Genomic DNA, 144,179 nt, shown 5'->3' with positions numbered 1-144,179 from the left:
TTCTAGTTCCTCATATGGATATGTCATCCACCTCTGTTCTTGGGTTTGGTTGTTTTTGAGCCGCGTGTCATAGGCTTTTAAGAGGGCATCTAAAGGTTTACTAACCTTCTCGACCAACATAGATCCTCTTGAACTAGCGCTTCTAGGTTTCTCTTCTGTGGATGGTTCTTTTGGAGGTTGAGATGTCTGTGTAAGAGAAGGTGCAACCCTTTTCTCATGTTGTCTTATCTTCTCTTTAGCTTGGGTAAGCTCCTCAGCTAGGGATTTTTGCTCTCGTTCCCTACATGCTTTCATCCTAGCCTTTCTAGCTTTCCAACTATTCCTTTTTCTCTTGGTTTTGTGACTAGGTGTATCGGTCTTTGGTTCACCCATTTTTTGTTTTCTTTGTCTCTATATTCTCATCGGCTTCCTTTTGAGCTTGTGCTTGTGTAACTACTTGAACTAACACGACGTTTTTATTTTTTGAGCTACTTGGTAGACGAACAATACCTGAGACATTTGTAGCGATGTTTTTTATTTGGTTTGTATTTTTTGGATAGTCTGGGATCAACTTAATGACGCCAGAGTCAAGACAATAGGCATTTACTTGAGTGATCTCCATATGAGGAAATTGTTTAACCAAGTGGTTACCATAGCTTTTGTGACAATCTGCCACTAGTTGAGAAGCTTCTTCTTGCATTTCCTCTTGGTTGTAAACATGCTCTAATCTAGCTAAGCCTCTATTCACAATGAACCGCAATGTCCTTTGATCCATCTCATACCTTGTTTCTTCAAGTCTAAATGCAGGAGGTGGAGGTTGTATCAGCCTCAACACTCCATTTGTTTCTCTCATGTTCTGTCGCTTTGAAGGGTAGTACCTGCTTTGGTTGTTATAAAACATTGTAGTTGGTACTAGAGCTTGTTTATTAGGTGCTTCGATCATTGGCATGTATCTTAGGTCTACATGAATTCTAGCACCTCGCATCGGAGGTTGTTGTTCTAAGAATTTTTGTGGCATTGAAACTCCTCCTGGACTTGGCGCATTCCTCGTAACGTATCTAGGTGAAGTAGATGCTACTAGAACATGTTGTACATACCTCTCCGTAGCATATTCCATGCTATAGTAGCACTCTTCCCTCGTATGGTTTGTCCATTTCCTCTCAATGTTGCACCACTTAGGATCCCTTGGATCAGACCTTACAAGAGGAGTTAACCTCTGGACCATTTTGTCAATAAACTTTTCTCGATCGATAGGTGTCGTTGGTTTTGCAATGGACTCAGTCATGAATGAATCACTGTGCTGAAAGGATGTGCCGTCCTCTTGACTCTTATTATCCTTTTCTTTATAATCCTCATAGTTATCCACTAGATAAAGAGCTTCTTTGATCAATTCGTTTAGCGTCAAGCTCCTTATTATATGCAGATCCTTCTGAAGACCCACATGTTCATTCCTTGGATAAAGATCAACATCAATCATGCCTGCATAGATAGTTTCGCTCTTTGTGGACAGAACTTGACATATCTCGAGCCGTAATGCTGCTTTGCGTTACCCTCTTTCTATTTGGACGAGTGAATTTGTGAGACTGTATTGTGAGCTATGCCTTTTGATGATAATTCTTCAATGAATTCTTCAAACAACTCGTCTAGAGTCTCAAAATATCGTATTTTCACTGAGTGGACGAACCATGTAGCCATGTCATCTTCCAACCTCAGTCCAAATCTCACAATTGTGTCACAAAATCCAAAACTTCCTCTGCTCTAATTAATTTTTGAAAGCCACTACATGATCTCTCGGATCTTTATCTCCAAATTATTTCCTATTTACCCATTTTTGGACTTGGGACAGGCTAACTCGCTGATTGTTTACAAGTCTAACCATAGACTCTCCCAATCCTTTTCTCGCTTCAGGTCTTCTACTATGCCTAGGTTCTTCTTCGAAGGGATTGGTTGTTCTGTTGGAGATTGGTCCATTAGGAAAATTCACTTGAGGAGGCATGTCTGTCATCTCTATGATCATTTCATCTCTCGTTATCACTCTAGAAGGGAATCCAAGTGGCTCCCTTTTTGGAATTCTTGTAGGAATTCTCGTGTTTGGTGGGGATATCTGTGGTCCTTCATTGACCAAATATCCATCTATTTCTAATTCAGCCTATGGATTTGTGCTTTCTACAGGCCTGTATTCTCGTCCATACTTGTCAACAACTATAGATTTCCATTGGCAGTCGACTCCGTATGTATAGACATATAAGAGCTTATAATCTGTCAGCTCTCCTAGTTATGGCTTTGAGCACGTGACTTCACGGTTGTCAATGTATCTACACAATCCTTCACTCTCATGATCTATCATTCAAAATATCTCAACAAAATTGGTCTTTACCAATTGTAAGTTTGGAAGATCCATTATGGGCCGATGCTCCTCTATCGTTGGGATCTCGAAGCTCGTATATGCTGAGTTTGAATCTAAAGTAGACATGATTTATGGGCTTAACAGTTCTAGCTTGATGTAAGAAGACTTATTCCAATGTGTTAAGGTGCTTTGGTTAGGGAAAAGTCGAAACTATATCCAAAACCGTGACCGTTTTCTCACAATTCCCCCAAATTGACACTTTTAGACACCCCTAACTTTTGGATGCGGTTTTAGGCCTTAAATGACGTTTTTTCAAACATTGACCAACATTGAATGATTCAAAGGGTCTTCAATTGTTGGTCAAGGGTCGCACTGAATGCTATAGAGCTACTCTGGAGCTTTGTTTTGATAAAAAAAAGTTTCTGAATTCGATATCAAGAGCGCAAGTTATGGCCAAAACAGTCAATCTGTGCCTGGAGACTTCATACACATATGATGTCTACTGACTCAAACTTGCTCCAAAAGTTAATTGTAAAATCTCTTTGATGTACTCTAACCACTTCAAGTCTCAGTTTGTGATTTTAACACTTTTAGACAGGTCTATCACTCCTTTTTCTCTTTGGTTGCTTGCAACTTCTTGGGGAGGTTAGCTAAACCAAAAGTGATCCAAATTGACATAACGTCTTCAGCCACCAAAGACCAGCCAGCTTTTTTCGTCAAATGCAGATCAGCCCTAGCGTTTGTAGTTGCAAACACTTTCGTAAGCTCAGGTGTAAGTTTTGACCTCTAATTTGGCACTTAAGACATCATACGTGTATGATGTCTTTTGTGACAAAATGAAGTGAGTTTTATCCCACAGACTCTTTATCACTCAAGCAACTCTTGTCAACTTTCAGAAGTCAATTTGAACACTTTTTGTGCAAGTTATGGTCAATACAAGCATGAACCTTGCCCAATCTGCATCTTTTGGCACTTTTTAGCCCAAATGTTCTCCAAATGCAATGAAATTTTGGCTAGGGACTTCTTTTATGCTTAATAACACTAGGGTATACACAGATGTTTGATTTGACCTAGATCTGGCCTTTAAGACATCATACACATAAGATGGCCTTTGGCTCAGATTTCGCTTTTGCTTCTACCCAAGGTGTTGCTTGATGTGTACAACAAGAATCTATGCTCACAAAGAAAAATGGATGTCAAAATTGCTCAAAATCACGCTCTTTCACCTTTACCTTCTTTGATTTGCAAAAATCTCCTTCAATTCAAAGATATGTGTCCAAATGAGATGAAATTTTGCAAACAAGCTTAACACATCATTTCCCAACCTCCTCTGTGGTCAAAAATGCAATTGGACATTTAGATCTTGACTTGCATATGATGTCTATGTGCTCAAATTCTGGGATTGTCTTTTTTTAAGGTCCCCCTTATCATAAGCAACAAGAATATATGATTACACCAAATTTTAAAACTCAAAATTTCTCTCAAAACACAAATTTTACCTATCACCTTCCATGAAGCGCAAAACCACACCTCTCTCAAGATATATGTCCAAAATGATTCGAACTTGGTGAGCATGCTCAAAACAATGTGTCAAAGCACCCTACTGTTTTGTTCAAAAGTTGGCCCAGGAGACATCATACGGGTATGATGTCTATGTGCTCCAAATGCAATGAAATTTGGTGTATAAGCTTGTTTTGTGGTGCTAAACACCTTAATATGCTCTGATGTCAGGTTTGGTCCCTAAAATTGCCCTTTAGACATCATACACGTATGATGCCTAAAATTGCCCTTTAGACATCATACACGTATGATGTCTAGTTGATCAAATTGAAGTGAAACTCACTCTAGAGATCCCTCACTACACTGGCAACCCACAACAACTTTCAGAATTCAAATCCAACACTTTTTGCGCTAAATATGATTAATTCAAGCACTCACTTTTCCTAGATCCATCTTGTGGCCTTTATAAGCCCAAAAAATGCTTCAAATTCAATGGAATTTGGCCTATTTGCTTCTTGAATGCTCTACATCACAAGGATGCACTCAGATGTATCTTTTGGCCTCAAATCTGGCCTCTAGGACATCATACACGTATGATGTCTAGGTGGTCAAAATGGACGTCTGTTTCTACCCCAGGTGCCTCTTGATGTGTACAACATGCACATGTGCTCACAACAAATTTCGGAAATCAAATTTGCACCAAATGACCACTTTTTGACAAGAAAATCCCTCAAAAGAGTAAAATCCCTCAAAACTCAATCTATATGTCAAAATGAAGTGAAACTTGGTGTATGTTCTCTACACAACATGCAAAAGATGGGTATAATGTCAAGAGTTTATTTTGGATGCCAGAATTACCCTTCAGACATCATACGCGTATGATGTCTTCTGATGAATTCTTGGCCAAAATTTAACCACAAGCATCCCCAAGTCTGTAGCTCTAGTTTTCAAGCACTTCTACCCATTTCTATGCAGAATTACGCTCAAAATCACAAGTTCCCTATTTTCCTGTTTCGACACTCCGTCTTTGGCCTTTGGGTACCAAGGGTTGGTCAAAAGCCTAGTCTCAAGGTGTACTCAAGGTAAAACACCCCTTCTGAACACTTTGGTGAAGTTAGATTTGTCAAATTTGGAGATGCCTCTTGAGACATCATATGCGTATGATGTCCAAGTTTGCCGAATTTGATTTTTTCTTCACAGAACTCTTGCATATGCCCTCTTATATGCACAGCACCAATTAGTCGTGAAAATATGTCAACATAAACCTATTTATTGCATATGTACCCTTGAAATTAGTCTTTTTTGTGATTTAAAGTGCAACAAGAGCTTTAACAAATAAATCAATTATGAATAGCTCTAGATCACAATAAATTCACTTACCTAAAGCTACTTCTACACATCATATGGGGTTTTACAATTATGAGTAGAAAAACGCTTCATTGCCACACACAGACTAGCAAACACTTTTATCACCTCACAAATCACTCGACCACCAACAACTACTCTAATTTACAACTAATAGTTCAAATCCTAACTAAATCTATCTAGTCGCAGACCCTTGGCAAGACACACGCCATGCAGGAAATGATTTGCGATGCCCTCCCCTCTTGTATTCTCTAGGAGAATAGCCATAACTTTCATCGGAAGAGAAGGAAGGTGAAGAAGAAGGAGAAGAGGGTGACCTCTTCCTAGCCCTTTTCTTCCTTTGTTTCCTCTCTTGCCTTTGAGAGTGATGAGGAGAAGGACTATGGGTTGCTCTTTTCCTCTTGGGAGGAGTAGGCGATCGTCTAGACCGCCTTCTTCGTGGAGCCACATCTTCAGAAGAACTTAGACTTTCATTGCTTTCTTTCTCTTTGGATTCCTCCTCTCGAATGGGAGAGAGTCTTCTTTTGGGGGTCTCTTCAAGAGGCCTCCTAAGCTCTCTCTCCTCTTGGAGAGGAAGGGAAATTCCATAGGCACGAAGTTGTTGAGTAACTTCGGCTTGCAAGGTAGGGTTGCCCATAGCTTGTTGCAACCTAGTCACAAGATAATTCACAAACATGGGAGCATCATCATTAGCACCTTCATGTGCAAAATCAAAGCTATCAATGTTCATTCTACTCTCTTGATTATTGTCAGCCATGTTAACAAAATTTTATGTATGTACTTAGTGTATGCTTTGGCAATTCAAAACCTTAGTTGCCACTCCTCTTAGCCTTTGAAAATCGGCTCTTAAGTATCTACACCCACGGCTCAAAGTGGTTAATTATAGAGAGTAGAGGAGTAGGTTTAACATAGCAGAGTTGCCAAGGGCTAGCTCCTTTCGGACTTCTTATGGCTCAATAATGGTAAAGCCGTAGGCAAGTCTAAAAAGACTCCATTATTAAGTCCAAAGCTCCCGAGGTGTGCACCATCCCCCACATAGTGGGCTTAACAAAACCGGTATTAGATCCCAGTTCCACTTACTCTATTATAATTAACAACATCAACCATTTATAGGCTACTTAAGGACCTCTCTTCTTAAGCAAGAAAAGAGAAACCAAATGCTCTGATACCAATGTAATGGAATTTGTCTTGAACTAGATAAGAATGCAAAATCTATAGAGGCATATTGTGGAGCGTGTGGATGCAATGGTGGACACTTTCCTGAAGACTCCCCTAGGAATCTAGCAAACAACATTAGGAAAAATATGAACCCTCTAGGGGCCCTTTGGGATTAAGGTTAATTAGAGGCCAGCCAATAGGAAGAGGGTGGTGGACACACTCTATACCCTCAAAAAAGTAGGGGGACAAGGTAGCCTTACACCTCTTATGTAATGGAATTTGCCTATTCAATTTGAGAATAGCGGAATTTAATGAGAGTACTTTTAAGAAATGATTTTGTGAGCATAGCGGGTATACATAATTGAAGATAGCAACATAATCATAGCAATTAGTTAACTTGGCATAGACAATACTTTTTCAAGAGAGAGAGTTTAGAGAACATGACAACAATTGAGGACCGGATTTATGTGGAGCCGGTCCCCCCTCCAATAGGCATTTGTATTATGATTTCTCCCATAAAGAGAGACTTGTTACAATACAGTCTTTGTGTTCCTTGTGACCTAGGTGATGCCATGAAGATGGAAGGCTTCATGCACCACAAACATGACATAAACTTGAAGAAAGCTTTAACTATCCCAAGCCTCAGTCCCAAGACCTCAAACACCTTCGAAGGTGGAGAGAGCTAGCAGGGAATGAGGGTAGGGAAGAGGAAGAAGAAACATTTCGTAAGAGAAAGAATTAGTTCCTCACTTATCATACTCTTGTTGCTAGCATACATAATAGCATAGTAATGAAGAAGAAGGAGATGTCAAGCTTAAGCATTGAAGCATGGCTCTTGCTTGGATTTGCACTCCATAGCCAAGAGTGTTGGTGTAGGCTCTCAACCTCTACTTGCTTGGAGAGGGAGCTCTTGCACTTTGCATATCACACAATGAGAGTGCTTGTGAGTGTGTGTGGGTGAGTATACCCCCTAGGCACCCCCCTAGCTTGCTTGGGTCGACCCCCCCTTGTAGCTCATGCCTGAAGCTCATTGGACCCCTCCAGGCCTAGCCAATCACAAGCAGGAGCCATTACAAGCAACATGGGTAGCCTTGGGACAAGTGTCCCCCTTTCCCCTTTGAGAGAGAGGACTTGATAAATGCTAAAACAATTAGATAATTCATGTAATTTATCATTGGACCCCTTTGAAGCCTAGCCAATAGGCTTCAAGCAACACATGAAGGTAACATGGGTAGGGGCCTGACATGTGTCCTTGCTGCCTCTTCAAGATGGGCTTCCCTTGTGTGTGTGAGTGGGTGTTCTCTCTCTAGGCCCTAGGAAAAGGGCTCGCCCCCCCTCTTGTAGGAATGCTTTTGACTTTTAGGTGATCAAGCACCTTACTCACCAAGCATGACAAAGCACTTGAACTAGGGGGGGTTCCCACAAGCATCTCAGGCAAGCTTCTCAAGGCACCTCAAGTACTTTAATCATGCAGCAAGTCAAGCACCTCAAGCATGGAGCCAGCCAAGCACCTCAAGCATCTTAATCAAGCACCTCAAGCATGAAAAACACCTCAAGCATGTCAAGCACCTCAAGCAGGACAAGCACCTCGAGCTTGGGCCGGGTTCCCACCTCAAGCTCAGCCCTAGCTTACTTAAGGTCAAAAGGACTTTTACACACATTTATTGGAGGTCTTCAATGAAGCTAACCCTAAGGTCTTATGCTCCATTGGTTAGCCTTGCTCTTTGATAGACCATCTCCCTTTTGGGCCCCTTTACATTGGCCCCGTGTTGAGATAGATCTAAAAGCACATACCTATATCTTAACACTTGTTCCCGTTTATTCTCAATTTAATATGAGAAAATCATTTGGGTTAGTTAGATATTAGATTTTATGACATTACCTCTCTCTTGAAATCATAGTCGTCCTCGACTATGAGGTAGAAGAGATAAAGTCTTAGTCATTAGTCAATCGTACTTAGCGGGTAAAGGATCCCTTTTTACCCTACGACATCTTTCCAAGATGGATGACTAATCCATTTGGTGCTTGGGAGACATAGCTGCCGCAAGCATGTCTGCTCTTTAGTCCATTTTATTCTCCCAAAGTAGAGTGACAAATTCTACTTGGTGTTTGAGAGACGTCGTCATCACAAACATGATTCTAAGCATGCATACTAGTTAAATTTGTGCACAATTAAAAAGAGAACGAGTCATATAAGACAAAAACATGAGTTATTTAAAAGAAATTTGTACATTTGCTTACTCTAATGTAGCATTGTAAGCATTGACAAGGTTCATACTATCCTTAAGTTGTACTCCTTGCATCCATTTAGCATCTTCAAAAGGATAATTTTTGAACTTAATAAGATACCGTCGGATAATCTTACCATGTCGTAGTACCTTGTCTTCATGCCGAAGGATAGCTTCGGGTTGTAGCACCTCTTCTTGGTCTTCAACTTCGGGAGGGTCTTCAATAATTGGTTCAATTGGTGGCTCTCCTTTGTAGGGCTTAAGTAAGCTTACATGAAAGGCATTGTGTATAAGCCAATGGTTGGGCAACTTGAGTTGATAAGCCGTCTCATTGATAGGCTTCAAGATTTGGAAAGGACCATAGTATCTTTTTGCTAGTTTAGCATAATACTTTTGATGGCCCGTAGGATTTTTGCCCGTCATTTGCCTTAATCGAGCCTTAGGAAACTTGAGTAAGACCCAATCATTTTCTTTGAACATTAAGGCTCTTCTGTGCTTATCAGCAGCAGCTTTTTGCCTTTGTTGAGAGATGGCTATAGCCTCCCTAATCTTTTGAAAAGATTCTTGTAGGTCACGGCTATACTCATCGGCGGCGAAGATCTTCCCATGTACTTTCAGTAGCAAGGGACTTTTAGGTCTTCCTTCTATGATCTCGAAAGGTGCTTTGCCCGTAGAAGTATGTACAGTATTATTGTAGGCATACTCTACTAGCGGTAAATACTTTTCCCATTGTGAGCGTTGATCTACTTCGGTAACATAAGTCTTGAGTAGATCGAGTATCGTAAGATTGGCTATCTCACTTTGGCCATCCGTTTGTGGGTGATAGGCCGAAGAGAAATTCAATCTTGTTCCTAGATTTTCAAAGAGACCTTTCCAGAAATTACTGGTCATTCTAGGATCTCTATCTGACACGATGGATGTGGGTAATCCATGGTGTTTGAAAATCTGAGATATGAAGAGAGTTGCCATTTGATGTGCCTTAATAGTCTTTTTGACAGGAATAAAATGTGCTTGCTTGCTAAACCTGTTGACTGTTGTCCATATTCCTGTATTCCCATGGATAGACTTGGGTAATCCAAAGATGAAATCCATGGATATACTCTCCCATGGTGAATTTGGAATAGGCAATGGCTGGAGTAATCCAGGTTGCTTCCCTCTATCATACTTGGTCTTTTGGCATACTACACATTTTGAAACATACTCTTGTATGTCCACTTTCATGGTAGGCCAATAGAAATACGTCTCTACTCCTCGGAGAGTAAGTTGAATACCTCTATGCCCTGCATATGGAGGAGCATGGGATTCATACATAACCTTCTCACGAAGGGAATGGGTAACACATAGCCTATTGCCGTGGAGAAGATAACCATCCTGCAAGGTGAATGGTTCCTCTTTCTTCCCCAAAGCAAGGGCTGACATTATGTCTCTAAAGTCAGGGTCAGTAGCATACTCATCTATCATAGAGGATAGATCATTGTGAGTAGCTATAGACACCGCATTAACTTTTGGTCGTCGTGAAAGTGCATCGGCAACTTGATTGTGTTTACCAGCTATGTGAGCAATATGGAAATTAAATTGCGAAAGAAAATTTGCCCACCTCATTTGTTTGTCGGAAAGCTTGGTTTGCGTCATGAAATACTTGAGACTTTGGTGGTCGGTTCGTAGGATAAATGGAGTCCCCAATAGGTAGTGCTTCCATGTGTCTAGGGCATGTAGAACAGCTAAAAGCTCTTTCTCATAAATGCCCAAGACTCGTTCATCACCATTGAGCCTTCGGCTCTCATATGCTATGGCATGCCCTTCTTGAAGCAAAACCGCTCCAAGGCAATCACCACAAGCATCACATTGGACCTCAAATGGCTTTGAGAGATCCGGAAGCACGAGGACTGGTTGGGAAGTAAGCTTCTCTTTGAGTTTTTCAAAAGCATTTTGCTCCTTAGCAGTCCATACAAACTTAACGTTCTTCTTGGTTAAGTCGTGTAGTGGTCCTGCTACTTGAGAGAATTTTGCTATGAAGCGTCTATAGTATGCACACATACCAATAAAGCTTCTTAGCTCATGTAGATTCCTTGGGTTAGGCCATGATTTTATTACCTCTAACTTTGATGGATCCATACGAATACCATCGTGAGAGATAATATGGCCTAGATATTGAATCTCTTGAAGGAAGAATTCACTTTTCTTTTGGTTGAGAAAAAGTTTGTTCTCCCTCAAGGCTTGAAAAATCACTTGGAGATGTTGCTTATGTTCCTCCAAAGACTTGGAGTAGATGATGATATCATCGAAGAACACTCCAGTGAATTTTCGATATGGTCTAAAAATTTTCTCCATCAAACGATTGAACGTAGCTGGTGCATTAGTCAAGCCAAAAGGCATGACTAGATATTCATAAAGACCAAATGTTGTGCGAAACGCGGTCTTTAAGATATCCTCATCCACTATCCTTATTTGATGATAGCCACTCTTAAGGTCAATCCTACTGAAGTAGGTAGAGCCTTGTAGCTTATCAAACAGATCTTCTACCCGAGGTACGGGAAATCTGTTTTTGATAGTGATATGGTTTAGTGCTCGATAGTCCACACACATACGGTATGTACCATCTTTCTTTTGCACTAAAAGGACTGAAGAACAAAAGGGAGAGGAACTAGGCCTCACCATCCCTTTGTCTACCAGCTCTTGTACTTGCCTCATGATCTCCTCTTGTTGAGCTTGTGAGACTCGATAAGGAGGTTTGTTAGGCGGTGAGCTTCCTGGAAGGAGCTCAATACGATGATCATCATCCCCTCGTTTTGGAGGTAGGTCCATAGGGATATCATCGATGAACACATCTTGGAATCCTTTTAGAAAAGTAGACAAGTCTAACTCTTCTTGATCTTCATGTTGGCAGCCATGCGATCAAACCATGGTGCCCCTAGGATAACATCCTGATGTTGGAGGGGAGAGATGAAGAAGTCTTCTTTGTCGACATAGCTTTGGACATGAAGCCTCAACTTCCCAATCAAGGGAGTAACGGAGGCTTGTTGTCCCTTGAAAGCTGCATCAGCTGTTACTATATCTCCCATCTCAAAAGCTTGAATGCCCAACTTGGTGGCCAACTCTATTGATATGAAGTTGAGAGTAGAGCCAGGGTCAAACAAGATGAAGGCATCATGCTCTCTTACCTTTCCCCAAGCATAGGAGAGTGATGATCCTTTGCAATGAGCATCCTCTTTTGGAGCTTCGATGGTGGAAGCCCTAGGAGTCTCATTGCGAGTATTCTTCTTGGGGCAAGAACGATAGCCATGTCCTTGCTCCCCACACTTGAAACACTTATGGTCCTTGCGAAAAGCTTCAAGCTCTTCAGGAGAGAGTTTGTTTTTACCTTTGTAAACTCCCTTCTCCTTGGACCGATTGTTGTTGTTGTTGTTGGAAGTGCCTTGGGAATTATTTTGAGCATTGGATTTCCCCTTTGCATCATTTTTATCTTTGTTTTCCATGGGCTTGACATTACGTCTAGCCCCTTGATGGAAATTGATGCGTGAAGCAACCATGGTGTGGTGGATTACTTCGGTAATAGTACCGGGCCGTTGAGAGTTGATATATTCGGCCATCTCTTCAGGTAATCCCGCACAGAATTGTTGTCTTTGCTCGGCAAAGTCTATTTTTTTGAAAGACAGTAGCTTTGAGATGTAAATCCCAAAACTTATCTACATACTTGTTGATAGACTCATGAGAGAGGAGCTTCAAGCCGCGCCATTCGGTAAGAACTTTATCTTTAGTATCGCTTGGAAGAAATTGCTTCATGATGGAAACTCGTAGAGTTTTCCATGTCTTTGGGGCTTCTCCATTGCCACGAAGGCTAGCCCACCATTGACGAGCTGATTTTTGGAAGTGCATAGCTACATGGCGTAGCTTGGAGGACTCTGTGAAGCCCTCGTCCCCAAAGGCCGCATCAAATTGCTGGATGAAGGCCAACACTTTGTCGGTAGCACCAAAGGTGCCATCGTAGGTGAGAAAAGAGATACTCTTTCCTCCCTCCTTGAACTTCTTTAGCTTTTGTGACCTTCGCCATGCAGGAAATGATTTGCGATGCCCTCCCCTCTTGTATTCTCTAGGAGAATAGCCATAACTTTCATCGGAAGAGAAGGAAGGTGAAGAAGAAGGAGAAGAGGGTGACCTCTTCCTAGCCCTTTTCTTCCTTTGTTTCCTCTCTTGCCTTTGAGAGTGATGAGGAGAAGGACTATGGGTTGCTCTTTTCCTCTTGGGAGGAGTAGGCGATCGTCTAGACCGCCTTCTTCGTGGAGCCACATCTTCAGAAGAACCTAGACTTTCATTGCTTTCTTTCTCTTTGGATTCCTCCTCTCGAATGGGAGAGAGTCTTCTTTTGGGGGTCTCTTCAAGAGGCCTCCTAAGCTCTCTCTCCTCTTGGAGAGGAAGGGAAATTCCATAGGCACGAAGTTGTTGAGTAACTTCGGCTTGCAAGGTAGGGTTGCCCATAGCTTGTTGCAACCTAGTCACAAGATAATTCACAAACATGGGAGCATCATCATTAGCACCTTCATGTGCAAAATCAAAGCTATCAATGTTCATTCTACTCTCTTGATTATTGTCAGCCATGTTAACAAAATTTTATGTATGTACTTAGTGTATGCTTTGGCAATTCAAAACCTTAGTTGCCACTCCTCTTAGCCTTTGAAAATCGGCTCTTAAGTATCTACACCCACGGCTCAAAGTGGTTAATTATAGAGAGTAGAGGAGTAGGTTTAACATAGCAGAGTTGCCAAGGGCTAGCTCCTTTCGGACTTCTTATGGCTCAATAATGGTAAAGCCGTAGGCAAGTCTAAAAAGACTCCATTATTAAGTCCAAAGCTCCCGAGGTGTGCACCATCCCCCACATAGTGGGCTTAACAAAACCGGTATTAGATCCCAGTTCCACTTACTCTATTATAATTAACAACATCAACCATTTATAGGCTACTTAAGGACCTCTCTTCTTAAGCAAGAAAAGAGAAACCAAATGCTCTGATACCAATGTAATGGAATTTGTCTTGAACTAGATAAGAATGCAAAATCTATAGAGGCATATTGTGGAGCGTGTGGATGCAATGGTGGACACTTTCCTGAAGACTCCCCTAGGAATCTAGCAAACAACATTAGGAAAAATATGAACCCTCTAGGGGCCCTTTGGGATTAAGGTTAATTAGAGGCCAGCCAATAGGAAGAGGGTGGTGGACACACTCTATACCCTCAAAAAAGTAGGGGGACAAGGTAGCCTTACACCTCTTATGTAATGGAATTTGCCTATTCAATTTGAGAATAGCGGAATTTAATGAGAGTACTTTTAAGAAATGATTTTGTGAGCATAGCGGGTATACATAATTGAAGATAGCAACATAATCATAGCAATTAGTTAACTTGGCATAGACAATACTTTTTCAAGAGAGAGAGTTTAGAGAACATGACAACAATTGAGGACCGGATTTATGTGGAGCCGGTCCCCCCTCCAATAGGCATTTGTATTATGATTTCTCCCATAAAGAGAGACTTGTTACAATACAGTCTTTGTGTTCCTTGTGACCTAGGTGATGCCATGAAGATGGAAGGCTTCATGCACCACAAACATGACATAAACTTGAAGAAAGCTTTAACTATCCCAAGCCTCAGTCCCAAGACCTCAAACACCTTCGAAGGTGGAGAGAGCTAGCAGGGAATGAGAGTAGGGAAGAGGAAGAAGAAACATTTCGTAAGAGAAAGAATTAGTTCCTCACTTATCATACTCTTGTTGCTAGCATACATAATAGCATAGTAATGAAGAAGAAGGAGATGTCAAGCTTAAGCATTGAAGCATGGCTCTTGCTTGGATTTGCACTCCATAGCCAAGAGTGTTGGTGTAGGCTCTCAACCTCTACTTGCTTGGAGAGGGAGCTCTTGCACTTTGCATATCACACAATGAGAGTGCTTGTGAGTGTGTGTGGGTGAGTATACCCCCTAGGCACCCCCCTAGCTTGCTTGGGTCGACCCCCCCTTGTAGCTCATGCCTGAAGCTCATTGGACCCCTCCAGGCCTAGCCAATCACAAGCAGGAGCCATTACAAGCAACATGGGTAGCCTTGGGACAAGTGTCCCCCTTTCCCCTTTGAGAGAGAGGACTTGATAAATGCTAAAACAATTAGATAATTCATGTAATTTATCATTGGACCCCTTTGAAGCCTAGCCAATAGGCTTCAAGCAACACATGAAGGTAACATGGGTAGGGGCCTGACATGTGTCCTTGCTGCCTCTTCAAGATGGGCTTCCCTTGTGTGTGTGAGTGGGTGTTCTCTCTCTAGGCCCTAGGAAAAGGGCTCGCCCCCCCTCTTGTAGGAATGCTTTTGACTTTTAGGTGATCAAGCACCTTACTCACCAAGCATGACAAAGCACTTGAACTAGGGGGGGTTCCCACAAGCATCTCAGGCAAGCTTCTCAAGGCACCTCAAGTACTTTAATCATGCAGCAAGTCAAGCACCTCAAGCATGGAGCCAGCCAAGCACCTCAAGCATCTTAATCAAGCACCTCAAGCATGAAAAACACCTCAAGCATGTCAAGCACCTCAAGCAGGACAAGCACCTCGAGCTTGGGCCGGGTTCCCACCTCAAGCTCAGCCCTAGCTTACTTAAGGTCAAAAGGACTTTTACACACATTTATTGGAGGTCTTCAATGAAGCTAACCCTAAGGTCTTATGCTCCATTGGTTAGCCTTGCTCTTTGATAGACCATCTCCCTTTTGGGCCCCTTTACATTGGCCCCGTGTTGAGATAGATCTAAAAGCACATACCTATATCTTAACACTTGTTCCCGTTTATTCTCCCACATTAAGTGATCAATTTAATATGAGAAAATCATTTGGGTTAGTTAGATATTAGATTTTATGACATCTTAATGGCCTCTTACCTAGTGAGAAGGTAAGGGAGCTGGCTAGGGGAAAGGGAGAGGGGGGGGGGGGACCACTTTGACCTTTTTTCCCCCACTTTTTGGCCCGGATTTAAAAATACACTAAAAATTTCAAAATTTCAAATAATTTCAAATTTCAAGTTTTCCCTCCTTAAAAGGTCCCCTAACCGGTTTCATGGTCAAAAAAGTATTTTTGACCTCCAAAAGTCAAAAACGTGCACTAAAAAATTCCAAAAAATTAAATTTTTTCAAAAAATTTCAAAACATCATTTTCCACCTTCCAAAGTCTTTCCAAACCTATTCTATAGCTAAAAGTGATTTTCTCTCTCTACAAACCCTTTTCCAAGCTCTCCATGGTTGCAACAACCACATGCACCCCCTATAGTCCAACATTATCTCTCTACTAGCTTTCTCACATCTCCATTGTAGCACCAAGCAAGCTTCTTCCCCATCTCTTCCCCTTGCCCACCACATAGTTCCACACCAAGCTAGCTCCTCTCCCTTCTCTCACCTCCATTACAAGAATGAAACAAGATTCTCCTCCTTCTACTTTCATTCACTCGCACTACATGGAAACCTCTACTCCCGAAGGTGGAAAAAGCATCAACTCACATGACTTGCATACCACAAGAACAGGAGGTGTGAATAGTGCATGGGCATTGCAAGGATTCATCTCCAACATAAAGATAGAATGGTGAGAAAACTACTCTTGTAGCTTACATTCAGAGCTTAAGATCATCTCCATCTTTAAGTTTATCATGCTGGAGGGAATTAACCTCTTTATGGCTTTCAATGTTTAGGCTTCACACCTCATAACATTGGGTGGTGCTATTTTGTTGATGGCTTTGGTGCGCCATCTATAGTTTTGTAGCATGTGATTGAGTCTCACAATGTAAGTAAGTTGTGTTATCTATGGAGAGTCATCAAAGATTTTTCTTATAATTTATTCTTTGTATAGTTGTCATTAGATTATTAGAATGATATCATTTTGTACTTTATAACTTTGTGCTCACATAATCTGTTGTTTACTTACAGAGTCAAGTTGTTTTGAGAGAACATGAGCAAGCAACCATGTGCAGAGATGGAAATCACCCTATTTTTGTTCTGTGAGGAACCTTTCACTACCGTGTTAAAAGATTTTGATAAGAATAGTAGGATTTTTGTAGAATCTTGAACCAATAGGTACTCTCTAGGAGCTCTTAGAAAAGCCATCCCTATAGTACTACTATCTTCCCTAGTGTCATAGACACACAAATACTCGTGTATATGAATCTCTAGATGAGAAAGACAAATACTTGTAAGAGAAGCCTAACAGCAACAACATTGTCTTCATTTGTAATTATTTTTATGAGGCTGGATTCCTCTATAAATGCAATATAAATATTTCTTTTTGTTAAATGGTGTCGCACTGAGTGAGAGTATTTTATTTAGATTACTGGAGTTTCATACAGATTTGAGAAATATTGTTGATTTTTTTGGATATTCTGGTTTGCCTGTAAGATGTTTGAAGTTTCAAGTCTTAATCATTCCACCATGAAGAAATTCATACAATATTTTGATTTCAGTTTAATCACTAATGGTTATTCTTATTAAGTGGATCATAACCTTTGTCAAGATGTCCTCATTTGGGGATGTTGAATATATATCAATAGCAACATTTCAAAAGTTGAGAAAGCTAAATTCTTGCTTTCCAAAATGTTATTGTTTCCATACTATGCCTATGCCAAGCTTGACTTAGAGAAATGACAACTTGAGATGGAGGTGTAGATATATAGGGGTGAATTAATATTGATTCTTGTTTCATCATATATATTATAAAGCCTTTGAGTTTCCACCTTTTTGAGTAGTGTTGACAAGTTTTTGGTATCAAACCTTCTTAAATATCCCTATTCATTAGCTATTGGTAGCTATTTATTTGGTATTGTTAAAGATCATACCAATAGCTATCACCTTGTGAACTTAATTGTTGAATTGCGGATTTGATTTTTACTATGTAGCTCATTTGGATAGAGAAAGTGTAAACATAAATTATAGATACATGCATTGTTAACATAGAAGATATGTATCACTCGAACCTATATAATTGCTAATCAAGAAACCTTTGGTCGGATACTATAACAATAGGGGTCACATGTGGTTTTAAATACCAAAGAAATGGCTTAACCAAAACATTTCCAAGAACACGAGGTGAACACAAGGAAGTAAAAATTGGCTCCTTGTTTGGTTGATTTCTAGTGCTAAATGTTCTGAGTGTACAAAATTTGTGAGGCCTTTGACCTTGCGAGTTCACTAAAGTATATGTAACATAGCACATGTGTTCAATAGAAGGGAATTTATATTCTTGTAAAGTTACAGAAACATGTGTAGGTAAGGCCTATAAGGGCTACTTTCAATCCATTGTGGTGAACGCACATCATATAGGAAAATTTGACATAGTGAATACTCTAGACATCAAACACTACAACTCTATCTCATGGCCATACATTAAAACAAAGCCCCCCTTGGTGTTCCACCCCCTTGTTCCCTAATCACCCCTTAATGCCCTCGTTAACCTTTCTACTTTATGGTACTTCAACGTCTCATCGTTTTTTATCCTTTTATATTTGGAGTCGTCTCGCACGCTTGCTTACCGTTTTTTGGGCACAAATAGGGACCAAGATATTTCCAAGAACAGGGGATGGACACAAGGAAGTAAAAAATGGTTGATAAGCATGACACAAGGTTTAGGTATCTGCCATTTGGGGGGGGGGGTTGCTATGAACACATTAAACTGCCCAGTTCTATCTCATGGCCATGCATTAAAAAAAGGTTGTACTTGTCATTTTAGGGGCCCAGGGACCCTCAACAAGAGGGGCCACAAGGGCGCGCAAAGTGGCCATCCAAAAAAAATTTGGATGGCCACTTTGCGCGCCCTTGTGGCCCCTCTTGTTGAGGGTCCCTGGGCCCCTAAAATGACAAGTACAACCTTTTTTTAATGCATGGCATGATACAATGTTTAGCTATTTGCCATTGTGGGGGGGGGGGGGGGGGAGTTTGCTATGAATACATCAATTTGCCCAATTCTATCTCATGGCTATGCATCAAAAAAAGCCTGTACTTGTCATTTTAGGGCCCCAGGGACCCTCAACATGAGGGGCCACAAGGGCGCGCAAATCAGCCATCCAAAAATTTTGGATGGCTGATTTGCGCGCCCTTGTGGCCCCTCATGTTGAGGGTCCCTGGGGCCCTAAAATGACAAGTACAGGATTTATTTTTATGCATGGTCATAATTCAAGTGGTAAGTTTTTTTTTTTTTTTTTAAGTGTTGGACTTTTAGGTTGTTTTCAAGAGCTTCTAGTGTTCAATTGGCTTTGAATCTGTCTGGGCTTGTCTCACATAAATTTGTTCATCTCGTCGCACTCTTCGACTATCGTGTGATGCAAAAAAATCATATCCTACTCGGATTTTCCAAAAATCAACGTGCAAGTTGGCAATTTCTTAAAAAATGATGTAAAACAGACATTTCTTACTTTTTCCTTAATCTACGGGCTCGAACGGACATAAAAACCATGGAATCTGAAAATACTCTGAGAACCAATGTTTTTTATTGTGTTAAGGACTGCATTTCCTACATACAAAACTTTCTCAAAATCTCACCCTAACACCTTCAAAAGTGGCTTCCAAGGAGTGCCCTCGATAAAAAATTGAAACTGAAGGAAAACAATCAGAATGAACTCCTAAACTGTGTACAAACTTTAAAATAATCAAAATTTCCTTTTAAAAAAAGTTATTGCTAAAATTTTGAAAATAGACCACCCTTAGACTTTCCACAATGATAGAAATCAAAAGGTTCAAGGAGAGGTCTGGTGTCACAAGTGCATGGTAGGAATCTAATCGAGGCTTATTCCGTCAAGATCTCTTATACTTTATTATGTCTTCTCATGTACAATCTTACCAAACAAAAACAAACTTACACTTTAAATGACTACAAATTTTATTTAACTTATCAAACAATCTAAAATATGGTAGACCTAGAGTGCTCTTACACATCAACAAACAAAAAAGTCCAAATTTCTTCTCATTAACTTTGATAAACATACATCTGTGAACACTTTACAAGGAGTAATGTGGTCATAGTTCTTACATCCATTCCATGACATGGTATGCTCCTGGGGTGACCTATCACATAAAAATATATTTGGTAGGAGTGCCCTCATGTTAGGAAAGAGTGTGTTGTTGCTGATGAAAAGTTTTTGCATTGTCCTACTAGGGATCTCTTCATGTCAGCATAATGATTTTTGGTGTAGTGGGAGCCACATTGCCGCTGAGGAGAGCTTTGTGCCACCGTAAAAGCTTCATGTTATGCCAGTTCCTTGAGCAGTTCTTACAAACAACGCCACTCAACTAGCATAGCAAGAGGTCACCTTGTAACAAAAACATGTATGAATTCAACATTTGCAAGCTATATAATGAAGACACTTGTTAAGTATATGTTGTACAAATTTGCAAGTATTTCTATCTAGCTGGGAATAAACAATATAAAAATATACATTAGGATGAGACTACCACCCCTAATAAGCATGGATTTGAAGCACCTACCTGCAAGATGTAACAAAGAAGACTATTTTAGAGGAAAAGTGGTGACACTTGGCCTCTCTAACCTACAGCCTTTCACTATTTGTGCATAAAAGCAACCTTTGTGCCAAGCACTACAAAACAAGTAGAGGCAACACCTTAGACTTCAAAGTTTATGATAAGAAGAACACAATCAAAAGTAAGAAGTATATTGTTACCTTGCATAAAGGGGTGTTTTATTCAAATATGTGAGGGTATTGGCAAGATATTGAAGAATCGTCAACATTCATCTCACTGATGGTACGACGTTCCTGGGATGACCTCTGCTCACCCTCACATGCGGCCTTCGATGCAAACGTTGCGAACAAGCAAATATGTATGCATACGATTTGTGATGTCCTTGAGCACCATGGTAGCTGTTGCATGAGGAAGCAAAGGATGAAAAGAGAGGGGGGGGAGGGAGAGAGAGGAACATGGGAGAAGACAAGGGGGTAGTGGGGGAGAGAGAGAGAGAGTGGAGAAGGGGGCAGGGAGGGAGAGGGAGGAACATGGGAGGAGAGAAGGGGACAGTGGGAGAGAGGGAGAGAGGGGAGGAGGAGGAGAGAAGGGGCAGGGAGGGAGAGGAGAGGGAGAAAGGAGGGAGGAGGAAGAGAAAAGAAAGGTTTTTTTTTTGGGGGGGGAGTTTTTTTTTAAAAAATTGGACTTTTAGTGCTTGTAAGTTTAAAAAAATGTCAAAAAATATTTTTTTGATATAGATATATGTTGGGGGGGAGTTTTAAGTCAAAAATAAGTAAAAATAACTTTTTAAAAAAAAAATCAAATTTTGGCTCTTAGTGATCCACGTTTTTGATGATATGGCCACACCTCTTTACTCCCTTCACTTTCAAAAAGCTAGAGAGAGAAGGTGACCTCCTAGGTCCACATCCTACATGTGTCTAAAAAAAAGGCTAAAAAAGCCTACTCAAAACTAGCTTCTTGAATGCCCTTGTCCCCTTAACCCTACACACCATTAGCCTTAATCCCTAAAAATTAGGATTCCTTACAAGGCTCATGCAAGGTTCATATTTCTCCTAATGAAGAGAAAACCACCATAAACATAGTTCAAATAGTGCCCAACACTCCATTAGAAGGAGAACCCACAATTCCAATTCAAGTAGTGACTAGGGAAAAGACCAAGGGGAATAAAAAGAAAAATACAAGTGAATTAGATGAACAATCTTTGTATGGAGATTGGGGATCGGAGCAGTCATGCTTAACAAAAGCTGGAACATTGCGGACGCTATCTTTGTACTTAGGTGAGAATGAACAGAAATCCGTAGTTTGCAAAATGACAGAACTAAATAGGCAAAAACAAACCTTGGATGTGGCAAACCTGCAATCCATTATGTCAACCCCAATTCAATGCACAATCACACTAAGTGAGTTATTGAAGTTACGACCATACCTATCGGAATATTTGCAAACCACCATGGAAAATATGGGCTTAAAGGTAGCATCCCAACAAAACTAGAAAAAGTAAAAAATGAGGAGATACATACTAAACTTGTCAACTTTGTGTCCAAGAACAAAGTACGCAACTACTTTGAGAGGATCGAGGGAAACACAACCCTTCTAGTCAAGTACAATTCCCTTCCAATACAGTACAATGATGTTACCACCATGGCTATGTTAGACAGTGGGGTAGGCATAGCCATAGCAATGAAAGCTGGCTAGGAAGCCTAAGGAAAACTAGCAACCAGGCAAACAAGGATGAAACTGCAATTAGCAAATGGACACATTGAGAAACCGATGGGCTTATTAGAGAATTTGATTGTCAAATCGTGTGGAATTGACTACTAACACATTTTTTCCATTGCAGATTTTGGAAAGAAACTCAACCATGAAATCATCTTGGAAAGATTGTTCATGAGACAAACACAATCAATCCAACATTGGAGAAATGATTATCTCTACCTAAAACAAGTAGGAGCAATCACCAAAGTAAGTTTGAAAGACCACTCCTACAAGGATGTCCTAAGGACATGTATACAAAAATTGGACTCTAAAACCTCTGCAAAGACTAAACTGCCATCTTGGATATGCAAAGACACTCCAATTTGGATGTGTGTGCTTTTTGAATCAGATAGTTTGCGAATGATGAGAAGATTGAATTTTCGATAGGGAAGTGAATGATGCAAATTGCATGCCTGAACCACTCCATGAACATTTGTTCGAACCTCTTGAGTGGACTCGGATTCTGGCCACTATGGATGTGTGCAGTACTAAATCTACATCAACACACTTTTGTGACAAGGAAGGCTATGACATAGTTCCGGTCCAAATGGTATTTATTGAAATGATCGAGGAGCAACAAGTCTTCTTTGATTACTACTATGATGCCACGGATGAGTTGGAAGAAGAAACTATTACAACGGAGAAATCAGACTTGAAAAAGGAGCACGTAAGAGCAAAACTTCTACTCAGGGGAGGAGAAGAAATATTTTTTGAATTTTCAAACGAGCACCAAAGACGCCAGCAAAGGTATCGCAAGAAACGAAACAATAACCAAAAAAGGAAAACACCAAAAAATGCAATAGAAAACAAACTCAATTCTTGATGAAAGTAGATGCAATGGATTGTATAAAAGACAAGATAATGGAAAGATATCCAGTCACAAAACATTCAGAGCAACAAAACAAAAGTCCCGCAAGCCTGATAAAACCAAGGAAAAAGAACCTTCAATGAAAAAAACTGAACGTGAAGCAAAATACAAGGAATCAAAACGGACATTGAAAGAAGTGTGGATTACGGAGATGGAGTCACACATTGACAACTAGGAGCAATCAATGTTCCATCCCAAAATACACATTGCAAGATCGAAGGATCATTGTTGAGCAACCTTGCAACATCCAAAAGAACAAGGGAAATCCTATAAAGGGTCAGAGAATGCCAAATGAATTAATCTTGTAGAGCCAGAGAAGAACCAAGACCCACATATGTAGCTACGGATCTGTCGCAAGAAGTAGAAGAGATTCTCATTTGTACTTTAAAGGAGTATAGGGATGTCTTTGCATGGTCTTACAAATATTTCAAGGGGGTGAATCCTGCCATCTGCCAGCACACTATCCATATGAGAGATGACGCTAAGCTAAAAAAACAAAGACCATTTACATATAATGAGACATTTGCCAAAAAGATCAAGGAAGAGGTTGAGAACCTCAAGGAGGATAAATTCATCTACAAAATAGAACACATTGATTGGGTATCACCTGTTGTCATGGTGCCTAAAAAGAATGGTAAACTCTAAGTGTGTGTAAATCTCAAGAAGGTGAATGCGGCAACGTATGCCGCCACTATACGAGATTACTATCCTCTTCCTATCGCGAACCATGTGCTAGAATGAATAGCTATCAAGGAAGCTTGTAGTTTTTTGGATGGGTTCTCCGGTTACAACCAATTGACCATAGATCCTAAAGATCAATTTAAGACGGCTTTCACCACAAAATGGGGATTTTTTTGCTTATCAGGTCATGCCTTTTTGTTTGACCAATGCATTAGCAACATTCCAAAGGCTAATGAGCCATTCTTTTAAGGAATATCTACGGAATTTCCTAGAAGTATACATAGATGATCTTTGTGTGCACTCCACAAAAAGAGAGAGTCATTTCAAACATTTATGGTGTGTCTTTGACAAATTTCGTCTATATAGGATTTTCTTAAATCTTGAAAAATGCATTTTCATGGTTAGACAAGGCAAAATTCTCGAACATATTGTATCAAAATATGGTATAGCCATAGACATGGAGAAGGAGGCAATGATCGTTGAAATAGTAAGACCAACAAATGTTAAAGAAGTTTAGGCATTTACGGGACGATGTGGTTATTATCGTAGATTTATCTACATGTATGCAATCATAGCTAAATCCATTTATAGCCTTATCACTCACTTCTAATGGACAAATGAATGTGAGGAATCATTCCAGAAGCTTAAGCAAGCTTTTACCACAACACCGATACTGAAAGCTCTAGACTAGAACAAAGTGTTCCATGTGCATGTGGATGCTTCAATTTTTTCTATTGGTTTAATATTGGCTCAGCCAGGAGAGGAGACCATGGATTTTTCTATCTCCTATGCCAGTCGACAACTAAACCTAGCAAAAAAGAACTACACAACTACTAAAAGAGAAGATCTTGACATGGTGTAGGTAATCAAGAAATCCGACATTACTTGTTAGCTAACAAGTTTGTCTTTTTCATAGACCATCAGGCCTTACTCTATTTGATGAAAAAACCGTGCAATATAGGAAGGATTGTGAGATGGTTTATCATCTTACTCGAATTTGACTTCATAGTGCTAGTGAAAAAGGGCACCATGCACCAAAGAGCAGATCATCTATCAAGACTCACCACATGGGAAGCATCCAAAGAGGTAGACAATGATTTAGCAGATGCATATCTATTCTCTCTAAAAATGGTTCCAAGATGATTGAAAGATCTTGTATCCTTAATGTAGCAAAATATGGCTAATAACATTGATTGTAGCAAAATTAAAGTGACAATAGTGAGCATTTTCTTAAGAGAATTCTTAATGAGCATAGGGAGAGTACTTGATTGAAGATAGCAAAATAAATAGTATACCTATTTAGCTTGGCATGAACAATACTTGCAAAAGAGAGAGAGAATTAGAGAAATTGATAACAATTGAGGACCGGATTTACTTGGAGCCGGTGCCCCCTCCAAAAGGCTTTTGTATTATAGATTCTCTCATAAAGAGAGACTTGGTACAATACATTCTTTGTGTTCTTTGAGGCCTTGTTGATGCTATGAAGATGGTAAGCTTCATGTACCAATATTATGCCCATAATTAACTTGCAATAACATGAAATTATCCCCGAAATCAATTCTAAGGCCTCAAACACCTTCAAAGGTAGAGAGAGCTAGCAGGAAGTGAGGGAAGGGAAGAGAAGAAGATGTATTCTTACAATAAAGAATTAGTCTCCTCACAAATCATTACTCTTAGAACATAGCATAGCATAGTAATAGAGATGAAGAAGATGATAAGCATTGCTTTGAAGCTTGACTCTTGGTTGGATTTGCATTCCATAGCCAAGAGGTGTTGGTATAGGCTCTCTACTTCTCAAGCTTGGAGAAGGAGATAGAGTTCTTGCTCAACACATGAGAGAATGCGTGAGTGTGTGAGAGAGTATGTCCAAAAATGAGATATCTCTCTTTCCTTGGTCGATCCCTCTCCCTCCTAGCACTACCTTGCACCCCATTGGTCCATGCTAGGGTCTAGCCAATCAAAGGCTTCAGTCATAACTAGCAATAGAGGTAGCATTTGGATAAGTGTCCTTCTTTCCCCCTTTGAGAGAGAGAGCTTAGTTAATTATTTAATTGAATCTAAATTCTCATTTGAAATTCCCTAAATGCCATCCAATAAGATTCATGCACACTATGAGGGCAACATGGCTAGGGGCTTGACATGTGTCTTTATGCCTCTTAAGTCTTGGGCATGCCTTGAGTGTGTGTGTGTGTGTGTTCTCTCTCATCCCTACCTTTAGGGCTCGCCCCTTCCTTTGTAGGGCTCATGTTTGACTTGAACACCTCAAGAACCTTGGTCATCAAGAACCTCAAGCACCTTAGTCATTAATCACCTCAATCACCTTAGTCATTAAGCACCTTAGTGATTAAGCACCTTAAGCACATGCCTAGCTTGCCTAAGGTCTAAAGTACCTACAGATCCTAGGTTTAAGGACTTTTAGCAGTAACCTTTTGAGGTCTTTAATGAATCTAACCCTAAGGTCTTTTAAGCTCCCATTATCTGCACAATGTTCTTCAGTAGACCCCTTTTGAGATGTAGCCATCTCTCCTATTGGCCCCGTGCTGAGGTAGGTCTATCAAAACATCTCTATGTTCTAGCTCTTCTTCCCCTTTTATCTTCGCATATTAATTAAGTTTAGCATGAGAAAATCATTTGGTAAAGTTATATATTAGAATTTATGACATTACCTCTCTCTTGAAATCATAGTCATCCTCGAATAAGCGGTAGAGTTATTCTGTGTTTCTTAGCAGGTAGAGGATCCCTTTTTACCCTAGGACATCATTCCAAAATGGATGACTAGTCCATTTGATGCTTGAGAGACTCAATTGCTGCAAGCATGTCTGCTCTTTAGTCCATATCATACTCCCAAAGTAGAGTCACAAATTCTACTTGGTGTTTGGGAGACTACGAAAGTTGATCTTTGAGTGAGTTGTTGCAGTGGTAGAACAAGTTGTGATAGTAGATGTATGAATCTACTTAAGTACCTCACCTTCTGTAGAAAAGAGACCACTTGACGTGCGGTCGTTGGTGAAGGTAGGGCTATGAGTGCGGACACCTTACTTGGGTCGGCGTTGATACCTTTTGCTGAAATTTCATGGCCTAGTAGAATGACTTTACTCTCCCCAATGTGGCATTTATCCAAATTTAATTGCCCACCTAGGCTCTGCAACCTGGCCAAACCTTCAGTTACCTTTTCTAAATGTGAAATACGGGAGCTATATATACAAAAATCATCAATGAACACTCTTATGGATGTTCCAAAGAACGGTTGAAAAACATATGTGACATATCTTTGGAATGTGGCAGGTGCATTTGTGAGACGAAATGGCATAACCCTGTATGCAAAACAACCCCGTGGCATGATAAAAGTGGTTTTTAGCTGATCTTCCAAGGCTATGCGTATTTGAAAGTATCCAGAATAACCATCACAGACGGTATAGCATTCAAAACCCGCTACTTCATTCAGAATTTCATCCAAGAAAGGGAGAGGAAAGTGGTCTCTCTTTGTAGCTGCATTTAGTGGTTTGTAGTCAACACAGACCCTCCACTTACCATTCTTTTTAGGCGTCACCACTACGGGTGACACCCATTCTGAGTTTTCTACAGGATAGATGAATCCCGCCTCCAGCAATTTCCTTAACTCGGCCAAGAGTGCCTTTTCTTGTATGACCCCCAATCATCGTAGCTTTTGCACAACTGGTTTTACCCCTTCCTTTAGCTTAATATGATGTTCCACCACTGTAATGCCTGTGATTCTTTCATAGTTGTCAATGAACAGGTTAGGAAATCCCATCAACATTTGCAAAAAACTATCCTTCTCCTCAAGTGTTAATTCCGTAGACAACATACCCTTCAACCTACTTCCTCCTAGGCCAGGTGATTTGCTCTCCTCTTCATTGGGTTGCCCTTTTGGTGATGGATCACCAGTTGTGCTTACCCTTTGTGGATCCTTCATAATGATACCCATCACATCAATGGAACTGCCACTTTCGTCGGTGGATGTGGTCTCCTCCTCAGAACTGGAAGATTCGCTAGTGGTTTCATCTGCCGATGTTTCCAGATTCATTTGCTTCTGCTTGCCAATCCTCATGTCGTAGTAGATTGTCTCCCCTTTCTTACCGGTCATGCGTAGAAGGCCAGTACCCCAGTCCTATTTTTCCTTCATGGCCATCAACCATGGCCTTCCCAAAATTAGTGGATAGCCCTCCCCCTTAGTAGGCATTACAAAAACATCTACCTCTACCTCAGTGTTGAAAGCTTTGATTTTCACGGCACTTACCACACCCACACACTTTACTTTTGCGTTGTTTGCCATCTTTGCCTTGCATGGAGAAGGCCTGTCAACCTCTACCCTAATCGAAGCATCATAGCTTCGCTCATTACACAGATTTGTGCACCTCCATCAATGTAGGTGTTTCCAACCCTCTTTCCTTTTATGTTTACGTCGACAATTGGAAGGATGTCATCCATGTTGCATCCCAAAATTGCTCCGGCTACCTTTGTTTTGGAGCGTCTTGTACTTACCATTTTAGACCATTGTCGCCTTACTTTGGGTGCAAGATGTAGCAGCTGTGGCCATGTAATCTTCGGTCCTTGCTCTGCCACATCCAATGTTAGATCATAGGGCTTAGAACTTTCCCCTAGCTGGAAGTCGGTGATGCCCAATTTCCGTCGTGGCCTGGATGGCCTCTTGCTAGTTTCTCCTCTCATGCTTCTCTCATCATCTGATTGTGTAGCTTTCTCCCTCCTAGCTCTTTTCACAGTCATGGCTTCAAGTGGTTCTAAAAAGGTTACCTTCTCCTTACCCTTGTCCCTCTCCTTTGCTCTGGGTGGATCCACTACTATGGCTTTTCCTTTCTCTTCTAGCCTTATGATGTTTACAGGGCGATCAGGTGGTGGGGCTGGTGGAAGAGGTGGGATGGATGCTTGTAGCGGTGTCTAGGGTGGACGTAGAATTTGTGTTGGTGGGGGTGGTGCTCGGGATGGGGGTGTTCTTTCTCTAGAGGGTGAAAATTGGTTCCTCCTACCTCCTCTATTATAGTTTTGTCGTGGTTTGGGACAGTAGTACATACCGTGACCGTCTTCTCCGCAGTTGTAGCAATGATACTCCCTGTTTTGTCGTCGTGCTCTTCTAGGGTCTTGATCTCTTTCTTGACTCCTCCCTTGTTGTATTAAGTGGACAGACAAATTCTGCAGTTGGTCAGTAATAAACATATCTTGTTGGTCATCTCTTACCCCAAGAGCCGGTGGTGGTGGTGGAATGGTGGTTGTCGTAGTTGCTGGTCGACACGATGTTCCTGATTCTGTTGACTCGGTTTCTTTGGCTTTCATTCGCAGCTTCTTGTCTTTAAGGCGAGCAATCTCAACGGCTAACTCGTACGTAGCCGGGAATCTACCTTTCACCTTCTCCTTGAGAAGCGGCCATAAGCCATGCGTGAACCGATCTTTTTTTAGGAAATCGGGTGCAGCTTCCCTCCTAGCCAGTGACTCAACCCACCGTTCCCACAAATCCACAAATTTGGACTCATAGGTGGCATATTCTAAAAGACCCTCCTGCTTCAAGTCTCTCAACTTGTCCCACAACTTTTCTGAAGTGGTACCTCCCCCAAAGCGCCTCTTAAAAGCGGTTTTTAAGGGTTCCCAATCATCCTTGGTTGCTTGTGGAAGTGCATTGTACCATGATCTAGCTTCTAGCTTCATGAGATGCTTAAAGATTCTAAACCGGGATTCATCCGTATCTTCGTTGCTCACTACACATGCTACTTCAAAGTCATCTAGGAATTCTGTTACCAAATCCTCCCCCTTCTTTCCTTTAAATGTTGGAAATGCTACACTTGCCATGATTACTGAGAGAGAGCTAGAAAGACACACTGCTTAACTTGCAAAAGTTTTTTTCTTCTTTACAAGGAGGCGTGTATACCCTCTTATACTAGGACATAGATTAAAACTTCAAACGGTACATTGCCTTGTACCAAAGGTAAGACAAATGGTTGATCTGATGCCAGAACCTCCAAAAACCACTCCCCACCCGGCATGGTGTCAATGACGTGCTGGTAGTGAGCCTTCAAATCCAGTATTACCTTGATTGAGCGTACACGTGTTGGTATGTGTGATCTGTCTTGAGGTAGGTTGTACTGATTCATGTGAAGCTTAGAGGTGCTTAGTCACTGTCCAAGCTTGTGGGAGAGGGTGGTGTTCTTTCCTGAAACAAACTCAGTAGATCCCTAGTTTCTCTAGTGAGAGTGTGAGCCAATGCTTCCGTTATCTGTGCTGCAGCATCAGGTGCGACTTGAAAACTGACTGTGATAATTACCTCGGTGACTTGAGTTACCCGATTCTCAAAGTAGAATAGTGTTGATTCTCTATTGTGTAGAGCTCCTTCCATTTTGTTGTTGTGGGTTGGTTGTAGGTTGCGGACATGGTTTCGACCTTCTCCTTCTTCTTCTTGGCACTTGGCCTATGTATATCCACTGGGTTTGGCGTGTTGGTTGACTCTCCCACTGCAAATCGATTACCGTTACACCTGGCACTCGAGCTTCGATGGAGATGGGGAGTTCGTCTAGTTGTGCTTGGAGCTCTTCTTCTTCTGTCGTCCAATTAGCAAATCCTGCTAGCCATTCATCCATTCACAATAGTTTAAGGGTTTCAGTCTTGTAAATTGAAGGGTTTCATGAAAAGATCCTCCGTGGGGGCACCAAATGACGGGAGCAAAGCGAACCCCGAACCCCGACGGCCTCTAAAACACCAGGGACCGAATGGCGCGCCTCGAGCCTGTCATGGTAAAGCAAACAGGGAGCACCACCTAGCTTCAGCGGCTAGGACGCAAACAACACACCACCATAACAAAGTTTTCATCCAAGAGAGATGGATGCTTGGGAGTAATGATGAAAAGGAAAGGGAATGAGATCAAGTGAGAGAGAGAGAGAGAGAGAGAGAGAGAGAGAGAGGGAGGGGGTATAGCGGCTTAGTACTTAGGCATCACAAAAGGATGGCGAATCCGCACACCCTTCACACATACACAAGCTCACTCCAAAACACAAGACTAGGTGGCGATTCCGCACACCTCACATGGGCAAAACATTGCAAGAAAACATACTCACAAAACCTCAAGCTTTATTTAGAGAATTAGGCGATGAAATGGGGAGCATAGGGTAGGGGAATGAGAAGGGAGAGAGTGGTAGAGCACATGGCGGATAGGTGGGAGTTGATGGCGAAGACTCGCACGAGGATTATGGCCATCATCCTTCATTTAGTTGCCCTTCATCTTCCATAGCCAAGGGTGTAGAGGTCATGCTCAAGACAAGCATGGTGATTGCGATGATGGTGATGGTGTGGGTGTGTGTGTGTGTGTGTGCACTAGGCACACACAGTGCATTGTGTGTTCTTTGGTGATGTTGTGTGTTTCTGTGTGATGGTGACCCCTCTTTATATAGGGGAGGAGGGGGGGGGGGGGAGAAATTCTAGAATTTAGAAATGAAGAAATCATTATCTACATAGGCCATGTGACTGTGGGCCCCACTTGTCTGGCTGTGTGTATATGTGCCAGAACAGCAGTCTCATGAGAGAGAGACTAAGAGAGAGAGATGGGTTGATGAAAAAAAGTGAGAGGTGACATGGAGAATAAACTAATTACAAGAGGGGAGAGAGGGGAGTGTGTTCAGAGGTGAATCTGTGTGCAGATGTGTGTGAACACAAGAAAAATCAGGTAACCACCGGGTGGGGATGGGTCTGTGGGCACCTTTTTCAGTGAACTGAGTGTGTGTGAGTGTGAGGGAGGTTATTTAGCTACAAGACAAGAGACATGGCGCCCTTTAGAGAGAGAGGGGGGTATTTGGGTCATGGGATATGATAGGAGAGAGAAAGAGGGGGTGGGGTATACTATTTTGGAAGATAGGGTAAGTTGCATGTGAGTTAGGGTGCATTATTGGTGAGAGGTGGGGTAGCTTGAGGGGAGAGAGAAAGGAGAAAGGACAAGGGGAAGAGAGAGGGGGTTGACCTTTTGAGTGGAGGAGAGGAAAAGGGACACCCGGCGGGGCAACAGTGAAGAAAAAGGAGGCAAGGTGGGGATGGGCTACCCCGCAGGCATGAGGTGGCCTATTTTACCTTTCTTATATATTTACATAATCATACTTTATTTTTTTCTTACTTTTTCCAATGCTTTTTTATCACTCCCTCCCTAAGAGGGGGTTTTCATGGGGTGGGGACGAGAGAAGAGGGGTATGGGAGCTTGGCTTGTGAAAAGCCCCCATCATCGGCAACAAAAACACAAAGTTTTGACCAATTTTTCAATTCTGAGATACTGTTACAACAAAGCCTTCCGAGAGAGAGAGAGAGAGAGAGAGAGAGAGAGAGAGAGAGAGAGAGAGAGAGAGAGAGGGTATAAGATCTCAAAGAATAAAATGTGGCCTATGATTCCATGGTGTACGAGAAGAAGATGAAAAGAAAACTTACACCATCATAGGAGCAATTCAAAGACCTGAAAGACCTCTTTGACAAAGCCATGGAAACAACCACAAGAGACCTCAAAAGATGTTTTTATGAGATTTGAACTCAAGCCTTGTTATTCAAGAGGGACATGGGATACTAGAATTTCTCATCTTGTGTGTGTGTGTGTGTGTGTGTGTGTGTGTGTGTGTGTGTGTGTGAGAGAGAGAGAGAGAGAGAGAGAGAGAGAGAGAGAGAGAGAAGAAGAAGAAGAGAACTATTAACACCATATGAGACCAAAAGAAACATATAATGTGGAGTGTGTGGATCTGATAAGTGAGACAAAGTAATACCTTTATTGGCTTGCTTAAAATGTACGTCCAAATAATGATACCAAAGCCCCAAATTTGACATTTCAAAAGAGACATTCAAACCAACATGTCATCTACATAAAGCACAATGGTAAAAAAAAATACATCATCCACACCCTTGACATACAAAGTGCTATCAGTTAGACTATTGTGAAAACCATCTACAACTGAATAAGCATGAACCTTACAAAGCACGTAGAGCTTGCTCTAAACCATATAATACCTTCTTAAGCTTGCACACCTTGTTTTCCTACCCTTCTTGAACAAAACCACAAGACTATGATACACAAACTTCCTAATGTAAATCACCATCAAAAACGTAATCTTTATATCCAACTAATGTACATTCCAACTGTTATGAGTTGCAAATGCACAAACACTACTAATGATAGTCACATGGCATGTGGGAGAAAAAGTTGTTGGAATTAGGGTTGCAAGAAAACACACACATCTTGGAGAAGATGAAGGAAGCTCAAGGCACACAACAAAGAGTGTATTACTTAGTGTGCAATGGAAAGATAGATAGCCCTAGAGTGATGGGCGTATATACAATGCATGGGGAAAAAACCTCCTAAAGAAAGAAAAAATGCCTTGGCGGTCCTAGTGTGTTCATACCTATCACTACCACATGTACATGGTAACAAATCCTACCTGGGAGTGATGCAGTGAACGAGGACTGGCACAAAGGGTAAAGGGAAGTGCCATGCCCTGAGGACAGGATCGGTCCACAAAGGGGAGCAAGCCCAAAGCTTTGCAGAAAGCTTCAAACTTCTCACGAGACAATGCCTTTGTGAAAAGATCTGCAAGGTTGTCCTGTGTCGGCACATAAGCCAAGCTGATCTCTCCTGCTGAGAGCCTCTCCCTGACATAGTGGTAATGCACCACAATGTGCTTTGTGAGAGCATGAAAAATTGGGTTCCTTACAACTGCCAATGCGCTCTGATTGTCAGTGTAGATGATGTTGGCAATGTCTTGTCCAACACCCAAATCAGCCATAAGGCGTCTGAGCCATACACACTCAATTGTAGCTGTGAAGATAGCCCTGTACTCAGTCTCACAACTGGAAAGTGGCCACAGTAGGTTGCTTCTTGCTCAACCATGAAATACATGAACTTCCAAGCATGAAACAAAAACCAGTTGTGGACACTCACGTGTCATAACAACCAACCCAATCTGAGTCCGAAAAAGCAGGTAAATCTGGCGACAATGATCCCCAAGATGCAAAGTGTCACTCAAGTAGCAAAAAATCCTCTTGACTGCCTGTCAATGCTTAGACCTTGGGCTATGCATGAATCTGCTGGCCTGTGAGATTGCAAACTGAATATTCGGCCTCATGTTGCATACATAAATGAGGCAGCCACCAGCAGTTTGGTAAAGAGTGACATTAGCAGGATCACCAGCATCATGTAGACTCAACTTCAAACCTGTTTCCATGGGAGTGGCAATAGGTTTGCAATCCTCAAGTCGAAACTTACATAGCAATGTCTCTATTATAACTTTTCTAACACAAGACAATACCACCATCACACTGCTTAAACTGTATGCCCAAGTAATGATGCAACAAACCCAAATCTTTCATCTTGAAAGTAGCATTCAAATCAGCCTTAAATTCAGCAATATGTGCCTCATTTGGACCAATGATCAGCAAATCATCCACATAGAACAACAATGAGAAGTACATCGCCCTCGCGCTTGACATACAATGTGCTTTCTGTTGGACTGTTACGAAAGCCTTGTTTGACCAAATGAGTGCTAGCTTTCTCATACCAAGCACGAGGAGATTGCTTCAACCCATACAAAGACTCGTTACATCTGCACACTTTGTCCTCTTTTCCTTTCTTGACAAAACCGCGAGGTTGCGTTACATAGAATTCCTCAAAAATGTCACCATTCATGAAAGCAGTAACAATATCGGATTGATGTACATCCCAACCAAAATGAGTTGCCAATGCACATAGAAAACGCACAATAGTCATACGACAAGTGGGAGCAAAAGTCTCTTCATAATCTATGCCTTTTTGTTGTGCATAACCCTTTGCAACAAGTCGAGCCTTATAGCGATCAATGTCACCATCTGGCTTGCGTTTCAACTTGTAAACCCACTTTGTACCAATGGAATTTTTTCCAAGAGGCAAATCACATAAAGTCCATGTGTCATATTCTATAAGTGCATCATATTCTAATTGCATGTCAGCCATCCAATTTTTTGAATTATGTGCTTCATAAAAAAACAGAGGTTCCTCAACATCATGTAAGCTAGACACAGCCAAAGCATAACAATCTGATGTATAAGATGCATGGCGAGAACCTGAACGAGTACGACTAGACAAAGGTGCATTTTATTTACTGCCACATAATGTATGCACCAGTCATTTTGGCATACCTCTAGCCTGCTCATTTTCAGCCCTTTCCTCATCAAGTACATCATGTACATCTGCATAAGTAATAGGCTGATCTGTAACATTTTCAGAAACCCCCATAGTCTGTACATTTGCCTCACTTGAATGTACGTTCGAACTTTCACCATTGAAAAGAGGCAATAAACTGTCATAAATGTCATGTGACCTTACATTACTATCTCTAGTACATGACAACAAAGGTTGAATAGAATCTTCCACAAACACAACATCACGTGAGACCAAAATACTCGTTGTTTGTGGATGGTACAACCTGTAACCTTTGCTTTTAGCACTATAACCAACAGAAATACATTTGACAACCTTATCATCCAATTTTCTACGCTGCGCTTGTGGCACTAAACCATAAGTCAAAGAGCCAAAAACATGCATGTGCTCAATATATGGCTTTCTATCATGCCGTGCTTCATATGGATTCATAGACTGCAACTCTTTCATAGGACACATGTTGAGTACATAGGTGGCACACATGATAGGTTCGGGCCAAAACAAATGTGGTAAAGCTTGACTCTTGACCATACATCGTGCCATTTCTGTAAGAGACCTGTTTTCCCTTTTAGCAACACCATTTTTAGAGGCGTATACTGCATTGTACATTGGTGTTTTTTCCCACGACTAGCCAGAAATGCATTAAATTCATGAGACATATACTCCCCCCCTCGATCGGAATGGAGGTATGCCCAGAGTACATTTTGAGACATTTTAGCCATAGCAAGAAATTCATAAACACTTCAAACTTATCTTTCAACAAATACACCCATACATGCCTGGAGTAGTCATCAATGAAATTCATGAAGTACAAGTAATTTCCCAAGGACAGAGTTTGCACGGGCCCACAAACATCACTATGCACAAGCTGCAACCTGCATGTGGCCCTTATTGAACCATCCTTTGGAAACTTAAAACATTGCATCTTACCCAAAATACAACCTTCACAAACATGTTTGACAGGGGATTCAAGAGGCAGCAAAGAAGCAACCATATCAGATTTTTGCAAACGCAACAAATTGGCAAAATTTAGATGCCCAAAACGTGCATGCCAAAGTTTTGCATATGAAATAGCCTTAGAATCCACAATTGCATTTGCAAAATTTTGCCCACACTTGTCATACAAAGTGAGCTTATACAGCCCACGATATAATATACCAGATGCAACAATTTTATCACCGAAATTGAGATCATGTAATGTACATCTGTCATCCACAAACTTGACTACAAGTCCAAGTCTAGCAAGTGCATATACAGACAAAAGATTCTTCTTGATCCCGAATTCCCATAAGGGACAAACTCGAGAGAGGTAAACAAATCACGATGTGAGGTAATGTGCTTTGTAGCACCACTGTCAAAATACCACACATGTGAATCTGCAGCAACTGACATGCATGCATCATGAACAACAGGATTATAGGTACACTCTGCACTAAAAGCCGATTCTGCATCAACATCAGCATCACAGTCTCCTTTCAAAGAAGACTCAACAATAGCTGCATTTTAGTGGATCTAGCATTTGCAGTGGAACCACTCTCTTTCTTCTCAACCTCTTTGGCCTTCAACTTACGACACTGCTTGATCAAGTGATCATTAGCTTTACAATAATGGCAATGCATCTTCCTTTTGCCCTTATCACCAGAATTTCCAAACAAACTGCTGCCAACAGCAGAAGCATTAGGAATAGGTGATTTTCCACTCGCAGAAGAACCATAAGAAGTGGTTGCATTGCTGTTACCACCCTTCCTTTGAGAAACAATAAAAGCCTGTTCAATTGCACGCTGTCTAGTCCTGTTTTTTCTGGAAAGTGACTCTTGCAACAGCAATGTGCATAATGCATCAAACTTGACAACTTCAGGATTCCCTTGGGTCATAAGTCTCCAAGTACTAGCAAAAGTCTCACTCTACAAAATATACTTTATACCTAGGGGTCTCTTGGCCATTGGCCGACTTTACAAGACTCAAACTTTATTACAAACTTTACAACTCAGCTTCTCGTAGATTGCCCATCTATAATCAAAGAGTATCAAATAATTATAATGCTTCTCACAAAAAAAAAACATCAAAAGTTTGGGCTCATGGAAGAAGAGGTCGTCTCGAGGATCGCTCGTCTGGCTTGCCTTCCGACATTTCCCCCTTCCTAGTCTTTGCACGCCCTCGTGCAAACGATGTCTTAACTTTGTTTGACTCAAAAGACTACAACCTTCCCATATCAAAGTTGATCGAACCATGTTGGAAGAATTGCATCGCCTACAAGTACAAGCTAAATGGATCTCCACCCAAAAGCCATTAGAAGAGTTCGAGCTGATTCATAATGGTGTATGAGTTATGACCAAAACAATGTTTTTATCGCTCACGTAACGTGAAATGAAAAGCGCTTTTTATGTACCCAAATAACCATAAACACATCATGTGCATAAATCAGTGTGTTAAAAATGATGAAATAAACATGAAGCAACTTCATATGCACCACAATTCACTCTGCACTTCACTTGCCTCTAATTACTTCTTCGCAAACAAGTCTGAGTGCTGAAAAGTTGGATGCACTTTCACTTCTATATAGAGATTTAAAAATTATAGTTTTTGATGAGGTATCTTTGATTGGTTCAAGTGTGTTTTCCATGGCCAACTCACATTTGCGTGCGATCAAATGAGTCCATCATAAACCATTTGGTGGATTGGATGTCCTTTTGTGTGGTGATTTATGTCAAGCAAGCCCCATCAAGGATACTTAGACCTTTGCAGCAAAAGAAACTCTTTTAGAAACAATTTCTCCTTCATATTGGCACACTTATCCATGATGCTACGAACTTACACTAACAATGCAACAAAATGATCCAATATTTATAGATATTCTTAATAAACTTTGAGTTTGCCAACACAGCTTTGAGGACTTGGAATAAATAACAATTACTATAGACGTATTCCAACTAATCATCAAGTTTCTCATCTATTTATTCCAACAAAGAAAAGGATACTCATAATCTTAATATCTTTAATCAAATGCAAGGAACACCCACACTCTCAATGCTATTGATAAAAGAAACAACTCATGCAGCAAAACAATTAGCATTCCCACAGACGCCAAATCAACTAGAGGATGTCACTTCACACTAAGCCTAAAAACATGCATTATTGTCGAACTATGCATGGGAAACCTACACATTCTTGATGGGTTAGTGAACGGTGCAGAAGGAGAGTAGAAAGATTTCACCAAAACAATGAGCAAAACTATAATATGGGTTCATTTCTCTAACCCTATCATTGGAAAGAAAAAACGCTATGAAAATCAAGCACTATATTCACCAACGCTTAGCAAACAATGGACTTCAATAGAATGTGTGGTTCGTGAATGGGTACTTTCTTGGATGAGTTGGCTGTATTCTTCATCATCCAGTATGCGCTTGTCAAGTGTGCGAGTCAGTAATTTGAATTTTTTGCCCTAGCTTCAATCTCCACTTTTGCCTCCAATTCTCTAAAAGGATTGTTACTCAAAGTGCTATGATAAGCAGTATGGCGAGCAAACGGAGCTTGACATCTCAACATGTAGCTATCCCTAGAGGAAGAGGTAGTACTACCTTATCTTGGGGCACACTCTGACTAGTTGGAGCAGTTATAAATTGGCATAGAGACCTCAATTTTCAGTGCCGTCAGTTGCGTCTACTACAACAAGGCAATACATACCTATTATACGGAGTGGTGCAAGCTCTTCATCACCATCTCCATAAGCTCTTCTCTTTTGTTCACGGAAAGGAGAAGAAGAAGAAGAATACTCTCTCTACTTGCTTACTACCTGCTCTCTTGTTTCACATTGGTCGCGCTCTCTGAAGGCTCTCGTGGTGAAAACCTCTACGTAGCTCTCATCACCGCTATCTTGCGGCAAAGCAAGAAGCCTTTCAAAAACTCCTAATCAATCCTAAATCACGTTGAGAAGCACTAAACTCCATAGACATCATCATCTCTCTCTCTCTCTCTCTCTCTCTCTCTCTCTCTCTCTCTCTCTCTCTCTCGCTCTCGTACATACCCTTTCGGTGGTTGTATTTTTTTTGTATACGAGTGCATGTATGGACTTTCCGAGTGCATATGAAGTTGCTTCATGTTTATTTCATCATTTTTAACACACTGATTTATGCACATGATGTGTTTATGGTTATTTGGGTACATAAAAAGCGCTTTTCATTTCACGTTACGTGAGCGATAAAAACACTATTTTGGTCATAACTCATAAACCATTATGAATCAGCTCGAACTCTTCTAATGACTTTTGGGTGGAGATCCATTTAGCTTGTACTTGTAGGTGATGCAATTCTTCCAACACGGTTCGGTCAACTTTGATATGGGAAGGTTGTAGTCTTTCGAGTCAAACAAAGTTAAGACATCGTTTGCACGAGGGCGTGCAAAGACTAGGAAGGGGGAAATGTCGGAAGGCAAGCCAGACGAGCGATCCTCGAGACGACCTCTTCTTCCATGAACCCAAACTTTTGTTTTTTGTTTTTTTTTTTGAGAAGCATTATAATTATTTGATACTCTTTGATTATAGATGGGCAATCTACGAGAAGCTGAGTTGTAAAGTTTGTAATAAAGTTTGAGTCTTGTAAAGCCGGCCAATGGCCAAGAGACCCCTAGGTATAAAGTATATTTTGTAGGCATCAAGAGCAGTCTGCACAAGGAAACTGTCTGAAATGACTTCACCTGCAGAAATAAGGTTCTCATTGATATCCTTGACACCAGCAAGGAAAGTGTCCATATCATCTTCCTCATGCATAATCTTCGATTCCAACTCTTTACACAGCAATGCAATTTTAGCCTCATTGTGACTTGCATAAAGACCAGCCAGAATATCCCAAGCCTGTTTGGCAGATTTCGCTGAACGAATGTGGGGAGTAACAGTACGCTTCACAAACAACGTAATCAATGCATGAGTTTGCGCATCTTTTACATCCCAATGAGCTTGCTCAGGTATAGGCAAAACAACTCTAACAACATCAATCCTTGTAGCAAGACCTGCAACATCCTCAACATCGCCTACATCCTCAGAATCAGGACGTACATCAATGCCTTGCACAATATTCCAGACGTCCTTCGATACAAGAACATGTTGCATCATGTACGCCCACATAGGGTAATTGTCCCCATCCAATATGTCCTCAATAACAAACATCTTGAACACATATGTGTTGTTGTCAGCCATGGTAAATGTTGCACCTGATGTGAAAACTGTTCAAAAAAAGGAGAAACGAAGCAAGAACAACACGTGCTATATAGCACAAATTGTAGAAGACTGTAAGGGACTTGTTATGCAGAAAACGGCACTGACAAAAATTCTGCACAAAATGACAAAATATGCGGTACTGCCTGTAGTGAAACGAAGGCCGAAATGAGCCCGAATCAAAAATCTGAGCAGATTGAGCTCTTCGAGTTCACCTAAAATTTTTGTTGACCTGAGAAAGCTCGCCAAAGCTCACTGAAATCGGAGAAAGTAAGCAGGTATGTGCTGGAGCTGTTGGCGACTAAGCCCGGGAGGACGCAACCTGCTCTGATACCAATGTTGGAATTAGGGTTGTAGGAAAACACACATAGATTGGAGAAGATGAAGGAAGCTCAAGGCACACAACAGAGAGTGTATTACTTAGTGTGCAATGGAAAGATAGATAGCCCTAGAGTGATGAGTGTACATACAATGCACGGGGAAAAAAAACCTCCTAAAGAGGGAAAAATTGCCCCGACAATCCTAGTGTGTTCACACACATCACTACCACATGTATATGGTAACAAAAGTCTCATCAAAATCAATAGTCTTTTCTTGAGTATACCCTTTTGCCACAAGTATAGCCTTATAGTGATCAACACTACCATTAGGATTATTGTTCAACTTGCAAACCCATTTAGTACCAATGGCCTTTTTGCCAAGAGGAATGTCACACATAGACCATGTGCCATTCTTCACATATCATCATACTCAATAGCATTGCGGTCAACCAAACTTCTGAATTGTGTGCTTCATCAAATGGTAGAGGCTATTTCTCATCATACATATGAAACAAAATCAAAACATAATTATTTGATGCATAAGAGGTATGCTGAAAACTTGGACGAGTGCGACTAAATAAAGGTGCACCCAATTTACTATCATTCAAGGTTAATAACAGTCATCTTGGCATACTTTTAGCTTGCTCATTTTCAGCCCTATCCTCATCAATTATATCTTGTAAATCTGCATCAAAAAATGGATGATCTAGAATGTCATTTAAAATCTACATAAACTGCACACGCGCCTCATTAGAACTTACATTCATACACTCACCCTTGAATAAAGGCAACAATGCTTCATATACAATTTGTGAGCTTGTATTTGTTTCCTTGGTATGTGCCAACAAAGGTTGAACTGTATCTTTCACAAAAACAACATCTCGACTAATCAAAATAAGCTCCATTTGTAGATGATATAGCTTGTAACCTTTTTTGCTTTTTAAACTATAACATGCAAGTGACCAATGGATGGCTACTTACCATGCCAAGCCTCATAAGGAGTGATAGATGGCAATGCTTTAGTGCAACACTTGTTTAGTACAACAACCTTAAACCAAAATGCATGTGACAAAGCTTGACTTTTGACCATACATCATACCATCTCCATAAGTGACGTATTATTCATTTCTACAACGCCATTTGTTTTGTTTTTGTTTGTGGTTCCTCAAAGACTAAATCTTGGGTTCCATATTTGTTCCAATAAACAAATTACTCATAAGGAAAGTGTTTTGTCTTTATGATATGTGTTTTTAACATGAAAACGGTTTTCGAGTTTTCTGTAACCATTGTAATCTGATTTTACCAATGCAACCGTGTTTCATAGAATTGTGCCAACCAAGCAACACTAGTTCAAGCCAAGCGAGATTTTTGGCTTTCTAAAAGATGCCTTAAAGAAGTGTTGGGTTGGGCATACTTTCAATGTTTCAGTGATATTTTTATTTTACCTTTCGTTTTACTTCCTCACATGGCTTGACTTCTCGTGCATTCTATTCTTTTAGAATGATAAAGTGAAGCTTCACCTTGCATAATTCTAATAAGTTCTATATATACATATACATACACACACACACACACACACACACACACACACACACACACACACAAATATATATATAAGTAATATATAATATATGTTAATGAGTTTTTTTAATTATATATATAAATTTATTTATTTATTTATCTATTTATACACACACACACACATATATATATTAATGAACAAACCATGGTAAAGAGAAGAAAAACTGGTGCAATGATGTCAAAACTTAGTTCAAAAGTCTTACAAATTTCACAAAAAAAAGCCAGTATTTTTGGTTTGCTTCTTTGCAAGGAGGACACTCGATCGCTTAATAAAAGAGACATTCCTGAACACTACTTCACCTTATATAATTCTAGTTAAACTCAACTTAATGATTTTATCACTTTTTTATTGTTTTAGAAAGCCATCGTGACCCTTTCACTTGTTTTTTTTTTTACCTTGATTATGTAAGATAGTATTTATAGAGTAGGGGGAGGTATGCCACTTGGCATTCGCTGATTTGAGAACTAGTAATGTTATTTGCCATCTTTTTTTTTCGAGAGAAATTTTGGAAGTACTGAAGTCAAGACGCGCGCGCGCGCGCGCGAGAGAGAGAGAGAGAGAGAGAGAGAGAGAGAGAGGAGCTCGGCGAGTCGGGCAATGGCGTGCGTGAAGCTTGATGGAAATGCAGACGCCGTGGAGTTTTGTCCGACGCCTCCCCATTTCAATGTCTTAGCAGCAGCTACTTACACCTTACAAGAAGCGTCAGCAGAGCAGGCCCCTTGGCGCTTGGGAACACTCTCTCTCTTTACCTTTCCCGATTGTGGCGACCTCGAGCTCTATCGGACGGACACACTACAGACTTGTGGCATCTTCGATATTAAATGGAGGCCCCCCTCCTCCTCTCCCACCCCTCCCCTCTTGGCACAAGCTGGTGCAGATGGTAGCCTTGCTCTCTACAATCTGCAAGTGAGTCCTACCTCCTACACGGAGAGAGAGAGAGAGAGAGAGAGAGAGAGAGTCTATTAACGGTCCTTTCGAGGCCAACATTGACCTATATGTCAAATCAAATACAATATTCATGCATTCGTAAAGGGATAAAAGGAAGTGAAAGTGACCGTTAAACTCTTAGGATTCTAAGAGCTATGATTACAAGGGGGTCACACAAAACTATGAAAATAGGTGCATCTACATAGGGATGTGGTCACTCCTTGAGGAGTGGGTACAAAATTCTTCAATGGTTTCCTTCTCAAAGTTGTGTACAATGAGAGAGAGAGAGAGAGAGAGAGAGAGAGAGAGAGAAGAAGAAGAAGAAGAGTATTTTAACGTCGTAGGAAATCATCCCAAGAGACCTTAAAGATCTATCCGACGAGGAGAGTTGAGAGAGAGAGAGAGAGAGAGAGAGAGAGAGAGAGAGAGAGAGAGAGATGTTGAACCAATCAACTGGACAATGAATTAGATTATTATACAATGGGCACTTATATACTAATCTGTGGGCCTTATGTATCTCCCTTAGCAAATTGCCTTACTTAGAATCATGTCAAATAAGTAAAATAAATACCTACTAGACAAATTAAATACCAGGATCACATTGGGCATTCACTTGAGATGTATTAACTCTTTGCAACTCATAGTGGACATATGTAGGAAGACCAAGTCGATGAAGAAGCTACTATGGATGTAAGGCGCAGGGGAATTGAATGTTGAACTTTGCTCAAGATGAGTGCTCCGAACTGCGCTCAAGGTTCCTTTTACTTACGGAAGGGAGAGCCTTCCGTTCCTTTAATGAGAGAGTGCAAGTGATCACAAACAAAGTGGATAAACACTGTGAATGAAAGTGCTGAGATTGAGAGATAGAGAGAGAAGAATACGACACCAGACAAGTTGTCAAACCCTTCTCCAAGGGCCCCTCTCTCGATGGCGAGAGAGGTCTATGCGATTGATTGCACAAATCTGGTACAAGATGCTGATGCAAGTTCGTGAAGCTATGATGCATTGTGTATCTAGGTTGGAGACGATAGCGACGACGAGAGCGGCGACGTTGACGTATGGCTGAAAATGCTATGTGCTGGCTGTTCTCTATCTGCTAGAAATGCTGGATCTATTGCTGTCTATGCTGCTGAAAACATTGACTTTCATGCTGTCCAAAAACGCTGATTGGCTGGCTGAAAAACGCTGAGTCTGCTGCTTGAAAAACGCTGTTTTGCTGGCTTGAAAACGCTGGTTGGCTGGCTGAAAAAATGCTAACTTGCTGGCTTAGAAAACATTGAATCTGCTGGTGTCGGTCAACGCTGAAAGCGCCAATAATCCAAGGCTGAAAACGCTAGTAGTCCAAGGTTGAAAACGCTAGGGGTTATGGGAGGGTTCTTGCTTGAGAAGCTTTCTAGAGGGCTTGCTGCAACTTAATGCGTGTGCTCTCCTTCCTCTTCTGCCAGAATGCACTAGCGCTAGGTTTTCTTTTATACAAGCTGAGTCAAATTGCCCTACCCAGTTTCCAACAATAGTCACTTAAAAACAATAAGTGAAAAATGGCTAAAATAGGGAAAATAGGTTTTCTGCACTGTAAAATGCTCCTGATGGAATCTGATGGTAATGCTGATGATCATGCTGTGTGCAACCAGAGGATATGCATCTACTCTAAGTGCCCATATCCTCTACTCTGAGTGCCTGGGCATGCAATGTTTGCGAACAGACTTACAAAAGTGCCATAACACTTCCTAAGCTAGGCTAACTGAACCCTTGTCATGAAGTAGCTTGTCCACATGCAGATAGGGTTAGATGTGCACGTGACATCCCCTCCTTTTTAAAGTGAGGTACTGGTACCGAGCTGCATGGCTTCCTTGTAGTCTGCCAACAACTCTGGGTAATCTTTGAAAAACTCTTCATCGACCCACACTCCTTCGTGGATTCCTTGATCTTTGAACTTCAAAAAGTACTGTCTCACTTGCTTCTTTGAACCATGTCGAAACCGATGCAACAACACTTGCTCCGACTCCATGACTTCTGCTTCATCGATGATCTCCGGTTCTTCTTCTTTGGAAATGTCCTTCGAAGGTGTGCCCTCCTGAAACACTTTCAACCAAGAAACATGGAAAACGTTGTGCATTGACCATGAGTTAGGCAATTGCAATTTCATTGTAACCTCATTTATCTTTTTATTGACAGGAAAAGGACCATACATTTGAAAAGGCAACTTTGGACACTTCTTTCCTACTTGCTTAAGACGTCGCTTCATGATTCTTAAATACACCCAATCCCCTTCCTTAATCGAAACATTGTGACGATGCTTATTAGCCTGCCGTGAATAAGATTTCTGAGCCTTGCTTAGCCGAAGCCAGAAATCTCATCCAATGACTGACTTTCAGCATTGGCATCAGGCATTTGACTGATGGAGCGAGTCAAAAGTGACTGGAACGGACGGCCAAAAGCTGCCTCATATGGAGTTTGACCAATGGCAGAGGAAAAAGAGTCATTCAAAAATCCCTTTGAGCTCGCTGCTGCTGCACGCTCCCCCCCCCCCCCCCCCCCTTGCGCCATCGCTCCCCCTCACCCCCCTTCTCCTTCTAACCCTCGCGCTGCCCTCAGCCACCCCCCCCCCCTCGCCCTCGCGCTGCACCCCCTCCCTCCTCCCGCCTTCGCGCTGTTTCCTCCACCCTGCCCAGCCCGCCACCTCCTGCCCCCTGCTGCCCGCCGCCCTCCCCCCCTAGCCCTCCCGCTGCCCCCCCCCCACTCCTTGGCTGTTTTCTCCCGCCCCCCCCCCCCCCGCAGCCTTCTGTACCCGTGCTCGCCTCCTTTTCCTTCCCTCCTTCCCCCCCTTTTTTTCGTCCGCATTATCTCCGAAGGGTTTTCTGCGCGTGGCTCTGCAACACCTTTTCTTCGGACAAGTGTTCGGCGTTCTCGGCTGCAGATTGTTCTTCTCCGTCCGCTTCTTCGACTCAGCAGTAGACACAGATGGAGGCTCCAGCTCCGCCACAGAGGGACTCGCCTGAAGCCCCCTCGCCCGACTCCGCTGAGCCCACCATTCGACTTGCTCTTTCGCCGACAGAGCAAGCGAGCCTTGCCGCAGAGGTAGAGCGCTTGCAGGCGACTTCTGTCATCTGCAAGGTTCTCGGCACCCGTCCTAGCAGAGGAGAGCTGCGAGACCTTCTCCATGCCCGCCTTCTCGCAGAGGTGGGCAAGATTTTGGATGTCCAGATCCTCGGACGGGGGTACTACCAGATCGAGTTCGAGACTTCCGAGATGGCCTCCAAGGTCATAGCTATGAGTCCACTGGCTATCCGAGCATCACGCGCCCACTTTCGACAGTGGCGACACGGTTTTGACCCGACTTCGGATGCGCTAGTAGAGGAGGCAGACATCCCCATCTCAGTCTGCTTTCCGGGTTTACGGAGGGAGTACCTTCCACTGCTCTCCAGGATTGGCTCCGCCATCGGGACTGTTCTGCAGACACCTCGTACGGCAGCATCAGTAGCTGCCAAGGCGGCCGGCATCCCTTCAGTTCGAGTTTTGGTCAGAGATACCCACACGCTCCCGAAGGTCATCCTTCTGCCTCGGGTGAGTGGGGGTTGGTTTAGGCAGAGTGTGGAGTACTCGGGTCTCCCGAACCAGTGCTTCATTTGCAGACAGATGGGCCACCTAGCGAAGGCCTGTCCACGGAGGAGGCCTCGACCTGCACCTCAGCCTCAGCCCCAGCCTGCTAAGGCTGGGCCTCAGCCTCAGCCAGCGACAGCGCACAGATTCTGAGCCACCCTCCGAGCCGGGGGCTCCAGCGGAGGAGGGGTGGCAGCAGGCCCGTGGCCGTCGACGCCAGGGGCCACAGCGACAGCCTGGCACTCAGAGTGGCCCTCAGGTGCCTACTCAGCAGTAGTGGGTTCCCACGGGGAACCGCTTTGGTTCTCTTGAGCAGGAGGAGCCCCCTACGCCAGCCTCCTCTTCCGCTTCACCCTCGCCAGCCCCCCCACCTTTAGATTTCCCCTCTTCCTCCTCATCCCCTCCCCCGCCCTTTACTCCCGCCCACTCCTCACCTCGCCCCCTTGTCTCTGTCGCCCCACCCCGCTTCTCTTCTCCTCCCCCCCCCCCCCCCCCAGCTCCTTCTCCCCCTCCTCCTGCTTCAGTACCACAGTTGACTCAGGAGACTGGTCCCTCGCCAGCGGCTAGGAGATCTCTTGGCAGCGCTTTTACCACGAGTCGCCTAGCGAGAGAGGGCCAGCCCTTCTTGCGGCCCCCTTTGCAGATTCAGACATCTTCCCTTGTAGCTATCCCTTGTGGTCTGACGAGCATTGACCTTTGACGCCGCTGGGACTTCTTCGATTACGGATTCACTCGCTTTCTCGGCGATTCCGCAGCAGACCACGAGGCAGCCTGCTTCAGGGTCCACACTCTGTTCCTCGCCGCTAGGGGGACAGAGGCCTTGGACTCAGCAGTTGGTTTCTCCTTTCCCCTCTGTGGTAGGACCGAGACAGAGTGGTCCCTCGACTCAGTGGTGGGATGGTTGCATACACAGGTTCTCGAGTTCTCTCACCACATGGGAGAACTTGGAGTTACAGATTTGCTGCAGACTTTGTGGCCACTGGCCAAGTTTGCGGTGATACCCCCAGACTCAGGAGGATGTAGGCACATTGTGGTGTACTTTTTTGCTGATACACAGTGTTTGCCTTGCTATGTATACATACATGAGGACTCCTGGACAAAGGAGGTTGCTTTACGCACGGCTCGCTCTGCTTGGGCTTGGGCCAGGCACTCACTACAGGCTCGCCTATCTAGAGGACGCTCGGATGCAGATTACTCCCCATCCAAGCTTGCCTCGAAGATAGCCCGTCTTGCTGCTGCGGCAGCATCTGTTCTCTCTCGCTCCCCATGAGGATCGTCTCGTGGAACGTGCAGGGATTAGGTGGGCCCCAATTTTAGCGACAACGGGGCCGATTGCATCAGGAGCTTCAGCGTTGCCTTGTGGGAGGAGAGATTGATCTCCTTATGCTTCAGGAGCACCATTTGTCTGAGAGCTGCATTCGGCGATGTGGTCAGATTTTGCGTGGACGTTATGATACCTTTTGGTCAGCTGCTTTTGGACCTGGAGGCATCCAGGGTGGGGTATGTATGACTATTGCGGACTCATTGCAGCAGGCCATTGTGGGCAGAGGGATTATTGTGCCAGGCAGGGCTCAGTGGATTACCGTGCAGGTTCAGGGTGGCCTTGTGGGCTTCCTGAACATCTATGCGCCCAATGTGGTGAGTGCTCGTGCAGAGTTTTGGTCACAGATTGTTGAGTCTTTGCCACAGGTTGACCATTGGTGTGTAGGAGGGGACTTCAACATGTTGGAGGACCCCTCTGACAGGATCGGAGGCAGCCATGCTACTGTGCATGGAGTCGAGTTAGCAGCTTGGGAGAGGTTGTGTATGACTTTGAGAGTCTCGGATACATGGCAGCATTCTGGCTTTGTGAGGCCTCCTGAGAGTCTTGCCTTCTCTATATCAGACCGCAGAGTGGGAGGAGTGAATCTATCGCGGATAGATCGCTTCTACACTAGTGACCACTTCAGTGACTTGGGGGGATTAGTGGGCATCCTAGCAGGGACATCCTTCTCGGACCATGCACCAGTGATCCTCACAGTGGCAGACAGGCAGAGGAGTGGGAGCACGATGCTTCGCATCCCAGAGCGGGTCTTGTTGGACACAGCACTCAGAGAGAGGGTAGAGGCTCTTTGGACAGAGGGCATGGACAGCCAGGCTCTACCGGCAGACAGAGTGGCCTTAGGCCTAGCTCAGCTTAGCCACTTTTTTCTCCAGGAGTCTTTGGCTCGACGGGCTGCAGCGAGAGGTGGAGCAGCGTCTCAGACGAGGCATTGCTTCACTACAGAGGATGCAGGAGCAGCATCCAGACAGTCCATGGTTGGAGGAGCAGTTACAACAGGCTCGACAAGAGCTTGCTTGCACAGAGGAGAGGCGCCATGAGTTTGCCTTTCACCGACGGGCATCTCAGTGGACTCAGGTAGGTGATAGAGTGACAGGTGCTTTTTTTGAGACAGTAGGACCTCGGCACTCGCATGCCAAGGTCAATTAGCTGAGGAGACCCGATGGGTCAGTTGCTTGTGAGCCTGAGGATATGCGTGCAGTTGCTACTGACTTTTACCGTGAGCTACTGTCGGCTGAGCCCCAGTCAGAGAGACAGGATGCATGCAGGGAGCAGGTTTGGGTGCAGATGCCTTGTCTTGTGACTGAGGAGATGCGCCAGAGGCTGGAGATACCTCTTCAGCTTGAGGAGCTGCACACGGCTCTTAGGGCCCTTCCTCGTGGTAGCTGTCCAGGTGAGGATGGGCTGACTCCCAGCTTCTTCTTGGAGTACTGGGACTTGCTTGGCCCAGATCTTTGTAGTGCCTTTCAGTACATTCTGCACACAGGAGTGATGCCGGATAGCATGAGTGAGGGCCTGATTTACCTCATTCCAAAGGAGGGTGGCTCCTTGGATGAGATTCGACAGTGGCGCCCCATCACCATCCTCAACTCAGCCTACAAAATTCTTGCCAAGGCTCTGAGTTTGAGGATTCAGCCACTTTTGGAGAGCCTTATACATGGGACTCAGACAGGTTTTGTCAAGGAGCGCAGTATCCTTGACAACATCTTCACTTTCTGGGAGGCTTCTGCCCTGGCACGTCTCCGTGGGGAGGACCTTGTGATTCTTCTTCTCGATTTTGAGAAGGCATACGACAGAGTTGACTGGGACTTTCTAGAGGGCACGCTTCGCAGGATGGGCTTTTCAGATGCTTGGATCAGAGGGGTGTCAGCTTTGTACAGACAGGCTCACAGTCAGGTGCTTTTGGCAGGAGGTAGAGGTGAGCGCTTCATGCTCACACGATCGGTCAGACAGGGTTGTCCTCTTGCCCCCTTTCTCTTTCTGTTCTATGCGGAGGCGATGAGCAAATTTTTGGTGTCACAGCAGGTTGGTTTGAGGGGCTTCGCACTCCCTATACGGGGAGATGAGCTTCTGGACGCTGAGTTTGCCGACGACTCAGCCTTGTACTTAGAGGGCCAGGAGGCCAATTTACACAGGTGTGGGCAGGCTCTAGAGACCTTCTGCTGTGCATCGGGCACACTGATCAACTGGAGAAAGACAGTGGCTTTCTCGGTTGGCAGTGCTCCTGTGCCAGAGTGGATGCCAGGAGAGGGTTTCAGGTGGATTCCTCCAGGGACTGCAATTCGATACTTGGGTTGTCAGGTTGGTTTGGATTTGTCCCCCGAGCAGCAGATTGCTCTTCTCCTATCCATCAGGAGAAAGCTATTACACTGGAGCTCAGCACGACTTTCGCTGGCTGGTAGAGTAGTTGTTGCCAACCAGGTGTTGTTGGCAACTATGTGGTACATCACTTCTTGCTGGATCTTCTCGAGTTCTTGTATCAGCCAGGTAGAGAGGCTGATCAGGAACTTCCTTTGGTCAGGTCGCGACACTCAGGTTGCCCGAGCCAAGGTGGCTTGGTCGGTCATCACACTCCCTTGTTCTCAGGGAGGGCTTGGGATCATTGATCCAGCACAGCAGAGCAGAGCCCTTCTTGGGAGGTTCGTCGTCAGAGGACTTCTTCCAGGCGAGGAGCCCTGGAAAGAGTTCTTGCTACAGAGGCTTCGTGCCAGGGTGCCTCAGTCAGGAGGCCCTTGGCAACCTTCGACCAGATGGATCTTTACAGAGTTGCGCCGAGTTGGTTTGAGCAGGAGACTGGAGGACCGATTCGCTGTGAGTTTGCTTCGCTCTTGGGAGCTCTTACGGCGTGGCCTAGAGCAGAGACAGCCGACATGCACGGAGGAGCGCCTACGACAGCCCCTCGTCTGGAACCCCATGGTTAGCACTCAGAGAAGCCACTTGGTTGGGAGTAGGCCTCATGTTTCTTGGGGTCCCATGGCAGCAGGTCCAGCGCGCTCTCTAGGTGACTGGCTAGAGTTCACAGGTTTGTCAGAGGAGGTGCAGGGTGTCCAGCTACAGGGCATGAGAGGGGTTCAGAGCATGTGTCAGGACATCTCAGAGTCAGTTCCAGCTGAGTGGCTCACGCCTCTCGAGCCAGTAGCACCCCGATGGATGGGAGCCTTCACACGACTGGAGGTTCTCATCTCAGGCAGGGCTTGTTCAGAGACTGTCCCAGCCCTGTTCTTCGAGCTTCAGGGTGGGAGACGATTACAGCGAGTTACAGTAGAGGCCCCGCAGGTAGCAGAGTGCTGTTTCCAGAGGATCCGAGTTGTGGGCATTTGTGGGAGGACTTGCGTCATAGACCCTGACCCAGCAGCTCTCGAGACAGGACACTGGAGGCTATGGGCTTGGGAGTGCTGTCCACTGGCACGAGTACAGTGGGATCCTGGTGAGTGGCTTTGGAGGGACCCCTTCTCTTTTGCAGACCGCTCCCTTTCTTTCAGTACACTGTTCGGCTTGGACGTCATTTACTTGCAGCGCAGAGAGAGGCCCGCCCCGCTGCAGCACGACATTGGCAGGAGGAGGGTCTCACAGTTGAGTTCTTGGCAGCTTTTTGGCAGAGGCTGTGGGACTCCAGACAGTCGAGGCGCGTCACTTTGTTCCAGTGGTTGGTTGCACACAGAGCCACAGCAGTAGGGAGCTGGCTTGTGCATAGTGGTCTCTCGGTCGCATGTACAGCCTGTGACCAGTTGGTGGAGAGTCAGCGACACTGTCTTTGGGACTGTCCCTCGGCCCAGCAGGTGTGGCTACGAGTTCTTCGGCTGATGCTTGCCCTCTCCACGGCTCGACAGTACACTTGGGGGGCAGCGGCTTGGTCCACCCTCACGGGCCCGGCACTACAGTTTGAGCTATCTTCCACCAGCAGGATGATAGTGATACAGGGGGGGCGACCTACACTCCAGCCTGCTACAGACCTTACTCCACAGGAGTGGTGCAGTGAGAGAGAGGAGTGCTGGGAGCTCATCAGCGGCCTAGCTCTCTGGTTCATCTGGCGGGCCTGTTGTTTCCGCATCTTTGAGGCTCGCCCTGTGCCACCAGCCGAGACTGTTCGTGACTTTTGGCTAGAGCTGATCCATACTCTCAGAGGACAGCTTGAGGGACTACAGGGCAGCTCCGACCGCATGCGGGAGCGCCGCGAGGCTTTCCTTCGACTCTGGCGCCCCGGGCCTTTCTACACCATGGTCCAGGGGGTGCTCAGATGGCACTACTGTCCACCTGTGTGGCTCTTCCCTCCTCTCATCTCTTGATTTAGCCCCATTGTATATATGCTGTTTTTTCATTGGGAGAGTCTCCCCATCATGCTTGTTGTAGCCCTCTCTAGCAGAGGTGGATGTAGCCCTATGGGCAGTTTTCATTAACTAATAGAAGGATCTTTTTCTCGGAAAAAAAAAAAGAGTCATTCAAAATAGCCTGAACCAATGGGAGATAAAGCTCCCAATGAGACTGCTGATCATGCACATATGACTTTAAAACATCAAAAGCCAACTGATTGTAAATCTTTGTCTGAACATCTGACTGTGAATGAAAAGCCGATGAAAAATCCAACTTAGTGCCAAAATTTTCAAAGAGTGCGCGCCAAAAATTGGACGTGAACTTAACATCTCTATCTGAAACAATCGATTTTGGCGAACCACAGAGGAGGTACCAATGCTTGATGAACAATCGTGCTACATCTTGTGCTGTGACTATGGCCTTACAAGGAATTAACATGCAAAACTTGCTGAAACGATCAACAATTGTCAAACATTGCGTCACGTGACACATCCAACACTATGTGTCAGTGGACAAGCTACAACATGACCAGGGTTCAGTTCAGTCAAGTCAGTCTAGAATAGGAAGTGATCTGGCACTTTTGTGAGTCTGTTCGCAGACTGTGCATGTCCAGACACTTAGATTGGGTGCATATCCTCTGGTTGCACACAACATGATCATCAGATTTCCATCAAAACCCATCAGTAGCATTTTTACAGTAAATAGACCTATTTTCCCTATTTTTGACATTTCTCACTTATTATTTTTAAGTGACTTTTGTTGGAAACTAGGTAGGGCAATTTTACTAAGTTTGTTTATATAGAAACCTAGCGCTAGCACTTTCTGGAGAAGAGGCAGCAAGAGCTCCGGTTCAACTGGCACCTTCTCAGCAAGACCCCCCCAAGACCAACCTAGCGTTTTTGCCCAACAGCATAGCCTAGCGTTTTTGCATCCAGATCAGCCTTGGCGTTTTTGCATTGCAGATCAGTCTCGGCGACCACAAGACACAACAGATCAGCCCTAGTGATAGCAGATCCCCCAGCGACAGCAGATCAGCCCTAGCGTTAGCAGTTTCCTCCGCAAGACAGATTTCAGTCCCTAGCGTTTTTGGTTTGCAGATCAACCTCAGCGTTTTTGCAGATCTTCGCGACGGAATCAGCCCTAGACTCAACGTTTTCAGTTTTCAGTAGTCAATTTCCGCAGTAGAACCCCCAAACCTCGCAGATCTCACCTTCCTGCAACAACAGATCCTTGCCACACGGTCAGATCCTGCGCAGTTTGCAGATTCAGCCCGGAAAACGCAGATTTCAGCATCTGTGTTGTCAGCGCCTTGTCGTCATCGCCATCGACATCGACAGAGTCAGAATTCAGCAGATAAAGATTTGCAGATTTCAGCCCTTAGCATTTTTAGATTTCAATCCGTCTCATCGTCGTCGACATCGTCTGCAAGTCCAAGCATTGTAGAGATTTATGCAATCATAAGTAGACCGCTCTCGCCATAGAGAGTGGGGCCCTTGGAGGAGAGTTTGACAACTTTCCGGTGTCGTATTCTCTTCTTTCTCTATCTCTCAGTCTCAGCACCTTCACGCACAGTGTCTATTCACTTTGTTTGTGTCCATTGCACTCTCTCATTACAGAACGGAAGGCTCTCCCTTCCCTAAGTAAAAGGAACCTTGAGCACAGTTCGGAGCACTCATCTTGAGCAAAGTTCAACATTCACTTCCGCTGCACCTTACATTGGTATCAGAGCTTTGGTAGTGTTCTGTATCACTCAAGGAAAGAACCACAATATATTTTTTTGCTTGTTGCGGTCGCACGTAACCCAAGTCCTCTTGGGCGTGTCGATTCCTAATCGTGTTTTTGAAGAGTGACAGGAAACCCAAGAAAGAAGGGCTTGTCTAGCCTCCCCTTGTGCCTCTTTTTACTCATTGAGAGCGGACCGTGCACTTAGCGGCCGGCCAATCGACGTGAGGTGGGAAAAAGCAACCTTGGTGTGAGCGCAAAGCCGCCAAGGGGTGCGCCCGCGAGAAAGAGAAGAACTCGGGTGAAGAGAAGATCCTTCTCTAACATAGATTGCAAGCTAAAGAAGAACCTCAAGAACCTCAAGACCCTCAAGAACCTCAAGAACTTAAGAACCCCAAGAACCCAAGACCCGCAAGAATCCAAGTTCCTTGTGAACTTAAGAACACAAGACTTCAGTGGATGGTCATCAGCCGAAGCGGCATGGATACTTCGCATGGAGGTGATGAGCATGAGGGTGGTGAAGAAGAATTTTCTCCACCAGGAGGTTTTTCCGACCCTCCCCCTTCCCCCCATCTACGCCAAGGATTGCACTAACTGCTATGGAGGAGTTGAAGCAGTTGTTTATGGACAGGAAGTTAGAACGTGAAGCAAGGAAGTTAGAACTCGAAGAAAGAAAGGCAGCTATTGAGCGTGAGCGTGAGCAAGCGCGCTTGGCGGCCGAAGAAACAAGGGCAGCCATAGATCGTGAATACGAAGAAAGAGTGGCAGCCATAGAGCGTGAGCACGAGCAAGCACGCTTGGAAGCCAAACAAAGACAAGCCAAATTTGATCGCGAGAACAAAGCAAGACAACCAGAATTTGATTGTGAGAACAAAGCAAGAAAAGAAAAGAGCAACTGACACATGAAAGAGTTCTTGTGACTCTTTTCTATTGTGCATGCGCAGTTTGAAGAGGATTAGGAAAAGAAGACTCTCTCCGTCTCTTCTTTTCCCAAGCATGACACACAGGATTTGCATGATGATAAGCATGATGAATTGAATGATAATGATAAGCATGATGAGTTGGATGACAATGACAAGCATGGTGATTTGCATGATGATCAAGATGTGATTTCTCACGAGCATGATGATTTAAAATGCATGATCAAGATGTGATTTCTCACAAGCATGATGATTTGCAAGATAAAGATGATGTAATTGTTCACAAGGATGATGTGTTAGTTGATACTTTTTCTAGTGAAGCTAACCTCATTGTAGATTCGATTCATCCCGAGAACCGATCTTGGCTCTCGAGTCGAGGTCCACAGAACCCCCACAGGAAGATTCGATCAATCATGAAGAATTGATCTTGGCTCTCGAGCCTAGGTCCATAGAACCCTCACAAGAAGTATTATGTGTTCTAGTGATTCGTCAGCACGCATTGTTCGCGTCTTTCATTCGTGATCGTTTCCTGTATTTTAGTGAGCGTCTTTATGTGATTTCTTTTCCTAGGCATGACATATTGTACGTTGAGCACGATTCACCCATGGATGAGCACAGATGTATGCGGATTTCTCATGAAAAGATGAAATGCTTGCATTCAAGGAAGTCACATTCAATGTCTCTTCCTTGGCATGACACAGTCGTAGAAAGAGCACGAGAAGCATTAAGCATCAAGCATCGGCATGTCCATTGTGATTTGCCACAGTTGATTGATTTAGATCATAAAGACAAGATTCGATCTCATTGTTTGCGTGTGTGTGGTGAACGGTTTGGCACTCCGTCTATTTGTTCATCTACATTGCATGCACAATCTTTAGAGAAGACGAGATTTTTTCCAGTCACTTTACATGGAATGGGTATGTTCATGTTTTTTTGTTGGAAGTGGTTTTATTAATTTTTCATCCTCGGAGATTCTTGAAGAAGATAGACGCATGACTATAGACGAAGTTGAAGCATCGAAGGAGCCACAGAAGACTTTGTGTCGCTTTCGGCACGGCCCCAAGAAGCAAGCGTTGCAGACCTTTATGAAGTTCAAGTATCGCATGACCCACGCATCAGAGTGGGCCGGCGAAGAGTCCTTCACAGGATTCAAGGCCCTGTTGGCGATCTCCCTCGACGCCATACAGTTCGGTACCAGTACCTCACTTTGAAAAGGAGGGGATGTCACGTGACACATCCAACCCTATGTGTCCGTGGACAAGCTACAACATGACCAGGGTTCAATTCAATCACGTCAATCTAGAATAGGAAGTGATCTGGCACTTTTGTGAGTCTCTTCGCAGACCGTGCATGTCTAGACACTTAGATTAGGTGCATATCCTTTGGTTGCACACAGCAGGATCATCAGATTTCCATCAGAACCCCTCAGTAGCATTTTTACAGTGCATAGACCTATTTTCCCTATTTTTGACATTTTTCACTCATTATTTTTAAGTGACTTTTGTTGGAAACTAGGTAGGGCAATTTTGCTAAGTTTGTATATATAGAAACCTAGCGCTAGTACTTTCTGGAGAAGAGGCAGCAGGAGCTCCGGTTCAACAGGCACCTTCTCAGCAGGACCCCCCCAAGACCAACCTAGTGTTTTTGCCCAAGAGCAGAGCCTAGCATTTTTGCACCCAGATCAGCCTTGGCGTTTTTGCATTACAGATCAGCCTCAGTGACCACAAGACACAGCAGATCCGCCCTAGCGATAGCAGATCCCCTAGTGACAGCAGATCAGCCCTAGCGTTAGCAGTTTCCTTCGCAAGACAGATTTCAGCCCCTAGCATTTTTGGTTTGCAGATCAACCTTAGCGTTTTTGCAGATCTTTGTGACGGAATCAGCCCTAGACTCAACGTTTTCAGTTTTCAGTAGTCAGTTTCTGCAGTAGAACCCCCAAACCACACAGATCTCACCTTCCTGCAACAGTTTCTCGCCGCATGGTCAGATCCTGCGCAGTTTGCAGATTCAGCCCAGAAAACGCAGATTTCAGCATCTGTGTTTTCAGTGCGTCGTCGTCATCGCCGTCGACATCGACATAGAGTCAGAATTCAGCAGATAAAGGTTTGCAGATTTCAGCCCTTAGCATTTTTAGATTTCAACCCATCTCATCGTCGTCGACATTGTTGGCAAGTCCAAGCATTGTAGAGATTTGTGCAATCATAAGTAGACCGCTCTCGCCATAGAGAGTGGGGCCCTTGGAGGAGGGTTTGACAACTTTCCAGTGTCGTATTCTCTTATCTCTCTTATCTCTCAGTCTCAGCACCTTCACGCTTAGTGTCTATTCACTTTGTTTGTGTCCATTGCACTCTCTCATTAAAGAACGAAAGGCTCTCCCTTCCCTAAGTAAAAGGAACCTTGAGCACAATTCGGAGCACTCATCTTGAGCAAAGTTCAACATTCACTTCTGCTACACCTTACACATTGAGTGTTCCTTGAATGCAAACTAGGTGGAAGGTTAGTCACAAAATCCATGGAAATATCTTAAAAAGGTCTATCGGGAATACGCAGCGGAAGCAAGAGGCCTTGCTTCTTATCTCGAGGAGCTTTTACCTTTTGACATATAGTGCACTGTGTGACATTACGAAACATATCTTTTCGCATTTTAGGCCAATAAAAGAATCTTCTTATTTTTTCCAAAGTGGTGTTCATTCCCCTGTGCCCATCCGTGAGAGAATCATGTGCATCATGCAATATGGTTGGCCTAAGAGAGGGCAACACACATAGACGTTGACGAAAATACAACAAACCATCACGAATGAGATACTTGCTTGGCCCTTGAGAAGCAAGAGCCTGCAACCATTGCTTACCAAACTCGGAATCAGCATACTGGTTCTTCATGTTTTCGGAAGAGACACCTTGAATAGAAACTGTGGATCTTGACTCAAGAGCCAAAATTTGTCCTTTGCGACTCAATGCATCTGCAACAGGGTTAGCTTTTCTAGGCACATACTCAATCAAACCTCCAAATTGCTCAAAAAATTGTGACCACCGTGCTTGGCGATCACTCCAATGTGCACTAGGCATGGATTGGAGCCACTTGAGGGCTTGGTGATCTGTGCGAACTGTAAACTCTCTACTATACAGAAAATGTTTCCAATGCTTAAAAGAGTGAATGACAGACAAAAGTTCTTTATCATAAACTGAATTGTTCTTTTGTGCACTATTGAGCTTTCGACTAAGGAAAGCTATGGGACGACCATGCTTCTGAAGCACAGCGCCTATGGCGACATTGCTCCATAGTTACTCGGAACGGGAACGGGAGGGTCCGGAACGGGACGGGAACGGGGAGGAGGAGGGGGGGCCGGAACGAGAACGGGGCTGGGACGGTCCACTTAAAGTAAGGATTGAATTACCTCCATTCAGCTTAGTCTCAAATAAACTCCTAACAACCCCAAAACTGCCCCCTAACCTGCCCTCAAACTGCACCAAATATGTTCCCCGAACAACCCTAAATCTGCCCCCAAAAGCCCACTTTTTTTCCCCCAAATGCCTACTTTTGCCTGTTCCGCCCCGCGTCTCGCCGTTCCGCCTCATGTTCCGTCCATTCCGGAACACCGTTCGGGTTACACCCCGTTCCGGAACGGCGTTCCGTTCTCATCTCCGTTCCGGGAACGGGACTCGTCCGGAACGCCGTATCGGAACGTTTGGGCTGTGTTCTCCCGTTCCCTGTTACAGTGCATTGCTCGCATCCATCCATACCTCAAAGGGGTCATCCCAAGAGGCAAGGATATGACATGGTGCTTCTGTCACCGCAACCTTGAGAGCTGCAAAAGCCTCAATGGCTGCTTCGGGCAAGTCTACGTGCTAACGGCGAGTCTTTACCCCTTTCAAAACATCAGTCATAGGTGCGGCAATGCATGCAAAATTCTCTATGTGCGAACTATATGCTTGACATAAACTAAGAAAGAACGCACATCATATGCAGTTTTGGGCAAGTCCCAATTACGCACCTGTTCCACCTTTGTGGGGTTTAGCTTGACGCCTTCTGCAGAAATGATATAACTCGGATAAGTAACTTCAGTGAGAAAAAACTCAGATTTCTTAGCTGCAATGTACAACCGACACTCATCCAAACGGGTTAGTACCCTTTCGACATCCTTTTCATGTTGTTCCCATGATGCAGAAAAAATGAGAATATCGTCAAGAAAGATGAACACACATACACCAACCATATCGCCGAAACGGCCTACCATGAGACGATTAAATGTACCCACGGCACCTGTCAATCCAAAAGGCATAACAACATCCTCTCATTGCCCTCGCTCCGTGCATTTCCCTTGAAGTAAGAGGTAGCCCTCCGAATCTTGGAGTGCTCTGAGTAACGCCCTCCAAAGAAAGCTATGTCAAACTGCTGTATGAAAGACAAAGCCTTCGAAGCATCTCTATAACCAGAAAACGTGTCAAATTTAATTGACTGTCCACCTTCTTTAACTCTCGGGCTTTCTTGCTTTTATTCTCCAGAAAGTCATACTGGTTGGCTTTATAAAAATTCTTCTTCTTTGCATAAAAGGTGCCGTCGTCAGAGTCCGAACTATCTGAAGACGAGTCCTCTATAGAACTGTCAACAACTAGGCGAGATTTAGGCTTCTTGCGAGATTTAGGCTTCTTGCCTTTTTCTTTCCCTTTCTGTCTTCTTCCCTCGAGGCTAGAAGAGCTCGAAGAAGAAGAAGAAGAAGAAGAATTGGGTACTCCTTCAAATCGAACACGCTTCTTCTGCTTTCTTGCCGATGCAAATGTAGACTGATGACCCAAATAATTTGGGAAGTTGATTCCTTTCTTCTGCTTTTTGTCGTGCTTTTCTGCTTTGTTCTGTGCGTCAAAAAGCTGAGCAATTCGTGCATCAACCACCTCTTCTAATTCTTGCTATGTATACATCCTTGGAGTAGGAGGTTTCTTCAGTGCCGGGGTGGTTCTATGGTTTGCTGCCACTGTGAATGCACCTCGTCGAAGGAGGTCTGACTCATAAATTTTGCAAATTTCGGGTCCTCCGTAAAATTTAGCATCATCTTTGTTGCATCGCCAATCAATCGTCGACGCTCCATCTCTTCGAGCTCCGCCTGAGTAGGCCGAGGCGGGCCATCCTCCTTGCGTGAATCTTCGTCGTGATCTCTTCCCGCATCTTCGGATGTAGAGGAAGTCGATTGATCACTGTCTGAAACCATAAGTGCTGCGTAAAAAGGATCAGATTTCTCGGTAGGAGAGAAATCGGCCGCGCTCTGATACCACCGTAAAAGACTTGGACATTCCAAGTCGAGAATCTACCGCGACACCACAAGAATTCACTTCAAAATAGTTCACAGTTCACAATTGATTCGACACTGGCCCGACGGAGTTCCGTGCCTAGAGATGTTGGCCGCAAAGACTGGCGCCCCTTTCGGTATTTCTTTTTGTATTAATCTGCAACTCAAAGTACAAGAGAGTGGTCAGGACTCACTCTTAGACTCTGCGTCCAGATGCTCTGAGAAGTGAGAGCCCAAGCCACTATTAAATAAGTTTACAAGGGATGCTATAAACAAAGCTCAAAAGCTTCAAAATCAAAAGCTGTCCCAAAGTAAAGCACTTCCAAATTTTTTTTCCTCTCACAAGTCCTCTTAGGGAAATAAAGCAAGGCTTAAAGTTAAAAGCTCTCTCTCTCTCTCTCTCTTGCGTAGCTACTGCGTAGCCAAAAAGTAGCTCAAAATCTGTCGCTGGTGTCCATACACTGTTGCCACAGCAGCCCCGCAAAACGCGGGCGTCCGTACAGCAAGCCACGTCAGCATTTCTGCGCCGTACAGGGCATTTCCGGGAGCAGCCAGCGGGTGTGTGTGAGTATTGGGCAGCCACATCACTGAGTTGTGACAGTGCTCCCGTTCTTCTCGCTAAAAAGGACGGTGGGATGCGTTTTTGCGTAGATTACAAAGGTCTCAATAAAGTCACCGTCAAGATCAAGTATCCGTTGCCTTGCCTAGGATGGATGACCATATGGATCGACTCTTGGGTGCAAAATACTTCACTAAGATCAATCTTTCGTCCGGCTACCATCAAATACAAATACACCCACATGACGTCTCGAAAACCGCGTTTCGTACACAATATGGACATTATTAATTTTTGGTCTTACCTTTCGGATTGACCAACGCTTATGCAACTTTCCAACAGATGATTAATGACCTCTTTCGTACTTATCTGGGAAAGTGGATGTCGTTTTCAAACTCTGGAGCTCTGCAATGATCACAACATGCCTAAGAGTACAAGGAGGTGGGTTCATATATAGGCAAATAGGAAATTTGCCCTACCTACTGTAGAAAACCTAGGATTTTGATAAATGGCCCTAAAATGCTAATAAATATGTAAACTCCCTAAGAGTGACCTGACACAATTTTAGTAGCAAAACTGCGGAACACTCGAGACTCTGACATCGGGAAACCCTAGGAATGAGGGTCCCACCTCATGCCAGCCTACTAGGTGAGCAACACCGTGGAGTGCATCGCCGAGAACAAGTACGTCTACCTCAGAGACGGCCAGGCATAGCCACAGAACAGCCCTCACTTCCTAATTTGCACCTCGGAGATATTGGAGCCACCACCAAACATGAATCTGAACTCTAACACCCCCTCTCAGCTCCTGGATGGGAAACATGTAAGGTGCAGCGGAAGTGAATGTTTAACTTTGCTCAAGACGAGTGCTCCGAATTGTGCTCAAGGTTCCTTTTACTTACGGAAGGGAGAGCCTTCCGTTCCTTTAGTGAGAGAGTGCAATGGACACAAACAAAGTGGTGAACACTGTGAATGAAGGTGCTGAGAGTGAGAGATAGAGAGAGAAGAATACGACACCAGAATGTTGTCAAACCCTCCTCCGAAGGCCCCACTCTCTATGGCGAGAGTGGTCTACTATTGATTGCACAAATCTCTACAATGCTTGGACTTGCTGACGATGTCGACGACAATGAGGAGGACGACGAGACGGGCTGAAATCTGCAAATCTTCTATCTGCTGCTGAATTATGACTCTATGTCGGTGACGATGTCGACGGCGACGACGCGCTGAAAACGCAGATGCTGAAATCTGCGTTTTCCGGGCTGAAATTGTAAACTTCGTGGGATCTGACTGTGCGGCGAGGATCTGCTGCGGGAAGGTGAGATATGCGAGGTTCAGGACTTGTCCTGGTGTGTCTTAAGTGCTGAAAATTGAAAACGCTGATGCTTCTAACTGTTCCGTCGCAAAGGATCTACAAAACGCTAGGGCTGAAAATGGGTCCTGCTGCAAAACGCTGTGAATCTGTTGGCGCAAACCACTAACGCTAGGGCTGATCTGTCCTCTGTTGTCGCGAGGCTGATGTAATGCAAAAACGTTGGGCTGAGTTGGTCCTTGGTTGAAAACGCTAGGTTTACCGCCGGTGGGGGGTCTTGTTGAGAAGTTGCCTGATGAACACCGGGTTCCTGTTGCCTCTTCTGCCCCTAAGTGCTAGCGCTAGGTTTCTTGATATACTTGCTTGTGAAAATTGCCCTACCTAGTTTCCAACAAAAGTCACTTAAAAATAATAAGTGAAAAATGCCAAAAATAGGAAAAATAGGTTTTATGCCCTGTAAAATGATCTTGATGGAATCTGATGGGAATACTAATGATCATGCTGTGTGCAAACAGAGGATATGCATCTAATCTAGGTGTCTGGACATGCACGGTCTGCGAATAGACTCACAAAGTGCCAGATCACTTCCTAAGCTAGACTGATTGGACTGAATTGAACCCTTGTCATGCTGTAACTTGTCCACGGACACATTGGGTTGGATGTGTCACGTGACATCCCCTCCTTTTAAAAGTGAGGTACTGGTACCGAATTGTATGGCGTCGAGGGAGATGGCCAACAGGTTCTGGAATCTTGGAAAGGACTCGTCGCTGGCCCACTCTGATGCGTGGGTCATGCGATACTTGAACTTCATAAAGGTTTGCAATGCTTGCTTCTTTGGGCCGTGCCGAAAGCGACACGATGTCTTCTGTGGCTCCTTAGATGTTTCAACTTCGTCGATAGTCATGCGTCTACCTTCTTTAAGAATCTCCGAGGATGAAAATTCCTGAAACGACTTCCAACAAAAAAACATGAACATACCCATTCCATGTAAAGTGGCTGGAAAAATACTATTCCTTCGAAAAAACTGTGCATGCAATGCAGATGAACAAAGTGACGGAGCGTCAAACCGTTCATCAAACACACACAAACAATGGAATCGAATGTTGACAATCTGATCTAAATCAATCAACTGTGGCAAATCACAATGGAAATACCGATGCTTGATGCTCAATCCTTCTTGTGCTCTTTCTGAGATTGTGTCATGCCAAGGAAGAGACATGGAATGTGAATTCCTTAAATGCAAACATTCCATCTTTTCATGAATCATCCGCATACATCCGTGCTCAAGCCTCATTCATGAGTGAATCGTGTTCATTGTACAATATGTCATGCCTGTGAAAAGGGATCACATAAGGACGGTGACTAAAATATAGGAAAGCATCACGAATGAAGCACTCGAACAATGCGTGCTGACTAATCATTCGAACACATAATACTTCCTGTGGGGGTTCTTTGGACCTCGTCTCGAGAGCCAAGATCAGTTCAGTCTGGGAGGGGGTTCTGTAGACCTCGACTTGAGAGCCAAGATCGGTCCTTCGTGATTGATTGAATCTGCAATGAGGTTAGCTTCACTAGAAAAAGCATCAACTAACCCATCATCCTTGTGAATGATCACATCGTGATCTTACAAATCATCATGCTTGTGAGAGAAATCACATCTTGATCATGCAAATCATCATGCTTGTCATTGTCATTCAAATCATCATGCTTATCATTGTCATTTAAATCATCATACGCATAATCATGCAAATCATGTGTGTCATGCTTCGGAGAAGAAGAGACTACGAGAGTCTCCTTTTCCCGAATCTCTTGCATCTGTGCCTGCACTTGAGACAAGAGTCGCAACATCTCTTGCATTCTTGCTTTGTTCTCGCGATCAAATCTTGCTTCTCTTTCGTCGCACTCACGCGCTATGGCTGTCATTCTGTCTTCGTATTTACGCTCAATTTCTGCTTTTCTTGCTTCGCGTTCTAACTTGTTGTCCATAAACATCTGCTCCAACTCCTCCATAGGAGTTAGTGCAATCCTTGGAGTAGATGGGGAAGGGGGAGGGAAAACCTCCTGGTGGGGAAAATTCGTCTTCGCCACCTTCATGCTCATCGCCTTCATGCAAAGTATCCATTCCGCTTCGGGTGATGACCATCCACTGAGGTCTTGGGTTTTGAAGTTCACGAGGAACTTGGGTTCTTGTGGGTCTTGGTTCTTGGGTTCTTGAGGTTCTTGAGTTCTTGAGGTTCTTGAGGGTCTTGAGGTTCTTGGGTTCTTGAGGTTCTTGAGGGTCTTGAATCTTGAGGTTCTTGCGGTTCTTCTTTCGATTGCAATTTGTGTTAGAGAAGGATCTTCTCTTCACCCAAGTTCTACTCTTTTCCGCGGGCACACTCCTTGGCGGCCTTACGCTCACACCAAGGTTGCTTTTTCCCACCTCACATCGATTGGCCGGCCGCTAAGTGCACGGTCCGCTCTCAATGAGTGAAAAAAGACACAAGGGGAGGCTGGACAAGCCCTTCTTTCTTGGGTTTCCTATCACTCTTCAAAAACACGATTAGGAATCGACACGCCCAAGAAGTCTTGGGTTACGTGCGACCGCAACAAGCAAAAAAAAATTATGTGGTTCTTGTGTTTCTTTCCTTGAGTATACAGAACACTGCCAAAGCTTTGATACCAATGTAAGGTGCAGCGGAAGTGAATATTGAACTTTGCTCAAGATGAGTGCTTCGAACTGTGCTCAAGGTTCCTTTTACTTACGAAAGGGAGAGCCTTCCGTTCCTTTAGTGAGACAGTGCAATAGACACAAACAAAGTGGTGAACACTGTGAATGAAGGTGCTGAGATCGAGAGATAGAGAGAGAAGAATACGACACCAGAATGTTGTCAAACTCTCCTTCGAAGGCCCCACTCTCTATGGCGAGAGTGGTCTACTATTGATTGCACAAATCTCTACAATGCTTGGACTTGCCGATGATGTCGACGACGATGAGGACGACGACGAGACGGGCTGAAATCTGAAAATGCTAATGGCTGAAATCTGCAAATCTTCTATCTGCTGAATTCTGACTCTATGTCGGTGATGATGTCGATGACGACGATGCGACGACGACGACGATGCGACGACGACGCGCTGAAAACGCAGATGCTGAAATCTGCGTTTTCCGGGCTGAAACTGTAAACTTCGTGGGATCTGACCATGCGGCGAGGATCTGCTGCGGGAAGGTGAGATCTGCGAGGTTTGGGACTTGTTCTGCTGTGTCTTAAGTGCTGAAAACTGAAAACGCTGATGCTTCTAACTGTTCCGTCGCGAAGGATCTACAAAACGCTAGGATGGTATGCTGATCCAAAAACGCTAGGGTTGAAAATGGGTCCTGCTACAAAAACGCTGTGAATCTGCTGGTGCAAACCACTAACGCTAGGGCTGATCTGTCCTCTGTTGTCGCCAGGCTGATGCAAATGCAATGCAAAAACGGTGGGCTGAGTTGGTCCTTGGCTGAAAACACTAGGTTTACTGCCGATGGGGGGTCTTGTTGAGAAGTTGCCTGATGAACACCGGGTCCTGTTGCCTCTTCTGCCCCTAAGTGCTAGCGCTAGGTTTCTTGATATACTTGCTTGTGAAAATTGCCCTACCCAGTTTCCAACAAAAGTCACTTAAAAATAATAAGTGAAAAATGCCAAAAATAGGGAAAATAGGTTTTATGCCCTGTAAAATGATCCTGATGGAATATGATGGGAATGCTAATGATCATGCTGTGTGCAACCAGAGGATATGCATCTAATCTAAGTGTCCGGACATGCACGGTGTGTGAACAGACTCACAAAGTGTCAGATCACTTCCTAAGCTAGACTGACTGGACTGAACTGAACCCTTGTCATGCTGTAACTTGTCCACGGACACATAGGGTTGGATGTGTCACGTGACAAAACAAGTCAAAGGGAGTTGGCATGAGAGGATAATGTTGCTTGTGGAAGAGGCTTGGTGAAGATGTCAGTAGGGTAATCCGAAGCTGGGATGTACTCTAGTCGGATAGAGCCATCCTTGGTCTTCTCACGAACAAAATGGTATTGTATCTCTATATGCTTGGTCTGGGCATGGAACACTGGATTCCTTGCAATGGCTATATAACTCTTGTTGTCAAAGTACATGATGGTCGTTTGCTGGGGAAATTCCATCTCCAAGAGTAGCCTCTGAATCCACAGTGTGTCACGTGCACATCTAACCCTATGTGCATGTGGACAAGTTGTAACTCCTACTTCTAGGGTTTAGGTCATCGTAGGAAGTGTCCTGGCACCGCACCCTTGTGAGCCTGTACGCAGGACGTGCATGTCCAGGCACTTAAGAGTAGTTGTAGACCCTATGATTGCACAACCCATTAGCACCTAGCATAAGCAGATAGCACCAAGCATAAGCAATCCACCGCATGTGAACCTCCTCTTAGCCTCATGTGAGCCACCTCTTCTAAGGTGACTTAATAATAAGTGACAGGGGGCATTTTAAATGAAATCGTGGGCTGAAATTGTAGCTGCTCGACCCAGCCTAAAATCCCTATATAGCCAGCCCTATGGAGCGCTAGAGAAGCAAGGAGCAGCAGAAGAACAAGGACCTTTAGCACCTGCAGTACAAGCACCCCTTCTTCCCGCAGTACCTAGCGTTTTCAGCATCAACCAGCCAGAGTTTTTCAGCCAGACCGCAAGCGTTTTGGACATCAGCAATCAGCGATCGCCGATTTCAGCCCCAGATTATCAATTGGTATCAAGCTTGGCAAGAGGCATAGTTGGCTGAGCATCTTGATTGTGTTGTGGATGGCAAGCCACTGTCTTTCAGTTGGGTCGACTTCCAAGACAAGCTCAAGGCTTGTTTTATGCCACCGTAGTACCTTGATCGGTTGAAGGAAGATTGGTGCGGCCTCAAGCAAAATGGCACTCTTGTTATGTCTTTTTCTAACCGTATTTTGCAAATTGGCGTTCAATTGCGTAAATTGGATGCAAAACGCAAGGAGGCTTTCCTTTTTGGGTTGGATGAGTACATCAAATTCAATGTGCAAGTCTTCAACCCTACGGACTACAACGCTGCAGTGATAGCTCTCACACAAGAAAAGGTAACCCTAAGGAGAATAAGTCATCTCAAAGTAGTGCACGAAACCAACAAAATGGTAAGAACATCGGTAAGAACAATGGGAAGCATAACGGTATTTCTTCTTCTTCTCAATCTTCCTTTACACCTAAAGCACAGAACTCTTCACCTCACAGTGATAATAAAGGAAAGGCTAAAACTCAAGACAAACCTAAGTTGACATCTCATGAAAAATTTGCTCAAGAAATAGTAGGAGGATGGTTAAGTCTTGAAGAACGAACCGTTTGTGGAAAAGAAGGAAGATGTTTTTAGCGTCACACTAAGGGTCACATGAAAAGAGATCGTCCTAAGGAAGCACCTAAGAAAAAACCCACACCTTCTGTTAGTGCCTTGATTGAGCCACATAATATGCCCCAAGTTTCTGAGAAGAGAGATTACGAAGGTAGAAAGAGACAGGTTACATGACATCTGAGAATGAAGGGTTCAACAGTCATAGTTACCCGGAACGGGAACGGGGAATGGGAACGGGAAGGTCCGGAACGGGACAGGAACGGGGGGGAGGAGGGGGGGCCGGAACGGGAGCGGGGCCGGAACAGTCCACTAAAGTAAGGCTTGAATTACCTCCATTCAGCTTAGTCTCAAATAAACTCCTAAACAACCCACAAAACTGCCCCCAAATTTGCTCCCTAACCTGCCCTCAAACTGCACCAAATATGTTCCCCAAACAGCCCCAAACTGCCCCCAAAACTTTTTTACCCCCAAATGCCTACTTTTGTCCGTTCCGCCCCGCGTTTCGCCATTCCGCCTCGTTCCCCCCATTCCGGAACACCGTTCCGGTTACACCTCGTTCCGGAACGGTGTTCCGTTTCCATCTCCGTTTCGGGAACGAGACTCGTACGGAACGCCGTTTCGGAACGTTTGGGTTGTGTTCCCCCCCGTTCCCTGTTACACTGTCAGCAGGTCATGGTTTTTAAGTTATGGAATATACGCTGCTATGTGTTTTGCATTTACGTGAGCATGCAAGCGCACACACATACACACAGTGGCCAAATGCACTTGTTCACTATATCATAAATGTCGGCATGCATGTGGCAGTTTGTTTTAATATCCCTTGAGATGCTTCTTACAGTGCAGCGCAGGTTCTTGAACCTTTCCACCTTTGTGAGCTCATAAAAGACAACATCAGCTCATCAATGTGCTTATCCCTGGATTGGAACCCCCTCTCAAAGGAGCAAATATCTATAAGCCACTCCGATGGTGGCCTGTCTGTGGTCGACATTAGAGAATCAAATGTGGAAGTCTCTCAACATAGAGGAAATGCACATAGCTTTGAGTCTTGGTGTGTCGCATATGATCCGTGGAGGCCAGACATCCTTTACAGTGGAGGAGATGATTGCCATTTCTGTGGTTGGGATGCACGAGCAGGTCTTATCCAGCCAGTCTTCAGAGAGAAGAAAGTGCATCATATGGGGGTATGTAGCATTCAAGGCAGTCCCCATGAAGTGAATCATCTTGCAACTGGAAGTTATGATGAAAAACTGCGCATTTGGGACACGAGGATGCTCAGTCAGCCAATAGCAGAGAAGGTTTTGGCATTGGGAGGAGGCGTATGGAAATTGAAATGGAGTCCATTTGACAAAGACTGTCTTGTTGCTGCATGTATGCATAATGGATTTATGGTTGTGAAAATGCAAGGGGATGAGCTCGTCTTAGCTATGGAGTATAAAAAGCATCAGTCGCTAGCATATGGAGTAGATTGGTTCAGGGGCCCATCAAAAGCCTTTGTTACTCAGTCAGTGCTGCATGATGCTGAAGTTGAGAAGAGAGAGGCTTTTGTAGGCAATTTGGAGAGCTCTTTACCTTTGGTTGCATCTTGCTCATTCTACGATTGCTCGCTTCATCTTTGGAAGCCTCATTTCCCTTTATGACAAATAGTACTCCTGTGTTCTTATAACCGTGTTAACAACAAAAACATAATTCGTAGTCTCTACTAACAAATACATTTTAATCTTCTCTGTGCTTCACTTTTAAATTGAGCATGTTGCTTGCTTGTAAGGCTTTCTGGAGTTGAGGCGATTTTTTTGGCCATAGCGAAGTCATGTCATGTGTTCACGAGACTCGTTGCGTGCTTGCCAATGTAATTATGGCCAGTCTCTTACCAGTAAGTTTCTTTCCTTATTGTTTACACGATGCATTCTAATCGACCATAAAATGCGGCATGTAGTAGGAAATAAGGTGAGCCTGTGGATCAAGAAAAACCTAAAAGAGAAGAAGGCTTTGCTCTTCATTGATTCTCTGCAAAGATGGAGGATTGTAAGGTTTGAAGCGTTTAATAGTCTGTAATAGATCACTTTTGAGGTCAATGCTGTTGCAAAGTACACTACTGTGACAACCTCTTCATGATTATGAGAATCTCCCAGCATTAGTACACACTCGATTCTTTAAATTATTGGTAATTCTGCAAATAGACGTTAATAATTCGGGACCGGGGTCGTAAAACTTTTGCCCTTATGATCTATTTTGGGATTATCACATTAATAAGAATGCAAAGAGTTACACGCAAGTTTTTGTCTGAGCACCAGGGTATAGCGTGTAGCATTTTGGCATCTGATTGTTGGCGAGGACATTGTCACAGTGAGCAACCTATTTACCTGTAAGTTGTGGATGGATACTCATTTATGATATTATAAATGGCACTATGATCTTGAAATTTTTGAATGCTCTCTAAGGAAGGTGTATGGGGTTTAGCTAGAGTATGCATGATTTATTACTTTTAGATTTTTCATTATAATAACCATGTCAGCCTAATATTTTTCCCTTGATGCTACCCTAATTATCAATATGTATGCAATTTGGTGGCAATGTGCTTTTTTTTTTTGGATAGGATACTTGAACGACTATTTCCATACTGGGAAGGTATTATTTTCCTTAAACTTTCCCTGCAATAATGCCAGAGTTTTTTTCAGTTTCATGATGGAAATACAGAACCAAACTCTGGTTGATGCCATGACACTGTAGCAATCCAATTGTGAGTAAAAATGATAGTATATTGAAGGAGTTGTTAGGGACATGTGCAATATGCAGTAAATATGGAGGGTCACCAAACTACCTTATGTCAATGGACTTCTAAGCCTAGCCATTTCTATTTCTAAAACGGTCCTTTCAGCTTTACCATGAGAGTGTTGATGCTAGCGATTGTTTGTAGCTTCCCAAAAGAGATCTTTGTAAAGCTAATCAAAGATTAAGATAAATTGATTTGATGCAGTATCAAAGGTTTGCCTGCAAAAACTGTTCGTTTTGGACCAACTCTACCCTCTTGCTTCAAGTAGAAAAGAAGTGACAATCTTGTTTGTACATAAATCACTAAGCTTTGGTTTATCTTTGTTTGAAGGGATCTAACCTACTTAGGATTTGAAGTCATCAAGTTAAAAGTAGTTTTTTCAAGGATGCTGCCGACCAAACAAGATTGGTTGATGGGTAGCTGTCACCATGAGACCCGGTGGTACAAGGGTTATCAATGTTTAAATGAGGGGAATGGGCACTTACGGCGGTGGTCTTTGCTTGGGGGGTAGCTGTCACCATGATACCCAATGGAACAAGGGCTGTCAACTTGTAAAAGAGGGGGACGGGCACTTATGGCGGTGGTCCCCTTCAATCCCTTTGTCTAACACGGCGCGATATGGGCTTTTCGTACATGCTTGCACCCCCCCTTCCTTGCGTCATTCAGGCAATTGACTCCCATACCTTCTATATCCTGCACGGCGCAATAAGGCCTAGTTCAACTTGGTGAGAAGGGATGCCCTCACGTTGTTTGTGCAACTTGGTGAGAAGAATTGCCCTTCAATCCCTTTGTCCAACACGGCGCGATACGGTGGGTTCGAATTTTTTGAAGCACCTCTTATCGCTTCTTCCGGGCAATTGGTCAATTTCCATCGCCCATCCCAGGACATCCCCCTTTGCTCCCTCCCCCTTGCATTTTGGTGGCAGGTGTGGACATGAGAAATGTAGGCCAATGCTAACAGGAAAGGATTATTAGGTGATGCATGGAGCTTTGCATTCCCCCATCTCCACCTAGTTATAGCCGTTTTGAATGTCTTGTATCTTCACAAACCTCTTACCATGCTTCCATCCCATTTTGAGTGTCTTGTATCTTGACAAACCTCTTACCATGCTTCAATCCCATTTTGAGTGTCTTGTATCTTGACAAATCTTGCTGACCTTTTGCGCTCCACAGACGGTTCATTCGTTAAATTATTTAAATCTTGCTCAATACTTTGGAAGTATTCACTATCAAGTGCAACGTAATCCCATTAGTTTCACTCTCAACAACTTATTTCTTTAACATCATCACCAAATTTATCTGCAAATATTATTTTCAATGATACTGAGAACAACACATAAGCCATCATTGACACCAAAAACTTGTGCCTGGTGTGTGGGGGTGTGGTGTATGTGTATGTGACTTATGAACAATCATTAGAGCACATCAAAACGAGACTTTTGGCGAAACTATGCAAATGACTACCAACTCAAACACACAGCAAATTAAGCATGTATTCCAAAAGCAACAGTACTAACATGAATCCTTGATGGATCATAGAGAAACTACTAGCATAATTCTTAAGGGATCTCATCAAGAGAAAGATGGGGCTTAGGAAGGCTACTTTCTTTGGCAATGCAAAGAGTCAAAACTTCACAAAATTTATCAAAATCGATCAAAATGGCCGTTAAAATTGACCTCAATATTTTGTTGCAAATTTTGATATAAATAATATCTCATCACGTAGCATATTTGTTAGATGTTTAATCTTTCTCAAAATCATCAGAGCTTGTATAAGAAGGCAAAAATTCACAAAACAATCTTTTATTTGGGGTGTGTGCATACAGAACATAGTTTAAACAGTGTTAGAAAAAAACGTATTTGAACTGGCTGAAATTGTAAACTCCTGGCTAGATTTTGAACTTGCCTTTTAAGAAAACCTGGAAATTTACTCCAGTTTTAGTGTGATTACCGGCAAAAGCTTCAAATTTGACCCAAAAACCAGGAGAATTTCAAAACTTTGCCTTTAATTTCACCGGTTAGAAAAAATGTATTTTTTCTAGCTCAACATAATTTTATTTGCATGAGCACTTGGAAAATAAAAGTGGTCCTTTAGATCCCATCCTTCTCCTATTGCTTTGCAAACACTTGATCGTTTCCAACCTAAATTTGTCATCACTTGCATCTGTAGTCATGCCCCTTTTCTTTGCAGTAAGGAGTGAGAGAGCGCTCATTACCTTCGTATGGATTTGTTGGGACTTAGTCAAGGCCAGACAGGCCTTAATCTGACCTTTTAAAAAGGCCATACAGGCCTTACTCTCTCAACCTTTTAAAACTTCTCATCTCTTCCTCTAATGCCATGTCAAGAAAGTGAAAGCTAGAGTTCTTGAAAGTGTGCACACCTAAGAGAATAGTTTATGCAAAGATGAGACTAAAGCTTCTAGATCTTCTCTACACAAAAATGACCAAAAAGATCTACTTACAAAACAGGAGATGAGAGTTTTGGAATGGCACACCTGCTCTGGAGATGCGAGTCCTACTCTGGCATATGACCCTCAAGTGCATTAAACAGCTTTCAATGTGAAGACTTGAGTATCCTTAAAGATACGAACTCACCACCAGTCAATGGATCGAATCCTCAACAAGATTTCTATGTAGGGTGGCCACATTGCCTTGCAAGACCAAAATCCTATTGCTATTAAAAGTTATTTGCTCCCTGCTCCAAGCCTTTTGCCCAATTACATTGAAGGGAAAAAAGTGTGCCCCTCAAAACCCTGTATTGGTGAAGATTAGTTTTTAAGATTGATGCATGACATCAAGCGACGGGGCAGCCTTTGCATGGGGACCATTGATCCCATGCACATGATCCGTGGCAGATAAAGCTGAGGCTCCTCTAAACCCTGGGTTGGTGAAGGTGACTCACCATTCTAGACGGAGCCATCAACCGAATTCATAATCTGACAATATCGAGACACTAGTACATAATGAGTGTGAGAGCATTTAGAAAATCTTATCTTTATTGGGCGGCTTATGAAGAACATAAAGGGGAACCATCATCATTTGCAATTGTCTTTCTGTGCATTAGAGTGAGGTACTCAAGGGATGAAAACCAAACAACTAAAACTGTTATCCCATACTGGCAGCCAACCTTGACATTCAAATTTCTCACTGCGACATATAAGAACACCAAATTCCACAAACAAGATATTGAATTGCAATTAAGTCATGTAGAGAAGCTCCTGAAAGATTTTGATTTTCATATACAATACAAAATTGATAGCAGGTAGTCATTGAAACACGTCCGATTCCTCAAAAGTGAGTCATCCAACCAATCAATTCAATGTAAATTTTCCCAATGTGCAGCTGTAATGTATTTACATTTTGCTAAGGGAGAGAACCAACAAAATTTGAATTTGTGCCCAGAGCAGATGAACCTTGACTGAAAGCTTGAGTGTCATTTAAACTGCTTGCCATGTCCACTGATGTGAGCGATCATCTCTCTACGCAGTCAAAAATCTCTTCTCTGAGCTTATCATGGCATAGTTATGCCTCAGGATGCTAGCACGCAACCCATTAATTAGTGTACAAGGTAAGATCCTCTGCAAAGTTAATCTACTCCAGGCTACTGATGTACTCAACATTTTGCTCCGCTGTAGCTTCCGGAGAAGAATTCTCCTCCAAGCCATCTTCACTGCTCATTGCGCACCATGTTACCCCTCTGGAATCAAGATCTTCTTCAGAAATGGGCACGACAGATCCAGAGCTTGCATCATAGTGAGAAAATCTCATTCTTTTATACCAGGGCACCTTAATATTCTCTGCCTTCGAGGATATCTCTGCGTTCTTAGACGTCATCAGATCCATGGATTCTTTCTCCTTGCTGCTTTGTATATGCTCCAGCTCTGTCAGGTCATAGCCTTTAGACATGCTCTCTCCCTCTTTGTCGTGTTCTACTAGACTACCATTGGAGTTGCTTGACAACTCTGCAACCTCTGACAAAACTTCTGCGTCTGATTGGTCAGCCATAGTCTCTGGTAGCTTTAGTTTAGGAGACAGACGGCTTGGTTCCCTGAGTCGCTGCTTTTGCATACGAGAATCCCAGGACTGCCTCACTTTAATCTATCCAGTCATTGCAGGCCAAACATTCACTTGATTAGCAGCAGTTAAGACAATGCTTGATATTTATCAATGTAAGCTAACCTATTTTGGTATCTGAATTCTGTTTAAATGTGAGAAAAGTGAAATTTTAATAAGACCTCACAATGCAAAAATGCAAATTACAGGTGATGAACCTGAAAAGAGTTTAGCCAAGCCCCATCCTTTTCTTCCTGCCTCTCAAGTGCAACTCTGGCACGCAGCTCCAATGACTCACGCATGACTCGAGTCAAGAAACTAACATCATCTGACAAAACACCTAATCCTCGAAGCAGGACAGATCCAAGCTGCAAACTGGTCTGCACAATAATCAACAAATACCTCAAAAAAAACTTCCTCATGTACTAAACAGTGCAAAGCATTCAAAGTGTAAGATAAGAAACTGTACCTCAGTATTCTCAAGAATAGCATCAGTAGCTCCTGCTGACTTCAATTCTAGCAAGTGTGAAAGGTCCTCCGCACGAGCATATATGGGAATCTATGCACAATTGCATGGAAGAAAGTTAGCCCTTTATCTCTAATTGAACATTAGTGAGCACAGGAGAGTTTTACCCCTGCATATGTCAGCCTCAGCCGTTCAACTGCCTCTACTGCTTTTTCCCGATCGGTATACATGACCATCACTGCCTTGGGCATGGTGATGCCTGCTGTCTGCAACACTGCGGGGCGTGAACCATCTCCATACAGTACTGGAAATCCTAATTTTCGGGCAGCCTGATTAGCCACATAAACCATTGCAGCATTATTACTCTGTCTATTTAATACTCTTCACAAACAAAAGATTTGTATTGGTCCATGTCATCTAAAAGAGGCCTAACAATCCGAAGTGACCAGTACAATAATTTTAGAGAGAGGAAAATTGCACACAAGGGGCATTAACAGAAGGTAAATTTGACTAGTGTCTTTCTCTTGTTTATACACTTGACAATAGGTTGAGACACATGACAATAGGTTGTAAACATTTATTATGCACAACCATTGATGCATAATGTTCCCTTTTCTAATGCACCTTCTCACGTGTTATAACCCTGAATACATGCAAATCATAATACCGCTCATAAACCATCGACACTCATCAAGTACCATGCTTATACAAGACATAGAAGGAATATGAAATCAATTCATTGCTGTGGATGAGAAAAAATGAAAGATCAAAGCCATCACAGATCAATGGGCATCAAAATGGCGGATTGCTCACTGCATACCATAACGTTTTATACCTTCACTTGGGCAGGGTCCAAGTCAAAAGCTACAAACTGCCATCCAGCAGAATCACCACCTAAGCCGCTTGCCAGTGGAGTAGATAAAAAGTTGGCAAGAACCTATACTAAAAACGCATTAAGTCATTAAAAATTTAACAATAAGGCTCGTTGATACAAAAACTTCATTACCTGACCCATTTGTCCGAAACCTATTATAACCACCGGATCGTTTGCTTCGAAAGTTTCTGCAATCATTGTCTGTTTTGAGTAAATCAGGTGCACAATGAGTGAAGAGCAATAAAGCTTGACTGAAACTTCAGGGTTACAAATCTTGATCCCAGCTATTGCACAGACACATTTCTTACATTGTCCTGTGGAGTATCGAGGCGTTCTTCAATGGCTTGTGCCACTTTCTGGCCGATTTCATTCAGAAATGGTGTTAAAGACATGGAAAGGACAACTACAATAATAAGCAGCCGATTTAGCTCCAATGGCAGCACACCCAATCTGCAAAATGCAATTCATGAAGTTGAAATCTATTGAGCTGAATGGTGAAAAATTTTCTCCTTGCCCTTCATTATAATAATAAGACAGCCAAAGCATAGCAGAGTATGTTAACCTGTTTGCAAGCGAGAACACAACAAAGGCAAACTCGCCTCCTTGAGAAAGCAAAAGCCCAATTCGAACACTTTCGGATAGAGATAGGCCAACAAATGGTCCTATGGTTGTAATTATCGCTGTTTTTATTGCAATCAACCCCCCCAAGAGAGTCAGCACATTCGGCCACTCCCGCAGCAAGAGCTGGAAAACGCCAGACATCAGTGATACATCCATGTTTCTGGTACGGTTGTCCGTATGAGAAACAATTATCAAACCTGTATATCAATGGAAGTTCCTGTTGTGACAAAAAAAAGGCCAAGTAACAAGCCTCTGAAGGGTCGAATCTCGGCTTCAATCTGGGTACGGAAATTAGTTTCTGCCAACAATGCACCAGCAAGAAATGCCCCAAGCTATCCACACAAACCTCAAGTCTTTTCAAACAATAAACTAAGGATCAAAACCTTTGAACTAATCAAACTTTTCATTGGATTGACTTACCGTATCACTGAAGCCAAGCTTTTGAGTTACCAATGACGTTCCAGTGACTGTCAACAGGCACAGAGCATTGAAAGCCTCAGAGCTCCTTGAATCAGCCACAACCTATATGTTCCATTTACTCTAAGAACGTTTGGTACATTACACAAATTATTTTCTATCAGTGCCTCCAAAGACTCACCTCAAATATACGACGCAAAAATATTTGACCACCTAGCGAGAGCACACCGAGACCACCAAGAGCTTTCAGACTCTCCGCAGCTAAAAGAGGCCATACACTTTCTTTTTCTAATGTCTGGATCACATGAACTTGGCGTGATCAGAATCATCGAGGCCAGAGACATATGAATAGCACAATGCTCTGCTAAACTCACCCCACTCTCAAGAATAGGTAATATCACCAACAGGGGAACCACAGCAATGTCCTGTAATTTAAGTTCACCAAAAAATGGAATCAGTCATCCTTGTTGAGCAAATTAATGAGCAAAGGTTAATTCAAGAACTAAACACTTGAAAAGAGAAGGTATAAAATGCCTGAAAAAGTAATATTCCAAGTGTAGCTGAACCGAAACGAGTTGGAAGCTCACCCTTCTCTGCAAGAAGCTGAAATATATAGATCATGAAAGATATTATTCAAAGAATATTAGTATTCACAACAGGCTAACGACTGTTCAAAAAACACAAACTGATCATGTGTTATGGCAAGAACTGCTACTTAACACCTGTAAAAGCTAAAAGCTCCACCCACAATCTTATTAAGAAGGTACTGTTTTCAACTCCAATGCTCGAAAAGTTGCATGTCCACCTTGAGTAATAGAGCAACAAAACTATGTTTAAACCCTAAACCGGCAACCAAGTGCAAGCAAGCAAGAGACTCACTGCTATTAGCATTGGGCAATTGAAATCCCAAATAACAGATGAGCTATTTAACAAAACTGTCACGCATTATATAACGGGTCCAAACAACATCCCAAGATATACATTCTTCTTTTAGTTTTCTATGCATAATCTGCAGATACATAGTGTACCATAAGTCGTTAAGTTTCTTCCCATAATGACAGGCATCAACCCAGGCGCTCCAACCGAACAGATACTGATGACAATTTGCATAACTTAAACTTTCCTGTTATTTACAAGATCTCACCTTTTCTTAAACTCATCGTGTATCATGCTGAGTTTGACAGTTCCTATCTTCTAAGCTTGCCACATAATAGAAATGTCAAAGAAACGTTTATTTCACTGCTGGCAAATAATGTGGAACAATCACCAATCATATGGAAGGAACTAATGATAAATAATTTCTCATAAAACTGATTGAGAAGTACAGCACAATACTCCTCAACCAACTTGCAGCCTTTCAAATTACCGTATTTCTGTTTCTAGAAAATAAGACTTCAGGAAGCAGTAAAATTCACCAAAATAGAAACTAAAAGCTTTACGATGTGTGAAAGGTCTTTAAATGGAAGTAACTATCATAATAACAATCAGGTATGGGCCAAAACCTGAAGCACAAAGGCCGATGAAGACAAAGAGAGTGCTGCACCGATGACAACTGCTTCATCTATTGTTCTGATATTCACCTATCTCCACAGTAAAAAGTTATTCAGCTTAAAACAATATCACCGATAACCGTCACTTAGTATTTTGCAAATATTAGAGCAAAAAATGATTTTGATAAATGATCATCTGGAAAACATTACGGACTTACCAAATCTGGCCTTGAATGGAACAAGAATTCAAGAATTTTGGTGCCAATAGCACCATTAGGTGGAAGTTCAAATGCAGTAAAGGCCAAAGTAGAAAATAAGACCTGTGGACACAATTGAATGCCACAGTAAAATCAGCTCTTCAGGAAGATAGAAGCAGCTGACACAACTAAAATTTTCAATGATGCCCAAACAGGCCATTCCATAAATTGCCCTTGTGTCCTTCTATTCAAGTGCTGTAGAAAAACGTCGGTGCTCAAACCTGTGCCAGACCCATTCCAAAAGCAAACTTAGCAAGAGCCCTTAGACGTGCCAACGAGAGTTCCAGTCCCATCTCAAACAGCTGAACAAATTCAAACATCAATAATGCAGTCAGAAACAAATATACAGACCCAAGGGCATTAAAACCAGCAAGGCAGAGCATGTGATTTTGTTAATGCTGAATTCTATTCCTGTAGACCAGATTCAAGAATAGTCCACAACATTGAAGTTAAGGCAATAGAACTCATATGGCTGCCAAAAGTGCACAAGGATGATAGCTGCTTTCCAAACCAGTAGTGCTAACAGCACAATCTCACCAGCTGCATCTCCATGTGACTTGAGTATTTAGTTATAGCAATCAAACCCAAAAAGAGACTAAGGTGTCACATTTTCTTGAAGAGCAGGAAAACAAAAAGAGCATTTCACAGATACCTTTGTGTCCTGTTCTTGTATAAAATAAGCCTCCTATCGATGTTCCTATACTCAAAATATCCTGTGTGCATACCATCCCTTGTCCAGTCATAGCTTATGTGGCAAGTCATCAGGTGCTGCTCATATGGACTCATGTGCACATTATGTGTGGCTCATTCAAATTTTAGATGGAGGCAAACCCATCCCCCTCTTTGCAGGGTCGACCCACCTTTCTAGGAGTCCACATACACCCTCTCTTGTCATCTTATAAAACCCTAGATGCTCTCAAATTCCATTATAAAGAGCACTTCATTTGTACGAACTCTAATTAATCCACCATAAGCTCTAGCACCCCCATATTCTTAAACTATTTACTAAGCCCCAAAAAGTTTCCCAAAACAGATAAACAAACCCTTGAAATCACAATTACAAACTTATAAACCTCACCCTGGAAAAATTAAGTGCATCTGATGGAGTCCATTTCTAACTATATCTAGAAAGAGATGTCTAATTTGAAGCATTTAAGTCAATTTTATTTCGATTCCCAAACGCCAAAAAGTCATCAACTTCAGCTCATCTTTCTGGGAAACAAGAAAATAAGGTCCTTCATTAAGATGCAACAATGTCTAACAGTCATCAAATTCAGCTCGAAGACCTCTTCGTACCGAATAAACATGAAAACTCCTCAGCTCTGTACAAACCAAGAAATTCCTATGTTGAAAATCAAAAGCTTATGCCAGCAAACAAAGCATTAAGTATTGTTCCTTTTTTATAAAGAGACATTCCTAGTATTTGATGTAGAAATGGATTCCTGAATATTATTTTAAAACTGCGCTTAACCCTTTCAAAATCCTAGCATCCCTTTAACTTCTTCCTCGTTGCAGGCATGATTCTGGCTATAGCAAAATCACTTCTCAAAAGTTAAAACAAAGCCTATATGTTTTCCACTGCTTAAAGTTCAAAAGGAAGGCTTATTTAAAACAGACTCTCACTTACAAGAAATAGGATGCCCAATTCAGACAAGGCCTTGACATCCATAATATTTCTAATCAAACCAAGCTGGTTCAAAACAACTCCTGAGAGAAAAAAGCCCAAAATCTGCCAAGCAAAAATGACAAAATAAGCCATCAACATAATGAGCAGCTTGTCTCTTTGATTAATGTATAAACAGACAACACGCCTCAATGAAATAAATAGTTTCCAATTTAATATTGAAGCAGGTATTCCAGCCATTGCCAGGAAAGACTAAACCATACTGGACTGGCTTTTAAAGCTTTGAACGTTGGAACGACCACAACTGTTGCTGCCAGAAAAGTTAAAGTATCTAGACCCAAATCACTGATGACATCCAATCCTGCTGCAAGGCTCACTTCAGCTCTAACTGCTAGCCGGATATGCCTGGCAGATCCACCTTTCATTTTAGGCTTCCTAAAGAGGTGGCTCTTCCTTCTATACAGTAAGATGGAGCTCATGACTCCACATTTATTCGTGTGTACATTGTTGGCATGTGATTGCATCCTCTTCCCATGAATGGATCCATTTGTGATTAACCTTTGACAACACTGTTCTCTGGTTGTTAGAAGTATCCTATGAGTTGAAACATCAGTATGCCCTTGAGCACGTACCTGCCCAAAAAGACCAGCAAGTTGTATAGCATGCTAAAAGAAGTATACATGATTGATCTTTTAAAAGAAGTTCAGAAGCTGAGTATTAAGATGCAAAGACAGGTAAATGCTGTCACTCAGCAAGACCATAGGAAAATACTGAAAAACTTTAAGCTTTTATAAATATTATCACATCCATAAAGCACACATGCAGTTATAAGAGCCTTACTCTCGAAAAAAATAAATTAAAAAAATTCAAGTTTAAGCTACTTCTCCTACGTTTCGTAAGTGCATGATTGTTGCCTACCAGCTAAACTTCTTACTTGCAGACTTGAGCTTCTCTGCAGCACAAACATGTTCCCCCTAGACATAGAAAAGGTTGCATACAAACCTTCTTGGATCCAGGACCTAGGTGATGCACAACAACATATTGACTCATCTAGCCATCCTGAAAAAATGCTATGGAAGTTCCTCATGGATAACTGTTCTTAACTGCAGTGTGAGGCACACAGCAAGGATACAAGAAAATAACCATGTCTTCTCCCTATGTAAAATGAAGAAACATTCAATGCATAAAGCCCCGGGGAGTATAAAACAACTCCCTATTAAAGCAAACTTTGGTCACTCTTATGAAACATCAAAGAAGTATGAGTAGAGATGGTTAAAATGGACACAACATCAACCGGTCGCAACTTGAATAAAAACTTCATAATGTGAAATCTGAATGTCTGATAACACGACTAACTCATATAGGGAAAGCCCAAGGGAAGTATTAAAAATTCAGGGCAAACTCAGCCATAATAAAGCCAGCACTAAACTATGCATTACATTTTGAAAAATCCTGAAGCAAACATATGATGCAAATGAGAATTCCTACAACGAGCAGAGGGAGAGGAGATATTATCAGATGTATGACATCCAATATGCAGATTTTACTGGCACAACTAAGCAAATGTTTTACTTCCCTACAACATGCAGAGAGGAGAAAAAAATAGGTAAGATGAACTCTAAGCTAGCTTCTAATCTGAATTCTTTTTGAACAAGATGATGCTTTACCATTTTTTGTCTTTTTGAGTATCAAAGGAGCTGCTACCCCAAGGACATCAGAGCACTTTCTGATGGGAAAAATGATGACGGCATTTTTGGAGTATGTTTCTGAGGGTTTTTGGGAGAACAGAAAGAGAAAAAGAAAGTTTTTTTGCAGATTTCCAGAAGAGACAACAAGGCTAATCTTGTCTGCACATATCAGGACAGATGCAAATCTTTTTGTTATTCAATGAAGGCACCATTCTTGGTTGGACGGAGACACAGAGATAATTGCAATCTATACACTTGGAAACACTTTAATAGTTCAAAACAACTGTAAAAGAGAAAAAGAGAGAGAATCCACATGAGACACGGAATGGCGGAGTTCCACCTCTAGACCGCAATGGCCCCAGAGACTGGCGCCCCTTTCAGTATTTCTTTATTATTATGTCACAAAGGTACAAGGCTCTAGGGCTCTCCTCTGCTTCTCCTCGCGGTAGAATGATGCTAGGCCCTTGGCCCAGACTCAAAAGTTTTACATGAAAAACACTTCAGTCTAAAAGCATATGCTTTATTTATAGTTTTGGCCTCTCGGCCGGCTCCTGTAAGTTGTTGGGGGTTAGGATTATTAATCCTAACCCATTAATGATTTGGGCCACTTGGCAGGACTACATAAGTAGGAATTTCTTCTATTGCTTCTTCTCCACTAGGCTTTATTGTTAGACTTACACCACTCTGTTGCTTCACACGTCTAGGGCATACTTGTACGGCTAGTATGTCTCCGGGCTGGCCACCCATAGTCTAGGTTGTACTTGGTCTAGCCGCCCATCTTTGTCCGGGCGCCCTCATAAATATCATTTTCTTGTTGGGTCGTGGAGGATTTTTTCTAGGCTTTGCCCTACCTCCCCTTGGGCGCCTATTTATGGGGCCAGGGGGGTACCCATTTCCATCATACTGATTATACTGAGGGTCTTCTGCTCAATGGTAGTCATGGGGGGCTGATCGCCCCCTCCACCATCTCTACACATGCCATTGCCTCGTCTACTACGAGATACGAGGCCGCTTCCATTGCTTGTTCAGAGAGGGCTTTGGACCATTCTCCAGAGTCATGCGGTACAAGGATCAGAGATGCTTGGGTTTGTTTTTGCTCGAGCTACGCAGACACAGAGAGAGCCTAATGAGAGGAGAGGCTAGCCAGTCTCAGAGACAGATCACAGACTTCTTTAGAGCTGCCACTGGACACCCGGAGGAGTTACTACCACAGCAGAGCTCGTCGCCTCACACCAGAGGCACACTGATCGACCGAGCGACTGAGCTAGGGAGATCCACACCCACGATTGCGAAGGACTACACAGCATCGACGGAGGCTGCATCAGAGGATTCGGATCACTTTGGCCCGACACGCACGACGCCCGGTCAGACTACTGACCATGGAGGAGATTGATGAGATCCGCCAGCGACCGATGCTGGATCTCTTGTGATCTAGCTATCCCAGCTAGCTGCTTAGTTCACACCTAGCAGTTTAGGACTCCATAGTACTTTATTTTGTCATTCTGTCATTTCATTTTTGTCATCTTGTTACTCTGACTTTGTATCAGATCCACCACATTGTAACTTTCTGGTCTCATAGGTCACTGTGGCCTTTTGAAGACGTTAATATAACATTTCATTTCATTTCATCTCTCTCTCTCTCTCTCTCTCTCTCTCTCTCTCCCGCCCCTGCGCTCGCGCTGTTCCCCACCCCGCTGCTGCCCCCTGCGCTCCCGCTTCCTCTCGCCCCCCCGTTGTTGCCCCCTGCGCTCCCGCCTCCTCTTGCCCCCCGCTGCTGCCCCTGCGCTCCCGCTGCCACTCGCCCCGCACCCACAGGTGAATCTCTCCCTCTCCCGCCTCACACCCGCTGCCCCTGCGCACCCGCACCCCCTGCCCCTGCGCTCCCGCTCCCCCTCTCTCTCTCTCTATCTCTCTCCCCTACCCCGCGCGCTTACCCCCCCCGCTCCCTCTCTCTATCGCGCTGCCTCTCTCTATCGCTATCGCTCCTTTCCCTCTCTCTATGGCGCTGCCTCTCTCTATCGCTATCACTCCTTTTAATTTTTTAACCTACTAACTTGTTAACTCTATATTTTTTTAACTCTATCGTTTCTATCATTTTTAACGTTTTTAACTTTTAACTTTTAACTCTATCGTGCCTCTCTCTCTCTCTCTCTCTCTCTCTCTCTCTCTCTCTCTCTCTCTCTCTCTCTCTAGCACGACACCCAGAGTGTCGATCAGGATAGGCTTCATGCTACTTCTATATTGTATCATGGTGACACTTATCCCCACTTTGTACCTTTATGGCATGATACCATTGCTCAGCCTACCAGCCACCCATAGGAGTCGGTAGCACTCCTATCAGTTCTTTGTTTGTACCCAGACTTGGTACTAGACTCATCACTGTAATCAGTTGGTCTCATAGGTCATTTTGGCCTTTTGTAGACGTTAATATATCATTTCATTTCTCTCTCCCCCCCCCTACCCCCCCCCCCCCCCCCTCTCTCTCTCTCTCTCTCTCTCTCTCTCTCTCTCTCTCTCTCTCTCTCTCTCTCTCTTTCTCTCTTTCGCTCGCCCGTACTCTATCGCATTTTTTCATTTTTAATTTTTCATCTCTCTCTCTCTCTCTCTCTCTCTCTCTCTCTCTCTCTCTCTCTCTCTCTCTCTTCCGTACTCTATCGCTACCCCTCCCTTGCCATACCTCCTCGCGTTTCCCCACTCGCCCAGCTACCACACCCGCTTCTAATGTGGATGCACACGTGCGCTTAGTGGCTCTTTTTCGGATGGCGATCAAGCATGAGGAAGCTAGACGATAAAGCCGACCCCCTAGAGGATGCCATTCAAAAGTGCAAAGAGGAAATGACGGAGACCATTACCAAGATGAACCGCAATCTCTTCGGCACAATAAACATGCTCGAAGGACGCGTGCTGATCCAAGAGAGCAAGATAAATACGCTGGAAGACCGAGTGACGACTCAGGATGAAGAGATTGCGTCACTCAAGAAAGATCTTGCCGAAGCACGATCAAGAAACACACTGGAAGAGGGCGAACTGCAACCCTCAGTAATCAAAGAAATCAACACGATCAAGGAGCAAGTACGGGCCATCAAAGAGGGAGAAGAGAAACACAAAGAAATGACGACTTCTTGGGTGGATGTTCTTACCAAAACTCAACAGAAGGCGGATGAAGCCGAGAAATGGATCAAGGTGGCCAAGAAAGGAAAAGGCAAGGAGATAACACCCACGTCCACACCCACTATCATTAATCAGACACTAGAGGAGGAGCAAAGAAGACGGGTGCGCGCTTTACATGTGAGAATTTACGGTCTTAAAGACAAAGGCAATGTGGACGAAGAGGTAAAAGAACTCATAGCCTTGATGGGGGTTCATGAGCCGACGCACACAAGAGCATGGAGAGTGGGCAACATAAAGAAAAATGGAAGCAGTGGGGAAACCTCAAAAGAAAGAGCACTCATCCTCCATTTTCCCTCCATGGAAGCGAAGAAGTCCTTCTTGAAGAAAAGACCAACTCTTAAAGAGACGGGCATCTTTCTCGGGGATGATCTCACCCTCTCGCAGATCGCTCATATGTAGGAAGTAATGCCGGAGATTACAGCGGCAAGGGGAAAAGGCAAGATTGCCTTTTACCGAGATGGAAGAGTGGTAATACTAGAGCGACGCTCCACATGACGGTGCAAGACTTATGGGACCACACTCAAAGTGGCTGCCTGGAACTGTAATGGATCTATGAGTCTTGATGTGGGTGCCTTTGAGGATAGCTTTACTGGAAGAGACATCATCTTTTACTCTGAGACACACCAGGCCCCTGGGCAATCCATGCCTCACATCAGTGGATACAGGTGGGAGACAGCTTACAGACAGGAGACACGCTCAGAGCACAGGACGGGGCTCGGGGGGTGTGGCAATGTTATTTAGAGAGGATCTGCAGCCATTGATACATATAGCCCGCAGGGATGAGCAGGCTAGGTACATGTGGGTGAGATTGAAAGCAGAGACAGGCAGGTATCTCTACCTTGCTATTTGCTACTTTCCCCCAAGTACATCAGTTTATGCATCACCCAGAGGACCGTCCCCTTTCTCTATTTTGGATGATGACATATGGGAGTTCTCTTGAGATGGTGACATTATCATTCTAGGGGACCTCAATGCTAGGACTGCCCATCACCAAACAGTGTTTTATGATACTTCAGAGGAGATGCTAAGAGAGCTAGATGTCGTAGAGATGGGCCTGTCCAGACTATCACACGATGTGGAATATACTGAGTACGGGCGACACTTGATAGACATGGGCACCGCACATGGATTGGCCATCTTGAATGGCCTACTGAGATTTCCTGCTTGCGGGAGGTTTCACATGCTTCCCACACAGACATGGAGCCAGCACAGTGGACTATGTCATGCACAGCCGAATCTCATCTCTAGTATCCAAGATCTCACAGTTGGGCCCAGACCGGTCGGGGTGGCAGTGGATCATGCTCTGGTGTCGATTGTTACCATATACATGTGGTAGTGATGTGTGTGAACACACTAGGACCGCCGGGGCATTTTTTCCCTCTTTAGGAGGTTTTTCCCCCGTGCATTGTATATACACCCATCACTCTAGGGCTATCAATCTTTCCATTGCACACTAAGTAACACACTCTCTATTGTGTGCCTTGATCTTCCTTCGTCTTCTCCAAGCTGTGTGTATTTCTCTGCAACCATAATTCCAACAATTGGTATCAGAGCAGGTCACGTCCTCCCGGGCTTAGTCGCCAGCTGCTCCAGCACACGCCTGCTCACTTTCTCCGATTTCAGTGAGCTTTGGCGAGCGTTCGCAGGTCAACAAATATTTTGGGAGAGCTCAGTGAGCTCGGTCTGCTCAGAATTTTGATTTGGGCTCATTTCAGCCACCGTTTCCACTACAGGTAGTACTCCACAGGCTATTTCATCATTTTGTGCAGAATTTCTGTCAGTGCCGTTTTCTGCATAACAGGTGCCTTATAGTCTTCTATGGTTTGTGCTATATAGCACAGGTTGTTCCCGCTCCGTTTCTCCTATTTTCGGGCAGTTTTCACATCAGGTGCAGCATTTACCATGACTGACAACAACAACACAGATGTGTTCAAGATGTTTGCTGCTGAGGACAGGTTGGATGGGGACAACTACCCTATGTGGGCTTATATGATGCAACATGTTCTTGTGTCAAAGGGTGTCTGGAACATTGTGCAGGGCATTGATGTATGTCCTGGTTCTGAGGATGTAGGCGATGTTGAGGATGTTGCAGGTCTTGCTGCAAGGATTGCAGCTGTTAGAGTTGTTTGGCCTACGGCAGAACAAGCTCGTTGGGATGTTAAGGATGCGTAGGCTCATGCATTGATTGCGTTGTCTGTGAAGCGCACCATTGTTCCTCACATCCGTTCTGCAAAATCTGCAAAACAGGCTTGGGATATTTTAGCAGGTCTTTATGCAAGCCGCAATGAGGCTAAAATTGCTTTGCTGCGTAAAGAGCTAGAGTCGAAGATTATGCATGAGGAAGATGATATGGACACTTTCCTTGCTAGTGTCAAGGATATCAATGAGCAGCTTATTTTTGCAGGTGAAGTCATTTCAGACAGTTCCCTTGTGCAGACTGTTCTTGATGCCTTACCAGATTCCTACCAGACTTTTGCTAGTACTTGGAGACTGATGACCCAAGGAAATCCTGAAGTTGTCAAGTTTGATGCATTATGCACATTGCTGTTGCAAGAGTCGCTTTCTAGAAAAAACAGGACTAGGTAGCGTGCAATTGAACGGGCTTTTATTGCTTCTCAAAGAAAGGGTGGTAACAGTAATGCAGCCACTTCTTATGGTTCTGCTGCGAGTGGCAAAAATTATGTTCCTAATGCTTCTGCTGGCAGTACTTCGTCTGGCAATTCTGGTGATAAGGGCAAAAAGAAGATGCGTTGCCATTATTGTAAAGCCAATGATCACTTGATAAGTCGTGTCCTAAGTTGAAGGCCAAAGAGGCTAAGAACAAAGAGGGTGGTTCCACTGCAAATGCTGGTTCCACTACAAATGCAGCCATTGTTGAGTCTTCTGTGAAAGGAGACTCTGTTGCTGATGTTGATGCAGAATGGGCTTTTAGCGCAGAGTGCACTTACAATCCTGCTGTCCATGATGCATGCTTGTCAGTTGCTGCAGATTCACATGTGTGGTATTTCGACAGTGGTGCTACAAAGCACATTACCTCACATCGTGAATTGTTTACCTCTCTCGAGTCTGTCCCTCATGGGAATTTAGTCACTTGCGCCAACAACGCCTCTTATCCAGTTCAGGGAGTTGGAAAGATTGTGCTCACTGCTGCTAATGGCAGTTCCTTCACACTTGTTGATGCACTTTATGTACTTAGGATCAAGAAGAATCTCTTGTCTGTATCCGCACTTGCTAGACTTGGACTTGTAGTCAAATTTGTGGATGACAGATATATAGTTCATGATCTCAGTTTTGGTGATGAAATTGTTGCATCTGGGCTTTTGTGCCATGGGCTGTATAAGCTCACTTTGTATGACAAGTATGGACAAAATTTTGCAAATGATGTTGCAGATTCAAGGGCTATTTCAGATGCAAAACTTTGGCATGCACGTTTTGGTCATCTGAATTTTGCCAGTTTGCTACGTTTGCAGAAATCTGATATGGTTGCTTCTTTGCCGCCTCTTGAAGCACCTCTCAAACATGTTTGTGAAGGCTGTATTTTGGGTAAGATGCAGCATTCTAAATTTCCAAAGGATGGTTCAGTTCAGGCCACATGCAGGTTGCAGCTTATGCATAGTGATGTTTGTGGGCCCATGCAAACTCCGTCCTTGGGCAATTACCTGTACTTCGTGACTTTCATTGATGATTACTCCAAGCATGCATGGGTATTTCCACTTAAAGCGAAGTCCGAAGTTTTTATGTGCTTCAAACAATTTCTGGCTATGGATGAAAATGTCTCGAAATGTACTATGGGCACCCTACGTTCCGATCGAGGGGGGGAGTATATGTCTCATGAATTTAATGCATTTCTGGCTGGTCGTGGGATAAAACACCAATGTACAGTGCCTTATACACCTCAGCAAAATGGTGTTGCTGAGAGGAAAAACAGGTCATTGACGGAAATGGCACGATGTATGGTCAAAAGTCAAGCTTTGCCTCATTCTTTTTGGCTTGAGGCCATCATGTGTGCCACTTATGTGCTGAACAGGTGTCCTACGAAAGCTTTGCAGTCTATTACTCCATATGAAGCATAGCATGATAAAAAGCCTTCTATTGAGCACATGCGTGTTTTTGGTTGTTTGGCATATGCTTTGGTGCCACAAGTGCAGCGCAGAAAATTGGATGATAAGGGTGTCAAATGTATTTTTGTTGGTTATAGTGCTGAAAGCAAAGGTTACAGGTTGTATCATCCGCACACAAAACGTATTCTCGTTTCTCGGGATGTAGTGTTTGTAGAAGATTCTGTTCAGCCCTTGCTGTCATATACTAGAGACAGTAATGTAAGCTCACAGGACATTTATGACACTTTGTTGCCTCTTTTCAGTGGTGGAAATACGAATGTAAGTTTCAATGAGGCAAATGTACAGCCTATGGGGATTTCTGAAAATGTTTTAGATTAGCCTATTACTGATGTAGATGTACATGATGTACTTGATGAGGAAAGGGCTGAAAATGAGCAGGCTAGAGGTATGCCAAAATGGTTGGTGCACACTTTGCGTGATAGTAAATTGGATGCACCTTTGTCTAGTCGTACTCGTTCAGGCTCTTGCCATGCATCTTATGCATCAGATTGTTATGCTTTGGCTGTGTCTAGTTTACATGATGTTGAGGAGCCTCTGTCTTTTGATGAAGCACAGAATTCAGAAAATTGGATGGCTGCCATGCAATCAGAATATGATGCACTTATAGAAAATGACACATGGAATTTATGTGATTTGCCTCCTGGCAAAAAGGCCATTGGTACGAAGTGGGTTTACAAGTTGAAACGCAAGCCGGATGGTGAGATCGATTGCCATAAGGCTCGACTTGTTGCAAAAGGTTATGCACAGCAAAAAGGCATAGACTATGAAGAGACTTTTGCTCCCACTTGTCGTATGACTACTGTGCGTTTTCCATGTGCATTGGCAGCTCATTTTGGTTGGGATGTACATCAATCAGACATTGTTACTGCTTTCTTGAATGGTGACATATTTGAGGAAGTTTATGTAACGCAGCCTCGTGGTTTTGTCATAAAAGGACAAGAGGACAAAGTGTGCAAATGTAACAAGGCTTTGTATGGGTTGAAGCAATCTCCTCGTGCTTGGTATGAGACAGCTGACACTCATTTGGTCAAACAAGGCTTTCGTAACAGTCCAACAGAAAGCACATTGTATGTAAAGTGTGAGGGTGATGTACTTCTCATTGTGGTTCTTTATGTTGATGATTTGTTGATCACTGGACCAAATGATGTTTAAGCAGTGTGATGGTGGTATTGCCTTGTGTCAGAAAAGTTACATAGAGACATTGCTATGTAAGTTTGGACTTGAGGATTGCAAACCTATTGCCACTCCCATGGAAACAGGTTTGAAGTTGAGTCTACATGATGCTGGTGATCTTGCTGATGTCACTCTTTACCAAACTGTTGTTGGCTGCCTCATGTATGTATGCAACACGAAGCCGGATATTCAGTTTGCAGTCTCACAGGTCAGCAGATTTATGCATAGCCCAGGGTCTAAGCATTGGCAGGCTGTCAAGAGGATTTTCCGCTACCTTCGTGGCACTTTACATCTTGGCTTGTTTTATCCCAAGGGGGGATCATTGCCGCCAGACTTACATGCTTTTTCGGACTCAGATTGGGCTGGTTGTTTTGACACGCGAGTGTCCACAAGTGGTTTTTGTTTCATGCTTGGCAGTTCATGTATATCATGGTTGAGCAAGAAGCAACCTACTGTGGCCACTTCGAGTTGTGAGGCTGAGTACAGGGCAGTCTTCACAGCTACGGTTGAGTGTGTATGGCTCAGACGCCTTATGGCTGATTTGGGTGTTGGACAGGACACTACCAACACTATCTACACTGACAGTCAGAGCGCATTGGCAGTTGCGAGGAACCCAGTTTTTCATGCTCGCACAAAGCACATTGAGGTGCATTACCACTATGTCAGGGAGAGGCTCTCAGCAGGAGAGATCAGCTTGGCTTATGTTCCAACACAGGACAACCTTGCAGATCTTTTCAAAAAGGCATTGTCTCGTGAGAAGCTTGAAGCTTTCCGCAAAGCTTTGGGCTTACTCCCCTTTGTGGACTGATCCTGTCCTTGGGGCATGGCACTTCCCTTTACTCATGTGCCAGCTCTCGTTCACCGCATCACTCTAGGGGGGATTTGTTACCATATACATGTGGTAGTGATGTGTGTGAACACACTAGGACCGCCGGGGCATTTTTTCCCTCTTTAGGAGGTTTTTTCCCCCGTGCATTGTATATACGCCCATCACTCTAGGGCTATCAATCTTTCCATTGCACACTAAGTTATACACTCTCTATTGTGTGCCTTGAGCTTCCTTCGTCTTCTCCAAGCTGTGTGTGTTTCTCTACAATGACCATCTCCTTCATGTTCAGTGTAGCACACAGGCCACGGGTAGCAGCCCCTACTCGCTACACCTTCACACGGGAGACGGATTCTGTATACATAGACGGGATCTAAAGACGCCTATGCACTGAGGACCCGGGGCAACCTCTGGAGGAGCTAACTACTATACTGACACAGACATTACATGATGCAACAGCAGAGGCATACCCACACACCCAGCCTGAGCAGAGACGCCGATCAGGGAGCATGCCTCAGAACATCTGGTACGATGAGGAGTGCCGCCAGACTAGAGCCAGACTTCAGAGGGAGGTGCTTTTGGGGGACGTCACTCACAGACAGTCACAGATTGACTTCCGACGCCTGGTGTGGCGAAAGAAGAGGGCTTTTTTGGCCCGACTCGAGTAGGATCTATACCAGCTATTCTTGAGTCAGGACTCGCATGAGGCGTGGCGGCTCTTTCATGAGCAATCCCCCCCCCCCCCTGCTATTTCCTCCACAGAGACATGGGGTCAGTACGCATCATCTTTGTACACAGTACCTGAACAGCCGCCCCTTCCCAACCCCCCCCCCCCCCGATCAATGCCCACACACATGTGCTTTTTTCACCGCTGAGATGGTGAAGAAAGCTATTGACAGGATGAGGACTTGGAGAGCATATTGTAGACATGTAGTAGTGTTAGTGTGTATACGCGCTTCACCAGGGGCACTTTTCTCCCACTGGGTTTTTCCCCCTGGACATCTGGTGTGAAAGGACACCTTATCTCTTAGGGCTTCATATAAGCTTTGTAGCTCTGAGTTTGCATATACACTATTATTCTAATACAGAGAGATAGACTACAGAGATCTCGTACGCAAGCTCTGTGTCTTCTCCTTCTCCATCTTCTTCCTACTCTGAGTTGTTGTCTTCCTTCTGTTTCCTGTTTCATCATCTTCAACAATTGGTATCAGAGCAAGGTGATTTCTAGAGCCTCTACTTGCGTTTTCGCATCCGCGCGCGCAATCGCAGTTTTCAGGCAGTTTTCGGAAAATTTGCTCGTGGGAGCATTCTCGACGTTCCGGGAGTATTCTGACCGGGCGACCTGGGGTTTTACCCCCCCTTTCGAAGCCGTTCAAGCCCTCAGAATTTTGTTCTGAGCAGCGTAGCAAAAGTTACCTTTCGGAGGCGTTTAGATCAAGAGGGTGTGCTTTTTGACAGATTTTCTTCAGGTAAACAGTTCTTTTGGAAAGCAGCTTGTCTTAGCTTTGTGCTGAGATTTTGTGTAGAGTTTTGCTTGCATTGGAGAGGAGATTTGTGAATCTCTTGGAGGTTCTTTTGCTCTCTTGTGTGCATCCACAGTATGGCTCAATCTACGGAGAAAGAGATTTTTGGTGCGTTTATATCCGAAGACAAATTGGATGGTACCAACTATTCTCTTTGGTCTTTTATGGCCAAAAATGTTTTGGTTGGTAAAGGATTGTGGGATTATGTATCTGGAGATGAAGTTCGTCCAGTTAGCATTGCACCTGCCACGCCTGGTCGTGGTGCAGCTGTTGGTGCACGACCCTCACAAGTCACTCCAGAGCAAAAGAGATGGAATACTAAAGATGCACAAGCTATGGCCGTGATTGCCTTAACCATAAAGAGGACAATCACACCACATATAAGATCTTGCAGAACTTCTGATGATGCTTGGAACACTCTGCAAGCTATGTTTGGAGGAAGAAATGCTGCCAAAATAGAGTTTTTGAAGAAACAACTTGACAAAATACAGATGGACGAAGGTGACAATATCGTCGAGCATCTTACAAAAATCAGGGATCTTAAAGAGCAATTGCTTAGCATTGATGAAGTGATTCCAAAGAAGGACTTGGTTTCCAAAACACTCAATTCACTACCACCATCTTATTTGACTTTTCAGACTTCTTTGACTCTATCTTTGCGAGCTAATCCTGAGCCTCTTCATTTTGAAGAGTTAGTGGCTTTGCTATTGCAGGAGGATCAATCACGTAAGAACAAGTCTTTACAAGTGGATGGTCTGGATCATGCTCTTGTTGTACATAACAAAAACAAGGGTAAAGAGAGTGCTCATCACTCCAAGTCTAGTGTGCAGGACAGTCTCCAGAGAAGTCTAAAGGTGATTCCGACAAGTCCAAGAAAAAAGGTAAATGTCACTACTGCAAGAAACCTGGTCACTACATTAGTGAGTGTAAAAAGCGAATTGCTAAAGAAAAGAAGAAAGAGTCAAGTTTGGTTGTTTCAGCTTCTGGTGATTCTTCTACAGCTAAAGAAGAGTCTGCAAACTTTGTGCAGGATTCTTATGCTTTCTTAGTATATTCAGATTTTTTTGCTTACAGTGTTGACGAGACACAAATGATTTGGTACTTTGATAGTGGTGCATCCAGGCATATTACTTCAAGGAAGGATTTGTTTTGTTCATTGGATGCAGCTCCAGCAGGAAAGAAGGTGACATGTGCAAATAATGCTTCTTATCCAATCAAAGGCGTTGGTAAGATTTTGATCACCATTTCAGATGGTTCAGATTTATGCTTGCCAGATGTCTTATATGTTCCAGGGATCAAGAAGAATTTGTTGTCTGTATCCTCTCTTGCAAAAAATGGTCTTCGGGTCATTTTTGAGGATGACAGATGTGTTGTACGAGATCGAGAGAATGGTTATTCTCTTATCACTACAGGTACGCTGGAAAATGGACTATTTGTGCTAGATCGTTATGAAACGCAGATTTAGGTATGTATTGCAAAAACAAAGACTCAGGCCATGCAGGATGCTGAGTTGTGGCATGCTAGATTTGGGCATGTTAGTTATGGCAGTTTGATGACTTTACAACGTCATAATATGGTGCATGATTTGTCTTTATTGGAGATGCCACCAAGACATGTATGTGAAGGTTGCGTTCTTGGAAGATGCACAGATTTGCATTTTCGCAAGATGGTTCAGTTAGAGGGACACGAAAGTTACAGCTTGTACACAGTGATGTATGTGGTCCTATGAGGACGCCATCTATAGGAAACAACCTTTATTTTGTGACCTTCATTGATGACTTTTCCAGGTTTTGTTGGGTGTATCCACTCAAAGCAAAGTCAAATGTGTTTGCAATTTTTCAACATTATGTCGCCATGGTTGAAAATGAAACAGGTTGCAAAGTACAGACTCTTCGTACCGATCGAGGAGGTGAATACATGTCAGGTGCATTTAAGGATTTTTTGGGAAAGAAAGGCATTAAACACCAATGCACTATGCCATACACACCACAACAGAATGGTGTTGCAGAAAGGAAGAACAGGTCTTTAATAGAGACGGCTAGATGTATGCTCAAGGCTAAGAGTTTGCCTCATAAGCTATGGATGGAGGCAATTGCTTGTGCAGCACATGTTTTGAACAGGTGTCCTACTCGTGCTTTGAAGACCATTACTCCATATGAAGCATGGTATGACAGAAAACCTTCAGTCAGTTATCTTCGTGTTTTTGGTTGTCTTGCTTATGCTCACATCCCTCAGCAGTTACGTGGGAAGCTTGATGATAAGGCAATCAAATGTATATTTGTGGGGTACAGCAGTGGAAGTAAAGGTTATAGACTTTACACTCCTGCTACAAACAAGATTTTTGAAAGTCGTGATGTAATTTTTGCAGAAACTACTGCTCAACCTATGGTTGCTTTTGATGTACCGCATATGCAGACACATGATGTATTTGAAGGTTTGCTTCCTTCTCTGGTGGAGAATCAAGAATCACAACAGGTTGATAATCTTGATCAATCTTTTGATCAGCATGTGACACCTCATGATGTAGAGGAAATTGTGCGTGAAGAGCAAGAAGTTCTCAGGGAAGAAAGAACCTTGCCTAAATGGGTTCAGAAAACTTTGCAGGATAGCAAGTTGGATGCACCGTTGCCACGAAAAACACGTGCTGGTACTGCTTTTGGTATAGAGCAAGTAGATTTGGCTCGCTTTAGCACTCTTTGTGATGCAGATGAGCCTGATTCATTTGAACAAGCTTTAGAGTGTGTTCCGTGGAAAGATGCTATGCAGCAAGAAATTGATTCTATTCATAAGAATCATACATGGGATCTAGTGGACTTGCCTACAGGTAAAAAGTCTATTGGTACAAAGTGGGTTTTTAAGGTAAAAAGGAAACAAGATGGTACTGTTGACAGGTACAAAGCAAGGCTTGTGGCAAAAGGCTATGCGCAACAGAAAGGCATAGATTATGATGAAACCTTTGCTCCTACTTCTCGTGCGTCCACAGTTAGATCACTAGTTGCAATTGCTGCTCATCATGGTTGGAAAGTGTATTAGTTGGATATCAAAACTGCTTTTTTGAACGGTGATTTGCAGGAAGAAGTTTATGTAAGTCAACCAAGTGGTTTTGTTGTAAAAGGTCAAGAGCAAAAGGTATGTAGATTGCGTAAAGCTTTGTATGGTCTCAAACAGGCTCCAAGAGCATGGTATGAGAAGATACATACTTATTTGATTGGCCAGGGATTTCAAAATAGTCCAACAGAAAGTACTTTGTATGTCAAAAAGAGAGATGGAGTTCTCATTATGCTAACACTTTATATGATATGCTTCTTACAGGTAATACTGCAGATGAAATTGAAGCGTTTAAAGATGCCTTGAGAAAAACCTTTGAGATGTCTGATCTTGGTTTGCTACATTATTACTTGGGTATTCAGTTTGTGCAATCAGAGGATGGCATATACATGCTGCAGGCAAAATATTTGCATAAAATTTTGGACAAGTTTGGTATGCAAAATTGTAAACCAATCTCTACACCCGTAGAAACTGGATCAAAGTTGAGCATGCACGATGCTGGAGAACCTTTTGATGTACATACTTATGCAGCAGCCGTTGGTTGCTTGATATATTTGGCAGGCAACACTCGTCCAGACATTCAATTTGGGGTTTCACAAGCAAGCAGATTTATGCACATCCCAGGTATGCATCATTGGCAGGCTGTGAAGCGCATACTTCGTTACCTTTTAGGTACCCCTAATCTTGCCATGTTCTTTCCAAGGGGGGATATGTATGGAAAGCACAGTTCTATGCAGCTTCTTGGTTACAGCGATTCAGATTGGGCTGGTGATTTTGACACACGACATTCCACAAGTGGCAATTGTTTTTTCTTGGGAAATGCATGTATATCTTGGCTAAGCAAGAAGCAACCCACAGTGGCTACATCAACTTGTGAAGCTGAGTATAGGGCAGCTTTCATGGCAACAGTTGATTGTGTATAGATACGCAGGTTATTGGCAGATCTTTGTGAGTGTCAACATGCACCCACTACCATTTTCACTGACAGTCAGAGTGCTATGGCAGTTGCAAGGAATCCAATATTTCATGCAAGAACAAAGCACATAGAGGTTCACTACCACTATGTCAGGGAAAGGCTACATGCAAGGGAGATCATAGTAACTTACTGTCCTACACAGGATAACATTGCAGATCTATTTACGAAGGCGTTATCACGAGAAAAGTTTGAAGCTTTCCGAAAAGCTTTGGGCTTACTCTCATACACATGATGATCTGCTACCTTGTACGGATTCACACTCACTACAAGGGGGATTTGTAGACATGTAGTAGTGTTAGTGTGTATACGCGCTTCACCAGGGGCACTTTTCTCCCACTGGGTTTTTCCCCCTGGACATTTGGTGTGAAAGGACACCTTATCTCTTAGGGTTTCATATAAGCTTTGTAGCTATGAGTTTGCATATACACTATTATTCTAATACAGAGAGATAGACTACAGAGATCTCGTACGCAAGCTCTATGTCTTCTCCTTCTCCATCTTCTTCCTACTCTGAGTTGTTGTCTTCCTTCTGTTTCCTGTTTCATCATCTTCAACACATATGATCATGATGGCTTAGTCGCTGAGCATTTCATGCATGCCAAAGACCTACTAGCAGAGCTTCTAGCAGTTATGTTTAACCGTGCCATGTGTGAGGGCCTACCGGACACTTGGAGCCTATCTACGATTGTACCTATCTTCAAGTCAGGAGACCCCATGGAGCCTGGGAATTATCGCACTATCATGATTGGACACACACTGGCACGGTTGTAGGCATCCATTCTTGAGCAACAGCTGAGTAGATGGGCAGAGAGGGAAGGAATGAGTGCAGCTGGGCAGGCAGGGTTCGGGAGAGGCTTCTCTACTCTTGACCATATCTTGACACTCAGTGCCATCATCGAGGAGGGTAGATCTCATGGGAGACGGATCTATTGTAGCTTTGTGGACTTCCGCAAAGCTTTTGACACAGTACCCAGAGCTAGATTGATGCGCAGATTACAGGAAATGGAAGTACCCATAGAGCTCATTTGGGGGATCATGGCATTGTACAGATCAGTAGTAGGGCATGTACGCACCTCTGAGGGACTTTCTACACCGGTTCACTCCACTATTGGGGTGAAGCAGGGCTGTCCGCTCTCTCCTACTCTTTTCGGTATGTATGTGGATGAGGTTTCTGACTACATTGAGAGCGATGGTGATAGAGGTGCACAATTGGCAGGGACATGGATTCCACTTTTGTTATATGCTGATGATATAGTCTTGATCTCCGAATCTCCAGAGGGAATGCAACGTCAATTGGATGCTCTGCACAGGTTTGCCCACGAAAGTAATTTGTCTGTCAACCTTGGTAAAACCAAGGTTATGGTGTTTAATACCACCCCAGTGGATCAGGAGGTCAGCACCTATATTCACATACGGCCAGGAGACTATGGAGTACACAGATGCTTACACTTACCTTGGAGTGGTTTTTAGCGGACCTGCATTCTCACTCAGAAGAGCAACAGAGACCAGACTGACTAGAGCCCACGCAGCATTGGGTAGATTGGAGAAGATGTGTTCGCACGTTCAGTTTAAGAGCCCCGGACAAAGCTCTGGCTCTTTGACACTTTGGTGGCTTCAGCATTGCTCTATGGAGCCGAGATATAGGGACCTTCATTGGATCACCACGGGAGGCCGGGTCGCACAGATGGATGGGGGAACATGGAGAAACCTCTTGTCTCTATGATCTTGTGGCTCATTAGAGCCAAGGCATCAGTACCACGGGCCATTATCCGAGCAGAGTTAGTGGCCCCCCCACTAGTGGTGGAGGCGCTCACCAGATCAGTCTCCTTCATAAACCGCACATGGGAACTTCCTAGAGACAGAGATGCTCGCATTGCACTTGAGTCCTCTCGACAGTTAGCCATGCAAGGAGATACAACATGCTGGTATGGGGAGATGGCATCATGGTTTCAGGCGCATGGGGTCAGCATAGACAGGCTGCCACCATTCCAATACTCATTGGATGCAGCATCTCTCACTCTTACACAGTCAGAGATCACCAAGCTCATCCTCCAAGACCTGACCCAGCTAGACACCAGGAGGACATGGATGCAGCCAGCACAGAAATTGGGCACAAAGATGGCTTTCTACAGAGACCACCTTCTCCAGCTTACGGAGGATGGTTTTGTGACGAGACCCAAATACATGGACACCCACTTGTCTCATGGGATACAATGTGCTATTGGCCAGTTACGCACATCTTCTCACCAGCTGCGGATTGAGACTGGGAGATACAGCGGAATACCAGCAGAGGCCAGGACATGCCCCTTGTGTGACATGGAGCCTGAGACAGAGCTGCATTATACATGCCGCTGCCCAGCCTACTACGAGATACGAGGCCGCTTCCATTGCTTGTTCAGAGAGGGGTTTGGACCACTCTCAAGAGTCATGGGATACGAGGATCAGAGATGCTTGGGTTTGTTCTTGCTCGAGCTACGCAGACACAGAGACAGCCTGATGAGTGGCGAGGCTAGCCAGTCTCAAAGACGGATCACGGACTTCTTCAGAGCAAACACGGGACAGCCGCAAGAGCCACTCCCACAGCAGAGCTCCCCCTCGTCTCACACCAGAGGCACACTGATCAACCGAGCGACTGAACTGGGGAAATCCAGGCGCCCACGACTGCGGAGGACTACACAGCATCGACGGAGGCTACGTCAGAAGATTCGGAGCACTCTGGCCAGGCATGCACGACGCCCGATCAAACTACTAACCATGGAGGAGATTGATGAGATCCGCCAACGACCGATGCTAGATCTCTTGTGATTCAACTATCCCAGCAAGCCACCCATTTTTGCTTAGTTCACATCGACCAATCTAGGATCCCATAGTATATATCTTTGTTTTGTACTGTTGTTATTTTGTTACTCTGACTTTGTATCAGATCCACCACCTTGTAACTTTCTAGTCTCATAGGTCACTTTGGCCTTTTTAAGACGTTAATATAACATTTCATCTCATCTCTCTCTCTCTCTCTCTCTCTCTCTCTCTCTCTCTCTCTCTCTCTCTCTCTCTCTGTGCAGCTCCAGCCCCCCTCAAGCTCTCCCCTGCAGCTCCACCCCCTCGCACCCCCCTCCTGCTGCTGTGGTAAGCTCGCGCTCAGGTGCAGCAGGGCAGTGGCAACACTCTCTCTCTCTCTCTCTGAGGCGCAGCTGCACACGCAAGGCAGAAGACCTCTACAGTAGGTTGCACAGGGTTCTCAGGTGCAGAAGGTCGCGCAGGATGCAGTGGGGTCGTACGGCTGGGCAATAAGTCGCGCGCACGATAAAGAGGGATTCGAGTGCCCACCCCTTCTTGCCTCCTCCTCTTGCTGCTTGCGCTCGCGTGTGGAGTCTCGAAGAGCCTGCACATACATTTTAGGGCTGTGGGCTGGCAGTTGCATACAAGCTTGAGCCTCTTCTTCCATGTAAGTGGCACCCATTCCAAGGTGTGCATATTGTCCAATTCGAAAGTGTTGAAACTTGACAAAAGGTACAGCAGCAGCAGAAAATCAAAAATTAAAAATCGCAAGCCTTCAGACAATTGCAAAATTCTGAGAATTTACAAGAAATTCAAAATTTGCAGAATTGACAGGAATTTGCAGAAATTACACAAAAAACGGAGGTTTTTTGCTGCTTGGTCGTATTTTACAGAAATTGCAAGAAATGCGCCATGTATGCTTAATGTGGAACATGTATGCATAATGTGGAAGCACCTGTGCGTGTAGGCTGATTTTCTTCGTTTTTGACACCAATCAAGCATGAGGAAGCAAAGTGATAAGGCCAACCCCTTAGAAGACGCGGTTTCATAATGCAAAGAAGAAATGGTCGAAACCATAAACAATATCAACCGCCAACTTTTAGGGACAATAAGAATGCTCGAGGATCGCGTTTCGGCCCAAGAAAGCAAGATCGTGTTAGGGAATAAAGGCCTAAGTGCCTTGTACTTATAACTTATAAGTTAAAAGGACTTATAAGTGAGGGGGCCCAAGTGTGAATGGCCCCCTAGTCACTTACTCATATACTCAAAGGTGAAGCCCAAATAAAACATAGCGTGGCTTTTCCCAATTTCCAACGAGCTCTCTCTCTCTCTCACGTTTTTCCTGCGCAAGCCTCTTCTACGCCACTCTCCCCTTCTCATTCACTCTCATTGCATAGAACAGCAAGTGGGCTCTCTCTCCTGCTCCCCCACACATGGTATCAGAGCTTTAGGGTTTCCAAGAGAGCCATCTTCGTAACACAGATCAGAATTCTGTTTTTGCTCGCTGCGGGAAGGATATTCAACCATTTTCGATCAACTCTGTCGCGAAGGGATCCTCTCACCGTGTAGAATCGACCTCCGGTGACACTTTCCCCAAAATTAGGGTTTCAAAAACTGGCGAACAGCAGCCTATTTTTGCTGAAATTGACCAATTTCGGGGTCAATTTGATGCAATTTCATTAGGGCAAGTCTCACAAGTCAATCTTACAGGTGTTTCCACCAACGAGGTTCTGAAAATTCAGCAAAACAGATGTTTACAGGTCTGATTTTTGCCCTAAAACAGGGAATTTCAGCAAGCAAATGATGTATACACCTTGTGGAAACCTTTGGTAAGGGTTTGGCAGTGAATGTACGCTGTTTTGGGGTGATTTCGCATGAAATTTGCTCGCTGTTTTTCTGTAACAGCAAGCTGTTTTTTGCCCGATTGCGCACATTTGGGCGTGTTTAGGTCGGCAAAACAGGGTTTCAGTGTTTGCAATCACTCAGAATGGCTTCTAGCAGTGAAAGTGGCAATTTGTTGCACATTCGCAAGCTTGAAGGTGCCCATAACTTTGCTATATGGAAGAAGCAATGTTATAATGTGATGTTGCAGAAGAAACAAGCGAAACCTATTAAGTTACAGGGTGTGAAACCGGTTGATATGGAGATTGAAGAATGGGAAGAAGTGGACGAGTTTGCTCGCTCTACGATCATGCTTTCGGTGTCTGACAATTTACTCTTCAATGTAGAGAATGAGCAGACAGCATGGGGCATGTGGAAGCGTTTAGACGAGTTGTATGCACAACAGAGTGCTGCCAGTAAAGTGTATTGGCTTAAGAAGCTTATGGATCTCCGCATGAAGGAGGGTACGCACATGTCGGTGCACCTCAATGAATTCAATTCTATTTTCAGCCAACTGACAGAGCTGAAATTCACGATTGATGAGGAGTTCAAAGCTACTTTTCTGCTATGCACATTGCCCGAGAGTTGGGATGTATTCCGGACAGCTCTTAGTAACTCAAGTGCGTCACTTAAGTATGCAGATGTAGAGAGTTCTCTCTTGATGGAAGAGATGAACAGGAAGAACACCACAGGTGGGTCTTCTAATGCATTGCACTTGAGAAGCAGGTCTCAACAGAGGGAGAAATCTGACAGTAAGGACAGGGCACGCAGCAAATCTCGTAGGAAAGATGTTGTGTGTCATCATTGTGGAAAGAAAGGGCATTATAAACGGGAATGCTATGAGTGGAAGAAAGAGAAGAACAAGGGTGCTGAAACTGATGCAAAGGACAAGGGAAATGCCAAGAAGAGCACTGTTTTGATTGAGGAAATCAATGTTGCTAGTAGTTGTGACAGTGACAGCAGCACTGATGTACTCAATGCCTCTTCTGTGGAGGCACATACCCTTGCTATGGGTTCTGATGTGGACATGCATACTTGGATTCTTGATTCAGGTGCCTCCTTTCATGTAACACCTCATAGGGATTGGTTTACACAATACTCAGGTGAGGTGCAGGGCACTGTTTATTTGGGAGACAACTATGCATGTGACATTGCAGGTATTGGCAGTGTCCAGTTTTCCTTTGCTGATGGTATGACTTTTGTTTTGCACAAAGTGCGTCATGTGCCACAACTCAAGAAGAGTTTGATTAGTACAGGGCAGCTAGATGATGCAGGCTATCACACCGCTTTTGGTGATAGCAAGTGGAAAATTTGTAAAGGGGCCCGGATTGTAGCCAAGGGTTGTAAATCGGACACTTTGTATCCTTTGCATGTATCTAGTGTGCGTGACCATGTTGTCGCCGTAACCGAGCAGCCAAGTGTTTCTTTGTGGCATGGCCGGTTGGGACACATGAGTAAAAGAGGAATGGAAACTCTGTTTCGTTGTGGTTATTTGCCGTGTTTGAGGTATGCTGATTTTTCTCATTGTGAGCACTGTATTTATGGTAAGCACAGTCAAACACCGCACAAAAGGTCTCTCTCTTTGAAGTCTGACAGGTTAGACTTAGTGCATTCCGATGTATGTGAAATGCCACAGTTGTCCTTAGGGGGAAAGAAATATTTTGTCTCGTTTATCGATGATGCTACACGTAAGGTGTGGGTGTATCCAATACGTGCTAAAAGTGATGTTTTGGATACTTTCAAGAAGTTTCTTGCGTTTGTTGAGAATCAAACTGACAAGAAGCTTAGGTCTTTGCACTCAGACAATGGGGGGGAGTATGTATCAAAAGCATTTATTGACTTTTGTGCTACTAAAGGTATTAAAAGAGAGCTCACGGCTCCTTTTAATCCCTCTCAGAATGGAGTTGCAGAGAGGTTGAACCGGACTATCCAAGAGAAAGTTCGGAGTATGCTGTCACATGCTGCATTACCTCATGGTTTTTGGGCAGAAGCTGTACAAACAGCTATTCACTTTATTAATCGCTCAGCTAGCAAGGCTTTGGGTGGAAAGGTGCCTGAGGAGGTGTGGTCTGGCAAGCCACCCTCATATGCACATTTAAGAGTGTTTGGTTGTGAGGCCTATGTTCACATCCGGAGTGAACTGCGCACCAAACTAGAACCAAAGTCTCATAAATGCATTTTCCTAGGATATGGTGAGGATGGTGAAATGGGGTATAGATTATGGGATCCCGCATTACGGAAAATCATACGCAGCAATGATGTCATCTTCAATGAGGATTGCATGCACAAACAGCCCACAAAGGTCGAGGAAGTGCGCCGGGTTGTTTTTCGTGAAGATGTTACATATGGACAGCCAAGAAGGCCCAATGTTCAGCAGCCTTTACATGCTGAAAATGGTGCTGAAAATCAGCCATTAGCTGCTGAAAATCAGCCCCAACAAGTTGCCATTGATGCACCACAGGTAGAGGAACAGGTTGATGCTCCTAGACCGCCCGTTGTTGCGATGCAACCGGCTGAACATTCTGCTGTTTTTGATGGTTCACAGGCTGAAAATCCACCTGTTATGGATCATTGGGTGCGTAGGTCTACTCGGGTCACAAGGCCCCCCGATAGATATGAACCGTCTTTGGACTATGTCATGCTTACTGATTGTGGTGAGCCATCTTGCTATAAAGAGGCTATGCAACGGGAAGACAGTAAGAAATGGTTCAAAGCAATGGTTTCGGAAATGCAGTCTTTGGAGAAAAACCATACATGGGACTTGGTTGATTTGCCTAAAGGGCATAAGGCTCTGCCATGTAAATGGGTTTACAAGACCAAGGTCACATCTGATGCTTCTTCTAAGTACAAAGCACGTTTGGTTGCTAAAGGGTACAAGCAAAAGCATGGTGTGGATTTTGATGAGATTTTTTCTCCTGTTGTAAAGCTTGCCACATTACGTCTTGTTTTAGGCCTGGTTGCTTCTGAAGATATGGAGTTAAAGCAAATGGATGTCAAAACAGCGTTTTTGCATGGCAATTTGCTTGAGATTATCTATATGATGCAGCCAGAAGGTTTTGTGTCAAAGGGGCAAGAGAAGAAAGTATGTAAACTCTTGAAGAGCTTGTATGGTTTGAAACAGTCTCCCCGTGCATGGTATCACAAGTTTGATACATTTATGAGGTCTCAAGGATACAAAAGAAGTAATTCTGATCACTGTTTGTATATCAAAACGGCAAGTGATGGATCTCTTCTATTGCTGATTTTGTATGTTGATGACATGCTTATTGCGGGTAACAATGTCACGGAGTTGGATGCACTACAGCAAAGCTTAAAGAATCGCTTTGACATGAAGGATCTTGGTAATGCTAATCATATTTTGGGCATGCGTATCTCTCGAGATAGACCTAACAGGCGTCTGTATCTATCTCAACGAGATTATGTTAATAAGGTGCTGCATCGTTTTCATATGGATGGGGGAAAGGCACTTGGTACTCCGCTGCCTCCATATGTAAAACTGACTGCACATGACTGCCCAAAGACAGATGATATGCGGGCTGAAATGGCCAAGGTTCCTTATGCATCAGCCGTTGGCAGTTTGATGTATGCTATGGTTGCTACACGTCCGGACATTGCATTTGCGGTGGGAGTGGTAAGCAGGTACATGAGCAATCCTGGCAAAAAGCATTGGGAAGCAGTGAAGTGTATCTTGAGATACTTGAAAGGCACTAAAGACTTATGCATTTGTTTTGGGAAGAGTGAGACATCTGTGCATGGCTTTACAGATGCAGATTTTGCTGGACATCCAGATTGCAGGAAGTCTACCTCTGGATATGTGTTTACATTCACAGGAGGTGCAGTTTCTTGGATTTCTAGACTGCAAAAATGTGTTGCTTTGTCTACCACTGAGGCTGAGTATGTGGCTGCCACTGAGGCATGCAAAGAAGCTTTGTGGCTCATGCGTTTGGTAGAAGAGCTTGGCATCAAGTCACCGGTTCCTGTGCTACACTGTGATAGTCAGAGTGCTATTATGCTTGCAAGGAATCCTGTTTTTCATGCCAAGACAAAGCACATAGAGGTGAAGTATCATTTTATCAGGAGTGTGCTTGATGACAAGAGCACTACACTTGTCAAGGTGCACACAGATGACAATCCTGCAGATCTTTTGACCAAGAGTCTTCCAGCAGAGCGGTTTGCATATTGCCGTCAGATGATGGGTGTTGGATGAGTAAGTGCATGATCAGCTGTTGTATCATAGTTAGCTGATTCTTTGATCTCCCAAGGTACATTGCCTTTAGGTGGGAGGTTGTTAGGGAATAAAGGCCTAAGTGCCTTGTACTTATAACTTATAAGTTAAAAGGACTTATAAGTGAGGGGGCCCAAGTGTGAATGGCCCCCTAGTCACTTACTCATATACTCAAAGGTGAAGCCCAAATAAAACATAGCGTGGCTTTTCCCAATTTCCAACGAGCTCTCTCTCTCTCTCACGTTTTTCCTGCGCAAGCCTCTTCTACGCCACTCTCCCCTTCTCCTTCACTCTCATTGCATAGAACAGCAAGTGGGCTCTCTCTCCTGCTCCCCCACAGATCGCGGCAATGGAAGATCGGATGACCGCCCGAGACGGAGAGATTGCATACTTTAAGAAGGAGCTCGCCGAGGCACGCTCACGAGACACGCTTGAAGAAGGGGAATTACAACCTTCAGTAATAGAAGAGCTCAACACGATCAAAGAACAAGTGCGAGACATCAAAGAAGGGGAAGAGCAACACAAAGAAATGACGACCTCTTGGTTGGACGTTCTCACAAAGATTCAACAGAAGGAGGATGAGGCCGAGAAATGGATTGAGTTTGCAAAGAAGGGGAAAAGCAAGGAAACAACTACGTCCACACCCACCATAATTAACCTGACACTAGAAGAGGAGCAAAGAAGGCGTGTGAGCTCTCTACATGTGAGAATTTGCAGCCTTAAAGACAAAGATAATGTGGACGAAAAGGTAAAAGAACTCATGGCTTTGATGGGGATTCATGAGCCGATGCACTCAAGAGCTTGGAGAGTGGGCTACAAGAAAAATGGGAGCAAAGGGGAAACCTCGAAAGAAAGAGCACTCATCCTTCGTTTTCCCTCTATGGAAGCGAAGAAGGTCTTTTTGAAGAAGAGACTAACTCTTAAGAAAACGGGCATCTTCCTCGGGGTTGACCTTACCCTATCACAGATAGCTCATATGTAGGAGGTAATGCCAAAGATTAGAGCGGCAAGGGAAAAAGGTAAGATTGCTTTTTACCGAGATGGAAGAGTGGTGATATTGGAGCCACGCTCCACATGACGGTGTGAGACCTATGGGACCACACTTAAAGTTGCTACCTGGGAATTGTAATGGATCTATGCATCTAGATGTGGATGCTTTTGAGGAAACTTTTAACGGGAGAGATATCATCCTCTACTCTGAGACACATCAGGCCCCTCGGCAGTCTATGCCTCACATTAGTGGATACAGATGGGAGACCGCATGTAGACACGATCAGAGAAAAGAGGGCGGGGCTCAGGTGGAGTGGCAGTGTTATTCAGGGAGGAGTTGCAGCCATTGATACACATAGCTCGCAGGGATGCGCAAGCTAGGTACATGTGGGTGAGATTGAGAGGAGAGACAGGCAGATATCTTTACATTGCTATTTGCTACTTTCCCCCGAGTATGTCAGTGTATGCACCACCCAGAGGACAGTCCCCCTTTTCTATTTTGGATGATGACATCTGGGAGTTCTCTACAGATGGTGACATCATCATTCTAGGGGATTTCAATGCTAGGACTGCTCATCATCAGACAGTTTTTTATGATACTTCAGAAGAGACGCTGAGAGAGCTGGATGTGGCAGAAACATGCCTATCCAGACTATCACAAGATGGGGAGCATACTGAGTATGGACGACACTTGATAGACATGGGGACTGCACATGGATTGGTCATCGTGAATGGCCTACAGAGATTTCCCGTTGTGGGGGGTTTTACATGCTTTCCACACAGACATGGAGCTAGCACAGTGGATTATGTCATGGCACAGCCGAGTCTCATCTCTAGTATCCAGGACCTCACAGTTGGACCCAGACCTATTGGTTTGGCAGTGGACCATGCTCTTGTGTCGCTGACTATCTCTTTCCAGTTTAGTGCAGCACACAGGCCACAGGCAGCATCTCCTACTCGCTACACCTTCACGCGGGAGACGGACTCTGTATACATAGATGGGATCTACAGACGCTTGTGTACAGAAGAGCCAAGGCGACCTTTGGAGGAGCTTACTACTATACTGACGCAGACGTTACATGATGCAGTAGCAGAGGCATACCCACACACACAGCCTGAGCAGAGACGTCGTTCTGGGAGCATGCCCCAAAACAGCTGGTATGACAAGGAATGCCGAGAGACCAGAGCTAGACTTCAGAGAGAGGTGCTTTTGGGGGACATCACTCACAGACAGTCACAGATTAACTTCCGACCCCTAGTGCGGTGGAAGAAGAGGGCATTTTTGGCTCGCCTAGAGCAGGATCTATACCAGCTATTCTTGAGTCAGGACTCACGTGAGGCATGGCGGCTCTTTCATATACACTCCCCTCCCCCTGCCATTACCTCCACATAGGCTTGGGGCCAGTACGCGTCATCTCTGTACATACTTCCTGGACAGCCGCCCCTTCCCGACCCCCATGATCCATGCCCCCATACATGTGCTTTTTTTCACCACTGAGATGGTGAGGAAGGCCATTGACAGGATGAGGACTGGGAGAGCATATGATCATGATGGCTTAGTGGCTGAGCACTTCATGCATGCCAGAGATCTACTACCACAGCTCCTAGTAGTCATGTTTAACCGTGCCATGTGTGAGGGCTTGCCTGATACTTGGAGCCTATCTACTATTGTACCTATCTTCAAGTCAAGAGACCCTATGGAGGCTGGGAATTATCGCACTATCATGATCGGACACACATTGCATGGTTGTACGCATCCATTCTTGAGCAGCAACAACTGAGTAGATGGGCAGAGAAGGAAGGGATACGCGCAGCCGGGCAGGCAGGATTCAGGAGAGGTTTTTCTACTCTTGACCATATCTTAACACTCAAGAGCCATCATTGAGGAGGGCAGATCACATGGGAGACGGATCTATTGCACCTTTGTGGACTTCCGGAAAGCATTTGACACCGTACCCAGAGCTAGATTGATGCACAGATTACAGGAGATGGGAGTACCCACAAAGCTCATTTGGGGGGTCATGGCACTATACAAGTCAGTAGTGGGGCATGTACGCACCTCAGAGGGCCTATCTACAATGGTTCATTCCACTATTGGGGTGAAGTAGGGTTGCCCGCTCTCTCCTACTCTGTTTGGTATGTATGTGGATGAGGTTTCTGACTACATTGAGAGAGATGGTGATAGAGGTGCACAACTGGCAGGAACATGGATCCCACTATTGTTATATGCTGATGATATTGTGTCGATCTCCGACTCTCCAGAGGGGATGCAACACAACTTGGATGCTTTGCATAGCTTTGCCCATGAAAGTGGCTTGTCTGTCAACCTTGGTAAAAGCAAGGTCATGGTATTTAATACGACCGCACAGTGGACCAGGAGGTCAGCGCCGGCATTCACATACGGCAAGGAGACAGTGGAGTATACAGATGCTTACACCTACCTTGGAGTGGTTTTTAGAGGACCAGCATTTTCATTGAGAAGAGCAGCAGAGACTAGATTGACCAGAGCCCATGCAGCATTGGGTAGATTGGAGAGGATGTGTTCACATGTTCAGTTTCAGGAGCCTTGGACGAAGCTCTGGCTCTCTGACACCCTGGTGGCTTTTGCATTGCTCTATGGAGCTGAGATTTGGGGACCTTCATTGGACCATCATGGGAGGACAGGTCGCACTGATGGATGGGGGGACATGGAGAAGCCACTAGTCTCCATGATCTCACGGCTCATTAGAGCCAAGGCTTCAGTACCACATGCCATTATACGAGCAGAGCTAGCTGCCCCCTTGCTAGTGGGAGGCGCTCACCAGATCTGTCTCCTTCATACACCGCATTTGGGAACTTCCAAGAAACAGATATGCCCGCCTTGCACTTGAGTCCTCTCGACAATTAGCCATGCAGGGAGATACAGCATGCTGGTATGGGGAGATGACATCATGGTTTCATGCGCATGGGTTCAGCATAGACACACTGCCCCCCTTCTAGTACTCACTGGATGCACCCTCTCTGACTCTCACAGAGTCCGAGATCACCAGGCTCATCCGCCAGGACCTGACTTAGCTAGACATCAGGAGGACATGGATACAGCCAGCACAGGAGCTGGGCACGAAGATGGCTTTCTACAGAGAGCATCTTCTCCAGCTTACGGAGGAAGGTTTTGTGACGAGACCTAGATACATGGATACCCACTTGTCTCATGGGATACGGTGTGCTATTGGCTAGATACGCATATCTTCACACCAACTGCGGATCAAGACTGGGAGATATAGCAGAGTACCAGCAGAGGCCAAGACATGCCTCCTATGTGACCTGGAGCCTGAGAGAGAGTTGCACTACACATGCCACTGCCCCGTCTACTACGAGATACGCGGCTGATTCCACTGCTTGTTCAGAGAGGGCTTCGGACCACTCTCCAGAGTCATGCGGTACGAGGATCAGAGATTCTTGGTTCTGTTTTTGCTCGAGCTGCGCAGACACAAAGAGAGCCTGATGAGAGGAGAGGCCAGCTACTCTCAGAGACTGGACACCCGGAGGAGCTACTACCACAGGAGAGCTCACCGCCTCGCACCGAAGGCACACTGATCGACCGAGCGACCGAGCGACTGAGCTAGGGAGATCCAGACGCCCATGTCTGCGGAGGACTACACAACATCGATGGAGGTTGCATCAGAGGATTCGGATCACTTTGGCCCAACATGCACGACGCCCGGTCAGGCTATTGACCATGGAGGAGATTGATGAGATCCGCCAGCGACCGATGTTGGATCTTTTGTGATCTGTGATTTAGCTATCTGTTAGGTGCAACGGAATTATTGTTTGCGCTTTGCTCAAGATGAGTGCTCCGAACTGCGCTCAAGGTTCCTTTTGTTCTTATGGAAGGGAGAGCCTTCCGTTCTTAATGAGAGAGTGCTATGATCACAAACAAAGTGAATGGACACTGTGAGTGCAAGTGTATGAGACTGAGAGATAGAGAGAGAAGAGAGATACGACACCAGAAACTGTTGTAAAACCCCTCTCCGAAGGCCCCACTCTCGTCGGCGAGAGTGGTCTACTTTTGATTGCACAAAGTGGTACAATGACGACGCAATGGACTGATGCAATCTGGGACTATGCCGATGACGACGACGATGACTTGATGGCTGAAATCTGTGGTCTTCTATCTGCTGAATGTCGGGACTGTTTCGGTGGCTAATGTGGCTGCGTTTTCGAGGGCTGAAAATGGGGGTTCTTCTGCATCTGACTACGGCTGATCTGGGCTTGCTAAAAACGCTGATCTGCTGCGTTTTTATGCTGTTGAAATCTGCATTTTTGGCTACTGCTGAATCTGCGTTTTTTTATGGCTGAAAAACGCTGGCTGATTATGCTGCAAAACGCTGATTGCTGCAAGGCCTGATGGCGATCCAGAACGCTAAGGGCTGAAATGGGGAACGCTAGCAATAGGAGGTGCTGGCGAGGGGAGGAATCTGCAAACGCTAGGATGCTGATGATGATAGCGATCAAGGCAATGCTGAAATGCCGGATCTTGGGGAAGTACTACTGGGGAAACCAAAAACGCTAGCCACTAGGGGGAGGTAGCGCCAAGGTTGGGGGTGTTTTGCGGGTTCTGCTGAGAAGTTGCCTGTTGAGCGGGGAGCTCCTGTTGCCTCTTCTCCACTTTAGTGCTAACTTGGGTTTGCTTATATACAAACTTAGCAAAATTGCCCTACCTACTTTTGTTGGGAAGTCACTTAAAAATAATAAGTGAAAAATACCAAAAATAGGGAAAATAGGCTAAATGCACTGGAAAATTCCCCTGACTGAATCTGATGGATTCTAAAGGGAATACTGATGATCATGTTGTGTGCAACCAGAGGATATGCATCTATACTAAGTGACTGGGCATGCACGGTCTACGAATAGACTCACAAAAGTGCCAGATCACTTCTAAATCTATACTGATTGGACTGACTGAACCCTTATCGTGCTGTACCTTGTCCACGGACACATAGGGCTGGATGTGTCACGTGACATCCCCTCCTTTTCAAAGTGAGGTACAAGTACCGAGCTGTATGGCGTCGAGGGAGATCGCCAATAGCATCCAGAATCCTGAAAGGGACTCTTCGCCGGCCCACTCTGATGCGTGGGTCATACGGTACTTGAACTTCATAAAGGTCTGCAACGCTTGCTTCTTTGGGCCGCGCCAAAAGCGACAAAGTCTTCTGAGGCTCCTTCGATGCTTCAACTTCGTCGAGAGTCATGCTTCCTTCTTCTTCAAGAATCTCCATGGCTAAAAATTCCTGAAACCACTTCCAACACAAAAACATGAACATACCCATTCCATGTAAAGTGAAGGAAAAAAATCTTGTCTTCCTCAAAGACTGTGCATGCAATGCAGATGAACAAAGAGACGGAGTGCCAAACTATTCACCACACACACGCAAACAATGAGATTGAATCTTTCTCTTCTGATCTAACTCAATCAACTGTGGCAATTCACAATGGAAATGCCCATGCTTGGTGCTCATACTTTCATGTGCTCGTTCTACGAATGTGTCATGCCAAGGAAGAGACATGGAATGTGACTTCCTTGAATGCATACTTTTCAGCTTTTCATAAACAATCCGCATACATTTGTGCTCATTCATGAGAGAAACATGCTCAACATACAATATGTCATGCCTAGGAAAAGGGATCACATAAAGATGCTGACTAAAATACAGGAAACGATCACGAATGAAACACTCGAACAATGCGTGCGTATTAATCATGCGAAAACATAATACTTCCTGTGAGGGTTCTTTGGACCTAGGCTCGATAGCCAAGATTGCTTCTTCTTGAAGGGTCGAATCTTCCTGTGGGGGTTCTTTGGACCTTGACTCGAAAGCCAAGATCGGTTCTTCGGACTTTATCGAATCTACAACGAGGTTAGCTTCGCTAGAAGAAGCATCCACTAACACATCATCCTTGTGAACAATCACATCATCTTCATGCAACTCATCATGCTTGTGAGAAATCACATCTTGGTCATGCAAAACATCATGCTCATCATTATCATTCAAATCATCATGCTTATCATTGTCAATCAAATCATCATGCAAATCAATGTCAATCAAATCATCATCATGCTTCACACAATCATGCAAAGCCTGTGTATCATGCTGTGGAGAAGAAGAGACTGAGAGAGTCTCCTTTTCCCGATCCTATTGAATCTGTGCCTGCATTTGAGAAAAGAGTCGCCACATCTCTTGCATTCTTGCTTTGGTCTCGCGGTCATATTCTGCTTGTCTTGCTTTGGCTTCCAAGCGTGCTTGCTCGCTCTCACGCACTATGGCTGCCATTCTTTCTTACTACTGGCGCTCTATGGCTGCCATGTCTTCTTCATAGGCTTTTCTTTTTGCTTCTCGTTCGGCATCTCTTGCTTTGTCTTCTAACTTTTGGTCCATCATCCTCTTGTCAAAAGCCTCCATAGGAGTTAGTGCAATCCTTGTCGTAGATGGAAAAGGGGGAGGGTTGGAAAAACCTCCTGGTGGGGAAAATTCTTCTTCGCCTCTCTCATGCTCATCACCTCCAAGCGAAGTATCCATTCCACTTCGAGTGATGATCATTCTGAAGTCTTGGGTTCTTGGGAGTTCTTGTGGTCTCGGGTTCTTAAGTTCACGAGGAACTTGGGTTCTTGGGGGTCTTGGTTCTTGAGGTTTTCTTGAGGGTCTTGAGGTTTTCTTTCGCTTGCAAATCGCGTTTGAGAAGGATCTTCTCTTCACCCGAGTTCTACTCCTTTCTGCGGGCGCACCCCTTGGCGGCCTTGCGCTCACACCAAGGTTGCTTTTTCCCACCTCACGTCGATTGGCTGGCCGCTAAGTGCACGGTCCGCTCTCAATGACTAAAAAGAGACATAAGGGGAGGCTGGACAAGCCCTTCTTTCTTGGGATTCCTGTCACTCTTCAACAAAACACGATTAGGAATCGACACGCCCAAGCGAACTTGGGTTCGTGCGACCTCAACAAGCAAAAAAAAAATCTTGTGGTTCTTTCCTTGAGTGATACAGAACACTACCAAAGCTCTGATACCAATGTTAGGTGCAACGAAATTATTGTTTGCGCTTTGCTCAAGATGAGTGCTTCGAACTGTGCTCAAGGTTCCTTTTGTTCTTATGGAAGGGAGAGCCTTCCGTTCTTAATGAGAGAGTGCTATGATCACAAACAAAGTGAATGGACACTGTGAGTGCAAGTGTATGAGACTGAGAGATAGAGAGAGAAGAGAGATACGACACCAGAAACTGTTGTAAAACCCTCCTCCGAAGGCCCCGCTCTCGTCGGCGAGAGTGGTCTACTTTTGATTGCACAAAGTGGTACAATGACGACGCAATGGACTGATGCAATCTGGGACTATGCCGATGACGACGACGACGACTTGATGGCTGAAATCTGTGGACTTCTATCTGCTGAATGTCGGGACTGTTTCGGTGGCTGAGAATGTGGCTGCGTTTTCGAGGGCTGATCAGGGCTTGCTAAAAACGTCTGAAAAACGCTGGCTGATTATGCTGCAAAACGCTGATTGCTGCAAGGCCTGATGGCGATCCAGAACGCTAAGGGCTGAAATGGGAAACGCTAGCAATTGGAGGTGCTGGCGAGGGGAGGAATCTGCAAACGCTAGGATGCTGATGATGATAGCGATCAAGGCAATGCGGAAACGCCGGATCTTGGGGAAGTACTACTGGGGAAACCAAAAACGCTAGCCACTAGGGGGAGGTAGCGCCAAGGTTGGGGGTGTTTTGCGGGTTCTGCTGAGAAGTTGCCTGTTGAGCGGGGAGCTCCTGCTGCCTCTTCTCCCCTTTAGTGCTAACTTGGGTTTGCTTATATACAAACTTAGCAAAATTGCCCTACCTACTTTTGTTGGGAAGTCACTTAAAATAATAAGTGAAAAATACCAAAAATAGGGAAAATAGGCTAAATGCACTGGAAAATTCCCCTGACTGAATCTGATGGATTCTGAAGGGAATACTGATGATCGTGTTGTGTGCAACCAAAGGATATGCATCTATACTAAGTGACTGGGCATGCACGGTCTACGAATAGACTCACAAAAGTGCCAGATCACTTCTAAATCTAGACTGACTAGACTAACTGAACCCTTGTCGTGCTGTAGCTTGTCCACGGACACATAGGGCTGGATGACAATGGATGTGTCATGTGACACTATCCCACCTAGCTGGATCTTTTGTGATATGTGATTTAGCTATCCCACCTATTTGCTTAGATCACACCTAGCTGTTTCAGATTCAATAGCATTTTATTCTGCCATTTTATTTTGTCATTGTCATTTTTGTTACTCTTTGTATCACATCCACCACATTGTAACTTTCTAGTCTCATAGGTCATTCTCGCCTTCTGAAGACGTTAATATAACATTTCATTTCATTTCATTCTCTCTCTCTCTCTCTCTCTCTCTCCTCTCTCTCTCTCTCTCTCTCTCTCTCTCTCTCTCTCTCTCTCTCTCTCTCTCTCTCTCTCTCTCTCTCTCTCTCTGCGCCCGTCTGTCCCGCGCTGCTGCTGTTGGCCGTGCGCGCTGCTGCTACCCCGCGCACTACTGTGCCCGCCCCTCCCTCGCCCTACTGCGCTGCTCCTCCACGCTGCCCGGCTCCCCCCGCCCCCTGCATCTGCAACCCATCGCGCCCTGCTCCTGCGTTGCCGCCTCCCCTTGTGCTGCCTTTGCAACCCCGCCCCCACTCGCTCCGCCTGCAGCCCCGCCAGGTGTCCCCCCCCCCCCCCCCTCTTCTACGCGTAGCATGTCCCCCCCCCCCCCCCCCCCCCTTTTTCTTTTACGCGTAGGATGTCCCCCCCCCCTTCTTCTACGCGTAGGAGGTCAATTAAATTTTTATTTTTTTATTTTTTATTTTTCACCCATCCACCGCCTTGTAACTTTCTGGTCTCATAGGTCACTATGGCCTTTTGAAGTCGTTATTATAACATTTCATCTCATTTCATCTCATTTCATTTCATTTCTCTCTCTCGTTGTTCCCCCCCCCCCCGCCCCCCCCCCCTCCCCAGCAGCGCTGCTCCTGCTGTTGCTCCACTGCAGCACCACCCGCCTGTAGCTACTGCTTCAGAGGTCGACACGCACACCGTTACGCACACACCTGATCGAGAATTCCGAAGAGCCCGGTAGGAAATTGAAAACAAACAGAGAGTGCAATATTCGGAATTTTACAGGGAATTACAGGGAACTCAAAAACTGCAGACATCGTTTCTGGTGACGACCAAGCATGAGGAAGCAGAATAATAAACCCGATCCTTTAGAGGATGCAGTTCAAAAATGCAAAGAAGAAATGACAGAAACTATTAACAAGATCAACCGCAACCTGCTAGGCACAATAAAAATGCTCGAAGATCGTGTGTTTGCCCAACCGCAACTTGCTAGGCACAATAAAAATGCTCGAAGATCGTGTGTTTGCCCAAGAAAGCAAGATCACTGCAATGGGAGATCGTCTGACGGCCCAAGACGAAGAGATTGCGTCACTCAAGAAGGCGCTCGCAGAGGCACAATCACGAGACACTTGAAGAGGGAGAATTGCAACCCTCAGTAATGGAAGAACTAAACTCAATCAAAGAGCAAGTGCGAGCCATCAAAGAGGGGGAAGAGCAGCACAAAGAGATGACGACTTCTTGGGTGGACGTTATTACAAAGACTCAGCAGAAGGCAGATGAAGCCCAGAAATGGATTGAGGTGGCCAGGAAAGGGAAAAGCAAGGAAACAACGTCGACACCCACCATTATCAACTTGACCCTAGAAGAGGAGCAAAGACGACGTGTGCGCTCTCTACATGTGAGAATTTGCGGTCTTACAGACAAAGATAATGTAGACGAAGAGGTAAAGGAACTCATGGCTCTAATGGGGGTTCATGAGCCGATGCACTCAAGAGCTTGGAGAGTGGGCAACAAGAAAAATGGGAGCAATGGGGAAACCTCGAAAGAAAGGGCACTCATCCTCCGTTTCCCCTCCATGGAAGCAAAGAAAGACTTTCTGAAGAAAAGACCAACTCTTAAAAAGACGGGTATCTTTCTCGGGGATGACCTTACCCTCTCACAGATCGCTCATATGCAGGAGGTAATGCCAGAGATAAGAGCAGCAAGGGAAAAAGGCAAGATTGCCTTTTACCGAGATGGAAGAGTGGTGATATTGGAGCGATGCTCCACATGACGGTGTGAGGCCTATGGGATTGCACTCAAAGTTGCTACCTGGAATTGTAATGGATCTATGCGTCTTGATGTAGGTGCTTTTGAGGAGAGTTTTTCCGGGAGAGACATCATCTTCTACTCTGAGACGCATCAGGCCCCTGGGCAGTCTATGCCTCACATTAGTGGATACAGATGGGAGACAGCCTGTAGACAGGAGACGCAATCGGAGCACAAAGGGCAGGGCTCGAGAGGAGTGGCAGTGTTATTCAAGGAGGAGCTGCAGCCATTGATACATATAGCTCGCAGGGATGAGCAAGCTAGGTACATGTGAGTGAGATTGAGAGCAGAGACAGGCAGATATCTTTACATTGCTATTTGCTACTTTCCCCCGAGTACGTCAGTATATGCACCACCTAAAGGACAATCCCCCTTTTCTATCTTGGATGATGACATATGGGAGTTCTCTAGAGATGGTGACATTATCATTCTAGGGGACCTCAATGCCAGGACTGCCCATCATCAGACAGTGTTTTATGATACCTCAGAGGAGATGCTGAGAGAGTTGGATGTGGTGGAGACAGGCCTATCTAGACGATCGCAGGATGGGGAATATACTGAATATGGACGGTACTTGATAGACATGGGGACTGCACATGGATTGGCCGTCTTGAATGGCCTACAGAGATTTCCTGTTGCGGGAGGTTTCACATGCTTTCCACACAGACACGGAGCCAGCACAGTGGATTATGTCATGGCATAGCCAAGCCTCATCTCCAGTATCCAGGATCTCACTGTTGGGCCCAAACCCGTTGGGGTGGCAGTGGATCATGCTCTTGAGTCGTTGACCATCTCTTTGCAGTTCAGTGTAGCACACAGGCCACGGGCAGCTGCCCCTACTCGCTACACCTTCACACGGGAGACGGACTTCGTATACATAGATGGGATATACAGACCCTTGTGCACTGAGGAGCCAGGACGACCTTTGGAGGAGCTTACTACTATACTGACACAGACTTTACATGATGCAGCAGCAGAGGCATACCCACACACTCAGCCTGAGCAGAGACGCCGTTCTGGGAGCATGCCCCAGAAGAGCTGGTATGATGCGGAATGCCGCGAGACTAGAGCTAGACTTCAGAGGGAGGTGCTTTTGGGAGACATCCCTCACACGCAGTCACAGATTGACTTCCGACGCCTAGTGCGGCGAAAGAAAAGGGCATTTTTTGGCTCGACTAGAGCAGGATCTTTACCAGCTATTCTTGAGTCAGGACTCACGTGAGGCGTGGCGGCTCTTTCATGAGCAATCCCCCCCACCGGCCATTACCTCTACAGAGACTTGGGACCAGTACGCATCATCTTTGTACACAGTTTCTGGACAGCCGCCCCTCCCCAACCCCCCCGATCCATGCCCACACACGTGCTTTTTTCACTGCTAAGATGGTGAGGAAGGCCATTGACATGATGAGGACTGGGAGAGCATATGATCATGATGGCTTAGTGGCTGAGCATTTCATACATGCCAGAGATCTACTAGCAGAGCTTCTAGCAGTTATGTTTAATCGTGCCATGTGTGAGGGCTTACCTGATACTTGGAGCCTTTCTACGATTGTACCCATCTTCAAGTCAGGAGACCCTATGGAGCCTGGGAATTATTACACTATCATGATTGGACACACATTGGCACGATTGTACGCATCCATTCTTGAGCAACAGCTGAGTAGATGGGCAGAGAGGGAAGGGATACGTGCAGCTGGGCATGCAGGTTTCAGGAGAGGCTTTTCTACTCTTGACCATATCTTGACACTCAGAGCCATCATTGAGGAGGGCAGATCACATGGGAGACGGATCTATTGTAGCTTTGTGGACTTCCGCAAAGCATTTGACACAGTACCCAGAGCTAGCTTGATGCGCAGATTACATGAGATGGGAGTACCCACAGAGCTCATTTGGGGGATCATGGCATTGTACAAGTCAGTAGTGGGACATGTACGCACCCCAGAGGGCTTGTCCGCACCGGTTCACTCCACTATTGGTGTGAAACAAGGCTGCCCGCTCTCTCCTACTCTATTTGGTATGTATGTGGCTGAGGTTGCTGACTACATTGAGAGAGATGGTGATAGAGGTGCACAGCTGGCAGGGACATGGATTCCACTATTGCTCTATGCTGATGATATTGTGTTGATCTCCGACTCTCGAGAGGGGATGCAACGTCACTTGGAAGTTGGATGCTCTACATAGATTTGCCCACGAAAGTGGTTTGTCTGTCAACCTTGGTAAAACCAAGGTCATGGTATTTAATACCACCCCACAGTGGATCAGGAGGTCAGCGCCCGCATTCACATACGGCCAGGAGACAGTGGAGTACACAGATGCTTACACTTACCTTGGAGTGGTTTTTAGTGGACCAGCATTTTCACTGAGGAGAGCAGCAGAGACTAGATTGACCAGAGCCCATGCAGCATTGGGCAGATTGGAGAGGATGTGTTCACAGGTTCAGTTTCAAGAGCCTCGGACGAAGCTCTGGCTATTTGACACTTTAGTGGCGTCTGCATTGCTCTATGGAGCTGAGATATGGGGGCCTTCATTGGATCATCACGGGAGGACAGGTCGCACTGATGGGTGGGGGGACATGGAGAAGCCTTTGGTCTCTATGATCTCACGGCTCATTAGAGCCAAGGCTTCAGTACCACGTGCCATTATCTAAGCAGAGCTTGCTGCCCCCCCACTAGTAGTCGAGGCGCTTACTAGATCTGTCTTCTTCATACACCACATGTGGGAGCTTCCCAGAGACAGATATGCCCGCCTTGCACTCGAGTCCTCTCGATAGTTAGCCATGCAGGGAGATACAGCATGCTGGTATGGTGAAATGACATCATGGTTTCAGGCGCATGGGTTCAGCATAGACAGATTGCCCCGCTTCCAGTACTCATTAGAGGCACCCTCTCTGACTCTTACACAGTCCAAGATCACCAAGCTCATCCGACAAGACCTGGCTCAGCTAGACATCAGGAAGACATGGATACAACCAGCGCAGGAGCTGGGCACGAAAATGGCTTTCTACAGAGAGCATCTTCTCCAGCTTACAGAGGACGGTTTTGTGGCGAGGCCCAGATACATGGACACTCACTTGTCTCATGGGATACGATGTGCTATTGGCCAGATACGCACATCTTCACACCAACTGCGGATCGAGACTGGGAGATACAATGGAGTACCAGCAGAGGCCAGGACATGCCCCCTGTGTGGCATGGAGCCAGAGACAGAGTTGCACTACACATGCCACTGCCCCGTCTACTACCAGATACGAGGCCGCTTCCACTGCTTGTTCAGAGAAGGCTTTGGACCACTCTCCAGAGTCATGCAGTACGAGGATCAGAGATGCTTGGGTTTGTTTCTACTCGAGCTGCGCCGACACAGAGAGAGAGAGAGCTTGATGAGAGGAGAGGCTAGCCAATCTCAGAGACACATCACAGACTTCTTTAGAGCAGACACTGGACACCCGGAGGAGCCACTACCACAGCAGAGCCCGTCGCCTCACACCAGAGGCACACTGATCGACCGGGCGACCGAGCTGGGGAGATCCAGACGCCCACGACTGCGGAGGACTACACAGAATCGACGAAGGCTGCATCAGAGGCTTCGGATCACTTTGGCCCGACATGTACGACGCCCGGTCAGACTACTGACCATGGAGGAGATTGATGAGATCCGCCAGCGACCGATGCAGGATCTCTTGTGATTTACCTACCCCAGCTAGCTGCTCTCCCCCGTTCACACCTAGCAGTCCAGGATTCCATAGTATATTTGTTTTGTTATTTTGTCATGTCATATTGTCATTGTCATTTTGTTACTCTAACTTTGTATCAGATCCACCACATTGTAACTTTTTGGTCTCATAGGTCACTTTGGCCTTTTGAAGACGTTAATATAACATTTCATTTCTCTCTCTCTCTCTCTCTCTCTCTCTCTCTCTCTCTCTCTCTCTCTCTCTCTCTCTCTCTCTCTCTCTCTCTCTCTCTCTCTCCTGCACACGCGCACTCTCACATGGTATTAGAGCTGCCAGCGTTTTCTGCAGATCTGCCAGCGTTTTGCAAAAGCCAGGCAAGCGATGGAACTTGGAGAGTTTTCATCGTGAAGGACCTTCTCCACCAGCGTTTTTTGCTCCTACACCTAGCGATCACTTCCTTCCTGCCAGCGCTACACTTCTGGGACATTCCCGTCGCCGGAAAACCCTCTGCTCCACCTCCGTTTTCAGCCAGATCTGAATTTTTAAAAAGCCAGATCTGCATCTTCAGGACAGCAGGGTAGCGTTTTTGCAACGGAGGGGAGAGCGCTTGGCCCACATGGATCTTGCCTTTCGACACCCGGCTTGGCATCCGGTGCCTTGCCAGCCCGTATCCTCTTCAATCCTTCAGATTTCAGCCATAAACACCTGCTGTTTTCTCTGTTTTCAGCCCACCTGGGGCCATGACTTTGATTCCCTACACCCTCTGCACCGCTCCGGACCCTGCCGGGAGCACGGGAGCGTACAAGCACGCTGAAAATCGCTGGACAGCAGCGTTTTCATCACCTCGAAGTTGCGTTTTTGGCTGGACAGCAGCCACATGGCTTGTGTTTTTCATAGAGGATGAAGTTACCTCCTGCCAGGACACCATCCGGTGGTGGTCCATGTGGTCTCTCACTGTGACTGCTGCAGTACACGGTAGCTTTTACATTGTCTTGATCATCTACGAGCGTACGATCCTTGGGAGATCCATTCATTCCAGCCATCATTCGGCGGTTGCGCACTCCAGGACACACCTATGCACTCATCAGAGGAGTTCACACGAGATATGGCCATGCTCATGGCATATGGGATTCCGACATTCCCAGAGAAGACGCCACCATCTTGGGTGGACAAACACTTAGCACTTGACCTTGACACGTCAGATAACTTGCTTACACAGAGCAACTACATCATAGCAGCTAAAATACGCGTATCTCATTAATAATACACGACATCCCGTATTGAAACGTACAATACGTCTCATAACGTTTTCTATTCTAACGTTTTTTTGCTCAAAACGTATGTCTTTTTCTAGTTGATCAATTGTGTTTTAGAGCTTCATGGTTCTTGTTTATGTATGCTATGGTTAAATATTGAACAGTCATTGAGGAGGTCCATGAACCGCTTCATTTGTTCTTATTAAAGTACCATATCTAAAAAAGTTGACGTATTTTATTTTTGATTCTCAAAAATACGTCTAGTACGCGTATTGCACACCGCATATTAAACGTCCTGTCCCGTACCGTAGCTACTATGAACTACATGAACTTAGAGAGAGGATCTTGGATCTCTTCTTGGACAGGTTCATTGCTTGGATCTACACACTGGAGTGGGATATCCCCTCCGGAGAGTCGGAGATCAACACAATATCATCAGCATATAACAATAGTGCAATCCATGTCCCTGCCAACTGTGCACCTCTATCACTCTCAATGTAGTCAGAAACCTCATCCACATACATACCAAATAGAGTAGGAGAGAGCGGGCAACCCTGCTTCACCCCAATAGTGGAGTGAACCGTTGTAGATAAGCCCTCTGAGGTGCGTACATGCCCCACTACTGACCTGTAGAATGCCATGACCCCTCAAATGAGCTCTGTGGGTACTCCTATCTCTTGTAGTCTGCGCATCAATCTAGCTCTGGGTACTGTGTCAAATGCTTTGCGGAAGTCCACAAAGCTACAATAGATCCGTCTCCGATGTGATATGCCCTCCTCAATGATGGCTCTGAGTGTCAAGATACGGTCAAGAGTAGAAGAACCTCTCCTAAACCCTGCCTGCCTAGCTGCGCGTATCCTCTCTCTCTCTCTCTGCCCATCTGCTCAGATGCTGCTCAAGAATGGATGCGTACAATCGTGCCAATGTGTGTCCGATCATGATAATGCGATAATTCCCAGGCTCCATCCTGACTTGAAGATAGGTACAATGGTAGATAGGCTCCAAGTATCAGGCAAGCCCTAACACATGGCACGGTTAAACATAATTGCTAGAGACTCTGCTAGTAGATCTCTGGCATGCATCAAGTGCTCAGCCACTAAGCCATCATGATCATATGATCTCCCAGTCCTCATCCTGTCAATGGCCTTGCTCACCATCTCAGCGGTGGAAAAAGCACATGTGTGGGGACATGGATCGGGGGGGTCGGGAAGGGGCGGCTGTCTAGAAACTGTGTACAGAGATGACACATACTAGCCCCAGGCCTCTATAGAGGTGATGGCAGTGGGGGGGGGGGGGGGGGTGTTCATGAAAGAGCCGCCATGCCTCACAAGAGTTCTGCCTCAAGAATAGCTGGTATAGGTTCTGCTCTAGGCGAGCCAAAAATGCCCTCTACTCCGCCGCACTAGGCGCCGGAAGTCAATATGTGACTATCTGTGAGTGATGTCCCCCAAAAGCACCCTCCTATGAAGTCTAGCTCTAGTCTAGTGGCATTTCTCATAATACCAGCTTTGTTGAGGCATGCTCCCAAAAGCGTCTCTGCTCAAGCTGGGTGTGTGGGTATGCCTCTGCTGCTGCATCATGTAATGTCTGTGTCGGTATAGTAGTAAGCTCCTCCAAAGGTCGTCGTGGCTCTTCTGTACACAAGCGTCTGTAGATCCCATCTATGTATACACAGTCTGTCTCCCGCGTGAAAGTGTAGCGAGTAGGGGTTGCTGCCTGTGGCTTGTGTGCTACACTGAACTGGAAAGAGATGGTCAGCGACACAAGAGCATGATCCACTGCCACACCAATAGGTCTGGGTCCAACCGTGAGATCCTGGATACTAGATATGAGACTCGGCTGTGCCATGACATAATCCACTGTGCTGGCTCCATGTCTGTGTGGAAAGCATGTAAAACCCCCCGCATCGGGAAATCTCTGTAGGCCATTCAAGATGACTAATCCATGTGCAATCCCCATGTCTATCAAGTGTTGTCCATACTTAGTATGTTCCCCATCCTGTGATAGTCTGGATAGGCCCGTCTTTGCAACATCCAGCTCTCTCAGCATCTCTTAAGTATCATAAAAAACTATCTGATGATGGGCAGTCCTAGCATTGAAGTCCCCTAAAATGATGATGTCACCATCTCTAGAGAACTCCCAGATGTCATCATCCAAAATAGAAAAGGGGGACTGTCCTCTGGGTGGTGCATACACTGACGTACTCGGGGGAAAGTAGCAAATAGCAATGTAAAGATATTTGTCTGTCTCTGCTCTTAGTCTCACCCACATGTACCTAGCTTGCTCATCCCTACGAGCTATATGTATCAATGGTTGCAACTCCTCCCTGAATAACACTGCCACTCCTCCTGAGCCCCGCCCTCTGTGCTTTGATCGTGTCTCCTGTCTACTGGCGGTCTCCCGTCTGTATCCACTAATGTGAGGCATAGTCTGCCCAAAGGCCTAATGTGTCTCAGAGTAAAAGATGATGTCTCTCCCACTAAAATTTTCCTCAAAAGCACCCACATCAAGACGCATAGATCCATTACGATTCCAGGTAGCAACTTTGAGTGTGGTCCCATAGGTCTCACACCGTCATGCGGTGCGTGGCTCCAATATCACCACTCTTCCATCTCGGTAAAAAGGAATCTTCCCTTTTTTCCTTGCTGCTCTAATCTCTGGCATTACCTCGTGCATATGAGCGATCGGTGAGAGGGTAAGATCATCCCTAAGAAAGATGCCCGCTTTCTTAAGAGTTGGTCTCTTCTTCAAAAAGTCCTCCTTCGCTTCCATGGAGGAAAAACGAAGGATGAGTGCCCGTTCTTTCGAGGTTTCCCCCTTGCTCTCATTTTTCTTGTTGTCCACTCTCCATGCTCTTGAGTGCATCGGCTCATGAACCCCCCATCAAAGCCATGAATTCTTTTACCTCTTCGTCCACATTATCTTTGTCTTTAAGGCCGCAAATTCTCACATGTAGAGAGCGCACACGCCTTCTTTGCTACTCTTCTAGTGTCAGGTTAATTATGGTGGGTGTGGACGTTGTTGTTTCCTTGCTTTTCCCTTTCTTGGCAACCTCAATCCATTTCTCGGCCTCATCTGCCTTCTGTTGAGTCTTTGTAATAACGTCCACCCAAGAGGTCGTCATTTCTTTGTGCTGCTCTTCCCCCTCTTTGATGGCTCGTGTTCTTTGATGGTGTTGAGCTCTTTTATTACTGAAGGTTGCAATTCTCCTTCAAGTGTATTTCATGATCATGCCTCAGCAAGCTCCCTCTTGAGTGACGCAATCTCTTCGTCTTGGGCAGTTACATGATCTCCCAGTGCAATGATCTTGCTTTCTTAGGCCAGAACGCAATCTTCGAGCAGTTTTATTGTACCTAATAGGTGGCGGTTGATCTTGTTAATGGTCTCCACCATTTCTTCTTTTCACTTTTGGACTGCGTCCTCTAAGGGGTCGGACTTGTCATTCTGCTTCCTCATGGTGTGTGTGTGTGTGTGTGTGAGAGAGAAATGAAATGAAATGTTATATTAACGTCTTCAGAAGGCCAGAATGACCTATGAGACCAGAAAGTTACAATGTGGTGGATCTGATACAAAGTCAGAGTAACAAAAATGACAATGACAAAATAAAAAGACGGAATAAAATGCTATGGAATCTGAAATAGCTAGGTGTGATCTACGCAGATAGGTGGGATAGCTAAATCATAGATCACAAAAGATCCACCTACGTGGGATAGCTAAATCACAAATCACAATAGATCCAGCATCGGTCGCTGGCGGATCTCATCAATCTCCTCCATGGTCAATAGCCTCACCGGGCGTTGTGCATGTTGGGCCAAAGTGATCTGAATCCTCTGATGCAACCTCCATCGATGCTGTGTAGTCCTCCGCAGTCGTGGGCGTCTGGATCTCCCTAGCTCGGTCGCTCAGTGTGCCTCCGGTGCGAGGCGGTGAGCTCTCCTGTGGTAGTAGCTCCTCCGGGTGTCCAGTGTCTGCTCTAAAGAAGTCTGTGATCCGTCTCTGAGATTGGCTGGCCTCTCCTCTCATCAGGCTCTCTTTGTGTCTGCGCAGCTCGAGCAAAAACAGAACCAAGAATCTCTGATCCTCGTACCGCATGACTCTGGAGAGTGGTCCGAAGCCCTCTCTGAACAAGCAGTGGAATCAGCCGCGTATCTCGTAGTAGACGGGGCAGTGGCATGTGTAGTGCAACTCTGTCTCAGGCTCCAGGTCACATAGGAGGCATGTCTTGGCCTCTGCTAGTACTCTGCTATATCTCCCAGTCTTGATCCGCAGTTGGTGTGAAGATATGCGTATCTAGCCAATAGCACACCGTATCCCATGAGACAAGTGGGTGTCCATGTATCTAGGTCTCGTCACAAAACCGTCCTCCGTAAGCTGGAGAAGATGCTCTGTAGAAATCCATCTTCGTGCCCACCTCCTGTGCTGGCTCTATCCATGTCCTCCTGATGTCTAGCTGAGTCAGGTCCTAGCGGATGAGCCTGGTGATCTCGGACTGTGTGAGAGTCAGAGAGGGTGCATCTAGTGAGTACTAGAAGGGGGGCAGTGTGTCTATGCTGAACCCATGCGCATGAAACCATGATGTCATCTCCCCATACCAGCATGCTGTATCTCCCTGCATGGCTAATTGTCGAGAGGACTCAAGTGCAAGGCGGGCATATCTGTTTTTGGGAAGTTCCCAAATGCGGTGTATGAAGGAGACAGATCTGGTGAGCGCCTCCCACTAGCAAGGGGGCAGCTAGCTCTGCTCGTATAATGGCACGTGGTACTGAAGCCTTGGCTCTAATGAGCCGTGAGATCATGGAGACTAGTGGCTTCTCCATGTCCCCCCATCCATCAGTGCGACCTGTCCTCCCATGATGGTCCAATGAAGGTCCCCAAATCTCAGCTCCATAGAGCAATGCAAAAGCCACCAGGGTGTCAGAGAGCCAGAGCTTCGTCCAAGGCTCCTGAAACTGAACATGTGAACACATCCTCTCCAATCTACCCAATGCTGCATGGGCTCTGGTCAATCTAGTCTCTGCTGCTCTTCTCAATGAGAATGCTGGTCCTCTAAAAACCACTCCAAGGTAGGCAGTCTTTCCATAATTCTCCATCCATCGTACATGTCGACCAATTGCTAGACCAGGTCCCCATATATGTGCCCCATACAATAACGTGGATATCACCAATGTACAAACAACCATAGCTTAGCACAAGACTCTTCAAATTGTACCTATGAGCACTTCTGCTCAAAGCATGCAAGGGCTACATATCCTCGTGTCTACCTCGAGCCTCCAATTCTCTTGTAGAGAAAAGGGTCCTCTAAAAGCGACTCCCAGGTATGTGTAGTGCTCTATGTACTCCACAATTTCCAAACCACATACGAATACTGGTGCTGATGCCCTTGGGCATCAATGCTCACCCACAATGTTCTGGTGTCAAATATCATCACCTTGTTGCCAAGGTTCACAATTGAAATGTCTATCCTTTGCATAGCTACGTAATGCATCCAACTATATTTCTAAAGCCTCTGGCAAGTCAGCAATGAGAGAAATACAAAGCAACAAGGGTATCCAAGTGCCTAATACTTATGCAGGTCTATCTCCCTCTCTCAATATCTTATGATACCTCATTGATATGCCTTATCAATATGGTATTAATGAGGTATCATATTATAAACAAACCAATTTAGGAAGGAGACAGCAGGCATCCCTACTTCACTCCAATACAGAGAGGGCATCCCTGCTTCAATCCAACTATGGAGTGAACTATCTTTCTGATAGGCCCCCTCGTGTATGCACTTTAGGAGGGAGAGACTTCATTAAATGTTTATTTATATCAGGAGAAGCCCTAAAGACCTATGAGACCTAAAAATTGCATCGTCTAATACAAAAGATCATAAGGTTAAAAAGGCTAAAATAACTGTGGTAATGCTGTGGCCAATTCACTTCAAGATAATGACATGCTCTACATATTCTTTATGGGTTTTCCACACTTTGAGGTTCTGCACCAACTATGCAGCCTGGTGTCACTACTAGTTTGTAAAAATACTCACACGTGCACACATGCCACAGATGTGTACCAATGTGTTTAGCATTAATGAATGTTAAGTTTGAAACTTTATAACTGCTGCAAGTAATCAATGCGGTCTGCAGACGCCAAAAAGGGACAAATATATGGTGTCTGCAAAACCAGAAGATAAATTTGGCAAGGAAATGACTAAATTAAGATCACAGGGCACCAGAATTACCACAAATGCCTTCTGGAGCTCCCCATATCTCGGAACTGCACCTTGGACAGAGAAAAATTTGCAGTCTCCCATCACTTGCGCCATGGGTAATACATCAAACACAAACTTTTGCAACGAACTCTTCACGATTAAACCTCATTCATGGCATTGTGTACAAATTTGGGTAGCATGATTGCCATTTCGGGAATGAGATTCCTGTATAGCAGACCTCTGTCCACTACTTGGAGAAAGCTACGCATAGTATATACTAAGTCGTTGATAGAAATCGAGCTACTTCATCTGAAAACCTTGAATGGGAGCCTCGATCTAGTTCCTCTGAGTTTGAACTCATTCACTGCGTATATCAAGACGGAAGACAAATATTGATTGCAGACAACGCAAGACAGCGTCTGTGAAGCTTATGTGATGAGCTTAGCGATGGGGTAGCGCAGTGAGCTATCGTGGGCTTTGAAGGAGTTTAAATTGGACTGCTGACGACGCGATCCTTCCTGCAAGAAGGACCGCGTTAGATAAGAGGTAGGAGTGGATAAAGGCCTTATGTCTGCGGGAGTCATGACTGTTTTGAAATGTTTCTCAATTGGTGGCTCCTTTCTCCTCCACGTAGGCAACGTGCTTATTAAGCACAGCGCTTTAGACTTGTTAGAGAGCCTTCCCAGGCCACATACTTCACTGAGATAGGCACAAACAAGGCGTCGTGTAGGACGATTGGCATTGCCGGCTGAATATCTGTATTGTTGACAAGACAACGGAGTTTTCTCCATCCAACTACTCCCTCTTATAGGCCTCTTATCCCATCTTTAGGAGTTGATAAACAACATGGCTAGCCAACCTTGTTTAGGGGTTTTGTCTCCTTTGGTTCTACCTTTGTTTTGACAGCCTTTTTTTTTATGTTCTTTTTCCTCTGTCTAACTGGGCTAAGCATACAGCCACACAAACGTGGTTTGCTTACTCAAGAGAAATTGTGAAGTCCACGGGCAAAGAAGCTGATGAAATGACGGTGAGAATCCATATTGACTGTAATTAAAGCTTACACTTTGAATATGACTTTTTTTTTTTCGACACACCATAGGGCCCATAGGGGGAGGTGCTTATCCCTATATAGTTATTTATAGAAGTGAACTACCACCATTTGGCATGTGACATCTTAGGGGGGACACACACACACACACACACACACACACACACACACACGGGGGGGGGAGAGAGAGAGTTCATGCCGACCCTTGAGGCATCTTTTGTGGATGATTCCAAATATTATACAGAGACAATCCTAAACTAGTGAACATCTATACAAAGTGGGTCAAGAGTTATACAAAGTAGCCTCCAGCTCATATTGAGGCTTAGGTGTCCCTCTATCAGGAGCAATACAAAGCAGTCCCAAGCTCGTACTGAGCCTTTCCTTCCAAGTAGGTGTTGGTGTAATCTTTTCTAAAGCACCTCTACCTTGCCTAGTAATTCTTCAACTTTCTCTTTCCTTGGATTTTCCTTAAGTACTCATGAACCACCTCTGCAATGATGTCCCTTGTTTCTGTTTCTTGTTTAGTAACCTCCGCATCATGTTCCTCTACTTCTTGTACTTCACTTCCTTTCTCAATGAAACCATGTGTTTCTGCATCTTTTACTAGAGTAATGAAATCATGGTCCACTGTAGATGCTTGCACTTTACCTGCTATTGTCCCCTGTCCTTGAGGAAGCACCTGAGTATTCCTTACAATACTTTTTGCTCTCAATTCTGGCACCTCGAATTCTAAGTCCTCAAACCTTCTTTGAAGCAACAAGCATTCAACATTTGCCTCTGAGAGCTAGCATGTACCAACCATCAAGATCTAAATCATATTTAGGCATATCTCTCAATTTGCCTTCCAGCCCCTTGCAAGCTTGCATTGTACTGAGCAAAATATTGTTCTTTGGTTGAATATTAGGATAATCAAATTTCCACTTTTTTATTTGCTCAGCCAAGCAAGAAGACATTGGTGTCACGATACTTTTGGAACATATGAATGGAAGTGTTTACACATCTGATTGACACTCTTTTCCTACATGGCCCTGCAAAACACTTCATTGGCTTTTTTGCACGTGATATGTATTGCGTTCCGTATCAGAAGCAAAAGAAAGTTTGACCTATTAGTCACAACAACTGGCTGCAAGCTGCATGCTTTGGCTATCGATTGATGAAGCCATGGTACTTTTGTTTGCGACTCTTCTTTCTGCAATAACAACCACATCTTAAGTTGGATTGGCAAGAGACATCTCTCAAAAGGCCTTAATGTCGATTTTAGAGAGATGATTGGAATTGACATTTTGTACCTCAATGATTGTACTTGGTTGTCAAGTATTTTGGCGTGTATATTTCCATGGTTGTAAATCTACAAAGCTCCTTTCTGCTTTGGAAGGTGTTGTTCTATATTACCATCTACTTACATGTGGGATTCTCTCTCTCTCTCTCTCTCTCTCTCTCTCTCTCTCTCTCTCTCTCTCTCTCTCTCTCTCTCTCTCTCTCTCTCTCTCTCTCTCTCTCTCTCTATTTGGCTTATTGTCTCCCACTGACATTATCTGTTACAATTTTGGAACTATAGTTTCCATGCCCATGTGCAAGTTAGATTGTAGCTTCCATGCCTACTTTGACTATATATGGCTAACTTTTGGAATCCTATGTTCAAGGTGGAGAATGACAGTTCAAAAAATTTAGATAAGGAAGATAAGAAAAGGTTTTCTTTTTTGTTATTTGAGAAATAGAATTATTTCAAAGTATACTGCATAGGTAAATTAAAAAGAACTCATGTTAGAGATTTCTATCGATAGAATAGACCTGCATGTATGACGTCAAAAGATTGACAAAATCACAAAACTTAACTTACCTCAAATTGAGTCGACTCAAGAAATAGAGCAGCTTGTCAAGTCACCGGAGCAGTTCTGAACTTTGTAGAAATATATGTGGAGGAACTTTGAATGGCTCTTCAGGGTGCACGACAATGCAAAGACTTGTTTTTTTTTACTTCAATTTTTGGCTCTGCTCCCTTGCTTGATGACCAGGTTGGGACAATGGTACATCATGAGTTTGATGAAGACTTTTTTGAAGGAAGGGAAGAGCACCATGAGAAAAAAATCACTCCGAAGCACATAAACCTAAAACGCCATTATTTGAGAAACGGTAGGTACTTGTATACTTGTTTTGTATCTAGAACGTCCACATAGCAGGTACGAGCATCATCAAGGTGGGATGCTACTTTATGCTTGTCGCTTTTGCAAAAAAAGAGAATGCGATGCTTGCTTCTTAACAAGGGCCTTTTGTGTTTAGCTCGAGAACTGCAATTTTGGTTATCTAATATCGAAGTGGTTGTGCTGGAGGCCCGATACTATTACTTGTTTTACAAATTTCTCAAGGCTTTTGAGTGCTCATCTCAATTCCTCAGCGGCCGTCTTAGTTTTTAGTGGCAGTCTATATAAGTACATGAGCATCACTGAGTATTTGTTGCTTTGAAAGCATGATTTTTGGCCAAGCAAGGGATTATTAGGATTTATGGTTTGCCGTCTTTTTTAGATGAGTGTTATTTCTTATAGAAAGTAGCACAGCATCGTGATCTGACCAATAGATTGGAATATTGTGCAAAACAATATTGACTAGGGGTTCACTGGTCCAAATGTGATCAAGTAAAGTTTTATTTGTTGTTGTGAAAAGTGTGTTTGCGATGTGAAGCCCATGTTTTCCCATCATTTTTTGTAAGTGCAGCTGCGGTCGAGATTGTGTGAGCTTGTCGATGTTGAAGTCACCAATAATAACAAGCATGTTTTGGCTATTTTGCATCTCTATAACTTTTTCTAGGTCATCTAAGAATGGTTGAATATTGTCACTTGTTCGAAACCGATATAATGCAATTAAATGTAGAGGCCTAGAGTTGCTCATGTACCATATAAATTCAATTATATCATAGTATATTGATGTATGAGTTTTTGATGAGGTAATATTCAACAAAGAGTCGTATAAAATGGTTTTGTTATGTTTGCTCTATGTTGAGATTGCTATAAATTTTTTTTCAAAGCCTATTGATGGTGCAAAATATGTGTTTACTTCTTGAACGCAAGCGATATCAGTCATATCAATAAGTGGATGAAACTTTAAGTCCTCAATATGTTTTGGTAGTGATCTGAGATTTAATGTGAAGATGTTGATGGTGTTTGCATCTCTACAGCTGAAATATGGGACTGAAAATTCCCACGGGGATGTTGAAATAAATCTAGCATGCTCCTCTCTTACAAAGTCATCGACTGAAGTTTGACTATTCTAAACAATCTAATAAAAATAAGTTTTCTTTCGTTCGAACTCGAGAAAGTGCAGTATACGTCAAACCATTTTGGTACACTTAGCAGGCAAGAATGTCATCGAATGGAACGAAAGTCCTTGAGAACGGTGTATCGTTCATGCAAAAGCTTGTTGAATTGGAAACTGAGTTCTGTATGTTTGTTTGCTCGCATTATTAGTTACCTGGAATTCTTTTGTTATTGGGAATATCCATGTGGGCTTTATGTCTGATCCATATAATACTTTGTGTTTTAGGCGTGTTTCTTGTCCTGTTCTTTTATTGAAAGAATCAATCCACATGATTTTCTTGTTATTGCAAGTAGTTATGGTTTGAAAGTAGCCATCGGCTCCATTCACAAGTCCATCGTTTATGCATAGCTAAACCAACATGAGAGGTTTGATCTTTAGGACTGTTTGTAAGCCAACTGTTTTGTTCGTGTTATTTAAAGTTAGAATCTGATATAATTAGGGGATCGTAGTTAGCTTTCAGTATGTATGTTGGCCCTTTCATGGCTTCAAAAACATTACTATTGTGTCTAGCTGTGTTTTTTTGGGTGTAGAATAGATGAGGCGTGTATGTGTCGAAGAAGTTTTGCTTCAAGCAGCTACTGTTCAAAGCTTGAATATCACTGTCTGTTTGTTCATTTTTTTGAATTCGGTTTAGCATGTCGATGAAACTAGTATCGTTCTGGCGCATTACTTGTGTTAATTCATACTGCTTGAAGTATGTTTGCCAAATGTTTTTATTAAGAGAATCAATATTTGCAAAAATCGACTTGTCTCTTACTGGAGGTAGTTGATAAACATCTCCAAAGCATAGTATATGTAAACCTCCAAATGGTAGATGATGTATATGCTTAATGGCTTGCAACCGTTTGTTAATTTATGAAAACATACGTGTTCCTACCAATGATATCTCATCTACAATGACCACTTTCAGCTCATTGTACATTTTTGACAGGATGTCTAGTTGCGCATCCGGGATTTGCAGTAATGTTCTTTGATTTTTGGTATATGCAAAGCTGAATGTATTATTGTCCCATCAACATTGTATGCTGCTTTTCCTGTATAAACCAGCTTCAAGATCTTTGGTTTCAGTGGGTCGCTCAATTTATCAGAGTTAAGCAATAGCTTTTAAGAGAACTATTTTAACGGTTCCAGGTCCTCCAGTTAAGAAAGTGAAGAGTTGTTCTTGTGGGTCATGCTGTATTTTGTACAGGACGTCATCGAAAAAAGCTCGTTGTCGTATGTTTAAGTTCCTTATTTGTTCGTACTGCTCGTTTGTTTCTAAAATTATATTGGATTTTGAATTGTATTGGAATTTATGGGCGTTGTTTGGTCCTTAATTGTACAAAATCAAGATCCATGCTGTACGAATCAATTTCTATTGCATCTGTGACGCTGATGTCGTTCCTGTTAATTTCTTCATGGTCATCTGAGCTGTCTTCAACTATGTCAGGAGCTAGGTAATCAATGTTGTACCATTGTTCGCTAATTGTGTCATTTTTTTTTTTGTAGTTATACTTTTCGTAGTTATCTTTGACCTGGTTTGTTTCTATTTCAAATGCGTCTCTCCAGTTTGAGCATTTTTGTAGAAGATCTTCTTCGCTTCCTTGAAAAGGTACATGTAAGAGGAGCATTTCTCTGTAGAAGTTCTTGGGGTCGCGTTTTCTATTATATTTAATTGATCTAATGACATTTGGTGTTTTTCGCTTTGTGAAGTTCTTGATGTAATTATATTCAACAACAATGTCAGCCACCGTACAATCTTCTAAACGTGAAGGCCTTCTTTTTATACTTTTCTATAAATGGTTCCCTCATAATGTCCACAAAATCGTCCGGCAGAGCCTCCAACTCATGCCTATGTTTTAAGATGAACACGCAGTCTTGCAGAGGTGTTGTGTTGATGAACTGAAATTGTCGTGAAGCATGCAAGAGAGGCAAAGAAAGTATTAAATATACTGCTTGTTGAGCAGACATTTGTTGTGTATTCAATAACGCTAATCCTAATTGCTTGATACGCAAAGCTATGCTTGAGTTGCTCAGCCTTGCATGTTTGGCTCTTTAGCAATAGGCTTTATAGTCATTGGCTCATGCCCCGATGCTTGCGAGCTATTAGATTTAGGCTCAACAGACACTTTTTCTCCTTGAATCATTAAGTTGTCCTCCAATTGGATCGCATTATTGATGATTGCTTCCCAAGTGGTGATACCTTTAATGACTAGGCCATTGTAGATATCCTCATGTCGTAGTTCCCTAATGAATCTATTGAGCAATTGTTTATTGTTGAAGCACTCTTTTGGATTACAAGAAGAATTCAAATGCTTCAAGCAACTAATAAAGTCTCTCATCGACTCTCCTTCCTCTCGTTGGGCTTTCTGGAGCTGAGATGCTACACCCCAAAGTACCCCCTCTTGTATGTACTCTTTCAAGAACAGTCTCCTAAGAGTGGGGTAAATCGTTTTCTCTTTCATTCTTAGGGTTCTATACCAATCCCCAGCCTTTCCACTTAAGGTCAGACTTAAAGTATTACTCTTATGCAGGTCATTGTGTTCTCCTAGGGAATTGCATATTTGTTCAAATACTTCGATATGTTTTCTCACATCCTCGTCTCCACTAAATTTTTGTGTGAGCTTGGCTATTTGTACTACCTTTCTTCTAGACTCTCTATCAGGCCTGCTATGCATATTTTCAGCAGTGGATTGACCAGTAGCTTGAGAAAACATTGCCAAGTCACCTAAGTGAGCAGGTATAGTGGGGACAGGTGCTCTCGAGACTGCGTGTGGAATGGGGGTTAGCACCAGGCTTGGCGTATAGGCAACCCTTGGGTCCCAAGTTGGGTACAATATAGTGCCATGTGGTGCTTTACTAACAAATGAGGTCCATGGTGTGTTTTTGGTCATGCCCATCACTGGGGTAGGCATGGTAGCCGTGGTGTCATCAAGAGAAAGATGAGCTAAACTTGGAAAGGTAAAGCTATCACTTGTGGGCTCAGATTGTACTGAGACCCCTGGTGAAACAACACATGGAGGATCCATCTTGCTTACCAAGGGAGTCTCCATTTGCGATAAATTTGGTTGCCTAGCCTTCCCTATATCCAAGAATCTCATGAGATCCGTTGAAGGCATGTGGATCCCCTTGTTCTGCCTCTCTAGGTCAATAACCTATGGATGACCTCACAAAATCTTTGTTGTTGCTCCTCTATGCTAGTAGCACCCGATGTGGATTGTAGGACATCTAACCAACCCACGTGATAGGTGTGACCCATGTATAGGTTGTCGAAAGTCTCCTTTTGTAGTTCATACTCCCAGTTTTCATTTAGAAATGCTCCATCTAAGATTGAGGTGCTAGGGGTATTCTTTAAACTAGATGCAATGTGGCTCTCTATGGGTTGACCCTTAGTGGTTGCTAATTCAAGAGCACTCGATTGCTCACCTAGCATGGATGTTGGCATAGGGGCCTTTGCTTTTAACTCTCTTCATAGCTCTGCCTTGTGTTGGCTCTCGGTTTCCTTTTCCCTTGCTGCAAGGATATATCGTTCAACCTCTTGCACTTCAGCAAGGCTTCTACCATCAGGTAATATAACCTCAGAGGGGAATAACTCTCAAGAGTCAGGTGGTGCAGTGAAAATGGAGTATTCACATGCACACTCTCTTGGAGCATGGGGTCTACGTTGGTCATGAATGGTGAATTCACTTCCCCACCCCCCTCATTTACATCATTAGCTCCATGTTCGGATCGACTGGCTTTACTAAAAGTCTCCTTCAAGAGGCTAAGCACACTCGGCCCAAACCGTGGGCCCATGGCATGCTGTATTGGCTTGAACTATCAAGATTAGGCATCTGGTAACCTTCCATGACGTCGTAGTCAGAGGAAGAATCACTAGATGCAACATGTGGGTCCTGAGTAGTACTACCTTGGGTTCTCGTTGAGGGCCTAGAGCCTAATGTGGAGGAATAATGAGTGCCCGCGTAAATGAAGACACTCTCTATGTGTTCGTCCTCTAGCACACGACCAGAGTGTAGGTGCATATGACCTCAACACTCTAGAAGTGTTGGTGAGTGCCCGTGAAGGCCGCTCACCTAGTTTTTTAGGTATTTACAATCCAAATTTTTTATTATTTTAGGTCCATTTTTTAACCAAGCCATGGAATATGGCGTGTGATAGCTCAAAACGAGCGTTTTGGCTAGACAGACGTTCCGTGCTTTACAACTCCCGATTCGGTTATGTATAGCCCTCGAAATCCTAAAACTAGTCTTTTTCTAGGTGGAAAGAGGGCCAGAATTAGTAAGTCCAAAGGGTGAGTGTGAAAGGGATGGTGGAGGACTTGAGGAACTTGTCCCACATGCCCTCCCTTCACTCGAGGTCCTAGTCTTTATATATAAAGTAGTGTGTATAGTATATCATAAGACTAAGGGCTTGGGCTTGGGCTTGGGGGAAGATCCCGATCCCTTCCTTTTAAAGTGATATTTTTTTTAAATTTCTTTTTTTTGTCGAGTTTTTTTAAAGTCCCAGATATTTTGAGCATTTTTTGTATTTTTTATGAAAAAATTAAAATTAATTTTTTTTTCAAAAAAAACTTTTTCTGAGGATAATGTTGCCGCGTGGGCGGCGAGCTCACGTGCACACTCAAAAGCTCCTAACAACTCTGTCTAACCTCCTTGCAGCTAACACAACTAATTACCCCTAATTACCTCTGCTCACACACTGTCTAACATAGAACTGCACACTCACAAACAGTCAACTCTACTTCTCATTGTCTACACTATTGTTCACAATCTACACTAACTAACATAGGAAAACTGCTCACTCACAGAGTACTCAATCTACTCGCAGAGCACATTACAAATCTTAGAAAATCTAACAGAAACCTTGCACATTTCAACAGTAACAGATTCTAACAAACCTGTTAAACCTGTGCATTACAGCCACTTAGCATATCTACACAAACTCAGATAAAAGTATGAAAGCATATGGAAGAAAGTCTTCGAGAGGTAGCACTGAGTGCTCCTCAAGCTTAATGCAAGGCAATCCCCAACAGCGGCACCAAAAATGTGCGCTTTGTTGTACATGTCGAAGGCTGGGAACTTGCCTGTGCATTGTGTGCGAGCCTTGAAGGCTGCAAGCACATAACTAGACAGTCCTAGCAAGCTCAAAGAAACAATGGTGTGTCACTCACCGCTCAATGCTTCCATCATGAAGGATCCTGTGCTACAAAGAAGAAGGAGCTGCCATCGATGCCGCTGCAATGCTCGATGACTCTCTCTCTCTCTCTCTCTCTCTCTCTCTCTCTCTCTCTAGCATACACACACACACATACACACATGATCACAGAAACGAGAAGGAGATAGAGATAGAGCAAGAGCACTTCTTAGCTTACACGTCAGAGAATGAGGATTTTTAGGTCAAATGGACCTTTTATAAGAGCTTGACCCATTCACACATAGGTGCCCACAGTGGCCGGTCGTTGCAAAACTACTGTAAAAATAAGATAAGTGGTGCACCTTTCATCGGCGATCACCTACACACCTATTGGACCGACAAGCCCAATCCATGACCCAATTAAATAAATAATAAGATGTCCATCGAAGGTGATAAGGTGTTTGTGTGTCCATGAGGGTTAACAAGATGGAAGATTTAGGGGAGCTTCTCACAAAGCTATCAGATGCATGCAAAATCAAGGACCAGCGGTTGACTGAAGTAACTAGCATTTGACTGAAGTAACCGACAAACTTTTGAGCACTACTCAGCTAGTACAAAAGCTCCAAGTGAAATTAAATGTAGCAAATGCTTCATTGTAATACTCGCAGCAGCGAATCAATGACCAAGCGACATTCCTAAAGCGGATCAGGGAAAACCCAATCAAAGCTTCACTCAAGGGGACAAATGAAGTCTACAAGACTTTGGAAAAGAGAAACAAGGACGTGGAACTTGAGTTGAAGCTGGAATAGACACAAAGACGGGGCCTTGCCTTAATGCGAGTACAAAGAGAAGAGCAGTTGCTCAAGGAGATAGAGGATTTAAAGCGAGCCAACTAGTTGTTGAGAGAAGGGCATATGGAAGCTCAAGAGGAGGCAGGTACCTCTGAACAACCAAATATAGACATAGCATCAGTCTCCTTTGCAGATATGGAAACACAGTGAACAGAAGAGAAAACAGGAGACTTTGAATTCCAAGTACCAAACACCGAAGAGGAACAAGTGCCAATGGTCCAGCTTTCTAAAGTTGAAGAAGATGCACTTAAAGAACAGATAGTTCATGAAGTGGATGCTATATGGAAGGCGGCAATGGATACCTTCACTCATCATGTAACACAGCTCACTCCCAACCAAATCAATGCTCAATGGCATCAATAGTCGCTCCCCTACCCTTTGATAAAGGTGGAGCTACTGCAAGTCAAAAAAAGACTTTACAAGGATATGCAAGAAGAGAGATCAGATGCTCTCCAGTCCAAATGGAGAAAGAATTGGTTTAACAAAAATTCAAGGTATCTCATTTTGTTTACAAGAGCTCCTGCAACAATCCAGAAAGACGCGACATGCTATCCTGTACCAAGGATAAGGAAATGGTAGGCACATGAAGCATTAAAGAAGAAAAGACTGACCTGGCTCAATTACCCGAAACTGCCAGCTCTAGAGCAAGGACCAGCAAATGAGGAATACATGGTGAAAACCCTGACGTGTGCCATGAACTTCTTCAAGAGCCTCCTTGATCTCTCATGTGCAATGCTATATAAAATCTGCAGAATGCTGCTCACATGCATTCAAGTTTTTTATGAGCCTGAGCAAGCAGGAGCCCCATGGATGTCATTTTTGGAAGGTAACAAAGGCTCGTGCTATTATTTGAGTGGACAACCTTCAGAAGAAGTCCTCTACGACTTCTATGCCAGATGTATGTTCTTGCCATCCAGCAATATGTTGGCATTTGAAGAGGCTTTTTACACAGGATTCTTCACATGGCGGACAAAGATTTTCGGGCCAGTTATCAGCAATCTGACAACAAGGTTTGTTGGATATTCAGCCATCGAACTTAAAAACAAAGTCACTGTTCAATTTATGCAAGTCCCTGAGAAAGAACGTCGCATTAGATATCAAAAAGCTCTACAAGCACTTAAAGACCGCCTCGCTAGCCGTCAACCCGAAGACTATTTCAGTCCATGAAATTGTGTCAAGGGATGATATAGTCGAGGAGGGGGGGGATGTTAGCAGCAAGCTGACCCATGTAACATTTTTCAGGAGCTTTATTGTAAAAACACTTATTCTTTAGATAAATTGGGAATATTGTAACTCCTATTTGCCACAAGTGGATATTGTAATCAATGAGCCGGATCTATAAGCTTCCAAAATTGTATCAATTTATCCTTATTTAGAGCTCCCAAATTATTATTTTTTGACCAAAGAAACCTTGGCTAAGGTATAAAAGCCAATTTTTGTAAAGTTATTATTAAGTTTTTGGATAGTAAATACACAGCGTGAGCTAACGACGCTCACTTCTCTCCTTCTCATGCTTCCTACTCCCTTGTCGGTTGTCACATTGTAGCACCATCTGTTGCATTGCAACTACAAGTAAGAGCTCTATGTATTGACGTAAACATATCATGGTAAATTGTAGCTTTTGGCGTCGCCAACCCGCAGCCTAATTTCATCATAAGTAGGAATTTAAGGTAGAAAATCACAAAGTAAGCATAGGCGGGTATTGGGGCATCATTGCTAAGTAGGGGGTCAAAAATGACTAGGTCAAAATCTCACTGCTGCTGTTAATAATCACATTTTTTGCACTTCATCAAAAGTGAGATATGAGACCATAAGCATGTGTTCTTAGGTCTTATATACATGTACTAGAAGTTTCGTAACATTCAAATGTCATTTGATGCTGTAATGGTCATGTTTGGTTTGTCGATTAGTGACTAGCTTTTGATGACTTAGGTCATTTGAGTGTAGCTTGTGCTAGATGCAAGTTGTCTGTTGTTTTCCAAGAGATTGACACCCTCTTGTAGCCTCTATGCACTAGTCGAGTCAGCTTTGTCCCATGGATTGACAATTATGTTCGTGGTTCTCGCTATGTCTGCAATAAGATAAGAGTGAGGTTAGGAAACCCATCCCAGAAAAAATTCACGAGGGTCCCTATTCTCTTGGTTCTGGAACTCACTCCCACAAAGAGATGGGTCAATACTAAGTGAACCGGGGACTTGAAAAATTCATCAGGGTCCCCATTCGCTTGCTTTTGACCCTCACTGCCCGCAAGACTTGGGTCAATACCAAGCAAATCTAGACCTTGAAAAATTCATTAGGGTCCCCATTTTCTTGGTTCTGACATGCAGTGCCACAAAGACTTGGGTCAATACCAAGCGAATCGGGGCCTTGAAAAATTCATTAGGGTCCCCATTTGCTTGGTTCTGATCCTCACTACCGCAAAGACATGGATCAATGCCAAGCAAATAGGGACACTCATGAATTTCCAAGGACCCCTATTTGCTTGGTTTTGACCCCAACAACATGACTAATAATGAACTTGAGACGTACCACATAGCAATGTTGAGAATTGAATCTGTTGCGTTTGCGTTGAAAAAATTGCGCAAGCATAAGAAATCTTGTTGATCAAGGTTGAAAATGCAGACCTCCTTTGACCTTCCCATTTTTTAGACTCATAGGTCTACACAGCTGTAGGTTTATAGGTATTCTTGGCAGGAATTTACTACAGATCTAAAGTTTTTACACATGATAGGTGTCCGAATTACTACATGCATGAAATCTATGGTTTGATTTATCTAGCCTAGTTGGCTATAGTTGTTGACATGTTTTTTTAGTGATAGATTTTGGGTTCAGTGGAATTTTTCTCACCGATGACTGCTTCTCCTTGGGAGTTTAATGCGTATGGATATGCGTGATTAGCACCTTGTGTGTGCTTGTGCTCTTTTAAGAGCAGTTTTTACTCCCCGTAGGGAGCTCACCTTGATTACTTTGCTTGCATCTCAATCGTGCCTGCTTGAGCTCGTGTCTTGCAATCTTGTAGTGAGAATTTTACATTTTTGGATGTATGTTGTGTTGCAGTTACAGCCGTTGTACCTCGTTGTGGAGCCGATTTTGGCTTGTTTTGGCAATCCCGACTATTTCTAAGACTCAATCCAAAAGAGCCCTTTTTGAGACTGTGGCTAATTGTGTTTGCATAGCTTTTGTGAGGGTCGTTGCATGAGGTTTTTTGACGTCGATCACTGGGGTGGCCGGGTTACGTAGTGTGATGTGGATTAGGTTGCTAGAGATCCCCATTTGTGGCTTTGCCATAGGACATGTATAGACAGTTATACATGCTTTAATGCCATGTTGATAGTATTTTTGAGCAGTATATGCTAGTTTAGGCCCAGTCAATACTCTGTTTACAGTTTATGCATTGATTTGCTAAGTTGTGCTTGAGATTTTGATCTCTGTATAGAGGAGACTCTACCGGAGTCTTCCCGCAAGTCCTCTAGTTTGCTTACAGTGTACTCTTTTGCACTGACATTGTAGTGGTTTTCTATTGAGTTTTTAGTTGAGATTTTCATCTTTGAACAGAGGAGACTCCACTTGAATTTTGAAAATAAATTCCATGAGTCCTTAGTGTTACTCTCTTGTAATTAGCTCTTGTTAAAGAGTTGTCAGCATGGCTGGGTCTTCTAAGAAAGGATTACTACATTAACAAGTTTCATGGCACAAATTTCACTATATGGAAGTAGTGAATGCTTGATGTTCGAATCAACAAAGGACTTGTAGTGTCATTGAAAGAGTGCAAAGAGGGTTTGTACACTAATGATCAGTGGGAGGAGCTTGATGTTTGTGCCATGGAAACTATTAGGTTGCATCATCTTGGTGAGTCTATATTCTTCACAATCATGGGCAAGACCAATGCTAAATAACTGTGGGGGTCTTTATGCTCAACATGAGATGTGGTATGAGTGCATCAAACAAAGTGTTTTTTATGAAGAAGCTTTTGCGTCTTAATATGAAACAAGGTAGCAGTGTCAGTTCACATGTGAATGAGTTTAACAATGTGTTTACTCAATTGACATCAAAGGGGCTTAATTTTAATGATGAAATGAAAGACATTTTTTTTCTATGTTTTTTGCCTACATCATGGGATACATTTAGTAACTCCACCCCTAAGGGCGAGCTTGTTTTCAGTGATATTACTAGTGCTTTGCTCTCAAAAAAGAGTGATTTCAGTCTTTTGACAGTAGTGGGCATGCTGATGCATATATGGAAAGTGGAAGTAGATAGAGGAACAACCAAAGGTAGATAGGTCGTATTTGCAGTCACATCATTCTCAGGATTGCAAGAATGCACGTAGCAAGAGCCGTGGACATGACACAAGGAACATTGAATGCTACCATTGTCACAAGAAAGGACACACAAAAAATGATTGTCGTTTGTTGAAAAGAGAGAAGGGTAAAGCCATTGTTGTAAGTTTTGCACCTCTTAAGACCAGTGTGAAAGTAGAAGAGCTCAATGGCATTGAGTCTCCACATGTTGATGTTGTTCCTGACATGCTGCATCCATGAGATGTACTAGTCTTCACTTGTGATTTGAGTCTAGAGGCATTGTTAGCTCTTGACGTATGTGCAAAACTGGAATACAGATTCAAATGCCAAATTTTATGTTACTTTCTTACAAGGAGTGGTTCTCCAATTATGCTTTTCCACATGGTTTAGTTAAGCTAGGTGATTCTTATCAGCTTGATATATATGGCATTGGAGATGTGAAGTTGTGTATGTGCAATGGTATTGAGTTCATGCTGCAAGGTGTTAAACATCTACCAAAGCTAACTAAAATGTTAATTTTAGAAGGACAAATTGATGATCTTGAAAAACTACAGTGTTTGGAAATATTTCCTAGATGATAAAAAAGGTAACTTGGTCATGCTCAAAGGCCAAAAGTCTGGTTCATTATATTCCTTATCTATGTAGGCAAGATGCCTACTTCTATTGAGTTGTGGCATAGCCGGCTTGATCATATGAGTCAAAGGGGAATGAAACAGTCACAACGTTTTGGCTATATCCTTGTGCTAAACCATTTTATATTCTAGTTTGTGTGAGCATTGCATATACAAGAAATAGACTAGGCTTACCACTTTGCCATTGAATAGAGAATTAGGGAATCCTCAAGGTTTGCTTCATAGCGATCTATGTGGGCCAATGCTGCATAAGCCTCTAGTGGGGCATTATATTTCTTGACTTTCATATAAGATTCTACTCACAAGGTGTGGATCTATCTCTTGAAGAGGAAAGACAAATTCTTCAATGTCTTCCAAAAGTTCCTAGATATGGTTGAGAACCAAACAAGCAAGAAGTTGAAGGCTTTGCACACTGAAAATTGTTACCATATACATGTGGTAGTGATGTGTGTGAACACACTAGGACTGCCGGGGCATTTTTTCCGTCTTTAGGAGGTTTTTCCCCCCGAGCATTGTATATACGCCCATCACTCTAGGGCTATCTATCTTTCCATTGCACACTAGGTAACACACTCTCTATTGTGTGCCTTGAGCTTCCTTTGTCTTCTCCAAGCTGTGTGTGTTTCTCTGCAACCCTAATTCCAACAATTGGTATCAAAGCAGGTCACGTCCTCCCGGGCTTAGTCGCCAGCTGCTCCAGTACACGCCTGCTCACCTTCTCCGATTTCAGTGAGCTTTGGCGAGAGTTCGCTAGTCGACAAAAATTTTGGAAAAACTCGAAGAGCTTGGTCTGCTCAGAATTTTGATTTGGGCTCATTTCGGCCTCCGTTTCCACTACAGGCAGTACTGCACAGACTATTTCGTCATTTTGTGCAGAATTTTTGTCAGTGCCGTTTTCTGCATAACACGTGCCTTACAGTCTTCTACGGTTTGTGCTATATAGCACAGGTTGTTCCCGCTCCGTTTCTCCTATTTTCGGGCAGTTTTCACATCAGGTGCAGCATTTACCATGGCTGACAACAACAACACAGATGTGTTCAAGATGTTTGCTGCTGAGGACAGGTTGGATGGGGACAACTACCCTATGTGGGCTTATATGATGCAACATGTTCTTGTGTCAAAGGGTGTCTGGAACATTGTGCAGGGCATTGATGTACGTCCTGGTTCTGAGGATGTAGACGATGTTGAGGATGTTGCAGGTCTTGCTGCAAGGATTGCAGCTGTTAGAGGTGTTTTGCCTACGGCAGAACAAGCTCGTTGGGATGTTAAGGATGCGTAGGATCATGCATTGATTGCGTTGTCTGTGAAGCGCACCATTGTTCCTCACATCCGTTCTGCAAAATCTGCAAAACAGGCTTGGGATATTCTAGCAGGTCTTTATGCAAGCCGCAATGAGGCTAAAATTGCTTTGCTGCGTAAAGAGTTGGAGTCGAAGATTATGCATGAGGAAGATGATATGGACACTTTCCTTGCTAGTGTCAAGGATATCAATGAGCAGCTTATTTCTGCAGGTGAAGTCATTTCAGACAGTTCCCTTGTGCAGACGGTTCTTGATGCCTTACCAGATTCCTACCAGACATTTGCTAGTACTTGGAGACTGATGACCCAAGGAAATCCTGAAGTTGTCAAGTTTGATGCATTATGCACATTGCTGTTGCAAGAGTCCCTTTCTAGA

The 144,179-nt window shown here is 44.1% G+C and overlaps 2 protein-coding genes across 2 annotated transcripts; one reads left to right on the top strand and one right to left on the bottom strand.

Annotated features, from left to right (window-relative positions):
• The first annotated feature begins 42,163 nt into the window (after window positions 1-42,163).
• On the top strand, window positions 42,164-68,672 carry LOC147435073 (Transducin/WD40 repeat-like superfamily protein). Its single transcript, XM_086491437.1, has 2 exons — window positions 42,164-42,556; window positions 67,801-68,672. Exons 1-2 carry the CDS (start codon window positions 42,248-42,250, stop codon window positions 68,587-68,589), a joined length of 1,098 nt encoding a protein of 365 aa, XP_086347563.1. The 5' UTR covers window positions 42,164-42,247; the 3' UTR covers window positions 68,590-68,672.
• A 4,220-nt stretch (window positions 68,673-72,892) lies between these two features.
• Window positions 72,893-127,843, bottom strand: KEA3 (K+ efflux antiporter 3). The gene is made up of 19 exons (XM_086491436.1): window positions 127,282-127,843; window positions 79,788-80,156; window positions 79,528-79,629; window positions 78,122-78,202; window positions 77,862-77,963; window positions 77,656-77,733; window positions 76,688-76,756; window positions 76,528-76,578; window positions 76,335-76,448; window positions 76,157-76,258; window positions 75,934-76,068; window positions 75,678-75,859; window positions 75,424-75,565; window positions 75,248-75,316; window positions 75,077-75,178; window positions 74,409-74,570; window positions 74,245-74,334; window positions 73,994-74,155; window positions 72,893-73,820 (listed from the first exon to the last, which is right to left on the bottom strand). The coding sequence occupies exons 1-19, from the start codon at window positions 127,363-127,365 to the stop codon at window positions 73,314-73,316; spliced, it is 2,703 nt and encodes a 900-aa protein (XP_086347562.1). The 5' UTR covers window positions 127,366-127,843; the 3' UTR covers window positions 72,893-73,313.
• Window positions 127,844-144,179: the final 16,336 nt, after the last annotated feature.

The sequence above is a fragment of the Adiantum capillus-veneris genome, chromosome 19 (genome assembly GCF_014529385.1).
Source record: "Adiantum capillus-veneris isolate H3 chromosome 19, ASM1452938v2, whole genome shotgun sequence".
In the NCBI taxonomy this organism is placed as follows: Eukaryota; Viridiplantae; Streptophyta; class Polypodiopsida; order Polypodiales; family Pteridaceae; genus Adiantum; species Adiantum capillus-veneris.
The sequence above is the reverse complement of the archived record's forward strand: the minus strand, read 5'-3'. Positions and strand labels throughout refer to the sequence as shown.

What these genes read in the sequence shown, in the direction of transcription:
- KEA3 (XM_086491436.1), bottom strand. Translation starts at nt 127,365, where the DNA reads ATGGCGCAAGTGATGGGAGACTGCAAATTTTTCTCTGTCCAAGGTGCA. An exon ending in TTGGAATGGGTCTGGCACAG is followed by an intron (nt 77,964 to 78,121) that starts GTTTGAGCACCG and finishes TTGTGTCCACAG; the next exon opens with GTCTTATTTTCTACTTTGGC. An exon ending in CTATTCTTGAGAATACTGAG is followed by an intron (nt 74,156 to 74,244) that starts GTACAGTTTCTT and finishes ATTATTGTGCAG; the next exon opens with ACCAGTTTGCAGCTTGGATC.
- LOC147435073 (XM_086491437.1), top strand. Translation starts at nt 42,248, where the DNA reads ATGGCGTGCGTGAAGCTTGATGGAAATGCAGACGCCGTGGAGTTTTGT. An exon ending in TTGCTCTCTACAATCTGCAA is followed by an intron (nt 42,557 to 67,800) that starts GTGAGTCCTACC and finishes AGTGCAGCGCAG; the next exon opens with GTTCTTGAACCTTTCCACCT.